The sequence below is a fragment of the Cygnus olor genome, chromosome 4 (assembly GCF_009769625.2).
Source record: "Cygnus olor isolate bCygOlo1 chromosome 4, bCygOlo1.pri.v2, whole genome shotgun sequence".
Classification (NCBI taxonomy): domain Eukaryota; kingdom Metazoa; phylum Chordata; class Aves; order Anseriformes; family Anatidae; genus Cygnus; species Cygnus olor.
In genome coordinates this window covers 57,987,704-58,131,882 of record NC_049172.1, presented here as the reverse complement: position 1 = coordinate 58,131,882, position 144,179 = coordinate 57,987,704, and the positions used below count along the sequence as shown (strand labels likewise).

The window sequence follows — 144,179 nt, the reverse complement described above, 5'->3', positions numbered from 1 at the left end:
AATATAAGCACACAGCAGCATGTATACATTTACGCAGAGAAAAACAATCCTACCAGATCCTACTTTGCATATATAATTTGGTTACAGGGAAGAGAATGAGAGAACAAGCTGCTTGTGGCAAATGTAAATAAATTAATTCATTACTACATAGCACTTCTTGCTGTGGCATGATAGGGTATTTTCAAATCTTGCAGTACAAAGTCTTATTGTCTTGGTTTGACCAGATGGACTAATGATCTTTTGGGTCCTATTATCTATGATCTGATGACTTTTTAAAATATTTGGAATCTGCATAAAGCAAATTTTAAACATAGCACTAAAAGGAAGAGATGTAGTTGCATATAAGAATGCTGTTTGTTATTTTCTCTGCAGTTTCTTTTGATTAGTTCTACTTGAATGTCAAAAGTGAATCTTGATAAATCTGTGTGAAGGCAACACTGATGTAGAGACTCAAGCAGAGAGACAAAGCCACTTGCCATGGACCACACATCAAGTCAGATGATTCTCTCTCTTCATTAATTCTGATGATAAAATGGATGTGAAATCATTTCTTACACTGATCTGGAACAGCTGTTGAAGATCTTTTAACAGAATCCAAGTAGGAATAGTGTCAAGCCAAAATAGCTTTCTAAATAATTAAGACACATTAATAAAACCACAAAATTCAGGGCTGTGGTATGAACGCAGATTTAATACCAAAGAGAGGGGAAATCTGAGAAGAATTAAAATATTATTGACATATATATGCGGTGTCTTCTGTCTACGAATTTATATTCTTCTCATCAGTGTAAATGCTAAATGTCTGAACAGCCAAGATTGAAGTGACTTGTGTGGAGGAGGGATGGGGGAAAGCAGTTAGAAACCATGCCACAGATGATGCTTTCCTAATTATGAGAAGATCTTATCACTGAAATTTGCGAGCTGGATACGTTTATTGATCCCCAATTGTTTTTGGGTTTATTTATGATAGTGATGACTAAAGGGCTCTTTTTTTAAAAAAAAAAAAAAAAAAATTGCAGCTGAAAACGTTGTAACAGTTTATTTGCATTTGACTTCTATATTGCAGTACAATTCCTCTCCAGGAAAGCCCTGCTGAAGAAATTACCTTATCACAACATATCACAAAAGATAGGTAGATCCCTGTGCATCAGAAGTAATATTCAAGCATCAGAGAAACAAGCTCTTTTGTACCACTGCAGTGTTAAGATTATCAGGGAGAGAAATGCAGAGCTCACCCTGAACATACATACCTGTTTTGTAAGTGAGGGATAAGTCTGTGCTTCAAGCGAAAGTCAGGCTACCAAAAGCTCAGGTAATTCCAGATTTTCATCTAATTCTTGACGGGCTTTTGGGTAAGTCACGTATTTCTTTATTTTTGTGATTAAAATAGAGATAATCCATCTTTTCTCCTCCTTTCACTGTCACAGAATACTGGTGATTTGTTCACCCTTGAGGAAAACACGAAGTGTTACAGTGATGCAAAATGCTATGCCTGCCTGTGGTTTTGTAGTTTTCAGCAAGATCTGTTTCTGTAGCTGCTTGCTCTAATGCAGCCAGCTCTAACCCTATGGACTGTTATCAGGCCCTGACACTTGCTCCAAAACCTCGTAAGAGGTAAATCTGTTGTTTAAGTTTTCTTTCCCTAAATCTAAAAAGAGTCACAGGGTCTCATCCTTTCTTGCTGAGCAGGGGAAAGAAAGACTGGAGTCTGGATGTCCTCTGTGGGAGTCTGGGCCTGCTGTGTCGGGCTGGTGGCCCTGCAAACATCCTCGCAGGTGGGAGCTGGTGCTGAGGGCTGATACCAGAGTGCTCCAGCAACAATAAGCCCTCCTCTGTGGCAGCTCTATCAGTTAGAAGGCTAGAAAGGACTGGTACGACTCCTCTTTTACACCAGTCTGTGACAGTACTGGGTTTGTGTTTACTAATTCACGTTCCCAGAGATACAGGATCCGCTTCAGTCACTAAAATTTCCTGAAATAAACTGGAAGGATATAATGAAATGTTTTCACATGAAATGAAATCTGCCAGAATATTCTCTGTGCTCAGCCCTGGCACCCTTACATTACATTGGGATATTTCCTTGAGCCTGCACCAGGGGGCACTTTAAGACTGATTAAGGGAAGTGGAAAACTTTGCAACACTAATTCCACATCATCATGAGCAGAGTAAACAGTCTGGTACAAAACAAAATATAAAAAAAACATAAGCAATTAAATATGTATTTAGCAGCAAGTGTGATTCGATTCCTGTTTTTCCCCCAGCAACTGCACTTGCTGAAACTGGACATGCAACTGAAAATTACTTTCTTGTTCTAAACAGATTGTATCATTGTCTTCTTGTTCGTCTAAATAAATGGACTTTGCTTTTCAGCATCTAGCTAAACACAGGATCAGATGCTATATTTTTTGGTTAATCAGCCCCTGTCTCTGCAGCTATCTCTGATGGTAGGTTTGCATTTTTTTTGTATGTGTTTGTTTGTTTCTTCACTGGAACTGGTGAAATTTCTGTTCTCCAGCATTCTTGTTTGTTTTGTTTCTCTCAACTGGTTTTATCTGACTTGGGTCCATTCAGAACTAGGGTTCTGTTCCAGGACAGCCCTCTAGAGTGTCTCCTGAGCATGAGAAAGTGCTTTTGCTGCCATGTTAATGTCCATTCCCCTGCCAGAAATATGTGTTTGCCAAAGTGTTTGAATTCTGAAATGATTTGTCTTGTTAAGCACATTAGAAGGACATAATAATCAGAACTCCTAATTCTAACAGAATTTTTTCTTCTGAATAGTTTAGGAAAGCTTAGAAGTAATCAGATTAATCAGATAAATGCTGACAGAAACGCAGCTTTGTTAAACATCTCTTTCCACAAAATGAAAAATTTGCTTTCATAATATCAATAAGTTATATAAACTGTGAGAAGGTAGATAAGAACGACCCATTCAGTTCTCTGCAACACGAAAATGTGCAGTACATAGCCAAGATGACTCGATGTCTTGCAACAACAATAGGTGTACACTGATTAGCATATAAAATAGACAATAAAGGCAAAGCTTTTTTTTTTTGAGTTTCATTTGTAAGGTAGATTGTAAGTATTTGCTTTTTTTTTTTTTTCTGCATCTTCTGTGCATCTGACTGCAGTTCACTGCCTCAGACACTGATGGGTTTGCTTATTTTAAGAAGATGGTAGCACTGCTCGACTTTATGGGATGTGCTATTTTTTGTCAGAAAGTACTATGTTGTTGAAGCTGAAGCATTTTGGGGAAACAAGGCTTTTGATAAAACTTTGTCAGGAAGGTGTCTCAGCGTTGGGAATACTGAGATGGTGCTAAAAATATGCTCACCTCAGAACAGCTAACACCCAGTCACAGAGGATGAGTGTTGCTTTTAGTTTGGTACTCTATACTGCCTCTATATATAGAGGTACGTAGCTATAACTAGCTCAAGTGCCACCTCAACGTGTTATGTAAAATTATTCTAAGGAAAGTCTGAAAAAGTTGGAAAATTAATCTGAACGGAGAGCTCTACAGGCATGACCCAGGGGCTGCTGTAGTATCTGCATAGTCAGATGTTCACTCTGAGCCAGCTTCTGCCTGAAGCTTTCATACCTGCTAGCGTGCAGCAGTGCCTGCAGTAAAAAGTGCTGCTGCGCGGGTGGACACGTGGGCACGGGGCTGCAGGGCGCTGAGCTGGGGTGGGCTGACAGCCCTGGGGCAAAAGTGGGGCCTGCACAGTGCTGCTTTCCCTGAGCAGAGAGGAGGCCTGTCTTAACAGCAAGCAAGAAGAGTGTGTGACTGCAAGTTGATAGGTTGAACTTAACAGATGAAAAATGAGGTCTAACTGGTGATTAAACAACATTGGTGTTTGAAGCAATTAGACAACGGTTCATTTAGCTCTCTCCTTTCTGGAGGGAAGCTAGATGGAAGAGCCTGAATTTCAGAGCTCTTGCTGCATCCTGGGATCCTTCAAATACTTCTGGGCTTTTGTTGCCCTGGCTTCGGGAAAGAGGCAGAGACTGATCAGAGAGAGATGGAGTCAGAACAGATTCCAAAAGGATGTTTCAGTTAACAAGCCTCAGTTGTCAAAAATGAATGTCTTGCTCTTTTAGACTCCCTGACCCCTCCTGTGACTGCTTGTTAGTCAGGTAAGACTGCATCTTCTGAATCATTGTGAACTGAACCTTCCAGCAAAGATGCAGATAAAAATTTCTTAGATAGTCGAAGGTAGAAATGACATAAGTTTACAAGGTTGCTGCCTCTTTGTCAGCTCTATAGTCTACTCCTTTTCTTTGTCTATATATGGATGGTTTACCTGTAGGAACATCTTTACAGCATTATTGCATAACTAAGCCACGTGCCAATTCATGAAGTTAGTTTTGAAGTTTTTATTTGGAATATAGCTATTAGTGTTGCTTTGGAAGTAGGTTGTGGTAGGGGTTACCAAGGGGTCTTGAGTAAGCTCCTGAAGTAGGATTTCTGGTCTACACTGTGTTCTGAGCTGTGATTACACTAACAGCAGCAACTATCTAATTAGCTTAAAGATAGCTTTGGTGTGTCTGTGCAATCTGCAGTGATACCACAAGTGTTTGTGCATGTGTATATATACATCATGTAGCTGTAACACATGGTGGTGTAAGATTCACAAACCGGAATTATGTGTTTTAACTTCTCCATTTATTTAGGTGCTTCTCATTTTGTCGTCGTCTTTTTTTGCTCTTAAAATTAACTTAATTCATCATCACAGAGTGCCTTGCTCTCCTAGAATGGACTGCTGTTAGCGTTATAATCATCCTGTGCAGTGTGCTCATTAAACAAAACAACAAAAAAAAAAACACTATCTAGAAATACCTCCCTTTAGATTTCAATTTTTTTTCCATATTTTCTGTCTTCATAGAATTCTAGAAGATGATTATGGTGATTATCTACTAAGAAGCTAAAGTGTGCCTACCTTAGAACTCAGATTTCTTAGTATTTGATATTATAAAGGGAGCTGAGTCATATTAACCCTATTGACTTTTTTTTTTTTCCCTGCTTAACATATTCCATTGAATTAGCCTAAATGGCATTGACTGGGACTCTAGAGACCATGCTTCAAGACCCTGCTTTGTCTGATTCAAAGCAAGAGAATGAACCTTCATCTTGGCTTTCCTTTGCAGATGTCAGAGTCAATGGGTTACTGTGAAGTGGGATTTTCTTTCTTTTCTTAGGGCTATTTTTTTTTAGTGGTCTCTGCTTCAAATCAGTGTGAAATAAAAACTCTGAAAACTAGAAATATTTTTGTAAAGTGGACAGCTGTTTTCATCCTCAGGTGTTGTGAATATGTTTTCATTCTTTCCAGTTCTTTTGTTAGCAAGTACAGTCTTGTATGTAATCGGAGTAGAGACAGAATGCAAAAATACTGCAGAAATTCCAACACAGAAAACCTTCCTGGGGAGCTTCTTCATCTCTGCTGTTATATTATGAAATCATTAGATTTTGAGATGTTTGAAACCCTCTGTGGCAAATTACAGTAAATCAGAGTAATTCTTCCTGTGCATTCCACTACCAGCAAATATAGCTTTGAATCCATAGCTAATTATAACATCTCTGTTATTGCTTAGGCTTTTTAAATAAAAGAATGTACTCTGTCAGCATTTCCCAATGTTTCTGGTAAAGTGCAGTGTACAAATGTTCCTACAGTACTCCAGGGCTTGTAGGTCATGATCTTCTGCTGCTGTGGAAGTGAATGCACAAGAGCGCATCCACTACTCCAGCTAAAATAGAGTAGTGTTCCCATTGAGTGACCACAAGTGTACACATGACATGAGGAAAAGTTCCTGCACTTTGGTCATGTGTTTGGAAAGACAACCGAGATGATCACAGAACCACAGACGTACTGAGGTGACTAGAGGACTCTGGAGATCATCTAACCTAAACCCCTACTTCAAGCAGGGTCAGCTACAGCAGATTGCTCACGGCTGTGTCATATCTGATTTTGAGTATCTCTAAGGAGATACTGGAGCAGGTTGCCCAGAGGTTGTATTTAATCGCTCTCCCAGTAAAAGTGTTGCTCAACCTGTTGCTGGTACCACTGAGCAGAATCTAGCTCCACCTTCTTTGCTGCCACCATCAGGTATTTATCCATATCGGTAAGTTCCTTTCAAGTCTTCTCTTCTCCAGGCTAAACAGCCCCAGCTGTCTCAGCCTTTCCTGTCTCAGCCTTTCCTCATACAACAGATGTTGCAGTCCCTTAATTGTCTTCATGTCTCTTCAATGGACCTGCTCCAGTATGTCCATGTTGCTCTTGTAGTGGGGAGCTGTGGTGTTCTCACACTGATACACAGTTAAGCTCCACCATGCCACTCTCTCATCTCTCTCCTCAAAAGAGCAGAGGGATAAAATATGATGAAAAAAAGCACATTGGTTGAGAGCAGATTATTTAAAGAAAAAAGAGGGGGAAAAAAAAAAGAACAGGCCATGTGAAAGCAGAAGGAGAAAACAATTATCCTCTGCTTCCCATCAGCAAGCTATGTTCACCCATGTCTTATGCCACCTCTTATGCTTCCTTTCAATAGTTATGTCAAAAATTCCCTGTTAACAGTGCATGTGTCCTGCCTTTGACTTTCTGCACATTGCGATCCTCAAACTTGGAGGAGGAGATCCTTGAAAATCAAACGGCTCTCCTGAATCCCTCTTTTCTTTAGGCCTGTGCTCCATGTGGATTTTCCAAGCATGTCACTGAATGGGCAAAAATCTACTTTCCTGAAGTCCGGGGTCTTGCAATTTGCAATGACCTCAGTGAGGTTGTAGCTCTGTAACTACACACGTCTAATTACTACTGAGATGTCTAATTACTACTATCTGTTCCCCATGCTGTGAACATTGGTGTACATCCGCTTCAGAGAGGCACCAGTTTACTGATTTCTGAGAAAAAAATGTGAAAACCTTTTTGTGTTTCGTCGTTTGTGTGCCTAGACTTGGGGTGGCCCCTTCAGCCCAGCTCCCACTCAGTTGGTGGATCCTGTCTCTATGAAGCAGTCCTCGGTCATCAAAGAGGATGCCAAGGGTCGTTGCTCCCATCAGTGGTGGGGATTGTGGCCTACGTCATGTCACTGCCACTGCACAGGCACACGTAAACAATTTTTGTCCCCCTTCTGCACAAACTGCTCCCTAGGCCTCTCCCAGGTACCTGCTGAAAGGGTGCTGGACTCTCCCTCATCTCCTGGTTCAGGTTAGAGCACCCCGTGATCAAGAACAGCTGGCAGAGCTTGCTAAAAACTGCTAGGGCTTACTGGAAATTGTGGCCTGCTGTAGGTGTTCTTCCCCGGCAGCAGCAGGAGGCTCGATGCTCCTCAGAGAGCTCTGGCAATCGCGGGGGGTCAGGAAGATTTAAAAGCAGAGCCCAGCAACTGCTGTGCAAACTGCTGTGTCTGAATTTAACACGGAGGAGGTCAGCTAGAAGCAGGTTGCAGTTGCCAGGTTGATGCATTCGCCTCCCCTCCTGCCTGATCCTGAGGTGTCCCTGACTAAAAAACAAGCGGAGCGATGAGGAAGATGAACTGTACTTATACAGTGCCTCTGAGCCAAGGCTGTGGGTTCACTGCCTCTTTTATGGTACATGCAAAGGGATAGGACATGGAATTGAAAGCCTTCTTTTGCATTTTGTCCTTAATTCGCTATTTTTTAAAAACTGTTTCCTGCATGTTCCGAGTTGCTCAGAAACAGCCTACTCTGGATGTAAGAAAACCAGCAATGTACCTAATGTTGTAGATGGCAGCCGATTCTGTCTGCTGCTGACACTTTGTTGTACTGTTTTATCATCATAAGTACAATGGAAGAGCACTCTTGTTGTTAAAACTTTTCTTTCCATCTGCTCATTCTGACTTTAAGCATAAGCCTGCTTAGCACAAAGGGAAGGCATCCTATCTAGCAAGGAGAGGTTCAGGAGGGTTCACTGTAAACAAACTGATGAGATGAATGTAAACAGGAGCAGCATGTTCTACTACAGATGGCTACCCCTCCCTCTTGCCTTATAATCCCCATGCTTATAATGAAATATTTTTGTTCCTTAGGATCCTATAATAAAATTTGAGGTAGCAAGAAATGGATTTTCTGAAAATCAGGTTTGAATTCTTCATCTGCTACCAATGATAATGGGTGGCGGAAGAATTAAACCCCCAACTTCACGGGTTACCCTGCTTTGAGCAGGAGGTTGCACTAGGTGACCTCCTTCCAACCAGAATTTTCCTATGATTTTATGGATTATAATCTTATGGATTATATCCCAGATGAGTGGCTATAGCAACGTTATTCAATATAGCAGTTCGGTATTTAACTGCACCAATAGAAGTCATAGCACTGCTATCAGGAGTATATCTTACCTTATTTCTAACTCTTCTGTTGTACCTCTTCCATAAATTGTTAATGGAGAAATTAAGGATTTTGTGATGAATCCTTTTTCAGTCTAGAAGCTAAAGCTCTACTTCTTTAAAGATGGTGAGGGGGCTGGAGCACTTGTCCTGTGAGAAGAAATTAAGGGAAGTGAGCTTGCTCAGCCTGGGGATGAGGTGGCTTTGGGGGCACCTACCAGCAGCTCCCAGTACCTACAAGGAGGTTGTTAAGAAGACAGAGCCAGCTGCATGGTGGGAGGGTGAGAGACAATGAGCAGAAATTCAAATGAGATGTTTGGACTGGATGTAGAGATAAAATGTCTTCCCTTGAGGACAGTCAGGCTCTGGGACAGGCTGCCCAGAGAAGCTGTGCAGTGTCCATCCCTGGAGTTCTCCAAGACCCATCTAGATTAAGTCCTGTCAGACCTCGTCTGACCTCAGCACTGGCCCTGCTTTGGGCAGGAATCTGGACTAGAGATCTCCTGTGGTCCCTCCAAGCTGAATTGTCCTGTCATCCTTGTGTAGCAAACTCCAGATCTGTTCAGAAGATCATATTTGCTGTTGTGAAATCCTCAAGCTTAGTTCCCCCTCTGATAAGGATGTACATGAGTGTATTTTTTTTTTAAGCAGTAAAATGAATTTAATTAGGCTTGAATCCTTGGGTCTTGTGCTTCTTGCCTTCCTGGTTGTAAGAGGAGTCTTGACCATCGTAATCTGTGCAGTGATGTCATCTGAAGTTTGTGGAGAGAATCCAATGGAAGGAAAACTTGCAACTGTTAAATCCAGGGGAGATGATGGTCGTTACTGCTTTTGTCCCTGAGGTTAGACTTCTGATTTTGTGGTGGTGTGGTTTCTTAGTTCCTAAATGGGTATTATTGTCCCTCCCTCTGTCTTTTTGATTTCACGTGTGAGATTGTGCTGAGGGGAGGAGGAGAATAACTCTCACTCTCAAATTGACATGTTGCCTGTACAAGGAGTGATTAATAGTGTAGTTTTTAATTTCTGCTCTTGTGTCCCTGATTTTCTTACATGATTTAATTTTTTTAAAGTTTGAGCATGATTCATACTTAAAGGATTTATCTGTAGCTATGAGTGTAGCTATGAGCTGTAGCTGCTTAATTTTCTTGATTTCTAGTTTATTTTTTCTTCCTTAAAGATGAAATTCCATAGAATTAGAAGAAAGTTGCAAAACAGGCAGGATCCATGCAAGATCATATGCAAGATCAAGGATTATGCATAACGTGAACTCTCTGCTTTGCTTACTCCCACTACTCACCTGTTCCCCTTCTTATATCTTAATAAAACGCTGAATGAAATTTCACGCTGCTGCTTCTGCAGACTCGCAGATATTCACAATCAATACTCAGTCTGCTGAAATGCTGGTAGCATCACTTTGAATCGAGATCATTGGGCAGCTGATCTTCAGCTTGCCTTCTTGCCTTTCTAGGCTGAGTAGTTCAGAGAGATACCAGAGCTGCTGCTTCTCAGAGGAGAAGGGTGAGCATAAAGGTACCAACTCCACTCCGTGTTGTGTGCTGTGATCCATACATTTATTTTGTTTAAATGGTGCCTGTAATACCTACCACTGTTCAGGGTCTAGGGCAAGGTGTTGTTTTGTGGCTAGGGGAAATATTTTGTGCTCCGGAGCATAGTTCCCTGCTCCATCCAAGCCCAGATGGTGAGAAGCCTGGCAGAGCTGCAGTTCTGCCTGTCCATATCACTGCAATCTAATCCTCTGCCATGCTGCTTTCATTCCTGGGTGAAGCATGGGCTATTGATTTTGCAGTGCTGGAATTGCCTGCATTTGTTTGGAGAGTTGGACACAGCTGAGGCTTTATTATTATCGTGGTGCCTTGTCTTTGTTAGGGATCCCTGTGGAGATGAAGAGAAAAAGAAGAGAGCCTGCTCTCTCCTGAGAGAGAGCGCCTTTGCTTCAAGGATAGGCCATCAGACTGGATATGAGCAACTATACATCCTTTTGATTTAAAGGAATATTTATAGGATTGCAATGAGCAGGTTTTGCAAATCACAAGTAGTGAAGAAAGCATTTTTACCTCCAGAAATCTATATTGGAGCACACAGCATTCCTTCTGGCTCAGTTCTAGGACCATCTGTAGGTGGTGGTTTTGTCTGAGAGGAGCCTCTTGGCTTTGAGAAATTGAGGGTATCTAAGCTGGTTACGTGGTTGTTGCTGTCTTCAGTGGCTTTCCTAGTTACTAAAAAGTCATACATTAAAGAAATATTCTAAATCACATTTATTCTTAAATCTAAAGTGAAGTGTTGCAAGCTAAAGATTTTTATTTATTTCTTCACATTTATAACTAAAAAGGCCTCTCTGGCCTCTCTTTTATAAGCTCTGGGAGCTTATAAAATTAAAACATACTTGATAAAAGGAAGAAAGGTTTCAAACGTATGAAATGCCTCAACCTACCACGTTTCTCTCACAATCATTCCAGAAAGTGGTCACCTATTGTACTCAAGAGCTTTGCAGATATTTTCTATAACTCTTATTTAAATCTGGTTTCATTTCGAAAGGGTACTAAGAAGTTGACTGAATTGAGAAAAAAAAGAAAGGATTTAATAAATGACCTATTGCAATAGAAGTCAGACATTTTATGCAACAAGTCTGACTTCCTTCTGTTCCTCAAATATATGTGTATATGTATACCTCACTCCCATTCCACTGGTTTGTCCAAAAATCCTAGCATCCCAACCTCCAACTTCTCCATCTTTGACTGCAATAAGCCATGTTTCTTCCCACCCCCTCCCTGCCTCCAACACCCTCAGAAACTTTTTGACACAGGCTCTAATAGGGCCAACTCTGTTTCTCCCTTGTCTTTGATTCCTATTGCTTCAAAATATCAGTAAACTTTTGATGTGAAGCAGAAAATTTCAGGAGGAAGAGAGGTGGGTAAGGCAGAAATAGGAGAGAAGATGCAAAGGTTGAATGACATTTTCCTGGGAAGTTTCCCAGCATAATCAGCCTGAGAGCTTCTCCCTAAAGGTCTAACTACAAAGTAAAATGTAGGTGTGATTGTAGCATACTAAGAATAAAATGAATATACTTATATCTCTCCTGCTACATATGCAACAACACAGTGTCTAATAACTAAAAATCAAACTCTCTGGGGGTTGAAAGTACACGGTTGCCAATCTGTCACTGCACCCTCATTGCTGTATTACTGTGCATACTGAAGCCAGCACAAATATACCCATGCACATTTCATTCTCCAATGTAAACTATCCCACCAAATTGAAGACATTGGCTTAACTTTACCTCGCTGCCAAATTAATAGTAAGGCATGCGATGCTCCAGTAGTTCAACTCTCTACTCGTTCTGTCCCATAAATGGGAATTTATGAGACTATAACCGTAGTGAATCTGAAAGCTAAACACAGAATGAGAAACTACATTCCTTGTTTGATGAATAACATAAAATCTTGGGCTAACTGTACCATGCATTTTTTGGCAAAACTCAACATCTGCTCGGTCACTTGTCCCCACTATGCTGCACACTTCTGGGAACTCTTAACAGGCCAGTTTGTTGTACACAGGCAAATTCTTTCTGTACAATGCATAAAATTGCATTCCTAAGCAGAGGATATACTTTTAGAAACCTTCTCATCTTGCAAATAACGGTTCAATAATAAGCAGTTTTGGAGACGTGGTGGTATTCCTTGCTTTTCTAGTGTGTGGGCTATTAACTACAGGAATTGATTGATAGTCATTCTGGACTCCTACTTTGATAGGAAAAAGGCTGTAACCATTTTAGAACCTCTTCTTTAGTATTTTAAGAATTTCTGAACAGTCTTTGAATTGGTTATTCTGGCTTCTAGAGATTTTTGAACTTTTGTGTATAGCAAAGACCAATTGTTGGCATAATAACTCACAAACGTCAATTGAAAGTAAATGCTACAATTAAACTTCTTAGGCAGAAATCAGATAAAAGATCAAAACCAATACTTAGCTTACCAATTTAAACTGTAGATACTGCACCTGGGAAGAAACATTTGATTGCCTTATTTTTTGAACAAGATACAGTTTCGACAAAATACTTTTCATTTCATTTACAATACTTATTTTCAATCCCTCCCCAAGAGATTGGCTTGGAGTTTATTATCTTATGTTTTCTTGGACACTCAAAATTTCAGATCTATTTAATTTATTCTTTGTATTCTTTTTTCCAGTTTTATTATTTTCCACAAAAATTTATTCAGCTTGGAAAACCTACTTTACTTTGATTTTTTTTTTCACTATTGCTTCAAATGTCTCTTCATATCCCTTTCACTTCTTCATTAGCTGTAATTTATTTTCACCTTTTAAAAACTATTTCCCTGAGAACTTTGGAGGAATTAAGCTTTTGTTTAATAAAAATTTCTAGCTTCAGGTTCAGGTTATATTGAGTTGTGTGTGTGTATAACAGGCTTGAGGCTATGGTGAGAGCCACTGACCTTTTTTGTCTTGCAAGGAAATCCAACTCAAGCCTGCATACCTACAAGGCTCTTGAATGTAACATGCTTATTTGGGATCACGTTTACTGCCAGTATTAATGGTTCTTTAAAATTGTGTGCAATTACTGAATCCGGTGCTTCAGTTTTTACTGATATTTATAGTCTTTGCACACTAAAAAAAAAAAAAAAAAAGCCCTCCTTCCCCCATCTCCCCTTTTATATATGTATATATGTATCGTTCAGATAAATCTGAAATACGTTGTAAATTTGTAAAACGTTTTCCATTTGAATTGTTTTCCATGGCACTGACAGATCATGGTACTCTTGTCTAGACAAAAAGGCAAGAACAGCAGAAACATCACTGAATTAACCTTGTGCAAAAAAACTGTGAATAAATGATAGAGCAAACACATCCTGACTGTGCTCTGAATTCATATTGTTTTTAAAAGCTACATATTTTAGTCACTCAGAGATAGAAGAAAGTAATCCAGATGGATTACCAGACATTTTTAAAAGATGCCTAAGGAACTAGAAACTATGCTTTGCTCTCAATAGCCTGGATATAAACTGGTTATGGTGGAGCACATGAGGGTCTTTCCAGGTGTGTTTTTGTTTTAATATGTTGGAAAGATGTGCCTTGCAAGAACAATTGCTCAGGAAAACATTATGGTTAGCATAATAATTTATTTACTTATTCACTTATTTATTTAAAGTCCTTATTGTGCAGCAAGTTCCTGCAGGTCATAACAGAGTTGTTTTTTTTTTTCTTCCCCAACTCCAACACCTGCTGCTAATTTTCTAAGTGTGTTTAAGCCAATCAAATGATAGGTTAATATCTAATTTTGGAGCTAAGAATTTTTTTTGAATTTATGTTCCTGTTAGCAACTATATATGGCTTTAATATATGATGTGCAATTTCTCTTATCTGTCAAGCATGGATGATGCATTGCTGACAAACCTCTTTGGACCCATACTGTGATTGTAAGTGCTAGTAGGTTGCAGGACACTTTTGTGGCTATACTCTGCAAAGCAGGACTGCTTTTTACAAATGCATTAAACATTGATAGAGACAAATGTGAAGTTTTATAGTGCAGAAGCTTTATTTGCTTGGACATGTATTTATTTTTTATTAATATTTCTTACCATACCTCACATTTCTCTTTAGAATTTGAACTCTGAAAATAATTCCTTGGACTTAGTAAATGTTGTTTCATATAAGACCAAGGGAACAAATGAAAATCACTCAGATTTACATTTTAGTGAAATTTCATAAGTAATACATGAACTGGGTTTCAGAACTGACTTGTACAGGGCCTTAAGTACCTTGTAACACTCATCACCTTCCATAAAGAAGAGAAATTCTTCCTCCTTTCTTTTCCAAACCACAGAAAATCTGGAGAAGGGTGATAGAGGCAATTAATGGTCAGGAAATGTACAAAACGCCTGTTTTTAATTATCAGGGAATGTCCTGGTTTAGTTAGCTCTTACCAATTAAGGCACAGCACAGCAAATACTGAAACTTATGTTCTTGATGCGTGATGTGCAAAAGTCATTGTGGGGAGCTTTCAGTATGAGTTTAATATGACTGGATAGGTCTGCTTCACAGAAACCTGCAGATGGAAACAACCATACCAGTTCGGAGCACTTATGAAAGCTTCTTTCTAAAGCTCCTCAGGTATTTTTCTTTGCTTTGCGAGGAATTGGGATTCTGACTCCAGTTTTAAAATGTTTGTTTCCTCTGATATGAAAATGTTTTTCCCATAAGCCTACAATAATCCACTGTCACTGTCTGTCTATTCCTATCTGAAACTCATTCCTAAACCATGACCTGTTTTTATAATACATAAACCCTTCACATCATCTACTACTACACATTCTTTTGCATGTTAACATAATAGTATCTATCACAGCTGACCTTTATTATGCTATGTAATCCTGCTGAATAGGATCTTAACTAACATCCATACTTTTCATTCAGATATGACTCCTCTCTTGTATAAAACACTTACTAGGTTACCAGCATAAGTTCTCAGGTGCATAAATCTACTGCAAGCGTACAAAAATCTAGAAGAAATGCCAAATCGTAATCACTGAACAATGTCTGCACATATATGCAATATGAAAAGGGGAGAAATTAGATTTCAATGACAACTCTAAGCGGCTACTGTTGACATTAGAAATTCAAGGATTAAAATGATATTTGCATTGAAATGCTAACAAGTATGATGATTTAGACTGTGTGCCCTGTTTCTAATTATTATGCATAGCTTGCATATAACATAAGTAGTTGTAACCTCTGTGTGAAAAGCAAAGTCAGGAAGTGTTAACCCACGGGGAAACCATCACTTTCCTCCAACGTCCACATAGAAACTGTAACTCAGATTTCTCTTGTTCTTCAGTATGGGGGAGAAAACATCTCTTTTTCTTTTGAATATCCCCCTTTACGCTGTGTGTGCATTAGTCAAATTGATTTCCATGAAGAGTTCTCCAGGCTGAGTTACATAACGCTAACATTAAGTGCATCTGCAGTGAGAGAAATGTGAAATGATACAAAAAAGACTCTCCGAAAGCTGGAAGTAGCAACTTTATCAAAGTTAAAAAGACTTGAGACCGGAGAGCCACTATGCAGCTTGTCTAGAATGTAAGAGTCTAGAGGGAAGGTAAGATTTTGAATCTTGAAGCTTTTTGTTTCCATCTCTCCTTTGGAAGAGCTCATCGCCTGGTGGAGGCTTGGGCTTGTGCTTGGGGACACCCAGTAGGCAGGAATGGACTGCTACAGAAAGGTATGGCATGTACATCACCAAAGGACTGCTTTTGGCAAATATATGTAGCACTTACATGCAGATTCTGCTCTCTCAGGATCCATTCTGGTTACCTTTTGTATGACTCTGGGGTAATCACTCCTTGACACTTCTGTAATATGAATTGTATGCAGTGGTTTCATCTGAATAAAACAAAATACTGTCAAGTTGCTGGAGTGCTAAAACTAGAAACTTTTAAGGATGGGTAGCATGTAACTGATCACAAAGTGGAAGAATATTCTTTCAGAGTGTAGATATCACAGAATCACAGAATTGAAGGGGTTGGAAGGGACCGAAAGATCATTGGGTCCAACCCCCCTGCCAAAGCAGGTTCCTTAGAGCAGGCTGCCCAGGTAGGCGTCCAGACGGGCCTTGAATATCTCCAGAGAAGGAGACTCCACAACCCCCCTGGGCAGCCTGTTCCAGTGCTCTGTCACCCTCACCGTGAAGAAGTTCTTTCTCATGTTGGTGCGGAACTTCCTGTGCTCCATCTTGTGGCCATTACCCCTTGTCCTATCCCCACAAACCACTGAAAAGAGGTTGGCCAAATCCCTCTGTCTCCCACACCTCAGGTATTTATAAACGTGGATGAGATCCTCTCTCAGTCTTCTTTTCTCCAGGCTGAACAGACCCAGGTCTCTCAGCCTTTCCCCATAGGGAAGATGCTTCAGGCCCCGTATCATCTTTGTGGCCCTCCGCTGGACTCTTTCTAGGAGAAAATCACTATCAGATACCACTATCTGATTGTTCGATTGTGATCCTTGAAGCCATTGTGCCTTTCTTGCTCCCAGCTTCGTGGCTACTTCACTCAAGATTATCTGTTTTTATAGTAAGGATTTATTTTAAAGTAAGTGACTTCTTGGCCTGATTTTCATATTTCTGCTCAAGAACTGTTTTTTTTTTTTTTTTTTTTAAATCAACACATCAACACATACCATTGCCATCACCGGTATTTCGCAGTTGAATAATTTCTTCTCACTCATCCTAAAGGCTCCAGTTACATTGCCTTGGCCTATCAGACTTCTCCAACAAAAAAATTAGGAATGTTAACAAAATGCTTGCACTAGGAAATTTTTGGTTTCTTTAATATCCTCCCGTGTTTTCTTTCTTTCATGTATTTCAGACATATGTTCAGTGAATGGTCTGTCTACACTTGTACAATGCAGAGTTCTTGTCTATGATAAACAGCTAGCAAATAGCGTCCTCAACTTTAAAGTCTGCAATTTCCCCAAAGAACAACATTTTGATTACTGAGCCATTTCCAGTATTTACTTTTTTTAAATTATTTTCAAATTCTGCTTCAAATTTAATTGTATACTCTATTATAAGTAGTATTTTCTCATAATCTAAAACTAAGATTTTTCCTTAACATTTTGGGCAAAAAATGACACTTCACAGTGTTCCCCCTCCAAAATTTCCTAGTTTTGGTCTGCACTACAGAACTTCCTTGTTTTTCTTTTAATCAAAAGCATATATAAAGGTCTGGGCTCAGACCATCCCCAGAGTCTTAGGGAAGAAAGAATAGTTTGTTTCCGTAGAATGACTCATGGCAATACCTTAAACTTTGGCAATAACTGTTATTTGTATTCAAAAAGGTAAAATATACATAGCAGCAATAATGGAGAAAAATCAATGGGAATAAAAGTGAGTCTGCACAATGTAGGTGCAGGCATATAAAGAGCTACGTCTATCTTAGTCGCATCAGATACGATCTGAACAAGCAAAAGGCCTCTTGAGAACTAACCCCCAAGTCTATAGGCACTAGAATAAGGAGGTAAAAGCTTTGATCCCTGTACAGCTACTTGGGATTTGAGCTGGACCTGGTGGCTGCCAGGGTGAGCTAATTCTGAGGGATGGAAATGCTGAGCTTGGGGGAGGAAGAAGTATGCTTGAGGAGGAGAAACTGTTTTATGGCTCAGCTTGCATTACTGTGTATCCTGTATTTTAAAAGCATATCAATAACTCAAGGACCGAATCTGAAGCTGTGCCAGCAAAATCAATGCAATGCCCTCAAACAGAACAGGATGAAAATTAGGTCTTTACAAGGCAGAAAAATAAACACACATTAAAGAAATTCAGGATCTTGGCAATTTTAATCAGGTTTTATTCCTAGCAGTTACTTTGGTTCTTCATAAACTGTTTTCTGAAATTATATTTTAATTGCTCATCATATTTTTTCCACCTGACTCCTTTAGATCAGACTGTGGTTATAGACTTTTTTTCCTAAAATCATTTCTATTAGTGCTTTTCATTAAATTGAAAACCCAAAGTATGTTTAACATTGCTATACACATTTTCACCCCCAAAATATGATGTCTGCCTCCTTTAAAAAAAAAAAAAAGAAAGTAATAAAAAATGCTCCTGAGGTGAGACTTGATACGTTAAATTTCAGCTTGTAGTAAATTTTTACAGTTGAGTTATAAACCTCTGGGAAACGGTGGGGTGGGTTATCACAGAAATGCTAATACAAACCTAACTCCAGCAGTGATGTTGTAATATAAACATCATTAAGTTTCCATTCTCACGGAACGCTTGGTGTACAGAATATTTACATTTATAGTACTATAGTGTATCTTACAGTATCCCTCCAGGTAACAGTGAAATGATAGTTTCATGAGGAAAATTATGTGACATTATTTTAATATACCCATGCTGATTTAAGCTCAGAGAAGCTCAGGAGTGGGATTGTTATAATGCTTCCCTATATTAGCTTAGAAAGCGTTCAGCCCCTTTTAACTATTAGTTTGGTGGTTGCTCAGAGAATAGCAAGAATTCAGATGACTTTTTATCCCTCTGGCTTCTACAGTAATTATATTGTACTAGGTAGGCTTTTTGTTAAAATAAATCTAATATTCCAACCTGCTTTGGGTGAGGTTTAAATATGAAACAGGTTTTTCAATGCATTTTTGATACCTGTTCATATATTTATTGATTTACCCATGCAGGTTTGATATTAGGTGTCATTTACCTTCAAATGCCAGTAGACAATTGCTTCGCATTCTAATCGTAGCAGGAAAAATAGAAGAAAATCATTACACTGGAAGACAGTGATTAGAACTACGCTCTTTTCTTGGACTTATTTTAAAAATGGAAATGAACAAAGAAAAAAAAAAGAAAAAAAAACTTTGAAAAATGAGGTTGTGATCTTGTGTCCCTGAGGATGGACATTAAGGCAAAAAGAGCCATTGAAGAGGGAGAAGAAAGACTCAAAGTCAGTAAGGGACAATGAAAGTTTGTATGAAGTCACTTGCAGCATTTGATCCTTGTGAACTATATGCTGGCTTTTTTGTTCACACGTATCAGCCCAGCCATGTTATTTCTGTGTTCTGCTATTCCCTAAGGACACACTTTTTTTTAGAAGTACACGGGGATTTGCCTGAACAGAGCAAGAAGTCAATTTTATATGTTATTGAATGTCTTTCAAATATTTCAAATGTAGAGATTAATCTTGGGTCTGCTTTTCAAGGGTTGGTGTCAGGACCGAACCCCGCAAGGCTGCACAAGAAGATGTATGAGTGCATGCTGTTTACATGATTGATAGTTAGGTGGGAATGTTCTGAAATCAAGTATTTTCTTATAGGTGTAACGGTCCAAGTGGGAGTCCCATCTCCAAAAGGTAGCATCTTTTGTCCTCAGAATGCATGTGGAAAGGCAGATTACCGTTACAGGTGATAAAAGGGCCGTGGTAAATCTTTTGCTCTAAAAATGTGTTCAGGGTAAGGGTTTTTTTTTTTTTTTTTTTTTTCCCCCCCCCAGAATACATCTGAAAAGCTATTTTGTAGCATTCCACTGCAATAGTAATTTACTGGAGTTATGATTGTATCCCTGCAGAGCTTTGTTTGATCTAAAACACACAGCAGCTACCAAGTACTCTTCTGTAGAGTGCACGAAGCTATAAGAGAATGACATTTGAGTTAATTAATCTGTGGAAATACTGTTAGAGAGGAAGATACTAATGTTGAGGACTTGACAGATTCTACTTGCTTTCTGAAAACACTTTCATGACAACAGATTCCAGCAACAGGCATCAGTACCAGCAAACCACCTTGCTAATCTGTTCTGTTATGTTTGTCTGCATTCAAAGAGCAATCAAATATTTTCTGTTGGAATGACTCTCATTTTAAATTAAGAACAACAAAGTAAGAACAAAAATAAAGCTCCATCAGAGAGTGAATTTGTTTTTTTCTTCACAGCCTTCAGTGAAACGAAATGAAAATGGCTGCCAGTCTTTGTAGACTACTGCAGCTTTTCGGAAGCACAACTCATGGGAACACCAACGAAATACATAGGTAGCTAATTGCAGTTATATATAGATGTTTTCCACTTCAGTAAGACTTGCTCTAAATATTGTCATCCATGACTTCATCCTCTCAAGGTACTGAGCCTTGAGGTTGTTTCCTTAACTCTGCCCTACCCCAGTGAGGGCACTACCTTCACGGAGAGGACATAGGACTGTCAGTGTGAGAATCAGGACCAGTATTTGACTTCAGAGGATGTAGGCTGTTACTGCTTTTGGAGGTGGATGTTAGCTGGGGCTGGAGGTTACACTCTGCAGAATAATCTTAGAGCTCAGATCTTGCTCTTAGATGTGGAGACTGTCAGCCAGCTGTCACAGTGACTGAAAAGTATCAAAACAAAAATAACTGAACTGAGAAATAATTCTAACCTTATTACTCAGTCACTTATTTTATCATGACTAAGCTTTGTAATTTAGAAATACAGAATAAAATAGTACTTTTCCCACTGATACGTATACTTAAGTTGCATGATCCTCTGGGACTAATAGCCTATGTCATGGATTTCATACTGTCCTTTTCTTGGCCAGACAAGCTCTGCTGGTAAATGCTTGCCATTTTAACATTTTTTGAAAAAAAGACTTGTTATCTGAAATCTCCATGATAGAAAAGTATAAGATTGCGTGTGGAGAGAAAAGAGTTAAAATTCAGAAACGCATGGGACTTCCAGAACTTCTCCTTGATTGTGATGGTGTGCTCCTCCTCCCAGCCTGGCCTTTCGCCTGAAGCCCTGCTGAGGCAATAACCACCAGTGGTGACTGTGAAAGATGCATCTGGTCATGATGGCTGCAGCTGGCTCGGTGTTCATTCAGAGACAGATAACACCCCGTAGCCAAGGGGCAAGTTGGGCAGTGTGCTCACCTGACTGCAGTGCTGGTCAGTGTCTGCTTCAAGTCAAATCTGGTAGAAACTAATCTCTGCAGTTGGTATGCAAATACGACTGTGACTCAATCATCTTACCCCATAAACAGCGAGCAGCCCGAGAGCCCTTTGAGCTCTTCTGTATGACAGCAGGCTGCACAGCAGGATCTCCCCTTGGGCAGGGACACCTCTCAAGGTTACACCTGCTGCAGAGATCCCTTACACCTCGATACCAAGAGATTCTTTGATGCTACAGTTCCTTGATAAGTGACTAATAGCTGGCTAAACTTCACAACCTTTGCAAAAACTGTATCTTAGATTGATTGTGCACATATAATCTTTTAGACATGAAATATTGACCAAGCCTGGGATTAGGACTGGATCCAACTGCACCTAGGCTCCTTATCTCCTTGGTTCAAGGAATTTACAAAGCAAGGGGGTCCGTTCCAAACCTTGTGACTCAATGGGAGGTCTCCTCAACCTTTAGATATAAATCATTGACCAAGTCATTGATAGAGGAACTCGCTGAACAAATTGAGAAGGTAGATGTAAGGATAACTGTAAGCATAGTCATTGCCCTGTTTTTTAACCCGTTTTTATGCTGTGTGCGCACTCTATAACTTGTCCTGGATATACACAGAGGCTCTTTTTTTTTTTTTTTTTCTTGTCCTGGTTCTGGACAGGGAAGGAACGTGGCATGCTCCAGTAGGCTGCCTGGTTTGGTCAGTGAGTGTTCTGGTTTGGGTAAAGATAAGAGTTGACTTTCTTCCTAGCAGCAGGTATAGTGCCATGTTTTGTACTTAGGATGAAAATAATGTTTATAACACACCGATGTTTTAGTTGTTGCAGAGCAGTGCTTACATTATGTCAAGGACTTTTCAACTTCTGGTGCTGCCCTGCCAGTGAGGAGGCTGGGGGTGCACCAGGAGCTGGGAGGAGACACAGCCAGGACAGCTGACCAAACTGGCCAAAGGGATGTTCCTCACCGTGTGGCATCATGATGAACAATAAAACTGGGGCGGTTGGCTACTGCTGCTTGCAGAAACAGCAAACCATAGTTCCCCAGAGCAACAGTCCAGATTCAGAAAGTGTTAGACAGTAGATAGTTAAGAAATGGTGGGAGAATCCAGCATCTGAGTGTTGAGGTAACGACTTCTATAAATGAGACCCGTGAAAATGTTAGTTGTCATATATTTGGAAGTAAGATTGTCAGCAGTAGCCGGTAATTCTGAATGGCAGTGTTACATACCCAGGATTGATGGGCCTCAGCTGGATCTTTTTATCTCTCTCTGTAATTAGAGATTCTGCACTTATCACGTAGCTTAGGTTTATGCTCTGCATCCTTGTGCTCACATAGGAGAGAGACTGTTTTCTGTGGCAGAGTAAAAGGAGGCGTTGAATCTGTGATGGGCTGTCAGATTGCTAGGGCATTGCCACTTGAAGTAGTTAATTATTTTAAAAGTTTTAAGTGTCCAAGAATGCATCCCTGGTGCTTTCTTGCGTGCGTGGTAAAACCCACGAAGAGCCTTTTTGTAAGGACACACTGATTTAACTGGGCCCTTTGGAAGTCAGTACCTTACAAGTTGTATCAGTTCACATCTAATAAGCTGTTTCTTCCTTTTTTTCCTCTCTTTTTTTTTTCTTTTTTCTGTTTCCTCATAACTGACAGGAAACCAATCAAACAGAAACTTTGTGTCTGAGACATAATTTCGTTTCACTCCTTACTGCTTTCTAGGTACTCGCTGACTTCTCCATCTCTTCAGGTAGTGCCTACAGCGGTACAGTCCACATTGTTCCTTGCTTGTCTTCCTGTCCACGAGCCCTCACCAAATACAACTGTGAAATAAGAGGTTTTGAGAAAAGATTTTAATTGCTAACATAGGGCCTCTTTTCGGGCTTCTCTGTTTTCATTTCTCTTGCTACATAAATTTCTCAAGGGAAGGAAGGGAGGCATGGGAGGTAGGAATGTTTGGTCTCAGGTTCAAGTGCTCAGCAGATGAAAGATGAGACCATTTTACTTCATTCTTCACATAAAGTCTGTTAGCTGCAGTGATCTTTGCAAAGTTTTTAAGCTGTTTTATGTTAAAGTCAGTTGGCAATTCAGTTTGTGGTAGTTTTTTTTTTTTAATGTTTATTTTTTATTTCCTCCCCTAAGGCATATTTTTTCTTTGCTATTTTTCCTTTTTTTCTTTTTCTTTCTCTGTCTCTCTCTCTTTTTTTTTTTTTTCTTCCCTAGGTTAAAAATACTTAACAGAGTTTGGAAAAATTACTTTGGGAACAGAAATAGTTTTTTCGGCTCAGCTTTATCTTGAACAATTCAGTGTTAGAATTTTCTTTTCCCACTGTCACTTAAGCTCTGAAGGAAGAAATAAATGTCTAGCTGCAGTGAACTGCACTTCAGTATTCTAATTTTATCTTGGTGCATTCGGCCAATTGCCAATCCTAAAAACAAAACAAAGTTCCCCAACAGGAGTCTGTAGGAAACAGATCCAACTTGGTCTGCTGTACTCTTTCTGTTTATACCTCAGTTTGTCTTTCACAACAGATGCAAAGTTGATACTTTTTACAAGTTTGGGCAGGCACTTACTATTCTGGAGACAATCTGAAATCTTTGGAATGACTTTTTAAGAAGCACAGTATTTGAGTATGAAAATTCAATGTGTACATTACTTCTTAAACAAATTCTTCTAAACAACTTATTATGTCTCAGTCAACAAAATGCTTATATGTGAGCTCAACTTTGTGGTCCAAAGTATAGCTGGTATTGCGTGGAGGCATGCTAAATAGAAAAGAGAGAACAGTGGTTTAAATTTTGATAAAAATATTGACAAAAGTTATATCAGGTTTGAAATGCAGAGAGGGAGCGGGGAGAAAGAGCTCTTTGTCACAGAATAGCTATCGGCCTAGCGAAGAGGTCGCTGAACTTTGGGATTGAGGATCCCGCTTCAAATTCTAGCCCGATGGCAGGCTTGCAAGCTAAATCTTGAAACTGAGTCATCTTTTTATTTTTCTAGCTAGCCATAGACTTTCTTGTATTTCTTAAAATGTGATTGGGAAATTGTACAAGGATGAACTGGTGAAGGTAGACTTTTCTTTGCACAGCGCCTCAATCAATTGGATGTGTTGCAGTAGGCAAAAGGCTTTGCCCTCAAGCGAGAGCATTGCAGCTGGTGTTGCACAACGTGCAAAAGCATTTTCTTTGTGTATGGCAGAGACGATCTTCCTGCCTGTTATCACTGGAGCACTGTAAACAGCACCTTTGTAGAATACCACATTTTTAGATCTTCCATTTTATCTGTGGATCTGTGAAGTTTTTTTTCCTCCCCTCCCTGGATGGTTTCGTAAGTTCATCAACACTACTATTCCTGTTTCTTCCATTTCCAAATGACACTTCATCACAAACGGCATTCAATATACTATGTTTTGAGCACTGTGAAGGCTAATATCATGGAAGACCATGGATTTTATACCCAGGAGCAGTGTTCTCAGTTATTATGATGGTAGAGGCATGTACAATACATTTCTAAGTACTTCAGAGACTAAAGCTGGCCCTTTCTGGGATAACTTGCAGAAAGGTCTCTCTAGTGTCAGTTTGTCAGTGTAGTTTTCTTTCTGAAACCTGTAATTGAGAATGGAAAAAAAAAAAGTGCATTTTGCAGGAACTCCTACAGAAATGCAAGTACTAAACTGAAGGTAGCAGTGAGCAAGGTTGCGATTGCTAGGGGAAGATGACTCCAGAATAAATTGATTTTTAAAACCAGCAGTTTTATAGCTCTCTTCCTCAAGATAATAAAGACTTGGTACAGGTTACAAAAATTCAATCATAGCAATAAAAGCTGTTTAAAAATATTCAGAAACATCTTATTTTTATAGAAATATAGCTGCGTAAAATCTAATGCCAAGTGAAACAGGTAATGCTAATTTAAATGTGACATCTAACTTGCATTGCTGTCAGTGCAATGCATATCCCCAAAATAGGTTTATATTTTGGATCTGTGCATATTTTTAATTAGATCTAACTCCAAATTTCATATCTAGGTAAGTCGGTACTGCCTGGGAGCCTGCAGGCATTTCTGGGAACTGGAGTATGGCTAGCTGCCATTAGTCCTGGATTAGAAGTGATTTCCTCGCTCCCGTGTGATCATTTGCCTTTGTTGATCAAATGTCTTCAGTGTGATTTTCATGAATAAAGTAATACATGTACAGTATCTCCTAGTACTCATGCTTACAATTTAGTGGGATTGTAGGAGACTCAAAATCAAGTGCCTACTCTGGCTTTCCAGCAAAAAAACTGAATCTCCATTCCCTACATCATAGGCAATGACTCTAACCCTAAATCTCCTGGCTTCTCTGCAGTGAAAGAGCACTTGTATCTCCATGGTTATGATCAGAAATATTATTCCAGATTTGAAAAATATATATTTTTTTCTTGCCCATCTTTGGAGGAACAAAGGAGGAGAATGTTCTCTGTGAAAAAAGAAAACTGACCCTGTGTCTTCAATCAAGGTTGTGTTGTGCTAAAATGTCAGTCAATATGCTAGCGATATTGAAATTCTGGTTTGTCCACTTGCTTGTTAACTTCAGCAGTAACTTTGTGGTAGCAAAGCGTCAGCTGTGTTCTGCATTTATCTCAACACTCAACAAACCTTAGCTAACTTTATCACTCTCTGTTATACAATATATTTTTACAATCATATTACATCCTCGCTGCCCAAAGGTAGGAGTCTAAAATTAGACTCCTAAATTGCTAGGGAGGTTGGGATTTTCAAAACCTTCAAGTGACTCATAATCAATTCTTATTAAATTAATTCAGACTTCTACATTTTTAATACAGGTGAGAGCACTCTCAAACACTTTGGGCAGTAAGCCAATAAGTAACACCACTGCTTATAGATGCTTTTGTGGTAGAAGAAACCAACTACTGAGAGCACAATGCATTATTCAACTATGAAAAGTAGAACAAATCTAGCAAGAGAAAGATAAGGCAAAGTGTTTTCTCCTACAGACCATTATGTTCAGTGGCAATAGGCTACATATCATATAAACAAATTGGTGTGAGGTATTCAAATACAATGAATTTCCATGGAAAAGTGAGTAGTCCATTTTCCTTTCACCTTTGAAACAATCTTCGATACTGTTGTAGTATATCATTCAAAGCCTCTTCTCTGGAGTAAACCAAAAATAAACTACATTGTCTGTAATTCAGTAGTCAGGTTTCTGACAGCCATAGATCAGGGATTTTTTTTTTGTCTTGAAGACTAATGAAGGAGTTATGGAAAAGTCATCTTTAATTCAGAAAATAATGTATTCCTCTGAATCCCACAATTTCATACTGAGGTTAGTTAGTTATAAGGCAGAAGCAGACAACTAAGTTGCTCTACTTTAGTGTTACTATTTTCGTTTTCATTACTCAAGGTGTTTTTCATGTCTCTGACAATAAATGGACCTTGCCCATTTATTTCTCAAGGGAATGGATGCTTTTTGTGCTTTGCTGACATTGTGGAAACATAGACGGGAGTTAGCCATTTAGTGAAATTTGCCCATCATAAATTTGGCACAGTGTTAGGTAAAATAGCAAATCTCTAAGCATTAGGGGTTGTATACTCTGAAATCACCCATCTGTTTATTTTTGTCCAGGCTCTTTCAAAAGGTCATCTTTTGTAGCTGATATATGTTTGTCAAGACAAAATAGAATAGTCACTTAAGCAAAAGACTAGAGACTGCCCCGTGAAAATTATTTAACTGTAATTAATTCAATATTACAGAAATCTTCCAGCTATAGTGACAATGCATTCTCTTAATTCTTCAGCCCTAACATTTTTTGAAGAGATGAATTTGCACCTCCAATTTTGCTTGAGAGCCTAGTAATGCTTTTGCTTGAGAGCCTAGCAACTGCAGCAATTTTATGTATTTTCTATTGTATTTAGCTTATGTTTTTAGAATGCACTGATGGTCATGCGTACAGTTCAGCAGGCAGATGCTTTCTGGAGGTGACTGGACATTTCTAAGCACAGATAATGAATTGAGAAAACTTTAATCCATGGGCTGTTGCTCGAATTCTGTATCAAGTAGAGAGCTGCTGAAGCTGTGTCTTTCATGCACTGTGAGCCACGTAGAAGAACCCTGTGAATAAGTTAACTTGTGTACAAGCGATTGCCTACAGTATAGCTACTCAGCAGAAGGCCAAGGCTTGTTTTCATTCTTAAGTGTACTGAGAAATTGTATGATTTCTTTCCAGCCAGTTCTGTCGCTCTTAGAAAAAGTTGTTTCTCTTTTAGTGGAAAATAGGGAAGATGGGAGAGATGCATATAAATTCCAGGCTGATTTTGCCTTCAGTTTGATGAAAAGTGGGCGGTTAGTGTAGGAGCTGACCCCTAAAAACTGAACAAACCTTGTATCAAAGCTTTTTGTATGTAAATATTATAGGAGAAATATCAGGCAGGGGCCAAGTTGACCTTGGAAGGCAATTAGACTCTGAAAAATATCTATTGCCAGGTAGCTGCTTGAACTCTGTCAACTGTTTTGCTCTCTGACCATTTCCAGTTGATGGGCATCAGTAGCACAAAAGGCATTGTCAGAATTGATTGTAATTGCCCCTTGTTAACAGTCTCAATAAAAAGACAGACACTGAATGTGCCTTAGGACTATGTCTCTCTTCTCTCCAAAGGTGACCATCTCAGCAGATGCTGAAGAGTAATAATTTGCTGATTATGTGTGTGCTATCTCATGTGATGAACAGAGCGCCTTAGGCTGTGGCTCCATAAAATGGTAAATCTGGCTTTGAGTGGAGAACATCAAATGAAAAATTGCTCAGATGCAAAGCAAAGTACAGAAACAATGCAAGCTCACTCTGCTGTCTCAGCAGTTCTTGTTCAGTCATTTAGCATCTGTCCTCCCACAGCAGGCATAGATTTGGCATAAGCATTGTATTGCTTGCTGTGTGGGTGGCTGGAGAAATATGTAAGTGTGTGCTTGCACTTGATCCAGATCACATTTATTCTGCCAGCGGGTCAGACAATACATATATTAAGTATCAATGAATGTTGAACCATGGCTTCAAGTGTCCAGGTCTCTTTCTCCGAAGTACTCAGTTTGAAGGTTAGCAGGTTTTGTTTCGTTTATATGAAATAGCAGGAGCTATTTTGGGCTCAGTAGCTGACTTTCCTTGCTATATATCTTTCCTGTAGAGAAAGCTGATATAGTTTCAATTAAAATGTTGGAGAAAAATTTGACTACTGAAATTAAAAAAAAATCTGAGGAAATCTCCCCCATGCCTCCCACTCCACTCAGAAGGGGCAGGGTACAGGTCAAAAATGAGTTTCTCCTGGAGTTTTGAATTTTCCTTTTTCTGAAGGAAAAAATAAGGGAGTTTTAGGAGAGGAATTAAAATAGAGAGACTGTTCTTTCCCTGTATACCTTGCCGCAAAATGAGTAAAAACATTGAGGAAACAGCCCTGCTTAGCACACTTTTGATCCAACACAGTTTTTCCATTTTTTCCGGAAATAAATACCCTTTAAGAAAGTTTATGTAAAACAATTTTATTTATAAGCTGAAATTCTTGTGTCTCCTGATATGTTTCATATAGGAATAATTCATTTGTCATACTCGTTTAGGACCAAAAAGTCCTCAGATCAAATCCACCATCCTGGATGTGATCTATTGCTGCCATTGGTGAAGGAGCAAAATGGAATACCCCAACACAGTTTGGGAGATAATCCAGCAGATATTGTGTGAAATGCTACATAAGACTGTTGTGGCACTCTTTAGGTATTTTTGAGAAATTCAGGCCTTATCTCAAAGAAAATGTTGTAATGTATGTTTACCGTTGCTTGCATAAGGACCACTGTTTTGCTCATGTAGCCAGGGAGCTATCAGTACTTGATTCTTTAGTCTGTAAGGGCCTTCAGGATACAGCTACTTGTGCTGTGTTTTTTCGCTTTAGTAGTTTCAAGATCAGTTCTTGGAGGATGATAAATGAAAAAAGAAATCCAACCAAAAAACAAACAAACAAACAAAAAAAAACAATCAACCCCTTCCCTTCCCCCCCCCCCCCCTTCCATATTTGCACTGTTGGATTGTTTTTAGTATTTCCTGGGATGGTAGAGGTTGAAACTTGACACTAGTGCTGGAGTTTTCATTCTTTACTCTTGCTCTGATCTTCTTCCTCCAGAATGACTTGATTTTCTCTAAAACATGGGTGAACATTTCCTGATATTGGGAGGGATATGATTAACAGTGCAAATACAGCAAAAGGCCACTAGGATACTACTGTGCATCCTACCTTATCGAGTATAATAATCACATCAAAAAGTTACTACTCCCCTGTTTGGATTTAAAAAGCAGGAAGTATCTAGTGATATTTAGGAAACGGTGATATACAGCATACAGTATGAAGGATAAATTTATTCAGATTTGATGGACAAAACCAGAGTTCCAGACTATGTTGGTATAACAGGCCAATTAATCTGACAAAATAGTGCATTGTTTGTAAGGTGAGATACTTAGGGTAAGACAATCGCGCCGATGGAAAAATAGCAGTTACAAGGAGCCACGTGCAAATGCTGTTTCAGCACATCACTAATTAGCATGCTACCCCAGGCTGTCCCAGATTATTCTCTTGTGCTGTGTGTATTGTATATAGCTAGTAATCATGATTGATTACTGAACAGAACTGTTGCAGAACCACGGAAACCATATGATAAACTTGCTGGAACAGGATGGAGAGTTTTGCTGTACTTGTTCTGATAGCAATGAAATATGGAAAAGTGTGGTTTGGAGCCAGGTCAGATTTTCGTGACTAATGGAGATTGATTAGAAGCTGTGGAATTTTCTTTAATTGTTTTTTTTTCCTTCATAATGTTAAAGCTTGACCTTTCAAATTTTTTCATGAAAAAGCAGGGAGAACCGCATGTGTACACTCGAATAGGAAATACTCGGGGCATTTACTGCGAATGATGTTACATGAATTTGTTTCAATTCATTCTAATTACAGACTTGAACTTCAGTCATCCGAGTGCCTTTACTGCCATGCACTGTTTCCAGGGAGACTTTTCCCTTGTTGGGGCTGTTCCATTTTGAATAACTAATCAAACCTCCATTGAACAAGTACTCTAACATCAATTTCTTGCATCTTAAAGTGCTCTAATCACTATGATACAAACTCAGGCTTCCTCTTGATGTGGTTAAATGAATTTTTAATTTTATAGAGTAGAACAAATCCAAGAAAGAGTTTGAGAGAGCAGGTAGCAAAGTAGGTAGCAGCCTGTTTGGCAAAGACACTAACCTCATGTGGGAAACCCTGGCTGAAATCCCTGGTTTGAACAGGATATAGAAAATATTTGCAGCCAGGTGAATTGCCAAGCCTTTTAGCCACTGATTGTTTTAGAGCTGGACTTTCTGAGAAGCAATTACTCTAGGAAAGAAGAAACATTGCATGATTAAAAATTTTGTTCAGTGTATTAGAGCCCACCATGAAGCCTAATAACTCAAAACCATTTTTTGTTCACTTTCCCTTCCAGACCCAAATGAAAATATTCTCACACAAATCTTTTCAATCCTAATAAGTACTTCTGATTTTTATTTATTTATTTATTTATTTATTTGGTGGGGGGAGCATAAGTCTAGCAATTTCACAAAATAATAATGTCAATAAAAAAAAATACACCAAAAATGCAGCCATGACCTCACTAAATATATTAGCATATGTTAATAACCACTCATTGGCGAAATTTTTGCTGTAAGCTCTGAGATACTCAGCAAAAATATGCCAAATATAGCTATTTCTTGTGCTTGCAATTCTTTCTCTGCAGTCTCACAAAGGGCAAACAGAACTTGCCCCTACTTGCTTGCGTATGTGTAATTGGAATAGATTTTATCTATGCTCTTCTGCTTCTCTGCTGTACCTCTGTGGTAATAAGGCCTGGGACAGATGCATAAGTCAGCTTGTAAAACATTAAGGCATCTCAGTGTGTGGGACAGTTGAAATTTACCATTTCTAGCCCCTCCCTCTGTTTTGCTGTGAAGTGCGAAAGGTCTAAATGCTCTTCTTGTATGTCTGGGATTGTTTTATGTATTTCATGGTATTATTCACTCCGGCTGGTTTCTTTACTGTCTTACTGAGGGGAGTGGATACACTGGGACTTGCCAGTATAATGAGCAAGTCATGTTTTATGAAATTTGGTACAACTGTGTCTTGATTCCAGTATCACCCACCCACTTCCCCCTGCCTTTGTAAGACAGAATATTTTCTTCTCGGGTGAAACAAGATCTGTTGTTTTGGCTTGCCCATCCTGAAGACTAATGAACTGGGATATATTCGGTAATTAAGCTCCAATGAGAAAGATTCAACTTCAGACAGAATCCACTCACTATGCATATTATTTGCTTGGGGTGTAAAACGTTGTTGATCATTAGCATGTTGATCAGTGTTGATCATTAGCTATGATCAACAGTGAGGACTGATCAACAAGGAAAGCCAAAAAAAAAAAAAAAAAAAGGAAAAAAACAGAAAAGAACAAATTCAAAATACTATTTGAACTGTTTTCTTGGAGATTCCTGTATGAACAGTATATTCCGTATTTGCCTCTGATTTCTGTTCTGGCCATGGAGCATGACTTTGATGGAGGCTGTAAGGGACAGAATATGTACCATTCCTCCATTAGAATTGAGGAGTATTCTTGTTCCTATGCTAATTTCCTTCTCTAAGATCACTTCAGAGGCCCCTTTTGCTGAAAGACAACTACTACTTCAGACATTTCCTTTTTTAGTCCAACATCATTTGGATAAATCGCCATAAGAACTAGCTTACAAATTACCACCGGTATTACTTTAAGAAGTGGATTGATTATCCACAGATTTTTAGCTCGGTAGATACAAAACTTCTGAATGAACTTCTGGTCATCTTGGGTCTGCATGATGATGTACTTTGCTTCACTGTACCCATGTTTCTGCACTTTTCTATGTAACTTGTCTACATTGCAGCTTTGGTGATACCTGCCATGAATATGAACGTCTCTTTTATAGCCCTTGGAAATTCATTATTCTAGAAGATACTCCTAAAATGCCATTCCTTTCAATACCCGGACTACTGCAAAAAGTAGAGCTAATGCAGTATATCCATGATTTGCTTAAGTCTTAAGAAAGGGCAGAAGAACTGTGTGTCGAAACTTAAGCTCAAATAAGTGTCAGGTAGACATGGTGATTTGAAGGAAAGGCAAAAGCTTGCAGGGTGCATTGTAAGCCACTTCCCAGGAAAGCTTCAATCTGTCTAGTGCTAAGAAAGCTAGGACAAAAACCTTGTGCCAGGCATGCTTAACTGCAATAAGAAGTCAATGTGGCCATGTGATGTGGGTTGTTAGGAGGAAACTTTCCCATCTAAAGCAGAGCAGAAGGATGCTTAGCCAGCTAACATAAATTTTGTTTCCTTCATTATATAATTTTTTTTTTAAATTTTATTTTCATTTTTAAAGCCAATTCACTCCTCATTCACCACTTCTGCAACTGTTTCTTGCCTGAATATTGACTTGTAATGTAGAAACCGCATTATGCATGCAGGGGAATACAGCTGAGATTAAACTTTCAAGAAGGAGAACTCTGTTCCACTTTAATACTCTACACCATATTGTGTGTAAAGTGGAGCAGCAACTTCAGCTCCGTAGGAAAAATTGTGTAGTGGTCACTCCTAGATAAACAGTCCTATCATACGCCCATAATTAGATCTGCTCTTTTGTATTTGTTATTTAGTTAAACAAATATATGGAAATTTTTAACTCTTCATTTTGGAACATGCAAACTAATCTTACCCTATTTTCTACAATAGGGTTGTAGGCTTCCTTCTCTAAAAAGGTGGATTTTTTTTCTTGAAAACTAGGTGACATTTTAAGCAATTTCTGTTCTTTCAGGAAGCTGTATTAAGAGCTTTTATTTTGTGAGCATAAAAATCACTCAAAATGAAGGGAAAATAAAGACCTTGTGAGGCAATAGATAATGATTGTCCATGAATATCTATGGACACTCGAGGAAGAGAATGATGGATAGGGGAGGCCAAGGTCCGGGTAGCAGCCTTAGCTATGAAGCTAGTTAGTAATGAAATTGTGAAGGGGAGGTGGACTTAGGAAATCACCAGGTCCAGCAGTGCTCCAATGATTTGCTGACTTCTAAGGGAGATGTTCGTAGATCTTAGTGGCAGGAAGATTTAATCCTAGGATCAGTAATCCGTACTTTATCGGTCAGTCCTGATTTACTTGCTTCATTAGAACAAATCTGGGAAAACATTTTACTTCAAAAATAGAACAAATAACATGCCCCACACTCCACCCTCCTCAGCCAAAGAAAACCGCTGGACTGTACGATAACTGGAATGGATCTTAGGGAGGTAGTTCAGACAAGGGGTTAGCCAAGGAAAAATCATAGCTCAACTTGATGTGACAAGCAAATGACAGAATAATAGCCAGGGAAGGGTCTGGCAGCAGCAGAAAGCAATGCAGAGGTAGCTATAATTCTGATGGCTTCTCTACCTTCCGCTCATTTAAGAACATTCAATGGCCATATGAGTAGCAGTATGTGTTGTAAACTATTTTTTAATCATTGCTGTATTTTTTAAGCCACTCAGGTTTGGGGGAAATGCACATGCCTGATAATTATGTACAGCAGATGTAAAATGAGTGTGTATTTTATCCAAAGTGAAAAAAAGCTGATATTTCACTATCTGAGTATTTCTAGTTAACAGATAATGTCAATAGAATAGGATGTTATCACAGGATAATGGTCTCCTGCTGCTACATAAGTGCTGAATCGAAACCACAATGTTTATTTTCAAGGCAGGGGACACTGATCCTGTGACAACTTTCTATTTCAATGACATCCTTGCCATTACAGTAGATTGATGCACTTATGACCATTTTGTTTAATAGATATTAGTTTAGTAAAGTGACAGCTGCTTATTGTGTGTCTATTCAATGCAGTAGCTGCAGTCTGATTGGCTTCGAGAACTTGTGTGATAAACAGAGGCGGTATGGATTTTTATTTTAAAAAAGGGACTCTGCTCTTATGAATGAGGTGCTTAATTTTTATTTTTTTCTTAATCTCTTTTACAAAAAGATTGTTTACTTTGCAAGATTGCCTTTTGATATAATTCTAGGCAATTTCTTCTTAAAAAACAACAACAAAAAAGGTTAAACTAAGAATGAACATTGCTTTGCAAAAACTGATCCACTGAAAATTTGAGCTTTTCAGCTGAGAGCTTTTCCCAGGTGAAAACTGGTAATTTGTTCTTTGGAGAAAAAACAAATAACTAAAATGCTTTCAGTACTGGAATTACCATTTTACTACTCTGGAGTAGACTATGTAACACATTAAAAACAGACAGCAGATTAATTCCCAAGAGCAAAACAACCTTTTACTGTAAAACATTTTCACTGCAAGCCATGGAGTAAAGTTCTAGCTCTCTCTCCTTTTTACATTCCTGAATATTTTAGTGTCATTACCAAAGCAGAACTTTTAATATTTTGTACTTTGTTTTACCTTGTAACTGAAGGCAAAAGGCAATTTTTTCACTACATGGGTTTTAGGCCTTGAAAAAGGTTCTGTACTAAGCAGGATGTTTTGTGGGGCTAAAAGACAGTCTGGTGAACAAACATCATTTAGCCTTCAGGAAAAAAATCTTATATGAGTAGCAGCTAATGAAAGCCCTATTTAATTTTTCAAAATTGTCATTGCTTTCATGCAAGTAGCAGTGAAAATGAGAGAGAAGAAGAGAATAAAATAATCTGATCCAGATTCTCAGTGGGGAGAATTTTCCTTTTTTTTTTTTTTTTTTTTTTTTTAATTTTGCAAATGTAATATCAGCAGTAGTCCCATTGATTTTAACGGGTCAAAGTGTCTAATAATACTTTATTACACTGAAGGTGGAGTGTAGGAATGTGACCTGAATGATCTAGTGGTAAAGCAGAGGATTTAATTATTTCAATTTTCTTGTCAGTGTGGTAATTCTACCCTGTACATTTATGAAAACGTGGGAGGAAGGGTGCATGCATTTCTACATGTGTGGGAGAAAACGAAGGAAAAATAATTTAGTGGAACCTCCCCCCACACTGTCAGGAAGCACAACATCATGTTACATTTTATTAAATTACTTCCCTTAGAAAGCCATTGTGAAAAATTTAAGATAGCTTACTTTGGAAGGGCACTGCAATAATAAGTAAATATCAAACTACAGACATAGTTTGCATGTATGCCAACTATAATGCCTGATGGTAGTCAAAACTTCTGATTCAAAACATGTAAAGATGTGCTTGCTGATTTTTCTTTCAATCCAGATCAGATACTAGGAAAAGACTTTTTTATTCCTGCATTTTTGCTTACTTTTCTCCTTGAAATCTATAAAAGAAAAAGAAAACACTTTGAATCTGCAGAAAGACAGAGTTTGGTATAAGATAGGGATGAAGGTTGGCTTAGGCAATATTCATACATAAATCATAAGCCAAATTTTCTACTGATACAAGTTATTTTTTATTTATAGCAACTGAGAATCTGTCTGTGTAGTTTTTTCTCTTACATGATCTCTTTTTTCAAGCGTCAGTTATCTTACATAGCTGTAGAAAGCCCACCATTTCCTTTCAACGAGAAGTCTTCTTTTCAAGAACTGGACAGTGATTAATCAGTGCTATTCTAAAATTCTGGTTGCCCTTGGTCTGGTTTTAGTTGATGGAGATAATTAATAAAATAAGTACATTTTAATCAATGTACTAAGATTTTTTAGTGTGAAAAGCTAGTTTTATAAAAAATTGACTTTCAAAATTCCTGAAAATGACATGGTCTGCATCCACGTACTGTTAGGTAGTCAAGTGATTATTTGGATTTTCTACTATTGGCATTTATTCATTAAGAATCATGTTAAAAACATCTCAGGTTATGGTTATCTAAGCCCAATGAGACTACAGCTATGGGACAACAGTGCTGGAAACTGGATTTTTAACTGGTAAGAGATGTTTTGTAGTGAAATGTGAAATTATTCTTATGCTGTTGAAGATACCAATGTGCCAATGGACATGAAACTCCTATGGAAAGGGTTAAAGATAGACTATGGCAACAACTGATAACAAATACTTGTTTTTGTTGGAAAAAAAAGTCTGTTTTGCTCGTTAAATCCCTTCCATTTCTTCAGACTGTTAGATCTCTCCAGTCTTCCTTTGTGCCACAGGGTTGCGTGAATGGAGACACATCTTCTCCAGATCGTATTGTCCAAGTGTATCTTCTCCTAGGAGCAAATGTAGGGCTAAGTGAGACAGAACTGTTTCACTGCCTGGATCTGTTTTGAAGTTACAGTGGGAGCTCTGGAGTGATCCAGAGAGACAGCAGGCCTTTTCCAGTTTCTGTAAGAAAGGATTTCTGAGTATTTCTCATGAAGGAAACAGGCATTGTCTGTGTTCTGTAGAACTAAGAAACCAAATGATAGTAAGAAAATCTCTAACTGCCCGGCACTGATTCCTGCTGTGATGGGTTGGTGGCCACAAGGCCCAGGAACTACTTTATTTGTGAAGTGGGGAACAAAGTTTACCTACAGGTAAAAACAAACAGACAAAAAAAAAAAAAGGCAAAAAAACCCAAGCAAAACCACCCCAAAACAAGTGTCACCTGATGGTACTGATTAGAAACTGGACTTGTTTTCATTGATTTCACGTACCTGAGATAAAACATCAGTTGGAAGCAAGGCTAAGCCATTACCGCCTTGGCCCATCGTGTCTCCAGCTGAGTTGTACTATTCTTAGAACATTTTGTGAAGGATGGTGCATTATACATGAGCTCGGAGTTGTGCAATATCAGCCATAAACTGTATGAAAACAGAAATGAGAAACCAGAGCAAAATGATTTGGGCCTGACTCTCACCCTGGACAACCAAAAGGAATGGGGTAAGGAAGAATTTTGGTAACTATCGGTATGTGTGTGTGAGGTGGTTGATCCTGAACAGAACTGTGAAGTCTTGGACAATGAACTACTGCATAAAGAACCATCTGTCTTAGGAATAGCCTGCTTATCCGAGGGATCAATTCATTTGCTATGATAAAAATGACACATCAGTCTAACAAGATACCTGTCAAAACTTCTCTCTCGATTCATTTCCTTATCTGGAATATGTGCCACAACCCTATAGGCAAAAAGAAAGACATAAGAGAATGGTTGGAAATTACCCTGATTTGTACCCACATGCCTTCATTTGTGTCCGCTGCTATAAAGTGATTGGCAGCATAACATAAATCAAGATTTTTTTAAACTTATTAATATAATATGAACTGCAAAAAGATTAAAGTCTCATTTACATAACCTGAGATGAAAGGAGGTGAAATATTGTAATTATCTTTTCAAGCTAAATTTGCACTGCCATTTAAAATTAACCTATGCAAATGACAGGTTAAACCCCAGGAAAGCTCCAGCTCTGTTTGAAAAAAATACAATCAATTTCCAGTCATGAGTGTGTTTTTATGCTAGCCACTCAATTCGTCACTTGGATCCATACATGTATACAAATATCATGAAAATTATTTTTCTTGCCTTTGTTTGTTCTTGGCTTTTAGCTCCCAAAAGATACTCAGGTTTCAAATTCTACATCCTTATTTGCATTGAGTAGCACTCTAAATACTATAAGGATTTTTGATACAGTAGTGTAATGCGTTGCCTTAGTAAGCGAGGATAGTTAAATGTAATTGTGTTCACAAGCAAGCTGAGAATCTATACTCTACAATTTGTAGGTGTATGTTGCGACTTGGGTAGGATTTGCATGAGAAAGAAGACAGTTTTTAAAGGGTTCTTCTGTTGTGATTCAGAGAAGAATGGAAGGTTTTCTCTCTCTCTCTCTCTCCCTCCTTTTTTTCCAGCAGTACTGCAGTTTCAGAATATACCAATCGCACCTTCATTACACCCTGGATTATACGTGGTCTGAAAGTATTTTTCAAAAAAGAGGGCCTGTACTCCTGTGTAATTCCTCCGTAGGTTGGGCAGTTTGAATACCGAGGCAGACACAGATCACTGTCTTTAATAAACTGACATGTCTGATGGGGTGGATCCAAGAAAACTGATTACTTTGCATGAGCTGTGGACTTGGCCCTTAGTCATGTGCCCACAAGACAGATATTTCAAGCTTGGCAGTTGGTGGCCTCCTTAATCACAGCCAGACTCATTTTTTTATTAAGAGGTGGATAAATAAAGAGATGGAAATTTTACTGAATGCAGGCCAATCCCTTAATCAGTGCAATAGGGTTTCATGGGAAGGAGGACTGGGGTGATCTGGGAGCTCATTTGAATGTATGAGGGAACACAGTGCCTGAGACTTCCGGAATGGCAAATGATTTTTGTGGCTTCTGCAAACAAAATAACCCTGCAGGGCTTCTTGTCTATCTTAGTAGTGTCTGCAGAGATTAAGTCAGAGCCTGAGATGACATTCTGAAATGGAAACCCCCAAATTTCCCAGCTGGTTATTGCTCATTTTTCAAATTTAGAGTTGGATAGAATTTGAAAGTGGGGTTGTATAAACTGCTGGCTCTGTTTTGGCAGCCAGTCTGAACCAAGTAGTTGCCCAGGAAAAGGAACAAGGGGTGCCTGGCTTGTTACGGGTTTGTGCCTTATGACTCCTATGGCACCCTCTCATCCCACAGCAAGAACTTCAAATGCACCACTGAGGTATTTCTGGATCTCTCTTGTGGTTCTGAGGACCGTTCTCATCCTGCTGTCAGCCCCCCTTAATCTCAACCTGCCTTCTGGTGACTGGCCTGGAGCACTGCATTGGGTTTAGGATAAACCACCACAAGCACAAGACATGCATGCTGGCCAGACAATAGCACACCCCTAGCTGTCAAATACTAACTCTTCTCTGCCCTTTCGTCAGTGGGAGTATTAATATGGTCTCTACTATCTCATGAGACCCCGATTTTCACAAAACTCACGTAATAGCTTTGAACTCTTGACTGTCAAATTTGATCGAAATCAGGCAACAAGAGAAAGGAATGTCTGACACCCAGTGCGGTCGTGTCAGATGTTTCCTTGCCAAATCAGACTATAAAATTAAGGGGAGGGGAAGGGGAAAGGAAAGGGAGAGAATTATTCAAATAGTAATGAATGGAATATTTCTTGCTGAAATGAAAGACTGAAACATTTCATTTAGTTTGACACAAAAGGTTCCATTCACCGTGAAATAAAATATTTTGTTCTGAGGCGCTTGTGAGAAAGCAAAGAAAATGAAAGACTAGAGTCAAAACCTGACAGAGGAAAAACCTTTCCTTTGCAAAATAAGTGCTAAGAGCTATCTCTACATGGCGTTAGAGATCTGAATTGGACTACTTTTGTATTTGGAAAGGGGCTTAACTCCTGCTTTTCATTTTGGGGATACTTGAGCAGTGCCAACCCCCAAACTTTCAGAGTGTCTGAAATTCCTCTTCTTTTAGTTCTGCTTTTATAAAAGACTTTAATAGTCACAATGGTTGCACATTGGTATGCATGCAGAGAAAGAGGAAAAGTTTTATAAACAAACTAAAACATTTGTCTGCAGGTATAGATAAGGAATTAGAATATGTCTATCCACCAGAAATATTGTATTTGACAGCTGGGCTCTCCAGGATGAATATATACATATAACTGTAGGTAGATAACTTTATTTGTCTTGGTGTAGAGGCTGAGGTATTGCTAGCCATCTGAGAATTTGTATGGGATGTTGAGCGTTTATGGACAAGCATTTAACATTTTAGGCTACAAAGAGCACTGTTCTTACTCTGATCATTTTTGACACTTGGTTATCAAAAGTTTCTTTGCACTTCTGATCTTAAAACTTAGAAACAGTCACCTGAGGTGTTATAGTACTGAGGTGTCATACTGATTTGTTGGTGCTTTTATATAAAGTATCTCAGGGCAGAGGTTACTGAGTTGCTGGTAGCTGGGTTTGAAGAGGTGGGAGGAATGCTCTTTGAATTCCTGCTTCAGCAGCCCTGGACTGCTGAAATGCTCCACCCTAACTCCAGGTCTTGGGAGGGTCAAGTGGATGTAGCTTTCCTGAGGAAGCTAAAAGCCAGAGATGAAAAGATTTAGTGGCTTGTGTAGTTCATTTGCCCATGGGAAGGGGCAAAGAAAGGGCAACTGCAGGTGTCAGGCTGAAACTCCCAGCTGGCCACAATAGAGAATAAAGGAATAATTGCTTCTCCATGCCACTGCCCAACAAGAAATGAGGGAGGTCTCCATGGAAATTTTTACTAAGGGTCTTTGGCATAGCGCATTAAAGAATATCCTGCTGAAAGTGGAGTTTGTGTATCATGTTATCAAGAAGAGTTTTACTGTCAATTATTTAAGACCATCTGTGATGTATGACCGCCTTTACGGTTTTCCTTCTCTATCAGGCCAATGAGTTCCACCTCAAAATGTGTGTCTGATTATTTCTTTTCCTAGCAAATATTCTGTTCTGAACGTGATTTGTTTTTCCCTGATTTTATAATAAGATAAATGAAGTCACTGCCTGAATATAAGTGAACTGTGATGCTTTCAAAAATTCTGAGATCTGTATCTTCTTGTCACTGATCTATGATTGGTTTGATGAACTGATCTGACAGATGCTTTTGTGTCAAGTCTTTTATCTATTTTTTTTCCTCATTTAATGGTTGTTATTTTGAAGATCTTTGGTGAAATTAGACTTTATAAGATGGCAAATCTACCCCAGATAACCTGGAACTCAAAAGTTTAGATTTTGAATGTTTAACACTCAAGAAAGCTACGTTTTTGAGTCAGTGATGTCACTCTGTGTGCCCATGACCACAATAGAGAGGCATATGAGGTGCCCAAATGAACCCTAAGTGATTAGGTCATATACTCTAAGAATTACAGATGGGATAATGGTGTGCTAATAAAGCTACTATCCTCTGCTGATAATTAGGGGTATCTGTGCTTTCCATTGATTTTTAGAGAGATTATGAAAAGGCAAGGAGCACCTTGTGTGTAAAAAGTATGTATGTGCTCTGAGCATTTCAGTAGTACGGCTATGGCTTCCAGATTGCAAGTGCCTTGCATTTAGCCAAACCATTTAGGAAGAACAAGTGAAACAAATACGGTCATATTCAAATTTAGTATGTGCATGGCCATCAACCTGATTATATAGTTAATTCCCCGTTTTTGGAAATTGAACTGTTCTTCAGAAAATGATATCAATCAAGAATCAGGTCCTCTAGTATCTGGTAGAGGCATACCAAGAAGAGAAGCTACTGAGCTGGATTGTATGTTCATGCTTTGCCTTCATCTTTCTTTTTACATCTTTTCTAACAAGTAAAATGGCCTACTCTCCAGCAACATGCACAGTGCAGCCGATGCCCAGCCATCACCATTTCAGACTCCCTGCAGGCTTTAAGATATCCGCATTGTTTACACAAGTCTGAGTTCTGTGCAGGAAGCAAGTTTCAAGTTATACAGGAAAAGACATTTTTCTTCGAAGAAATTAGAAAGACTGGAGAAAACTGGAACACTTGGTATCTGTCCTCATTGTCTCTTACTAGCCCTTTGGGGGATGCTTTCCTGAGAGAGTAATGTCAGCAGAACTTCTTCCGTAACACAGTGTGCTGTAAAGGATTGAACTTTGTGCAAATAATTAGAGTAATGGAAAATGATACTCACCAGCAGATGCTGCAGGTAAATGCAGCAATAGCAACTGCAAAGAATTTCCCCAAAGAGGGAGAGTTTGGTTGTCAGCATTCTGTGATCTCTCCATCTTACCAAATTTTATTTAGTTTGGGATCAGTTGCAAAGGGTAATAATGAAACCACAGAAGAACTGAGTGACTGGCATGGTGGTTTATCCACAGTTTTATTTCATAATAGGTTAGAAGACAGTGCTTAATTTTATTAAAAAATATCCTTGTTAATACTTAAGCACCAAAATTATTTGCAAATCAAGTAGAATTTTCCTTTCCATACTGACTTATTTTGCTTAGGGTTAATTTCGAAAGGTCTGCATTTTATTCTGTCTGTAGCCTGAAAAATGTAATTCCGGCTGTATCTACAAGAATGATCACAGACCATCAGCAACAAAGGATGAATACATTCTCTGGGTTATCACTTCAGCACTATGTACACAATATGTCAGGGTCTGAAACTTTCAGATTAATTACTAGTCCTGACGATGCTGTATGTGTTTTGTTGCCCTTCAAGTTTGCAATTAATATTCAGACAGTTGTGAAGGGAGGATAATTTGGTGATTTTCAGTTTATTCTTCCAGGGAATAAACAAGAGAAGAGAATACATATTTCTCTTGTATTGCAGCTTAGAATCAGCTGATAAAGTTTTGTCTGCAACTGTACACGATCAATGTCAGTTAGCATACAACTTTATTAAAGTTCTTTGGAATTTACATAACTTTCAGCACCATTACATGTATAATTTATCATGATGATGCAGTATCGTTGTAGGGTATTTATAAGCTTTGTGCAGTGGGGCAGAATTTCAAACTTGGCCCTTCATTAAATTTTGATTCAACGACTTAGCAAAGCTAGGTGAGCACCGATAGCAAGAAGACCAAGAGCTCTACCAGTCCTTTAAATGAAAATGCTTTGCGTTCAGTGCATTTTACAGCCCTGTGGGATGAAGTTTAATGCACTCACAAAAATGTGTTTACCTTCAGTGTATTCACAAACTTTTTTTTTCCAAATTCTAGCCTATGGTATGATGTCACAGCTGACTGGGTGCAGATGTGAAGTATTTCATTATAAAAATAATTTAAAAAATCATGATGAGAAAAAGCTAAGTTTCCTCGGCATTTCCCATTTTTCAGTTCATATCACTTTACTAGCCATAGCTCAAATAAGAACTGATTAAGGGAAAACAAATCCTATTACTTCTAATCAAATAATAACCAATAAAGTTAATTCAGGATTTAAGCATGGTTGAGGAAATAATTTAAATTCCTGAGAATAAAGCCTGGTGGAGTGGGGCAATAGCTGAAAATCTAAGTCAGTAATTTTCATCAAGTAAAAATAAAAAAATTAAGATCCTGATCTTTAAATCCTTTGAGTACTTTTTGGCTGTCAAACCACAATAATGACATGAAAGGGCTTCTTCCAGGTCTTCAGATGCCCATTTCATTTGATGGATTTCTGCTCAAGTATTTTCCTCCATTGGTAATATCAGTCGCCATTCCTGATGGGGGTGATGCTCCATCCTAGTTTGTGGATTCCTGTCTGACAAAAAGCATTTTGCATATATATCTCTTGTCCTTATTTTGTTGCCCAGCTGCTGGTCCTCTCTTAGAGCAACAAAGTGCCAGGTGTTGACTTTCAATATCAGTCATTCCATTGGTACTGCAAGTGATACCAAAGGAGGCCTGGGTGATTCAGCCCTTACTTTCTTTGAGCTGGACAACCAAAATATGTTGCTCTTTGCATATTTGTTTCTAATTCTTTCCATAAATATTTGGACTCCTTAAAACGTACTTTCTCTATTGTTTTACAGCTAGAGATGCTTTAAGGGTTTGTGTTTTGTTTTGTGTGTAGAAAAGAAGAGCTGTTTCTGATAATGCCCCAATACCAATGAAGATAAAAGGTTCATTATTGACATACACATCACTGGAAACTACTCAGAATAAGAGGTAACTGATCCTATACCCAATGAAATAAACTAAAAATTCAATTTCTTTCATTTTTAGTGAGTCCTAGACCAAGCTTCAAGTTAATGAAAGCATATTCCACTCTGTTTTACTCGGTATTCATCACTGGAAATACTCTTCCTGAATTCAGCAGACATCTTAATCTCCCAGAAACGTGGATATTCTTCAGGTCCATGACACTCTTGTTTACAAATATGTGTAAATTCTCACATAAGATGTTCTAAGATGATAGACAATGTTAAATACATGTAATGCTATTCTGAGAGCAAAGGAAAATGAAAATGCTTAAACCTCTCCCTCCTCCACCCCCAAACCTCCCTTTTCTCTGCCAGAAATAGATACTGTGATGAGAAGCGACATTGTGGCTTTGAGACTTTCTTTGGGCTGCAGACAAAAAAGAACAAAGTTAACTTTGTTATATTTTTCCTTCCATAGCCTGAAGAAGGCCTCATGGCTGAGAATTCTCTTCTTATTTCTATTTCCATTTTTTTTGTTACACTCTTCATAAAAGAACGGATTTTATAGCTATGTGTTGATCCAGCAGCCGGTTTGTTTTTTAAAGGAAAATGTTATCTGTTTGTTATTCAGATACAATTTTAGGCAGTTTTGCTCAGTGTATTCAAATCCAAAATCCTATTAAAGATGCAATATTCCTCTTCTGCTTTGTCCTCCACTGCACTGACATTGAGTTTCTCTGTTTTAAATAGAAATATAATGTATATCTGCTCAGGGTGATGTCATTTCCAGCACTGAATTACCAGTCTTTGGACAGACTATTTACCTTACTATCATGGAAATTTTGTATCCATAGACATTTCCCTCCACGTTTACAAAATGCATTATTGGCCTGGCTATCTTGAAATTGCTCTACAGCAGCATTTTCATTTTAAATCTAGAAAACTTATTCCTTTGCCTCCTACCATCTGATGGAAGTCATGAGAATTGCTGAGTTAAGATAAACACCCCTGTTGTGTGGTGGAGAGGGGAGGGGAATGAGAAGCAAAATGTTAATTTGTTTTAAAGTTAAAAGTACTGACCCATGCACTGAAGATAAGCATATCTAATTTTAAATCTTCCATATCTATTGTAATGTCTAATTGCATAGTTAAATGAGCTGTAAAAGCAGAAATGCCGCTGTAACCTCTAAACAATTTTACACAGTTCTAGAACATTTGAGATAACAAAAGAAAGCTTAAAGAAGCTTTTCTCCTCTAGTAATACTAGTACTTCGGAGGACAAAGTTTATTGAACAAGAGAGGCTTTCTGCTTGGACAGCACTTTCCTGTTACTCTGGACGCACTTTAGATTTAAGGAGGCAATTGAACGCATCGTGTGGGCTATGAACACTCTGAAAAGGTCCAAAAACATTACTGGATGTGTCATTCAGTGCTCACTTCACATCTTGGATTGATGTAACGCTGGAATAACTTGATTGGCTTCAGTAACTTTATTCTAAATTAACATAATTGCTATTATAATTATTTAGCCTACAGAAACATCTGGAGCCCCTAACTAGGTCAGGGCACAATTTTACCAGGCTCTCTGCATTGCATACGCACACACAGAGATTAATGTCAGAGAACTTTATATATAGACTGTTTCTATCTGAATACCTTTCTTGGGGCAAAATGAAACAACGGAGAGAGGTGAATCCACCGATCTGAGTGCTACCTGTCACCGACTTCCTAGAAAGTCCCATAGACCTTCTGTGCCTGTTTTCTATCCAGAAAATGCTGACAGTAGCGCTTCTCTTGTTTTATGAGAATAAGTGCGTTTAAGATTGCGAAGTGCTCAGGCACCATGGTAATGGGGATGTGTAAGCTTTGTGGACAGACAAGGTAATCTGCATCTGATTGTTCATGCTTTGCAGCCCTTAATGACAGATACTTCGGGGGAGTTGCTTGTATCCTGAAGATGAACTGTACAAGAATATAAGGTTTTTGACTACTGAAGGGTAAAAGGGAAAGGACCAAGTAACCGTAAAATAACACCTCTTCTACAGACTGTAAAAAAGCATAAGCTTAATGGCAGCATTGGCAGTTTCTAAGGTTAAATGAAATCACAACGCTGTCCTTATAGAGTGGGAATCACATATACATTGTATAGCACATCTTGTATTTCCTGTAAATGTAAGGTGTGACTTTTTGTTTCTACTCAAAAGTCTGAGTCTAGTGGTGCTTTAGGCAATAAAATCATTACTCTAAAAGCACATTATGTATTGTTTTTTAAATCTGCCCTATTGGAATTGTCATTAAACTATTTGCTTGTGCCTAGCAAAGGGAAAGTACTAGGACAGGAGCAGAGTGGCTGTTGTATCAAATTAATTTGGGATTTTGAACTATCTTAATGTTCTTAGGGTGACTGGCTTCAGTGAAGCCAGGATATAATTTCAAAGCATTTGAAGATGACCTGATTAAACCTTCTTTTTATTTCTTGAACTGGCGACAAGGATAGGCATTGTCCTTAGGCAGAACTTGTGAGATTCTATGCTTTCAGGACCTGACAATTTTTGCTCAAGAGGGAAATGAGTTATGTACTGAGACAAGAATTTATTTACCCCATTTTTTTCTCCCCATTAAGATTAGAAGGGTTTCAACCAGCTCTTATGATAACACATCTTAGTACAATGTAAGCTAGTGACACTTATCTGACCATCACCAGAGTGACCAAACACATTGTGATCGTTCTTCTGGTATCCAGGTGAAGTAAGTCTTTTTATCTCCTTCTTAGTTATAGGGAATCCAGAACAAATTCCTTGGCAATGTTCCTTAGCAGTACTGGCCCACAAGGGATCTGGCCCCAAATGAATTTATTCCCCAAGCAAATGGAAAGCTTTTGGTAAATAAGAGGATGGAATTTGCATTCTTCCATATCTTTTACTAGTGCCTTCATCACTGAGTAATTTTTCAGCTACAGGCTCTTTAGACAACTGGATAGCCCAGTGCTGTTATCAAATATTAAAATTAATATCAGATTAAGACTCAAACTTCATTAGTTTGTTCATTTCTTCATTACTCTGTGGTGTATGGAGTGAATTTGCCACTCTGTAAGAATATGGTAATGCAGCAAAAGGGCTGCCTGATGTCTTCTGTATCTAGATATAGTTTGAAAGAACAGTCTTAATATTACCGATGAAGACACACCTTTTCTGAAATTCTGGCTGCCCTGTATTTAATAGCAAAACTTAAAGAGAATTTTGATGGGTTCAAGAAAGCAAATTGTTTTAGATGCTTGGATTTGTTTCCTTTTAAGTTCTTATAGAAGACCTGTCTTACATCTTCACCACTAACTGATCAGTCTGCATTTTAAATGCTTCACTACTTTCTCAGTATCATCTTCAAAAATATTTGAGAGAGCTCTTAGGACTTTCATGGCTTCTGCATTCTTGATACAGTGGTGTTGGCTTTTACCAAAGTCTTCTGTCATGACCTAGATGTCTGCAGCTGGAAATTTAGGGGAATTTTGTTCTCTGTGTCTCAGTATTATATAATCAAACGGAAAGCCTTCTTGAAATACTAATGTCTTTGAGGATACTCCCTTCTGAGTAAACAAAAGATTTCAGCTGTGAATTTCCAAATATCATGACTTTCATAGGAAAGAGTGTGAGTAATCCATCTTTAGTGAGCCATGTGGTGAAAGATTAACGGATTATTTGCATGGAGAGCAGCAGTAAGAAATGTAGAATTCTGCTTTTAAATATGTCAGAAAAATAAATATATAGTTGAATTCAAGTGTGGAAAAATCTTAATTGCAATTGTTCCTTGGCAGTTGATTTCAAATGAGAGAGACTTATGCGACTGAGCTAGAGAAGACCAAGGCATTGGCCCACTGTGCGACATAAATGAAGCATAAATGTTTTTGCAGTGTGTCAAGATGTTTGTATCACTGGTTTTACTCATGTCACCATTGATAACATACAGTTGTTGTAGTTAACCAGGGTTGGAAGGGGAAAAATTAATCCTATTAATACAGCTACAAGCTTTGTGGATCTGTGAGCAACAGAGCAACATAACGAAGGGTCACTATCTGGATTAATGATGCTTCATGTCTTGGATTGATCATATCTAAATGTTAATCAATTCCAACCAAATGCCTGATGTTGCCTTTTTTTTTTTTGTTATTTGTAAGTAGTTTGAAATCAAACAAAGATATTAAGCTCCAATGTCAATTAAACTGCTGTTGCTACCATAATTAGCAGCTGCTTCTTCTGATGACAAGTTTAATCAGAAATATTTATACTAGTTTTTATGTAAATTTGGCAATTTTTTCTTGATCAGTTAAAGTAAGTCTGCTTTTATCTTTACTAACAGATAGCATCCCAAGACTTCAGTTGTCTCCTTATCTAACTGGAAGGAAATTGGGCTGAGTGATTTACCCATTCATACAGCTGACTTTTGAGAATGAACCAGAGGATGACAATGTCAACTAAAGGTCTGATCCAATGCCATTCAGGTCACTAGGAAGATAAACCTTAAATAAATTCCCACTGAAAATGCATTCTCTGCATTTATTAGAACACCTTTTCTTGTTGAATGAGAATGGTTACAGACCAAGTACTCCTTTGTGTGTGTGATGCTTATTGGACAAGGAAGATTGATTTTCCTTTCTCAGTGTCTTTGCATTAAAATGATTTTTTTTTCTCTAATTTATTTTCTGGCACAAAATCTGCTTTGGTCTTGAGCGAAGTATTTGACACCTTGACACCTTGACCACAGCTTTCCAATCATTCTTGGAGACAGAAAATTTGTATGTGAAAATTGAAAGTTTACAAGGTGACCATATGTCCCATATGCTCTATATAAGTGACTTTTATACTCCTGATTATATTCTAAATGGAGTCAATGATGCACAGTGTGCTCATAAACTTTACCTGTAAGGATTACACTAAAGAATTTAGTAACATTGTTGAAACAAAGATTTCCAGGAAAGCACTGCCTTCCTCTTTTCTCTAAGTGACTACAACAGCAGATCTTCCCATTTTCTGCTTTTCACTGAATACCTGTCTGTTCCTGTTCGTAATGGCGGGATCAGGAATGAACAACACTGAGGAAAGATTTCATGTCTGAATAATGGAAGTCAGAGGTGGAGAAGACCTGTTTCATGCTGTAGTCCTTCTTCTGTTCTGGACCATTTCTATGCAAATAAATTGTTCTTTCATTGCTTTCAGAGCCCTGACACCAAAATAGTATATGAACACATGAACGGGAGTGTGGTAGAGAGTTAATATTTTATCAGAGAGAGCTGTGGGTGCCTGTGACAGCAGTGTGAGAAGCTCATTAAACAAGTGTGTGTGCATTTTTCCAGTGGGAGGATTGTACTGATGACACTTGCTTCTTGCATAAAGTAAGATTTTTTTCTAGCTGTTTGGATGAGACTGGTTGCTTTTATTACCTGTTTATTATTGAGATTCAGCTCTCCTGAGAAGGACAGTTTCTTTCATATAGGAGAAACTGCTGAAAGCAGAGACAGTCTATCACAACATTACCTTTCTGCACTTCTCTTTAGCTTCTGTGGTTCTAATGAGCTGCTAGAATGAAGTCTTAGTGACAGTAGCCTTACAATAGGTTGATTTTATTTCCGTTATGGAAACTCTGGTTTCAGTTACACAACATTGCTAGTGAGGGTAATGTGCTTGTGATCAAAAGTAGATTTTGCCAGTAGAATCAGTAACAAAAATGACAAGATGGATTAGTAGTTATTAAAAAAACCTTCCTCTCATCCTCTAATTTCATTGTATTGTACTACAATTCCCACTAACCTAATTGCAAGAAAAATCATACAGAAATTGTACAGAGATGGTTGTAGACAAGAGAGAACTATATGAGCTTTGTTTCTGGAATGCACAAACTAACTCTACTATTTTTTATTGTTTGTTTGTTTTGTTGTGTGTAGGGTTTTGTTTGTTTGCCTATTTTTATGTTTCCTTCTTTTTTTTTTTTTTTTAAAAATTTTCATGGTTATTTTCATCTCCACTGATTCTTTCTTTCGACTTCAGCTTCTGCATTAAGAAAAAAGTTTTACACTGCCATTTGAATAACATTCTGGTCTTCCCCCCTGTAACAAGATCTTTGGACTTGAAGAGGTTATGCTATTCCCCCTCCACCACCCCCCCCAACTGTTTTTAGAAACTTTATTAAAATACTTTGCAAAAGGCAAATGATAGAATCCTTCTGACTCTAAGAATAACATTAAGAGGGTATTTTTACTATTTTTGCACTTAGTATTTTAGCATTTTAACTTCTAAGGCATACTTCTCATTATCATACTAGGGCATGGTACAGAGTTCAGTGACCAGAAGTTCCAAGAAATAATTGAAAAAAAATCTCAAATGATATCTAATTAAAAACTGTTTCAGGCAGAATGAATTAAATGTAGCCTTAAAGATGCTTATTGCATCCATCTTCTTGATGTCAGAAAGAGCTGAGTTGCAAAGGTGAATAATAAAAGTAAAAAACCCTTGCAGTAGCTAACTTCAGAAATAGAGTAATCAACAATCAGGTGCAATTTCAGGAGTAGTGAATTACATCATCAGTCCTTCAGGCTTGGCAAGAAACATGAAAAAACAAGTTTAATTGGCTACCAGATCCAGAACCATAGATGTTTTTGTGGCAGATGATAATGTTGTGTGACGTTAATCAGATGCTTGAGTAGAAGCCAGTGCAAGGTATTAAGAGAAGTGCTAATACGCTGGGATACTTTTTGCAGGTCAGCAATTTTGCTGTGGCATTTGGAGTTACCTGGTCTCTGTTCAACAGGAAGGCAGGAAGAACAGCTAGCAGAGAATTATAATAATCAATCCATTATGCAATCAAGAGCAAAAAAATGAGCTTTGTATGGACAGAGTCGATTCAGTTCAGCAGCATTTCTTGGCACAGTAATGAAGATGCTCAACAGAGAATAATCTCTAAAGGCTGCTATATTTAAGCGTGATTGATTTTTTTTTTTTTAATGAGAAGAACCTGAATAAAGTGATCTATATATACTTTATGCCCATAGATCAGCAGTTGTGACTTATTCATACCTACCATAGTTTTTTCCTTTTCCACATCAGTGGAAAAAATCAAGAAGAACAAAGTACTAGAAGTACAGAGTAATTTTGTAGCAAAACAGTGAATTGCAAAGTCATATTTCTGGAGTGGCAATGGTTCAGTGTTCCAATATCCTGTGTTCAGGCATTTTACATCAAATCAGAATCATAGCTTTTACAGATCACCGGCTTGTTCTTGATCTTGATCTCTTTTTGGTTCAAGACCTTTAAGGTTCTAGAGATCTCAGTATTTCCACTACACACAGAGAATTCTTCTGTAGCGGAAAATTTCAAATTTTCTTACGATCTTTCATACTGCTTGCCTGCCTTAGTGTCTTTCCAGAAAAAATCAGACAGAGATTAGCTGAAGATGGAAAGAATATGAAAAAGGAACTGGGGGACATAGTAATCCAGCTCTGGACTCTGAAACCATCCTGGCAACACTGATCTCTTCTTTGCTGTACTATTTTAGTGTAATAGTCTGATCAAGGTGATTTTTTTTTTGTTTTGTTAGTATGATATCCCAATATGCCTTCTAGCCCTTCTGCTTGAAAAGAAAGTGATTTCTTTACCTTCCTTACCTTCATCCGATGCCAGTGCCTGGCTCCTTCCAGCTGTTTCCACACTCTTAATGTAACTCTGGAGCAAGGTGTCCATTAAATAGGTGTGCCTTATGAAGAGCTGTCAATCCAAATGCTCATCTATTCCTGTAGTAACATCTTGCGTGTCTGTGATACTATCGAAAGGTATGGAACCCCAGTTCAGGTTCACAAAGCTTAAATCTCCAAAGCAGAATTTAGCGACAATGAAAAAAATGATTCAAAGCCATACTTTGGCCAAATTAATGCCCATTGAAGTAATTATTTAAAGAAATAGTGGCTTTGTTGTCTGGAGTCTTTGGTAAGCAACAGCTCATAATAATAATAGCATTTATATCTGCATACATTTTATGTGCAAATAAGAGTATCTGTTAGTACTATTTTCCATTCTTCATAAAAGAATTCTTAATTATTTAAAAATATATATCAGTAGTTCACTGTTCTGAGATGTATGGATGATTTACATATCACAGTTACTGAACAAAGAATATGGTTCAACTCTTTTTCTGAACACCACTGATTAAAAAATTATTACATGAATATAATGGTTAAAAATGATTGAACTCTGGATAGTTAGAAAATAAAAATAAAAAAGGATATAATATTCACTGTCAGACTCAATACCTAGAAAATTCTACCGTTGCATCCAAGAATGGCTATCCACAACTTCATGTACTGTTGAATGCGAATTGTATTATCATTTTAAAATTTTATTTTCTGTCATTCTTTAGAGAATACTTTTTGGATGCTGCTGTTTAATTAATTGCTGTAGCAAATGCCCTGTTACTTAAACGCTATGGCCAAGAACAGTATGCAGACTTCACGAGCCTGGGGACAAAAAAAGAGCCTAGCAGCAAAGCCCACTACACTGAAGACATAAAAATTAAGAAGATTAAAACTGACTGCTTTGGGCAGTGCAGAGTAATGATTTTTAGGCCAACACAAAATTCCAGATGCTTCAGGAGAATCCCATGATGAACAATGTCAACTGATGTCAAATGCTACTGAAAGATCTAAGCTAATAAATGTAGCAATGCCAGTTGGTGTTGAAAGCAGGTGGTTAGCCATGTTCCACTGAACAATCTCTATGCTGTGAAAAATCTTAAAATCAGAAAGAAATATATTTTTAGGAAACCCAAAACTACCTCTAAAATACTGTTTTTTCTTCCAGTGCCTCTGAGGCTGAAAAAAAATCATTTTTTTTTCTAGCACTGAACAAAAAAATGCCCCTGTAACTTAAAATAAATATGTATATTAAACTGATTACTGTATGAAATACATATTAAAATATATAACAGTAGTTTATATGAAGCAAGTTTTTATGATATAAAAGGTTGTCTTCCCAATATTAATCATTATATGCACTAGTGACGGCATCAGATTTGGTGGTTTTTCAAAGGGCAGCTTAGCACCTGACTGGGGAGAAGTGGTTGTAAAACAGCTGCTAACAGAAGCAGTGAAGAAGACTGAAGTTTTAATGAGAATTTTAACTTCTGTTGTATCCATTATATGAAGTGACAGAAACACGTCTGGAGGAACTTGAGTAGATCCAACGCAGGTTTCCTGTCTATTTCAATATGTGAATTAAGAAAGAAAGGAAGTACAGACTGGATGCCAGCCCTCGTTATTAACCATTGCATAGGGGAAACTGTGCAGATAAAAAGGATTCCAAAAGATTATGCTTATCATGTATTATCAAACTTCAAAGAAAAATAATCAGGTAATAATTAGCCAGAATATAAACTGTGATATAGTGTAAAACATACTGAGACAGCGCAATGGACAGGGAAAAGCATGCAGACTCCAAAAGTTTTGCATTATTTCTAAGGGGCTGGTCAATCAGATTTGGTTGTCTCTTGAGAACATATGTGGATCCCATTACAGTCTGTTTTTGTTAAAATTGGTAGGAGTTCTGGTACTGTAGGTTTGAGGGTATGTGGTATGGTGTATCAACATGTCGAAGATCAGAAAATAAGACTTTTTTTTCTTATTTATTCTTATTATTAACTTTCTGGATGTAACCCAGGTGAACTGTGGGCATGTGAGGGTTTGGGGCGGGGCAAAGTAAAGCTTGCTAAGATACAACCAGACCTTGAAGGCTTCTGGTGGAGTTAAGCATCTAGACCATTGCATTTTGCCATTTTTCAGTGATTCAGGCATTTTAGTCTTAACACATTGTTTAATGGGAAACTAACTTGTAGTAAAATCCGTGGAACTTTCTTATGACTCGTAGTCATTGGCCTTGGGTCATATATAATGAGCAGGAAAATCAGTTTCTCCTATGTCTTATATTTCCTACATTAAAAAAAAAATCCTGTCATATATAGATAGACCAGTTAATCTGAATACAACATTTTCAACCAGAATATTTTCAGTGGGTGTAAAAAACAAGTCTTGTCTAAGTCAGAACCTGAATCAAGCTGTGAGTCAGTTCGCTTACCCTACACCAGACCTAGCTCTTTAAAAAGGTCCTATAAACTAATCTGCTACATTTTTAGATTGGTCCTTTCTGTGTTGTTTTGATTATCTCTCAAATACCACTTTATTAGACAGTTTTTCCTAATTGCTTTTCTGTAATCGGGAACTGCTGGCTAAGAAAAAAAGAACTGTCATATCTTGAGATATGGTATCCAGGGAGGTCCGTATCATTCTTATAGGATTATATTAAGAGTGGATTAATTGAATGAGTCTCTATTCTTATTACAATCTCTCCTTATTAGAATGGATTAATTTATCACATTTTCTCTCCTCTTCACAGTCTTTGACATAAGAATGAGTTATCATACTTTTTCATTGTTTTTTTTCTTTTTTTTTTTTTTCCATTTGTATTTCTTCAACTGACTGATGCTTCATTTGCTTTTCAGTCTGCTCAGAAAACACAGAGAGTGTTAGTAATTTGTTGTAATGGACTTGAATGTATTGCAAGGTGGAGGGATATGGAAGCTTTTGTTTTATAAGTGAGTGAAGCCAGAACTCCATTCTCCAGAAGATGCTGAGGACCTGGCAGGGTTCATGTTAGTGGGATTCAAGGAAAGATGTACAGGAGCCAAACTCAGAGTGCAATTGAATACAGCCTCCCCAAAGTTCCATTTTTATATGGTGAACTTCTTTACATTCATAACCTTAATTTTAGCTCAAGAGAAATAGCTGAGACAAAAGCACCTGACTGTTAGCTGCTGAGTATCTTCTTTCAATATCTTCAGACATACGGTAGCATATTTCATAGTTTTCGTGTCCATGCACACTATGACAAGTGTGCAGTGCTGAGGTGGCTACTCTTGTAGTTGTTTATTTAATGGTAAGATCTAATTTTCCTTGCTGAAATGAAGATACCATTGTAGAAAAGAAATTTGCATAAAGCATATATCTATATTCTAACGTGTAGGCTGAGTACAACCTTGCTCGAGCCAGGTCTGAAGTATATTTAAGGAAAAACATTGAGATTTGTGGTAGCTCAGAATAGTAGCTATAGGTCTTCCTATCCATGCAGGATGACTAGGAGAAGCAAAGGTGCAGACACATCTGAATAATTTCATCAGTGCAAATGTTGGTGTGCATTGTGATTGACACTGGACAGCCAAGTCAAGCAGACTCCTTCTTAGAAAGGCTAAACATAACACATTCAAGCCTGTAAATGGAGCTACAGAAGACACTGTGTAACTGCAGAAATGCAGACTGTGGGTTATAGAGTGCAACCAACGTGCTTTTAGGTCAGCATTTTGAAAAACAGTGTGGCTATAACCATTATGGTACACTGCACAAGCCAGAGAGCATCAAGAAAATGTTAATACCCCTATCTTTTAGGGTAATACCACTATGTTTTAGGGTAAAATTAATAAGTAAATAACATTAAATCTTATGTGGTCTTTTTTCCATGCAGACCTAGTATGGAAATCATGCTTTTCTTGACTGTCTGTTATTACATCTCCAGCAGAATGAATGCAGTCTGGATACTGCCCAGGCACTGAAGACTCCCTAACTTGCCGATACAGATTCTGTATTTCCGTTTAGAAATGTAGGGATTTCTCCTCCAGAACTGTTTGCATGGGTAATTTTCTCTTACAGTAGTCTGTCTATTTTATGTGCTTCAGGGGTGGTAAGGCACATCTCATGTGCAGTCATGAACCATCCTATATATTATTTTTAGTTTGTATACAAAGGGGCAGAGGAAGAATAATTTATTCCTTATTTCAGCTAGTTATTAGCTTGTGCTATAAACATGAGGCATGGTGACCTTTGTAATTTATTTAATCTTACCAAGCTATTTTCTTTAGTAATATCTTAAAGGGCTGAGGCAGTTATGGTAATTATATGGTGCATAAAATCTATTCTCCTTTATACATAAAAAAATGACTTTCTTTTAATTTCATCCACTGTCTCTCCATGCTTATATTATGAGGCAATATAAGTAGAAATGGTCTTCTGTATCCCACTATAGGCATATTACAGACATTGTCAAAGTCTAGTGCCTTCCACACAAACAAAAAAAGATATTCCTTTTAATTTCTGTGTAAAGGAAACCCTGACATCTTTTCCCCTTCCCCTTCCCCTTCCCCTTCCCCTTCCCCTTCCCCTTCCCCTTCCCCTTCCCCTTCCCCTTCCCCTTCCCCTTCCCCTTCCCCTTCCCCTTCCCCTTTCCCTTTCCTTTTCCTCTTCCTTTTCCTTCTTCTTTTTCCTCCTCCTTTTTCTTTTTTTTTCCTGTTTTGCCTTGTTGGCCTTTAAAAACTACCATAATTTTGCTGTAGTTTCCAACTGAATTCTCTCAATTCTTTTCAACGAGATGACAGGCATTCCATAATGTTGACCTCCTCATGACACACTCCTGGATGCTTGATTGCAGATCTCCTTGGTATCCTGATGTCTAGGAGCTTGCTAGGCCCTATGATGCTTAAATCCCTTTGATGATTTCTTTAACTCCTATTTGTAATGTTTAGAGTGGGAGAGGGGAGCTTAAAAACCAGCCATTACACCAAAGTATATTGACTGCTTAATTATGTTCACACATTACATGGTTGATATGAATTATGGCTCTGGTGCCATAAAAATGCTCATTATTTCCTGCTAAGGGCTTTCAAGTGGTATAATTTCCGGATCTTGGCCCAGAAGTTTGGAGCTGTAGATGCAACGGCTGTGCCTCCAATGACACTTCACTAATTGGTTTGGCATGTAATGTTAATTACATTCTGTTCAGGAATTCTCTTCTCCTGAATTGAAGTACATTTTGTGTGCATGTGTGTGATATGAGTATGTTGTAATGTGCCCTGTCTGGTAAAACAATAGGGGCTCTTTACTGTGTGCCCTTTTTAGCTTGAATAGTTTCTCCGAGGTGAAGGGAGGTATAGTTTTGTATTAATTGAGGACCTGCAGAAGCATACTGGCTTGTATTTTGTACTATTTAATTTTTCTTTAGGAGAGACTGTAGTGGGAGAGAGACACAATTAAGTGGAAACAAGAATCGTTCATTTCCATTTTTCCCTTTTTATGGGTATTTAGAAATACAGATATTGAAGTCAAAGACTTTCTGAACTAAGCCCTTTTGAACTGGTGTTCTGGTTGTCTCAACGCCTCTAATCAAATCAGACAATCAAGCATAAGACCCAATTTTGACTTTGTTATTGGTGTAAAATGTAGCACGCTCATTAAAGTCAATGGATTACTGTTAAACCTGACATTAGAAACAATCCTTAAAACCTACATATTTTAATTTCTTCATTAAATCTTCAAGTTAATACTCAGAGAATTTCTTTCGCCCAGTTTCCTTCTTTGATTGCATAGGAATATATATATATATATTTTTCTATAAGTATCTCTTACCAATTTTATTTACAAACTTTGGAATGAAATTTGTGGTTATACTTTCATGGGAATTACTGCTGGTATGAGGGGCAAAAGTGAAAAAGTAACTTGTAAGCCACTTGAAAAATACTTAGTTGAAATACTGACAGATTCCAGAAAAAAATCCTATATTTGTTTCCCAGAATTAGAAACTGTTCCATCAGTTTTGACAATACCATTTGGAAGCTTATCCTTCAGCAAGATCCCAGGATCTGTCAATAGTATCTGTACATAAATGGCAAATCATTTCAATTTGCCAGCTGTTCAGAAATTATCTGACCAAGCGAACAAAATCAATCCAACTCCTGCTACAGATGAATGTTTAGCTGCAGTTATAGACCCTTAGGAAGATGAGGAACCAGGCTCTCCTCTGATTTGAACTCTGTCCTTTTTATCATTATTCTATGTTTTTGATCTTTTTAGTTGTAACAAATAATACTGTGCAGTTTGGGTCTGTTGACCTTAATCTAGAAATCAAGCTACTATTAGCATCCATCTGCATGATGGTATACCAATTAAAATTAGGAGAGTAAAGACTAATGTTCCAGTTTGCATACAAATAGCAATTTGCACAGCTCTTCAAAGAGAGAAACTCAGATGTTTTGGGAACTCAGTGCCATTAATCCTTAAGGCAACTGGGACAGGATCACAAAGGGTTGAAAGGCAATGGTAGCTTTAATTTTATTTCTCCGTAGTAAATGTTGAGTGATGTTGCAGCTTTAGATATTTATCAGATACCTGTGATTTCCCTGAATTTAGCCAACTTGTGACATGATTATTTTGCTTTCAGCTATGTGTTTACAGAACAGAGATGCATTTGGTGATCACTGCAATTTGGAAGCACATAGAGAAGTAACAATAAATGTTTGCAGTTGCTGGATGAAAGGATGATTAAAATAATAGTTTACCACAGTTAAGAACAACCACCAAAATATCCCTGTTAATATTTAATTCTCATGGAGAAGGCAAGGGAAAGAAACAAATGAAAATGTGAAGTCAAAAACAGTCCTAAAAGAATCTAGGATAGGGGGACCTTGTATCACTACGTACCCATCTGGCAGAGCATTGAGGCCATTCTTAGAGAGGGTGAGAAACCTTTTCGGCACTCTGGCAGCCATTAGATAGATCTACAGGTGATACTTTTGGTAACCACGCCAACCTACAAGTGTTTCTACATCTCCACAAGGCTATAGGCACTCCTGGACTGGCTTTTCTGGCAAGACGTGTACATATTTCTCTGTGCAGTGTCTCCCATCGTTGAGTCAGGCTGTAAGCGGTTGATCCTTAAGTGGTTGACATCTGTTTTTCAGTTACCAATTCTCCATCTTTGTAGACTTTAAACTCTTGGGCACTGCTATCTGTTAGCATGTATTGAGAGTCTAATTCAATGAACTCCAGCACAGAGACACCTAGGCACTACTGCAGTGTAGAGGATTATGAGGATGAAATTCAATACTTTTAATAACGACTGAATCTTTACCAGTAAAAATTTCGAATAGGTCTCACAGAAACCTACATTGTGTGTTACTTATCTGTTAATATCCAGTGCAATGGGCATACTTTCCTTATAGTACACTTCACGATGACAAAGATCTACAAAAAATTTTGAGTCTACAGAAAAAATGAGCATAAGTGTGGTCTTGTTTGAGGGCTGTAAGTCAGGAACTTTGAATCTTTTTCCCTAGAGGAAAGAGACCCTGGAGCTATTTGTCTTTCTTTGTTTCTCTTTACCTCAATTCTCTCATCTGTGAAATAGTAATAATACTTGCTGTGTGATTGGAAGGTCTACTTCATTAGCGTCAATGATTGCCAAACATTAGGCTGGAAAAAAGTGGTGTATGAATGTTGCAGTTTATTATATTAGAGATTACATGTAACTATCTAAACAAAACAACTTCATATTCAGAAATCATTTTCTCTAAATAACCATAAGAACATAATTTTCAACAGGAGATGCTTATGTTTTGGACAGTTAGAAATATTAGCGTCTGGAACAAATGAATGAATCATCTAAAGACAAGCCTTTTTATTAGTCGTAATGAATAAATATATTTAAAAGACATTTCATGCATAATTGCTCCACAGACTCATTTCCTGGGCTTCACTTTTAACACAGTACCTGGCAAGACACCAGTTCAATGTATTGTGCTTGAGCGCAGCGAATATGTTTTTTCTACACAACAAAAAGTAAAAAAAGAAAAAAAAAGGCAAAAACAAAAGCAGAGACAGATCTAATCTTGAAAGTGCCATGTGCATCGCCATGTATCTTTAAATGTACCGTTCAGCCTCAACAATTCACTGCGAATAATGTGATTCTGCAGCTACTATAGGAAGTTGCACAATTCATTGCAACATTAGTAAGCGCAGCAAGGTACACAGATGTTTTTTGGTACTGGAGAACTTTTCCTTTCCCATCACCAGGCACTACGTTAGACCTCTGACGCCACTTCCAGCACAGGAAGTACTGCTTTTACATGCAAGTCCTACCACAGTCATACTCTGCCACTTGACGAGTGCTACTGCTCTGTACACATGTATGCACACACATGCTAAGCTGAATGAACTCATAAAAAAAATGTTTCTTTGGGTATCTTGAAAATTCAGCTTTGTTACACAAAAGCAGAAAACCAAATAGAAGTAAATTGACCGTGACTGGACACAGGAGACACAAGAAAAGGGCAAAATCTGATTATAGTAAAATAGATATATAGTATATGAAGGGGACAGACAGACTTGGATGGTTTTCTCATGTCTATGGTACTACTTATGACAGAGGGGGGAAGCTGAAGTAATATAGTACTGGGCAAAGTGAAAATCAAATGTAACCTCAATGCCAACCCAACTTGCACAACTTCATACGCACTCTATTAACTGCAGCAAGGCTGCATGGGTGCAGCCAGACATCGCTGCTCTTTATACAGGGCATCACCAAGAAGGAGTGCAGCAGAGGGAGAGCAAGAAGGAATAGATCATTTTGACAATTTCACTTTTCAATAGCTTGTTTGTTCATTCTCCTCACCATTGTAATCACCGTTCATTAGTGACTGTATGATGTCTCTTGTGTAACATTTTGGGCGTTAGATATATGCTAATGTATTTTTGTAGCCAGGTTAATCAGTTATATTTACTGGAATATGAAATTATGACTTTGTACTCAGTAAAAAGCAACGGTGGTTGTTTTTCTTTTGATTTGCTATAACTAAATTTGACATGTAATGCAAATGGTGCAGGTTAAAATTTAGCACATAGTTTTAGCCACAGTAAACTGATTTTGATGTATACAATATTTTTCATTATCAGATATTCCCTTAAAGACATTTAATGAGAATACTTTTATAAACAGCTTGACCTGGGTGTGTCTGAATGATCCAGGGAAAGCAATGAAGCTGTTAAAAATGTTGCTGAAATGTGGAACAACAATGAAGAACAGGATGCATTTAATTATAATTGCAAAATCAGAGGGACTTTAATTTAGACATGATGGATGCTTTGACAGAGGCATAAATCATGCTTCAGTATTCAGTTTTGTTATTTTGACCTATTAAAATCTTTACTAGCTTGTTCAGGAAACTTGAGTATATTCAGAATAAGAATTTTTCAGTTATTTATGGCTTTTTCTTTCAATGTGCAATGGCTCTTTATCTCTCTCTCTTATTCACATAATTTTGGCTGATTGTAATCAGAAAATGTTTTTTCTCTTTTTTTTTCCCCCCAGAATAACTTATTCAAATCTATTGTTTTCTTCTTTATGTTTTTTATTTTATTTAGTGCAAGTTCAAATATTTCCAATAGTTTCAAAATACAAAAATATACATAGATTTGAGTTGTTTTGACATTCAGTTTTTACCTAAAAATTAGTGTCACCCAAAGTAATTACCATGAAAGATGAATTTACTGGTGTAAAGTCCCTTAGTTTTGTGACTGACCCTCCTAAGTTGTGTGGAGGTGTGCAGTCAGTGTCCTGAAGGTCAGATAAGGAATCCATTCTACTTTTTGTCACTTTAAAGCTGTGGCATAAAAACTAAAAATTTTGTTTGGGGTTTAAGATTGTGAAAATAACTTTTGTTGATTAGTGATCTAAGGGCTGGACCTCACTGGTCATCTCAGTAGAATGTCAGGAGAGACCATCTACAGATAAATATTCTATTGAAGGATGTTTGAATGTATATATTTTATGTTTTATAAAATCAAGTATGATAAGCGTTTAATATTTTATAATTAATATATTGATAATTTTTCTTGGATCTATGTAATTCTCACTGTGCATTGAATGTAAACCAAAATCTTTGTTTTACGTTATTTCATTTGCTATGGAGAAAAGGGGAAAAAAAAGACTTTTTGTAAAGCTTAGTGGACAGAAAGTCATGTGGGATCTGGGAAGCCAGAGTTCATGAACAATAAATTCTTGGTACAGAGTGGAGTCGTGCCAACAAGAGAAAGTGAATCACCTCAGACAGAATGGGGCAGGAAACAGCTCTCACGTCTCCGGTCTGGATCAGGGGAGAGCTCCTTACCCAGGCAGGGCACGCCAGGCTAATGGCTTCTCTGTGGAGAAGCTCTGTCACATCAGAAAATGTAGTTGGACCCAATAACTTCCAACGCTCAAAACTGTCCTGAAAGTGCTATGCTGTTTTTTTTTCCATTATTTTATTTTATTTTATTTTTCAATCTTTAGTGAAAACTATTTTTTTTTAGAAAATCCTTATTTAATCAGATTGCTTCTGTTATCTCGAGTCCTAGATGCTCTGAAGTGAAGCTCTCTACAGCAGCTCCATTCAAAACTGAGATTCAATGACATCCTAGCCCATGTTTTTTTTTAGAATATACGTTTTAAAAACATTCTGGAGCTGAGGATTTTTAAAATTCTTTTATATTGTTACTTGCTTCCAGACCAAAGGAACCAATTCCTATATCAGATAGTCTTTCATTCTAGGGTTGGGATTGATAGTGAAACAAATGAATGGAAAGAATTTACAAAACACACGTTATTCTAAAAATACAGAGTTGTCTACAGCATATGAACATTTGCCCTACATTATCTGCTGTTGTTTTAAGCTACAATATGCTGAGAAAATCTTCCAGAAGTTTTACAGTTTTTCCTGGCTCAGCAAAACGGTAAAATCTTCTAATGATTGTAAATGATGGAGTATTTCCATTCATGGCAGAAATTATTGCTGATACTTTGTGGTACAACCAGGAACACACTGTCCTACAAAGATTAACTATTGATGATTCCTTCATTTATTCAGTGGCAGTAGTCCCAGGTTTAAATACATATCACACTGTTGATCCTAGCAATTATCGTTCAAACTAAATCTACACACAAAATCTCATTTATTCAGAGCTACATTAATGAGTCAATAAAGCTCTGATGAATCTGGCTCTGTGTTCCTATATATATTATCTTGAAATTTGAGCTGCAACCAATAGACCAAAGAAGGTTGTTTTTGGCTCCTGGATGGCTTTTTGGTTAGTTTGACTGCAGCCTTTTGTAAGTTTCAAACTTTCCCTGTGGAATGATATTAAGATTCCTTAGACTGGAGATTTTAATAAAATACAGAGTTTTAACAGAGTTTTATCACATTCAGCGAACTTCAGTTGGCACATATATTGCTACGCTTATGTTCCTGCAGCAAGTGTTGCTGTCAAGGGTAAGCAGATTATGTCCAGTTCTAATTTGTCCAGTATAAGACTTTTTTTTTTTTTTCTAATTTGTATGTGCACATGGCAGAAATATTCACCCGTACTGGGTATATTACTATGGCAATGGTGGAACTATAAAAACTGTGTGTTCTGTGCCTGCCCTTGCTTTGTGAAATATCATTCTTTATATGGCTTCCATTTTTTAGGTTTTAAATAAAGCATAGCTTCATTTCTGATCCTGTGAAAGAAGAAAAATCTTTGCTTCTATATAAGTGATACCATGTATTTAGTAATCACACTCATGGCCTAGAAATCTGAAGATTTTATTTTAACGTAATACATGCTCAATTCTGTTTATTTGTCTTGTAATTTCTGAGCTGCTAAAGGGTGATTTTCTGTGATGGTTATTCATGAACCATGTTTTTTCAAGGAAAAATGAGGTATTGATTGATTCAAACAGCTTTCAGGATTTAAGAAAGGGTACAAATATGCAATAAAATTTTAGAAAAGGCTGACAAAGATTTGTAAAAAATGTTATAGCGGTTAGCAGGACTGAACCTCATAGGCCTACATTTTTATGAACTATAAAGTTCTGTCGTTGCGTTCTTTTTCTTTTAATGAGTTTTTGTAAAGGAAGACATACATAGTCATGCAACATAACATAAAGCTGGGAGTGCTGAATGAGTTATAGCTCTACAAGATGCAGTTTAGTTGGAGCAGCACAGTTTCATTTATGTAGTTCTGTGCTTGAGCTAATAAACTCATCATGATTTTTTAAAGTTTACGAGGAAGAGGAAAACATTTCCAATGACAACATTTTTTTTTCAACTTGTTAATTCAAACATAGCCCAATGTTTTCAGACCATAACTGGCTCCTACAGAGCCAATTAGGGTGCATCTTCACTGCCTGTGAAGCTGGGCCTTCTGGCACCACAGTGTGGATCTAGCTGAGAAGCTCTGAATTGTGCAAAGCTGAGATCTGCCACTGCAAGGAACATATTCAGTAGCTTTAAGAATTTGATATTATTAGCTAGAAAGACTGCATTCCCCATGTATTCTTGGCAGTCCTGTGTTCTTTAAGCTCGTGCTCTTCCTGTTGTAACATCATCCATTATCTCCCTAACAATGCCTCAGCTTTCAATGTCTACTTTGTATAAGATAATGAGCTTTTGAGTTCAAAGACTGTGTGAAAACTTTGTGATTTGTAAGCTGAGACATATATGTGGAGCAGTCTGAGCACCATCAGTGCTGCTGTAGAGTGTTTTATTGTGGAGCGGTGGCTGGTGAGGAATCTGAATTGCTAAATTTTTTTTCTCTGACTTTGACATACAGCTAAGCAAAAAAGGATTTTTTTTCATGTTTGTTGAGTTTTTGTAAAGAATGCAATAAATCATTCTCATCTATAATAAAAATTAAACTTAGGATGGTAGTTGGGAATGTATCAATTGGAAGAAAACATGTAAAAGGAAATCAAAATAGCTTTTTTAATTCTAATTTTTAAAATAAACCCAAGACATTCCAAAATAGTAATTTCTTATAAGGGGAAAAATACAGTTTCATTTTGAGAAGGATACAAAGGATCTCTTTTTAACTTTCAGGGCATGTTTTCAGAGCTTTTAAATTAAAATCAACCCCTTCTTTTTGTAAACCCCTGTCATGTCTTCAGAGTGGCTAGTGGAACTGAATCCATATTCAAACTGAAAAAGAAGGCTTAGGAAAAATACTAAAAATTAAAATATGTACTTTTTTTTTTTTTTTTTTCTCTACAATGGTAAGCATTTGCAGGTATCCTGGGGAGGGAGAAGCAGGTGCTGGGGGACCTCAGCCACCATCACACAGGCATCCCCCACCCTGAGCCTCCGTTAGATGTATCCAGGATGCTTTGAACAGCCGCCTGATGACTGTGAAAGCCTTCCTCCTTCAGACTCTAGCTGTGCTCACCCCTGCTGAGCTAGAAGTGACAAAGGAGTAAATGTCTTGGTATCGATCACTTGTTATTACACTGCCAATGCAGAGCTTCTGACTTCCTGCAACAAGCCTGTGGAACGTTTAAAGAACCTGGTCCAATTTAGACAGCCTAAGCTGGCTTCTTCCCAAAAGCATATTTAGAGCTTTCTAATGTTGTTTTCTTGTTCAACTTTAAAAAATACCAGATCATACCGGCAAATTACCAACCTGCAGAGTTGAACTGCCCATTAATCTGCAATTAGGAGAAAAGTGTTAAAAGGGTTACTGGTTTTTATTTTTGTTTGTACAATGCCCATGATGTAAAGTCTGCACTGGGTAGTCAATTTCTGTTTGTTCTTATAATGAATACAACTTTTTTTTTTTTTCCCAACCTCTTCAATTTGTGATGCTTGCATTTTGCCTTAATTTTCATGTTAATTTTTTTTTTTCCTGAACAAATTGTCCTTTGCTGTTTGTATGCATCTATTTGTTTACCTAGTGGATGATATAGTAATGAGTCTATTTGGGACTTTTGGATTGTTCTTTGTTACCATTAGTAAAAATTAACAGAATGGCTATTATGCTGGTGCATTGTGTTGTCACCTTGACTTCATGTGAGCTGTTCTTGTTATGTTCCAGCATTATGAAGCTGAGATATAAAAGAATAAAGTGTAAACTGATTCCATAAGAAAAGGAAAATGAGAAGCAGATGCTACCTAATGCATGAAACCTCAGCTGCATAACTCAAAAGTAGAGCAATACCTTCATAAAATTAATTAAAAGAAGGACAGAAAAAAAAGCTTGGTATTATAATATTAAATCAAAGAAGTGCTTTAGTTTAGGGATTGTCTGTTACATGCAGCCTCCTTGGACTGATTCTTAGGTAGGACGCAAAGGTACTCCTTCAGAAGATGTGTTCCCTACAAAATTATGAGATTTGGTAACACCTCTGTGGTGGGTTGACCTTAACTGACTGCCAGCCACCCACCCAACCACCCTCACTCTCCGTCCTCGACAGGACACAGGCAGAAAACAGGAAGAAAAATGGTTGAGGTACGGACAGGGAAATCACTTACTGATTACCATCATGGGCAAACCAGACTTGACCTGGAGGAAATTAATATAATTTATTGCTAGTTAAAGTAGAGTCTGAGGGTGGGAAACAAAGACAAAAGCTAAAACACAACCTTCCAAGCCCCCATCCCTTTTTCCCAGACTCATCTCACTCCTTTGCTCCCAGCTCCTCTTCCTCCTGTCCCCTGAGCAGCTCAGCTGGATGCAGAATGGGTGGCTATGCTCACCCTGTAACAGCTCCTTCCTCCTCACAATTCTCCTCTACTTGAGTATGGGTCCTCCATGGGCTGCTTGTGAGGATATCTGCTCCAGTGTGGTCCTCTCCTCAGGCCACAGGGGAATCTCTGCTTTGCTGCGGGATGCACCTCCTCCCCCTCCTTCTTTTTCTTTTTGCAGGGTTGTTTCTTGTGTCTTATTCCTCGCTCCTTTCTCTTGGGTAGCATTTTGACCTTTCTTAACAATGTTTTCACAGAGGCGCCGCCATCTTAGCTGGCGGGCTGAGCCTTGCAGGTTGGTGGGGCTGTTGGGGACAGTTGGAAATGGCTGGAACCGACTGCATCGGTCATGGGGCGGCCTGGTCTCTCCTCTTCTGCAGTCCCCACTGCCAGCACAAGGGCACCCACACCCAAAACAACCAGTTATGGGAAGTTTCCCATCTTTTTTTCTGGGTCGTACTGTTCCAAATCTTCCTTAAGAATGGTACAAACAGGTACAGCCTGTGCTCCTTGATTCACACTGAGTATATTATTTTAATGTGAGTTTCAACCAGAAGAACACACTGAAATTAACATTTGATGTCTTATTCTTTGATATCTGGCATTTTTCACAGGCAGACTATAATAAAGAAGTCAGTTATTGCTATTAAACATACTTTAGAAGAATTCTTTTTTGATGCGTATCTCCACTTGGATTATTAAATTTAAATCACTGCTGCTATCAGTTTGAATACTAATGATACATTCTGCCAGATGGAAGCCTTTAATAATTTTTCACTTTTCTCTTAACAGTCAGCTGTAAATCTTAAATAAGAGATTTTTTTTGGGGTGATGCCAGTTTTAATGCCTTATGTCCGTGCTGATTTCAATGTCATCAGTACCTGGGAGGCAGGGAACTCTTAATTGAATGCTATTCTGTCCCCTTTGTTGAGGTGCAGGGCAGCGCAAACTTTCTTATTTTTCTTCTTTTTCCAATCAAAAAGCATGCCTTGGAAATTTTTTTGGTGTACTGTGAATGGTTCTCGAACTGCTGGCTGCTTTCCTGCTACATGCACTTCGTGGGCCTGAGACTGTCCTTCACTGCCTTTCAGCTGCTGTGTATTCAGCTACGTTCACACTTTCAAGCTCTTTGCTGCTGCCTTGCTTGAAGCTCCAAATACTGGGGCTTATGAAAGACAGATGACAAGGAGCTGCCTACTGGTGGGCGTATTTCCTCAAGTGGCACAAGGCTTCCTTGGCTTTAGGTGACTAGCACACTTTGGAGGGCACCAGCACCCTTTCACAACACCTCAGGTGAAGGATGGAGGAAACTTAACATGCCAGTTTGTTTTCTTTATCAGCACACTTGCTAGCCTCTTGTCATCAACTAGCAATATTTTTCTCCAGAGTTATCTGCTACGATCACTTTTAGACTTCTGAATTTTTGCACAGGGGCTCTACAGTAGCTAAATTCTGTGCTGTTGTGGGGATTTCAACTTTATATATCTTAACCATTTCCATGCTGCTTTCTACCAAGGTAAGAATGGTTCCTAAACGGGGAAAAAAAAGATGCCTGTCACTATACACAAAGTATAAGAAATGGTAAGCTGGAAATCCTGGCTGTGGCAGGGAGGGGAGAATAAACACTAAGTAACAGCAGAGAAAATGAAATCACAGCATTCAAACTTTCTGTACCTTGGGGGAAAGAGAGAACTAAAATACTTACGTGAGTCAATAACTATTCCCAGTAGAATCCTTGAAAAAGCCTACAGGTAGAGCAAATTTTGCAGTTATTGAGTTATTTTCTCACCAGTCTGTTTCACTTATTGATTTGCTTTGCCATTAAACCTAAACGCCGTACAGTTAAATCTGCTTCACCCATGCAACAGATTCTCCAAATAATTCCATTATCTAAATAATTATCTGAAGTGCCAATTACAAGAAAGTAATTAATAATATCATAACGCAGAGCACAGGTTTTGTTGAGCTTTGTGGTGGTGCTTTGTTTTCCTGTTTTGTTCTCTCTCAGCTTCAAAGTCAGTAAAAAGGGCCCATTGAAACATCTCCGTCTTGGAACAAAAGATGTCGATTACAGAAAAGTGCGGGCACCAACAAAACATTTTAAATCATTTTAAGAAATTTTCTGACATAGTAATGGCAATTAGTATATTTCAGTTTCAACAACTGTAATTAAACCTGACCTTTGAGTTAATTATGTCTTGACATTTATGATTTTAAACTAGCTTTCCCTGTGGTGATGATGTGTTATATACAGATGCTAATAAGTAGTTTCTGTAGTGTGAGCAAGCAAATTTCAGATGTGCCTACACTGCAGTTCAGAGAACAGCATCACACACATACCAGAATCTTCAAGTACAGTTTCAGTTAATGCTGTGATTTTGTAATAGCATCCCGACATTGCTACATATGCAACAAAAATCACTGGCAGAATTTTGAAGGGAGTTTAATGATTGTTCACACATGCTGCTATTGTTAACATTCCTTATTATTTACATAAAACCATCAAGTTAGCATTGAAATTAAGAGAAAAATAAGTCAACCTTTTATAAAGTCTGCAGCATAGCATAGATCACACAAAATAGTCAACCATGGGAGTTGGAACCTGAGGACATACGAGAAAATAAATGTTGAGAGCTATTATTGCTCACGTGCAGCACTAAGTCTACCGAGGTTCAAGATTAAACACAAAGGTAAGATTAGATAATGCTAGAAGAAAAATCAGTGATGGGAGGTATTGAGGTGTAGGTAGAGGCATTTCTGAACAAAAGAGAAATTTGCCAAAAGATATGGCCAAGGTGTTTTCAATAAAGATAATAACAATCAATAAAGATAAAAGAGATATTAGAGAGCTGTGTTTATGACAATCAAGCCCACTGTGGTATATCACAAGGAGATCTATCTTGAGTAAAACAGGTCGGTATTCTTCAGGAAAGATGTTGGCCCTTTTGAAACTCTAAGGGGGGCTTGGAAGGGGTGGGAACTTCATCTCCAAATAAATTTGTCTTATGCATAGTGAACATTGTATTTCACAATGTAGTGCTAATAATGTGCCTTCAACGCTGGTCTCTTAATTCGACAGAAGAAAATTTAGCTGCCCCCTTGTAGTTTACAAGCACTGCAATTTATGCAGCATCCTACATAAATGTGTTTAATTCTTTTCTGATCCCTACATTCATCTGGCTTATATATGTAATATGTCGAGAATTCTCTACTGTCTGCTTTCAGGCCACACAACTTAAAATCCATATAGAATTATCTGTACATTATACATATATATGTATATTCAAGTAGGATCAAGCCAAAAATCAAACTGGTTTGTTTTTGTATGGAAAACTAAGTGGGATAAATAATACAGCCATGCCATTTACTAGTTTTGGTAGTTCTAAGCCTTCAAAGTATATCTGATTGTTATCTCTGATTAGAACAGACTGCCCCAAAACATCCCCCGAAAGCCAACAACCAGTACAGTGCACATATTGATGGGGAAATCAGGAAGCCCCTTATAACCTGTTTCTTTTCTTTCCTGTGCTAACAGTTCTTCAACAAGTTTTCTTAAACTGTTTGCTTATTTGGATAAGTCATAGTTTATTTTCTGTTTTGTTTCTGCACAAGATTTTGACATGTTTTTATGGTGGGTCACATATGATGAGGAAAAGGTCAACAGAAAGTTTTACAAACCGAAAGGCCTAGTCTTGCTCAGACTATCTGGACCCCAGCTGCCTGACCTATTCATTGACTGTGTTTTCTAATTGGGCCGTCATTGCTACCCAACCAGCTGTGTAATGTTGTTAACTGCTAGTTTAGCCAGAACACGAAAATCAATCTGCCAGTAAAGGGCATAGCAAGCGCCATGCCTATAGAGTATTGTATGTTTGGCCTTGGCATTCAAAAGATGCTCTTTCGTTTGTGCTACTCTGATGGAATACTGTAGATTTATTTCTAAAGTGACTCGCAGTTACTGATGCTATCTTTTAAATGTCTTGTTGCATTGCATTAGGAAGCGTTTTCTGATGTAAGGCAAATGGCAGAACACATATGTTTAAGAGGTATGTGACAAAATACTGCCATACTCCTTGAGTTGTGGTGAAAAGAGCTGTGCTGTGTATCCTTACATGTTTTGCCATAATTACTGCAGTTTTTCCCTTTCTGAAATACAGCTTTAGAGAGCGTGGGATCTACGAGAACTAACAGAACACATGAAAAAAGCAAGTGACATTGTGCAATAAGTATAGAAGCAACAGCTCATTCTTTTCCTGCATAAGTTTCCTCCTAGCTATGCTGTTTTTGGCATTTTAGAAAAATAAAACAATTGATCTGATCTGAAAACTGCATGAAAAGCAAGAACGCTTTCATCAAAGTGAAAATGAAAAAATAAGCCCTTGACTTTCCTATACTTAAGTTTGTCAGATCCAAAGGAAATGAGGCAAACATGTACTTGGATTGGAACTTGATTATAGAAATGACTTGGAACTTAGCCTGGAAATGGTGTTAAGCCACCCTGGCCCCATCATTTATTTTACTGTAGTGCTTTCTTTCCCTTTACATCTTATGCCCTGATGATAAGGGGAAAGGTGTTTGGTCTTTCTTTTTCCTTTCTGTTCTTCAGGTAGTAAATTTCAAATGCTTATTTTAATCAGGAAAAAATAGTTTTATCGCAATGTTCATACCATTCTTTTCAAATATGAGACCTGCATTGTCTCTAACTTAATGATATCAATTCCAGATGTAAAAGTACATAAATATATCCATATTTTTACCAGAAATAAGATGTTGAATACAAAGTACCTCAAGAGATAGTGATTGAGTTTGGGCCCAGAGGGTAATTAATCAAATGCTTAATGTGCTCTGTGAATACCTCTTTTGAAAATGATCCAGAGGCCACAGAGTCAGTGAAGCTCCAATGTCTTTTAAAGCAGTTCTAATTCTTTGCCATAACTGTTGAAAAAGAAGTTACTGAGAGACCAGGGTCAATAGTATTGCAGGTTCTAGGGTGTGGATAAACGGGAAGAGCTGCTTATTTATTTATTTATTTATTTATTTATTTATTTATTTTTATTTTCCTAATAAGCTCTGGGGAGTATAATGTAAGACTAACAGGTGGCAGTACAAGACAAGCAGAAAGAGACATTTTTATGCAGTGTGTAGGTAAGCTATGGGACTCCTTTGCCATGGGAAGCTGTGGATGCCAGATGTTTACAGAAGTGCCAAAAGCAATTAAAGAAACCCTTGTAATGAGTCCAGGGCTGTTCAGCACACAGACATAATGCCAGACTTAGAATATCCCTGATCCATACATTGCTGGAGGCAGTATTCTGGGGAAATACTGCTCTGTATTTGCCCTTTTCACTGGCTGCCCATCATTGGTCACAGCCTGTGATAGGTTACCAGATAAAGTGGACCTTTGGTATGACCCACCAGAGCCACTTGTAAGTTCTTAAGTAGCTGTATGAGCATCACAAATATTGAAGCTGTTTTCCTATATATGTGACACATACTTGATTTTGGCAAATGAAAAATGTGAGCTCTGATTGATGTTCTGCCCACATATTTGAGCTATAAGTAGTGTCCCTATCTGTTGTTTTACAATATCTCGAAAGTACTGAGCGTGTACTGCAGATTTTTTTCTTTTTTTTTTTTTTTTTTTTTTTTCCCCTCAGGAAAGTAATATCTTCAACATGTCTGTCCATTTTCATGAAACATGATAGGCATTTATTATCTCTGAGCTTACTCCCATTGTGTGGGAATGTAAATGTAGCTAGAATTGGGTAGAAGGGGCTGAAATTTTTAGAGTACAAACATGCATGGAGATACAGCTAGCCTTGATCATGTAAACCATGTTTAGTTTAGAAAGCAGGCTGAAAACAAGCTGTCCAACTGTTTCTCTATTCCAATCATAATAAAGCACAGGATAAGATTTAGTTTTATTAGCAGTATATGTTCTATACGCTTTCACAGTGTTATAAAACAAACAATTAGACAAGGTCCACACCCTACAAATCTCACCACCTAATTAGGCTGGTTTCAGAACAAACAATTAGAAGCCTGACAGCGGGAGCACGAAGGGTCAGAAGAGTTCTATGTGAAAAAAAATAACTTGTATGTAGCTGAAAAGACAAATGATGCAAAATTTCCTTCTGGCAGCATATTGTAAGGAAAATTATCTGCTGGTAAGAACTAGGCAGCTGGGATTTTCCTTATTCTTATGACTTCTTTTTTATGAGGAGATACGCTCCTGAATCCTGTGTCCTATATTCTCAGGTTCATCAGCCTTTCATTGGAAGTTTCTTGTGAAATCTTGGGTTCAGTCAGTTGTGCAAAGTAGGCCATCTTTTCCTTCATGTGTATCAAACCCACCAAGCTTTGACATGCAATGGTGAGGTGGCACATCATCATCCAGTCAGAAAGGAAATGTACAGCTGCCACTAAGAGTGCAGGTCCACAGCAAGGAGTAGGGGGCACTTTTCTCAAGCACATTAATGCAAAGCTAACATGTAAGAGGAGAGCTATAGAGCCCACATTACCTTTCAGAAATAGTAGAGTAGATTTCAAAGATGCATTACAATGTGTGCTCTGTAGCTTGACATCTTAAGGATGGTTTGACATCACTAGAATTTTTACTAGTGGCCAAAAGCAATGAAGAATTGCCCCACAAATACTTAGACATTTATCTGAACTCAAGTTTTAATAGCAAGTTTCCTTCTAAGAAGGAAAAAAAAATGATATTAATACTTCAGCTAAGTCTGTATTAGACTAATACCAATTTGTCATTTTACCTTTATTTGATGATTTATTTATGAGGATGATTTAATTTCAAGACCTATACTATTTTCTGAGCTGTTACCATTTTAAATACTTCCATACCTCATGCTGTTAAGTCTTTGAACATACACACAATATACTTCTCTTACATCTAGCTTTCTCACATTATAGCAGAAAGCAAACATTTTTAATTTATCAAAGAATGTCTCTCATTTCTTGCCTGCATTTTGTTTCCTTTATAAATAATTTTTATGTACAGTTTTAAAAATATAAACAAATCCTCTGTGACATTCTTTCTGATCATTTACGTTCCCAGTCTCTCAGATCAAAAGTTTGCTGAGTTTCTTTGTGAGCATGAAAACTCCTAATCCACATACTCAAGAAACTTGCATTAGAATTCTTTTCTTTCCATTGTTTCTGATCTGTCTCAATAAATCCAAAAGGTAAGTGATAAATAATATAGTTCTGTTTAGACATCCCTTGAATTTAATGGACACTGTGGAGTTTAAAAGTAGTTGAACCAGGCTGAAAAACACGGATGATTTTTTTTTTTCACCCAAGTAGTGAAGCTTTCAAAGCTTCTATGAAAATAATATTTGTAGAAATATACATTTTTTTTTTCTGCCAGGCAATTTCAGACTTATTTCACTTATTTTTGCATTAAAAAATGAACCTTCTTTAAAATTCAAATGTTTATCATGATATCATGAATATTGCTCATGCCACATGAAATTAATTTTGGAGCTAAATACTATATAGTAATTGTAGTGATAATTGATAAAAAAATAAATGGGGAATTGACAAACTGACTTAATATTCTGCTTGCGGGTCAGTCACATTTCCAAGCTTAGAAGCAGAGCAAAACTTCATGCAATGAGAGGGAATGCCTGCAAAAGGTGTCTCCATTAATTGTAAGCTAGTGAATAAATAAGATTTTATGGAAGGTGTGGGAAGAATGAGAATGCATGTTCGTTCTCTCCCTCCTACATTTTGTGCCTTCAGAATGAATTGTTGGGTACTTCACGGTATAGGGAGCATTGTGAAAAAATGGTATTTGTTATTGCTGTCATGTCCTCATTATCTCTGCCATTTTCTCAAAGCCAATTCACCAATTCCCTTCATTTCCTTCTGCTTGTAACCTTGCTGCCCCTGGCCTGACATACCTCAACATTACTGTTCCTGCATCCATCACTATTTTAGAATATCCCCTGGAAGTTTTTTCACCCAGTGAGCTCTAAAATTTGCCACTTCCTCAAGTGAATAGTTCTCATTTTTATCTTCATTTCACAAATTTAGGGTCAAATTTATGGGACTCAAATTTCATGCTCTGCTATCACAGACTGCACTCACCAACTTGCTGAGTGTGTAGTCCTGGAGGGGAAGAGAGTGGAGAGTGCTTTACTGCCTCTGTGTTAAAAGAAGTCTCTAAGTAAACATGCGTGTTGTAGTATGGTTGCATCTTTGTGCCTTTATGGGATCTGATGCATTCACCCAGTGATTCAACACGTGGATATATAGCAGTACATTGGGGATTCATGCACGACAATGTGGAAAAAAAAAAAAAAGAAAAAAAAAGAAAAAAGAAAAAAAAAGGGGCTTGGAACTTATTTGTAGATTGAATCTTTTTCCTTTAATATAACAGCCATCACGATTGTACAGGTTAAAACATGAACCTAATTGCTGTTTGGGGCAGAGCAGAAGCTACAACAAAAGACTTTCTGAAATGAGCAGTACAGAGAATTCTGCATTATGTTTCTAGACTGCAGATATGAATTATGTGTCTCATCATTTAAACTCCTTCTAAGTATCTTCCAGAGGCCAATTTATACAAAGTGTGAGAAAGGTATTTCCAGAGAGTGCTTTATCCTTTATGTGAGGTTTTATGATTTTTCTGTCTTCCTCTGTTGATGGTAGAGGGATCTTTGCTTGGAGAGCTGTACTGTTGGATTGTATGAATTCTGTTTGAAAAGTACAGCTGTATATTACAGATGAGGCTGAGTCCCTTTAGCCTTTCAAGTGCAGTGATTCTTATTAATGGATACACAGAGGGATATGTTTTCAAAGATATTTAGATGCTTAGTGGTATCTAATAGGATTTTCAAGATCACAAAAGCAGACCGGACATCTAACTTCAGTTGATTTAGCTCAGGTAGGTGACTATTTCTGTTTGCCTGTATGTGTTGTTTCATAATCATCCTCAACATTTTTCATAATCTTGCCTGCTAAATTTGATTTCATATCCAAGGACTGTGTTCCATTTGAATCTATTGCGTTAAACAACAACCAGGTAAAGTATGTTAAATCTCAGTCTTTAGAATCGTAGAATCATTAAGGTTGGAAGAGACCTCCAAGATCATCTGGTCCAACCATCCCCCTACCACCAATATCACCCACTAGACCATGTCCCTAAGCACCAGGTCCAACCTTTTCTTGAACACCCTCAGGGACGGTGACTCCACCACCTCCCTGGGCAACCCATTCCAATGCCTGACTGCTCTTTCTGAGAAGAAATTTCTCCTAATTTCTAACCTAAACCTCCCCTGGCGCAACTTGAGGCCATTCCCTCTAGTCCTACCACTAGTTACCTGTGAGAAGAGGCCGACCTCCAGCTCTCCACAGCTTCCTGTCAGGTAGTTGTAGAGAGCAATAACGTCTCCCCTGAGCCTCCTCCAGACTAAACAACCCCAGTTCCCTCAGCTGCTCCTCATAGGACTTGTGTTCTTAGATTATAGGCAAAAGAGTTTTCATTTAACTCTTGTACAGGGTCAGTAGTTTTGCAGTGGGGACGTCATGTGGAGCCGTCAGTTCACAAGAGAACTGTTGGTACTTCTGTACTTCAGCTAACATAGTGTTTTATTTTTTATTTTTTCCAATGTTATGACAGAAAATAGATACACAATAAAATGTTTTGCTCTTTCAGTCATGAGAATGATTTTCCATATAATGAAGTATAGTGCTTTAAATATGTTGGACAGCAAAATACTACATTTTGATGTCCCAGTGGTATGAAGCAATGTCATTAATTCTTTGTTGCTATTCCCATGACAATAAGACTCCATTCAGGAAAGCTTTCTGAATGAAATTTCTACTGGTGCTAATGGGATGACCACATAGATAGGAGATATTCAGTCTCACTCCTAATTTACCTTCAATAGTTTCTTTAACCAGATCAGCATTTTATTTAAAATAATGACTACCTGATTTATTCCTCTGTCCCAGTTTTCACTTTGCTCTCATTCTGCCAGCCTCGAATGACAAGAATTTTTCTTTTCCTAACTTTCTTTGGACAATAGATTTTATTTTTTAAAATGTTATTTTTAAATGGGTAAGTTTTTTAAAAGAGCTGTCTGTGAAGAAAGCACATATACTTAATATGATTTGAAAAAAATTCTGTCAAATCCTAGACAGGCATACGAACATGCTGAGAGTTACTACACATTTTAAACCTCAGTTCCTACATGCCTACAGTGTCCTTTTGTCTACATTATTGTTTTCCACTTGCAAGAAGTAAGTGGAACAACATCAATTAATTAGTGGCAATGCACATGAAAAATGAGAGGGAATTGCTTTATGCAGAAATTCAGTGTGACTGCAGCATGCTATTCCTTAGCATAGCCCTGGGCTGCTATCTCCCTTTATTCTGCTGCTGTAACTGGAGGTCAGCTGGTTTCGTGTGCTTACACTGTGGGCTTCTCATATCACCAATTCTCACTAAGAACTGCAGTCAGTGGAACTGCCTGGCAATATTGATGATGTTCACAAGGTCGAGATGCAGGGTATAATGGCTAAACCCAGACAGCTAACAGCCTAGGACTACTAAAGGAGCAGACAGATACTATAAAAAACAAAAAACAAAAAACAACTATGTCTAGATGAAGAAAAATCTATGCGGACATGATGATATTGTAATTGCACACGCAGTGTGCTGCTAGGAAATTATCTGCTCTGGTAGGATCACCCAGGAATTGTATACATTGAGCACACACTATTAAAGCCTGTCTCTGATTCTATTAGCACATGACAGAAAGACCCAAATCAGTTCTAAAGGCATTTGCAAGCAGCTGCTGCCACAACAAAGATAATATTGGTACAGCTTTTCAATTGTGTAAAGAATAGGCGGCATTATTTTAAAGTTCCATCCTTCATTTGTGCCATATAGACAAAATGCTGACTTGAGTCATTTTTAAAGCTAATTATATAACAGGGATTTCACAAAATAGCTCTGAACTACTTAAAATGGATATTAAAAAATTCAAAATCCTGATATGACAGCTGCAGTAATGATACCAATTGTTAAATTTTGTTAGACTTTCTTCTGTCATATATGCTCAAAAATGTCTGTTTTATTTTTCAAATATCTTCTTCCTTTTGTGACTTAGGAACAATATTTATTTATTACATGCTCTTAACATTCAGTAGCTATGCAATAAAACCACATGCCCTTGAGTACATATTTTGTATGCATAGTTTAATAGAATGATTTCCTAGTGTGTGAGTTAAGCAGCATTTATTTTCCTTTATCTTACCTGAACTATGATGGACCACAGGCTTTCTGAATGCAACTGTGTCAAATTAAACCTGACCTTTTCTAATGGGGATTCCAATCAGTTGGAAACTGTAGAAAATAAGCTGTACTGATGCTTTTTCTGTTGACTTGAAGTTTCATGCCCTTCAGCAGATCTCTAAGGATATTTTCCATCACTGTGTACTAGTGTGGCTGAAGAGGACTTGGGGACATTTCAAGTTCTCAGACGGTTGCACTTTTTGTGAATGTCAGACACTGGTGTGAAGCCTTTCTTCAATTGAATTTGCTTCTCCATACATTAAGATCTACCTGTAATCTTTCACTAAAGTGTGTAGGATTACTCAAGTATCCATTAACATTCACACTGTGTTAAAAATAATTAGCTTTCCTTACAAGGGTTATTGTTGAGAACAGCATTCACCAAAGTTCCCATATACGGTTTGTTTAATTACATATGAACAAACAAATAGTTACTGTCTCTAATTGGAAAGTCAGTCTGTATGCAGAGATAACACAGTTCATGTCTATAGTGAAACACTTGAATTCAAGATCATTTGTGAACATTAACTTCGTTATTCTGCTGTTATAGAAAACTACTTCTTTCAAATGTAATGATGAGATTCCGATATCATGTACGTTGACAATGCTAAGAAAAAGGCTATATCTACATATTGAAAGCTGCTGAAATAAGAAGGCTGTACAACATTTAGGTTGTAAATTCAGAGAAATTTCATCTCAGAAAGAGTAGTTAGGCATTGGAACGGGTTACCCAGGGAGGTGGTGGAGTCACTGTCCCTGGAGGTATTTAAGGAAAGGTTGGATGTGGTGCTTAGGGACATGGTTTAGTGGGTAGTATTAGTAGTAAGGGGGTTGGTTGGACCAGATGATCTTGGAGGTCTATTCCAAACTTAATGATTCTATGATTCTATGATTTAGTGTGCTATATCCTTTCCCAATCAAAAACCTCTACAAAAGGTATTGGTCTTCAGAAATAGTAAGTAAAGGTTGTGACTGTTGTATAGCTGAACTGTACTCTATGTACTCACTAAAATGTACTTGATGTAAATAGATTGATACCTGAAAATTGTTAACTAGATGCTTGAATGACAGGTTGATTTTCTGCAAATTAAGTATTTGGCTGAGTATCAGTACAGGAGCATAATATCTTGGTTATACAACCCAACCTAATCACTTTAGAGATGCATCCAAATAAGATGATATTGTCTTAGTCTGAAGATCACGATCAGTTAGCAATTGTTCTTGAATACAATGATTCTGACTTGTTTTAATTGATAAAATGAATTGTCAATCACTAAGGTAGCTTTGGTAGGTGCAATTTGAATCAGGCTGAAAATGAATTTGACATTTTCCTACTTGTGTGTTTGCATGTAGCTCTTAATAACTATCCACCATTAATTTTGTAGCTTGAATTTGACAACAGCTTTGTTCTGTTCCCACTGGACCCCTTGAGAGACTTGGCTCAGTGCAAGCAGGAGCAGGCTCATACTCTTTTGATCCACAAATAATAGTGCTGTAGCTACTGCAGGCAGATTAAGATGAGAAAAGCAAAGTAGAAAATCCAGTTAATTGATCTTTTGCAAACACCTTCAGTGAAATCATGCTCTCTGTTGAAGGCAAGAGTTCAGAGAAGGCAACTTCAGAGAAGGAAACTTCAGAGAAGTAAACAGTCTATCCATTGTCCACAATGTCAGTTCATGTGGAAGGTAAAGAGAACAAGATTGTTGTAGGTTGCTTCTGAGAATAAAAATACTTTTTTTTTTTTCCTTATAGTGGTGTCTAGAAAGATTAAACAAGAATTTGGCCTACAAATTTTCGTACATTTAGAAAGTAAGGAGCAAAGGAACTTTGAAGGAACTGAATGAACAAATTTTGTGTTCTAAGTAAGATCTATAACAGGACGTATTACACGAGTTATAGAAAGCTTAAATCACTCAAAAGATGTCCATTGAAGCAAGCAACGAACATAGATCTACTGGTTTTCAGTAAAGAGTTTTAACTGCAAGACACGTTTTTCCCGCTTTTGTATATGTTCCTTTGATTTCCAGCTGTAATGAAGTATTTGTAACATATTTTAATAACACCAGAACAGTTGATTCAGTCAGAATTTGTGCTATAAACATGGGTATATAAAACTGCAAATAGTAGTTCAAAAAGAATACACAGGGACACAAAGGCATTCTTTCTATCATCTCGGTACAGAGCTCAGCTCAAAGAAATCATGTTTCCCTATCAGTTCAAATTACACTAGTTGCATGGAAGAAGAGTAGGATATGACCTCAGTTTGAAATAAGATTTGAAGATCATGTAGTAAAAATTTACCTAGCCTCCCACATTAGACTGAGGCAATGAAGGTAGTATGGAATTTTCCTTTTGTGTCAGATTATTCTTGTTACTCATATTTATGATATTGCCACTTTCACTTTGTTGTGCACATTGATGTTGCATCAGTAAACTAGAAAATACGGTAAATAATTTACTCCCTTGCCACACATTATCTGACTTACTTCTGTGGAGAGCTGTGCTTAAAAATGATGGCACAAATTTTAAAATACAGAAAAGACTGAATTTAAACTGATTGAAGAAGATTGCTCTTTTCAATGGAAGTGTACATTTTGTCCAAGAGAGGGCAAATGCAGCTCCTGCAAGTGAAACTCTTATAGTTTCTCCAGAAATTGTAAAATCACTGTGTATTTCTGTGGTATGTTCTGAGAAACTTTAGGGCTTATGCATTCTAATGGATTATTTACTTTTATTTATTATGTTTCAGAGTAATGCTCAGTGATTATTTTCATAGAAACCAATTCAGAAATGCCATTTTTGAAGAGACAGTGACATTTCTATCCTCATAAATTTACGGAATGGAGATAAACACTCAGTTTCCAGGAAAATATTATCTTTATTATTTTATAATGTACTGTAATTAAAAAACTGAAATACTTACAACTCCATATTCCTCAATGAATGACTGAACTGTGATTTTTTTTTCTTTTTTAACTGACAAAACCTTATCGACAAGTCTGGGTTGTAATTCTGCAAACTTTTCTCTGCTTGAGTAATCCTATGAAGCTTAATTGGGCTACACAAATGCATAAAGTTAATCACATAATTGAAAACATAGTTTTAAGTATAATTGAGCATTTAGTGCACAAAGAATACACACTGTCAGATAAAATTAGAAAGTTAAAACCTTTGTTTCAAATCTGCAATGGATTTTTCAGAAAGGCACACTTAGAATATTTCTACTGTTATCATTATTCTTTTCACAAGATGTACACATCATTGTCCCCAAGACAGAAAATATACCCAAATCCACAAAGATACATAAGGATGTAGAGCTGCTTTTTCCTAGTCATGCTTTAATCAACATAAGGATTCTTTAAGATTTGGGAAATGGAGTCCATTCTGCCGAACAGAATATGGCATTGCCAAAGCAGATAACTGACTATACTTTCTGACAATGTCCTTTTCATCTATTTCAGGTAGGAATATTATCATAACTGTAGTGATCTGGGGCTATAAATGATGCAAGATACATGGACAGGTATAGTTTCTTTTTAAAAAAGTCATTGGAAAATTGGAAAAATAAAAGGCTTTAGTACAAGAGCCTTTCATCAGTTTTTGTTTTAAATCTGAAGAAGAGTTAATATGTTTGCAAAGCTGTTTGGAAATGTTGGAAGACCAACCTTTTCACTCAGACTGTTTTAACTTGGATCTGTGGAGATCATCTTCAAGATTCAGAATCAGGTTCATCTCTTATCTCTTCAGACCTTGATTTCTGTGTTTGCATCCATCACTAGCATGGATGCTAACAACATGGCAGTTTTTCTGCATATTAGAAAGAGAACTGAAAGACACTGCCAATTGATTTTACATTGTAAGTGATTAGTTTGGGTAAACATCTTTCAGTCAGGACTGCCTTGAGCTATCTGGCAAATGTGTAAGTGAAAAGCTCTGTATCCCAATAGGATTCCTTTGGTTCTAATGCCCTTGCTTTTAATCTGTTTCTGAAATGGTTTTTGCTAGTTCTGATGTAATCCCGTTTCTTTTATTTGAAAAAAAAAAACAACAACTACTAAATACTTAATAAACAAATGTGACTCATTTTCTTGGGAAGAAAGTGTTGAGTGAGCCTTAGATTTTATTGTCCTTTCCATGAAATTTTAATAAATAAATGAGCAAATGAGACTAGTGGGATGGAGTCATAACTTGCAAATCTCTGTCAGACTCATGCTTGAATAATAATTAATGATTGTTATTTGATTCATTCACAAAGAAAACTTCTAATTTACAGCAAGGAGAGAACAATGTGTACATACCAGTGACCTAATGGAGGCAGGTAAATGCTAATTGTTTGACTGTGTTGTCCCCAGAAATTAATGCTTTAAAACATTATTCTGTTAATCCAACTAAATAAAAAGACAAATGGAGTTTGGCAAAACTAACACATTCAGTGATAAACTGGTGAGCAAGGTCTATCCAGGTTCTCTTGGGGTCATAGTAAATTCCAGAGTTAACTTCCCTGTGTTTTAACTGTAGTTCAAAAGGAAAAGAATTTATTAAAATACAGAAGACCAAAACTGTCATTAAAATGGAAATATTTCATAGAGAAAAAAGTCTGTTTGAACAATCAGTTCTGTTCGTAGTTCTGTTGTCCATGTACTCTAATCCTTTATGCTCATATATTTTTATTGGCATTGATTAAACCTGTGGTATAGGTCATTCTGTGTGCCAAATATATGTTACAGAAAAAATAATTAAGTGGCAGAAGGGTATTCAAAGTCAGGTACATCATTCTGAATCAGTAGCTATTCTAAATATTCTCATTTCAATTTTAAAGAATGATGCTTAAAGTGACAGACAACAGGTTAAGGACATACATTCTTTTCAGTTTTGCTGGCAAGTTCTTCATAGGTGAAAAATAATTGGGAAGAACATTGTTTTTTTTTAATGTGAAGGGTAATGACATCAATACCCACCAAGACATTCAATACCTTACAAATTATTGACTCTAGATCATAAGCTGCATTACACTTGCAGCTATATTAAGTTCTCTAATGAAACCACCACTTTAATATCAGAAAATGTACAGTCAAGTAAGATGACTGAAATGTCTGCTAGCTTTTTTCTTTAAACTGTGATTTCAGTTTTAATTTTTTAAGACTTATTATATGGAAGATTAAAGCACATTTTTCAGTGTATCATTTAAATCAGTCATGAATAAGCTGATACCAGTGGGCAATGTGTTTGAATATTTCATCACAAAGTGATGGAGCGTCTTATCTTAGCTTGTTAGAGTGCTTTTACTCACAGGTCCAGTCTGCTCTTTTCTTTGACATGACCTGAATAAAGAATGACCAAAAAGTTCAGCAAGGACAGAATCCATAAAGTGTATCAATAAGAGAAAATATATTTCAAATTCTGATGATATTATTGCCTTAATTAAATCAGCACTATGAAAATCATTTCCAAGTTATTCAAACTTTCATAATAATGTTTGGCTTGTGCAAATATAATGTAGTAAAAAGAAGGAAATATTTCATCTGGTAAACAGAAACTAAAGGTTATTAAAATGGATTTTATTGTTGTTGTTTTGGTAAATTGTGGATCTGGTTATTTTTCTCAAAATAAATTTGTTTTGGACTCCAATTTACATTTCTCTCTGTGACAAAAGAAGCCCACCTAACCTCTTGTCAAATTAGTGAAAGAGAACTCAGTGTTAACATAGCTAAGTATTTGGTAATAGGTGATGAGAAAATATACCACAGAATCTTATGTTGCTGATATTTCTAGAATGACTTTCCTTTCTTCATGATCCTCTTGAGATCAGAAAGTTTGGGAAGCCTTAGAAAGATTCAGAACTGTAAACTTTTTTTCTCCAGGTACTGTAAATCAGGTATAACCATTTTATCTAGAAGGCATTTGGATCAGTACAACAGTGTTACTGCCTGAATTATTACTATGCTGAATTGTTTAGATAGTGTTCTTTCAGAAAGCTTTGACAAGCCGTAATTATCAGTCTCCACCTGACATGCTTTTCCCACTGGCATGCTATTCTTTCCAAGGGACACTGTTTCCCACACCTTGATATTCTTTCTGTGAGGCTCCAAAGTCCAAGTCAGCTTAATGTGACAATGGATTTTTGCAGATCAGTGAAAATGATGTGGGGTTGAGATTTTTCTTTCAACTTTCAGATTTGCAGAACGGCAAAAAAATGTTCAAAATGTTCTGTGGTTTGCCAAGAATGAGGAGCTTTTCTCTTTGGGTGTAGAAAGAGCAACTGGGAATCCAAGAGAGGATCCCCAAGCTGTAGCTGGGAGTGCCTGCATTGTCTGCAGACGTTACTATTAAATCCAAATGTCTTTTTTTTTTTTTTTCTTTGTCCTAAATATCTCAACAGTAGCTGTTACTTGTAAGTTTTGTAAGAAGATTAACAGATGCTAAATCTAACAGAAACTCAGTGCAATTGTTCTGCTGGGACTTTGTGACCTGTTTTTCAGCTTTCAGTAGAAATGGCATCCAGAGGAACTTCTCTGTTGTTCTGCAGAGATGTCACTCTGCTGACTCAGGTTTAAGAGGTCATTAGTCTCGAGGTGAGCAAGGGGGAGATGCAGCCTAACACATCACCCTCAGCAACCATACAGAAACAGAGCAGATGCTGAAATGTTTGACTGCCTTATGTTGTCACAGTCTGTGATCAGCAGATTTTGTTCTCTTGACTGGTGATGTTGTATTCATATATTGCCTAGAGGCCACAAAGCAAGCAAGAAGAAGTGAATATGTTTCTTGTCAGCCTGCAATTTGTCTGTATTGGCACTTCACCATAGATATTTCATCAGATATATTCATTTTGGGAAAATCTATTTTGTTTTGTGATCCCTCACATAATAATACGCCACAATTTCAGGTTCATACTTCTGCTTGCACTATTATGAATAGCATAATATATTCATTCAGCATAATAATCAACATAAGACAGCATTTGGTATATATTTGTGTGACACAAGTAATTCAATGTGCAGTGGAAATGAGGAGACCTGGCTTTTAGGGAGTTACGTCTTAAGAGTGAGCAGCTCAGTGGAGCCTCTGTGTCTGAGGGAAGATGAGTTCATGCTACAACAGTGTCAACAAATAGGTACGAGGGGCTATATTTGTTAGGTAATCGTAAGTGTTCATGAATGTCTTTTCATGAACGCTTCAATGTACAGTCTTTTCATAAGAGGGGAAATTAATGCAAACTCTGTCCTCTACCCTGCTACATATTTTTGTAGAAGTGGAAGTGAAGACTCTGACAGCTCACCTCCTTGGTCATGCTTGTTCTAGCTGGCCAGTAATTAACGTTAAGTTAGAGGGGAAACAAAACAGGCTGAAAAACATGCACTGAACAGCATTGCGTAGGTATTATTAGGCATTTATGGAAAGTGTGATGGAAAGGGTTATGAGATAAACTAGATACAAGTCAGATATTGCAGTGGTGTAGATTAAGGATTGTTTAAATAATTCAGAAAATAGTTAAAATGAATCTTTTTCTGCAAACAGAACACTTCAGAATTCACCTGACTCTTCAAGAGGGCTTTAAAGTGATAATTAAGTGTTTGAGAGGAGCTATAATACTTGGGGGATTATCTTGCACACAGAGAGGGTCCTATTGACTCTATAGCAGTCAAACAGGCATAATTTTGAAGATCACTGAAGTTCCCTGAGAAAGGTGATGGTTGCCAAAGTTCCTCAATATAACAGTAAAAAAAAATTGAGATCATTTGTAAGATTATTTAATTCTAGTGGAAAGTAGACTGATTTAGAGGAGTGAGTGGCATCTTCTGACACGGGTGAAGTTTGCTCTTGCAAGGTAATGAATATAACTGTCCAAAATTAGTGGTGCTATTAACTGTTGGAGTTTCCATCTAGACCATGTTTACATGGCACAAATATGCACAGGGATACTACAAGTAGCCTTGAATGTACTATCAAGGATCCTGAAAGTAATGTAGCTGTGTTAGTGCAGCCTTCTGTCAAAGCTAATGAATGAGTGCTTCTCTGCAGGCAATGTAAGACTAAGGTGTGTGTGTTAATAAGCACAGAAATGTTGCATTTTGTGTCTCTGCTGGCTGAGAAACTTTGCAAGGCCCTGCACTGAGTTCTAAAGGTCTGCATCTTAGAAGATGCATGCAGCGTCCTCAGCAGTGAATGGCTCTCAGCACATGGTTATATACACTGGCCATAAGAGGTCTAATGTGACTATTTGTTGGCAACATATAAACATAAGGAAATCAGTGCATTTATAGTATTTACAACTAATACTGCATGTTAATACCAAGAAATGAGTTTTAAGTTCAATAGTTTTGTGGGAAATCCAATATATCTTGTATTCTGTCCTTCTGTTCCATTTTAAGTACAACAATATGAAATGCCCCAGAATCCCACTCTGCTAAATTTTTTATCCTTGATTTCTGGGTATTTTGGTTGATCTGTTTGTATGTCTGTTTGTGTGCATGTGTGCAGTTGTATAGAAAAAACAGGAATGCCCCAAATTTACACAAGATGCAAATATGGATGAATGTCTGATTTTCATGATGTAAACTGGTGAAATATGTGAGGAGAAAGGAGAGGTTGGTAAATGAAATTGAACCTGACTTTTTGATTGAAAAATGCTGTATTTCCCTCATTTCCCTGCTGTTCCTTTCTCAGGCAGCAGCTCAGATTTGACAGCCACAATTATGAAATTGGCATACCAAAGGCAATCTTTTTGTTTCAAAGAGGTAAATTCCATTTAGTCTTAGAGCTACATGATTCCACTTCTGTCCACAAAGAAAAGTTGCATTTCCCCAGGGAAACTCATTGGAAAAGAAACAATGAAAAAGTCTGAAATATTTTTCAATCATAGTAATTTATCATGGCTTTCATATCTTTTAACAGTGTTTCTAAAAAGTGCATGCAGATTATTTTTGGCTATACTGGGTTGTAGCATAGTACGAAGGCTTTAAGACTAAATGCATAGCCAATGAGACTTTGTACATTGCATCTGGATTTATTTTTCTCAAAGTGAATGGACACAGAGAGTTTCCAAAACACTAAGCTCCATCAAATAATGTAAAACATAAAAAAATGTAGATCAGAATTTATGTGAGCTACGGTTTTGTTGTAGAATGGGTCTGACACGGTCTGTGGATAACAACACATAGTTGGATTCTGCATACATGGTAATAGAAATAAAAATGTTTAGTCATCTTCCTGGGCCTAATTAGAGGATGAATACGTGAGAAAGAAGAAAAAAGTAGTCTGGAATGCAATTATATGGAAAATTTAATCTTATGTCTGACTACAAAGCTTTGTATGTTTGTATGCAATTGGTGGGATTAAAGTTGAAAGAGAAATATTCCTGTATTCTTCATCCCTGATTCATCCTTGTTAATCTTTTTGTTTTTTCTCAGCAGTTTTCTGATAAAATGGTTCTCCAAAATGGGCTTGGATTTAACTCTCCATATCTACCTCTTGCCTCCTGTATTTTGGAAGGTTTGAAAACCACTGCCAGGTATGAATTTCTCTTTGATGTGTTTGATGTCTCACTCTTCTCTGTTCATATTGCCAATTCATTTGCAGGAATTTTGTCTGGTACTTTTCATTAGTGTGAACGTGAATTCTTATGAGCAAATGTAAGTATTTATCAGCACAAACTAGCAAGGTGAAATGGTAAAAATTTCTGAGTCTTTCACAAATAGAAGGGACTTTAGCTTTAGATTGGTTTATCATTAGTTAATATAAAACAGATGCTGCTAGTCGTAGGCTATGCCAGGTAGCCTTCTTTCATTGTACAGAGCAAGACTGATAGTCACAGCCCTGGCAGTCAGGTAATACTATGTGATGTCTTCCAGTGCCATGGAGTATTTTATTAATTAAGTCTGTCTGTGTACTGTTATTGGGCGATGATGTAGTAGCTGTCATTGCTTTTCCTTGGCCTACTGCGTGGTACCTTGTTGTTGCATAATGTCATCTAAATATGTGTTGTGCATAATATCCCCTAATATCACCTGATTTCATTAGACCATTGCCCTCAGAAGTCAAAGAAGTAGCTCTGATGCAAGCAGAATTTGTTTAAGTGAGAGTGGTCATGTCTTGCCAGAAGGATGGGGGGGCTTGGTGGTTTTCTCATGCCTCCAGAACTGGAAGGTTTCACGGCAGAATTTAGGAGACCAGCAGCCAATTCTTTTTCTTTTCCTGTCTTGTTGCTTTCTTTTTTTTTTTCAATCTGTAAAACATTTTTAGCTATTAGCACAATAGGTGGTGTAGGAAAGTCAGAAGCCTGCCGAATAAAAAATGAAATGAGAACTTGGAATGAAAAATCAGAAGACATATGGCAATGAAAAGGAGAAAAACCTGAACCAGAGAGTTTTAACAAGCTACCACAACAATAGGGTTTAAGTCAGTGTAGTCTCTAAACATCAATCTGAAAGTAAATCTTACATCAGTTTAATTGTCTATAGTTATGCAGATGCTGTTTATCATTCGGTGGCAGTACTGGAAAAAAAAGTCATTAAAAATAAATACTTTCACTTTTATGTTAAGGTTGGATTCTGATACTATCTAAGCAAGGGCATGCTGGGACTAAATCTATTGAAATAAATGTCATGAGGTATATCGAAACAGATGCAATTACATCAGAATAAGACTTGCCATTCTTAATGCTCTTCTCTGTGCCTGCAAGATGGCTTAAACATTGCTGTTGGATTAATGGTGTAAAGATCATATAAATTATATTAGAATATTGAACAATCACCAAGTGGCAAATAGATTATTCCAGAGGGTATTATGTGTGGTGGCAATTGGAACCACTGTAATCCTCAAGCAAAGAAAAATGATTAGGTTGTGCCTGTTCTAAGGCATGGGGGTCCCCCATAAGTCAGTATGATCGCAGAGGAGATGACTTCAGCTGTGAGGCAGTTAATAATTTTGCATTTGGATTAAGTAAAAATATCTTCCTTGCTATGTAGAACGTTCGCAAAAGCATCATCATAAACAAACAAACAAAAAATGTTTTCTGCTAATTTAAGCTAAAAAGAGTAGACAAAAGAAGTCAGGGGGATTCAGTGTTGCACTCCCAGCCTGGTGGTAAGTTTATGGCCTTCCTATAACATGCATGGCTGAGTAGAGTGGGTTTTGTGTTGAGTTGCTACCGTATTGTATTCATTCTGATGAGAGAGAAAATTTAATAGCACTTAAACTTTGACTTGCACTGGACCCTGGAACAGATCCATCTTTATTATGTATACATTGCCTGTGCTTGCAAACCGAGAGAAATACAGCAGACTAAAAGCACAACAACAAAGAGCTTGATGAAAATGTATTCTCACTGCAAAATAATATCCGTGCCATTATTATGTACTGTATTACCAGTCCTACCCTTCTTTTCCTTTTATTCTTAATCTTTCTTCTCCTTTCTGCTAAAATGTGAAATTTTCCATTTCCAAAGTTCTTGGTTTCCGAGTTGGAGCTCTACATCACTATTACAGTTGCTTTAAAATGTTTAGAAATTGACTTGTTTTGTATTTCTATAAATTGGAAAGAAGACAGAACCAAAAATCTTTCTCCTAAAGCCTCATGAATCTGATCCATGTGCCTGACTCACTTTTGAAATGGGATAAAAGCCTAAATCTTGTAAGCTCGCATCATACAAGCCCCTTGATTTCATGTGGGAGCCTAAATACTTTAACGCATGTAGGCTCTGAACACTTCAGAAAATATTAGCAGAATGTGGCAAAAAGATTAACATTCAAGGAATCTGATTCTTTAATCCATCTTACAGATTAATGGGAACAACAGACTACTTGCTTTAGTAAGAATATTTATTTGACTAAAACTGGGCAGGCTGGGGAAAGCTGTGTTATAGATGGAGGTGCAATTTACATGTGGAATCCATTATGGTGACATAATACTTATTTACTGGTGGAGGTCATCACATGCTTCTGAAAAACAAAGCAGTATAAATAAAATCTTTTGAGCTTAATGGATAATGTAATGTCTAATGTACTGACTCTCGTCACATGGCAATACTATAAATCATTACACTTCAATTTAATTTAGTAAGGACACAGAAGAAATCCATTTACTAGCAATTAAGCTGTGTTAGGATGTTGGTTGTACTTTCTTGATTATTTCCTTCGGATTTACCACAATGACCTGAATTACAGAAACACTATTTTAAGTTAAGAGGAAAAAATGACCTGGGTTCAAGCTGAGAACAAATGTTCTGACAACTCAAGTTTAACTCATCTGTCAGTATCTCAGAGTTGTTTGCATGAAACAAGGATTTTTTTTTTTTCTGTTATGTTGGCTCTTAATCTTGAATATATACATGTATACTGGGAGTAGAAGGACGAAGCAAGAAGAGAAAAAAAAAACTAAATGAGGGAAAGCAAAGTAGTAGTAAAATGTAATCTGAAGTTTAACTTTGGGTAATAGAAACAGGCAGCTTGCTGAATGAAAATTTTATACCAGGAAACAGTGCTGTCTACGTGGAAATCAAAATGCTGTTGACAATAGTGGCTTCATATTTTAAGTCTGACAGGAGAGGTACAGTAAACAATTACTGCTATTTGGATTAGATAAGAAATAGCAAATTTGCTTGAAGGAAATTGTCACAAGGTCTGGTGCAGTTATAAGCTGTTATGTAGTAAATCAAATAGAAAAAGATGACAGGTGGTTTGCTTTGGTTGAGAAACATAAGAAATATCTGACCTTTGCACTGCACATATGAGTAGATTACAAAATGCAATTTAATTCAGAATGGTAACTAGGGGAGGGCACACAACCAGCCTTCCTTGCAGGAAAAGACATCTGTCTTATCCATCACTCATTGGGAACTAACAGTGTTTTGTCACATTGCACAAGGTCAGTACATCCTCATTTTCCAAAAGTAGGGAAACTTCCTGAGGCTTTATGTTGGCTCCAGACTTAATCATGTATCCTACCAGCATTACTTGCTGCCTCTGAGATGCTGCATAAACATTAACTAATTAGTCCTTGCCATAAATCTGTGAAATAGATCATTATTTTCAACATTGCCAACACCGTCATTTTTGCAGAGGGTAAAACTGAAAAATAGAGACTTTTGAAGGCATTTAAGCATTGTTTCACTCAGCATTGTGACATGGAAGACTTTGAAAGTATGTACATTTAGAGCTTCTGCAGATACTAGTATCAGCTTTAAATTACATAGTAGGGATACCGAAGCACCCAGGTGTGTGGCACCAAGACCAGTGGGCTCTGCAGGATGCCTGCCAATTCAGCTCCTTCTGGCTGCATGTCAGGATGAGGCATGGAAAACATTTTCCCCTGTGCACATCTTTATTTGGAGCACCCAGCATAGCAGTCCATGGTGAAGCTGCTGTCGCCAGATTAGCATGTTTTCATGACCAGCCCAGCTGGATTGTGCAATGGGATATGCAAACATGAGGTAAAAGATGATATTTTTGCTCTTTCTGCTTACCAGTACATCTTGAATTATTTCCTGTGCACTGGTTTGGTTTAAACAGGAGAGGTAAATCATCCATTTCTCTCCTAGAAGAGTTCTGCCAGTGATGAGGATAATCTGAGACTGAGGAGAACATCAAGACTATTTCCTACTCCCTGATGGCTACTGGCATCGTCAGGCAGGCTTTTATATAAAAGAAGCCATCACTTGTGTCAGAGACAGTGCTTTGTAACAGGCAGTCACAGCCAACATAAAAAGTACATTAATATCTTGGAAGGAATGACCAGCTTTCAGAAATGAAGCCCATGAAGCTCCGTGGGACACCAAAGATTTGTCCAAGCCTCCCTAAAGCTACATCAACAGATCCCACTGAGTCTTGTCTGAGCACAATACACAGATTTTAAGCCTCAGCTTCTTGTTCCCTGCTACTAGAAAACTAGTGAGCAAGGCTAGTACTGTCTGACAAACTAAAAATGAAAAGACCCTTTGCAAAATTAAAATGTTAAATTTGTAATTGGTAATATAGGGACCAAAAATTATAGTTGAAATTCTGTATTAACTCAGATATAAGATATAAACAGATGACTCTGTGTCCAATCAAAATGATTACACACCATCTGAATTTTAAATTGATTCCTATTAACTTGAGAGGATTTTATGGGAATTTTTAATATAAAAGTATTCTCAGCAGAATTTGAATAATGATAATCAATAGTCACGAGTTTTGACAATTCTTACGCAGGAAAGTGCGTCAATATATTAAATGGTCTATTCTATAAAACTTATTTGCTTAGCTTGATTGTGAAGAAGAGTAAATATTTTGGTTGTGCTGAGAGCTGTCGAACAGAAATGAAAGATGGAAAAGACATATTAGGTCACCTTGAGGCCAAATTCACAGCTTCTGAAAGCTGGTATAATTCCATTGACATCAATTCCTGTTCTTTTCACTTGGATGTGTGGATACGCAGCACCCCTGAAGTCCCTGACACCATATATTCAATTTGTTCCATTTATTTCACCACAATTTTGAGTGCAGAGTCTTTTTGGCTGACTAATATGCTGATGTATTGGCTAATGTGAAAATATATGTTTTCTCATTCCTGTACGACTGTACCTTTGCACCTCTAGCAAATTTAGTGGGTTTAGTCTTTTGCAACTAAATGCAAGTAGAATGATACCTGCACCTTTTATAGGTGTGAGTTAATCAGAGAGGCAGCATCGAAACAGCAGAGCCTGCTAATGCATTTCCAGAGGTGTAAATTACCAACATGGCTTGAGTCTGGACAATTTTGATTAAGAGTGAGTTCAGTGAAAATGTGGCACAAAATGAAGACGCTTCGCAGTGACTATCAATAAGTAATGATTTGTTAACAGTTTCGTCTCCTTTGGGATCCTTTACCACCAAACTATACTTCAAAGGAAATCCTAAAAAGTAAATTTAAGGATAAAGTATTGACAAATGTTTATATAAGTGTAAATTATAAATTAAATTTAATTTATAAATTATAAGTGGATATGTTCACTACTTTTTTGGCAATTGTTCAACTTCGTTCCTTTCTCCAAATTGTCACGTACTGGATTTACGAAAATGAGCAAAATCAGAACACCACGGGATAGAATTAAACATTCAAAAAGAGGTATATTGGAAAATTGTAAATATATTAAAAAAAACTACCAACTCTAAGTTACTGCTGCAGCATGATAGCACAACAGTAGCTTAGACAATGAGATGGAGAAATCGTTTACACATGTATCTGCTTCGAGTTCCAAGGAAAAATGTGGTTACTATGGCAACTGCCACATTACACTCATGCAGTCTCCGGAATAGATTAAATTGCTAAAAAACTGCAAGTTTTCATTTGACTCTTTGTTCAGAACTGCAGCTAAGTGTGCTGAAGTTACTTAATCAAAGGCATGTCAGGTTGCATATTCTAATGTATTGCTGACTGAAATCTCAGCTTGCTTGCAACTTTGGCTTAGTTTTTCCGTAACATCTATTAATTCAAAATAGCTTTGTCATATTGATTTACTGTTTGTGTGGAATCTGTTTGGCCATATGCACATGTTAAAGTAGACACTGACAAGTACGAAATGTACTATAGGAAATTTCCAGCCTTATATTCATATAAACCATAGATACAGCCAAGGGGGGTAAGAAAATCAAGACTTCTTTTCCTTTCCATAGAAAACTTGTTCAGAGACCATCCTAAAATTTCACAAAAGGCTATTAATCATTATATTACTATGAAAGCAGAAAGATCATGTGTTTTCTTTCCTATAGAAATTCCAGTGTAAGGACTTGACACAGCTGATCAGCAGGCAGTCATCTAACATTCATCCTTTATTTGAACACAAACAATTTCATCCTTTATGTTGTAAGTACTAAAATGCAGTGATTCTGAGGGGGGATGATTTCTTCATTCCTGATGTGTTTAAATACTTCAAAAATTAAGCTACCTAACATGCAGGCAAATTTTGCTGCAGATATTTTTTGATTGGCAGTCATGCAGAACAAAATACAAGATAAACATGGGATGCAGCTGTAGAAAACAAAACTTCTCTTTGAACAGCTGAGGTGCCAGATGATTTCATGCTGTGATAAGAAAACTATAGATAATTTTAAATTGCAGGTCTTTTGGAAATCCCCAAATTGTGGCTTCAGACAGACAAAACAGATATTGTAGTAGACATACCTAGAAGAATGTAAACCTGAAATCCTGGGATTATGTGCATTTGTATGTTGCATTAGGTGGTTTTGTTGCTGTAATTCTAGACCTTTCCCTCTATTCTAGGGAGCTGATTTTTATGTATGTGCTTGCTGTTGATTCGTCTCACTGCTTAATGAACAATTTTTGTTATCTCCTCTTTTCTGGGCTTGCCCTGCTGGGACAGGGTAGGACAGTGTGCAAAGCCCATCTGTGCAAAGCACTCTGCACAGTCAGGGTTCCTGGTTGCTTTGATGATGCTTTTTTTTTTTTTTTTCCTAATGGGACATGAAAAACACTGCCTACTTTTGACATTTTCTTATTTCTCCCTCTGGGTTACATTTCCCAAAGTGTTGAGTGGGCAGTCCCTCCAGAAAGCATCTGGGTGGAGTCCTTGTAAAGGTCTGATTGCTTTGCTTCACCTCCAAAGTGCTATGAGCTTATCAGAACTGGGCTCCTGCTCCCCTTGCCTTTCTGAATTTAACACTTTCTTTAGAGTTCTGTTTCCATCCTTGTGTTTTCCGTGGTAAATCCTTACCATTCGGAAGTTCTGTTTTTATTGGATCTTCTTTAGCCATGCTTATTTCTGATTTGTTTCCATTTATCTATCTGATGATTATTTGATGACATGATTGTGTCTCCTTTCTGTTTATTACTTAAAGTTTTAAACTAAATTAGTGCTTTCTTCCACCCCTTCAAGGTATTTTTTTTTTATTTCTTTCCTGAGAGGACACAGTCTGGTGCTGAAACATTAGTCAGCCTTTTGTTGTGGATGACATTTATTTCATTTGCTTTCTATCCCTAATATAATAATTCTTACAGCCTATTTGAATATGCCATTTGGTATTTTACATAGAAATGCTGCATCATTTTCTTTGTAACTTCCTTGTTTGTAGATTTAACAGCACCAGGTTATTTAGGATTGCAGTTATTGGCTCTATGTGTTTATGAAATACATTATCATAAATATTCATGATTTGTGTGTGTATTTGATATTAGTTTGCAATGTTAATCCTGCCTCAGGACCAGCTTCCATCATGATAAGTACAAGAAATGTGTTCTTCTTGCCTACTTTGCAAGCTTCATAAATTAAAACTTTTGAATTATACACAGCGTAATTTGCCTTTCCGTGTCCCCTATGGTATTTCTCTCAATACCTTGTCTTTGAGATTCCATAGGAGCTACTTATTTTCCCTGTAAGGTAACACTGGTTCTGTCTCCTTTGTCTTAAACTGTCACTTTGTTCTTTTGTTACCCACTTCATTGTGTCATCTCAGAAAAGAGGCTCCTGTGCTGCCACTTCCCTGGCAAAAGACATCCTTGTGCTGTGCTGGAGACTTAGGCTCTGATTGCTTGCAGGTGGGACACTGCTTTTGTTCATGGTGCTAGGGAAAATGAAGGAAGAGGAATACAGCCTCTAGACAGAAGGTAGCTGTCTTCAACTCTTTTCACTATAGATCCATCCAAAAGCAAAGCATGTGTAAAAATGCAGTTCACTGCTGGGAAGCAAACAAACAAACACACAAAAGATACCAAAACCATTTCACTATCCCATGTATGTTTCATTCTTTTTTTTTTTTTTTCATTTCCTTTTAGTTTAAGCTGTTCACTCTTAGTCAATATTCAAATCTGTTTCTGTCTGTGGTGATCATTTTATATACTCTGTTAAAAATGTATAAATGAATAAAATGTGTACAGCCTGGTTTTCTGAAACTGGCTTTCTGAGTAGCTACAGGGATACAGTAGAGTCGTACAATTGTACAATTACTTGACAATTTCTGCTTAATTTTCTTGATTATAGGCATCAAACATGCTTTTAACTATATTTCCAGTAAATTCCCTTTTTCTCAGTTCTTATGCCCAGATAACTTAGAAATTAAGGACAATTTGTAATGCATAAACCACTTGCAGAAAATGCCTACTTACTACTTTTATATTGATGATAAAGTCTCAGTTCCAAAGGAGAACCTTTTACCAGGAAGCCTTTCCTACAATTCGATATAGCCCAGGTTTCATTCACTATTAGCAAGATTCACACTTGTCAGGACCTGTCAAATATTTAACAATTTCCTTTCCTAGTGTCTTAGTTACAGTAAAAATTGAGCTTGTCGTTTATCCTGCAGCTCTCTCATTTTCTCTTACTACTAAAATTATCTCCAAGTTTTGGTTGCTACTGTTTTTTCACTAAGTAATTCCATAGAAAAAAACATTGAGGACTGGCATAGAGAAGTGCTGTGGACTGACCACAGCCCCTGTTCCCTATACCTCCTGCACTGTGTGGGATGGGAGCAGGTGGAAGAATTGGGAATGGAGGGCTGAATTTGAGGCTGGGAAGAAGGAGGGGAGTGGGGAGAAGGTGTTTTTAGTTTTACATTTGTTTCTCACTATCCCACTCTATTTTAAATTATCAATATATTGAATTAATCTTCTCCAAGTCAAGTCTGTTTGGCCCCTGATGGTAATTGGTAAACAATCTCTGTCTTTAACCCATGAGCTTGTCCATGTTATTTCTTCCCCTGTCCTGTTGAGAAGTGAGAGAGCAGCTGGGTGAGCATCTCACACCCAGCCAAGGTCAACCCACCACACATATTTTGCTTTCAGCATCATAACAAGTAGAAACTGTCTCCGGTAGATGGATTCCTCTTGTGTCGAAACACACCTGTGCTTTCTGTTTTACTGTCTATTGCTGTACCATTTACAATGACACCAGGCTTCACAAACAGAGCTTCCCAAATTCAGTTTTGGTAAAACAGAGAACTTTATCCAAATGAAATTGATGTAACTGTGAAGAGGATGCACCCTGATGTGTTCAAAATTAATTTGAAGGACACACAAAGGGAGTAACTTTATTCCACATTCTGGAGAGAAATTTTTAGCACTGAACATGTAAAAGAAATGAAAGACTATAATTGCTTTTATAACAATGTCCCTTTAATTATGTCCTTCTAGCTAACGATCTATTCTTCTTCCTTTACTGATCTGTTTATCAACAAATTACTTTCTTTTCTTCCACTGATCTTTTAGATATTTAAAGGTAACAATGTAAAATCACAGTAGGGCAAGCAAAATGAGCACAAGGTATGTGAGGTTTAAGAAAAAGGAGGAATTAAAGAAAAATGAAAATGCAGTGGGGTTAGGTAAGGAGAAGAAAACACAAAAGATAATAAGTACTTTAAAATGAAAAGGACAGAGAGCAAAAAGAAAGGGAAGAAAAATATCCTGGAACGGTAAACGTTTTAAGGTAGTTATTAGCTTAATGAAACATTTGCAGGATGTACCTCAGGGTGTGTATATAGGCATGTGCCCATGGGGACTCCCAAAGTACCTCAGCTATTTATTCAGATAAAATTATAGCATTATACTTCAGCCTTCAACAGAGGTCCTTCCAAAATGCCACAAATGGATATTGCCCTTGCAATCTGTAGTTTCTGGTTACCTCTTGTACACCACCAGATCTCTCACATAAAATTAGGTGTTTTTAAAGGAGCAATTGCAGGGTCATTCAAATAGCAGGGAGAGGGAGGGATTAGGGAAAGGCAAACATTTGTAGTGAACATGACTGAAGAAAACCTTCATGCGGCTCTGAATGCTAGAAGCAATGATAGAAGGTCTCGGTGAAATTTAAAAAGCCAGAGTGAAAGCCTAGGGATATATTAGCAAGCAATAACAAAGTGCACACGCTACTTTGGAACAAACTGCTTTAAAACATGTGTGGGGACCATGTATATTACGCAGTTTAGCATTACTTTTTGGAATTACATTTTTGGTATAGGACATAACCCATGCCCTACAAACTCCTACTGTTTTTTCCTAATTCAAGCAGTGATCCATTGCAACCCCATTGTATCTTCCCATTGGCTTTCTTTTGTAAGCACAAAGACGAACACCTGTTCTGCCAGTATGAGCTGCTCATGTCCTGTGAGCTCATACTGAGTTTTAATCAGCTCTCACTTGGAAAATCATTCAGGCTGCAGTTTTTCTTCACATTTACGCTTATTGAAAAGACTAAATGCTTCATCTCAGATGGGAAGGAACTTGAAATGCTGGACTGTCTTGCTGACAGCACTGCAATCCTATAATCATTTAATGTCTTTGTAAGTATCAAAGTGAATATACAGGAATAACTTCAACTGACCATGTTTTTGAGTAAGAAAAAATAGCAGGTTTTCATGTACAGAGGTGCCAACCTGCTCAAGAGTCAGCAGTGATTTTCTTTCCATCTTTCACCGAGAATACTTAGTAATGAAAACTGTGAATTAAAGACTGATTGATCTGTCAGGCCTCTTTTCTCAGAGCTTCTGCTTGATCCCTCCATCTGGATGCAAAATGACTTTTAAAGAATCTCTTTTCATTTGTGTGCAGGTTTTCAATGTGTACAGATCAGGTGAGTATTAGGATGTCCTAATTAACTACAGCAGGAGAAGGTGGAGACAGTATTTATTTATATCATCCAGACTCTGAATGCTGAAAGACCCCTCCTCCCCACGTTTTCATAACGTTTGTAAATTTAATTTTGCCATCCTAGTCCCCTTCTTGTTCCCTTCAAACACTCAGGACAAAATTTTGTCCTACTCAAAGTCACTGGACACTTTTGAAAGTAACTGATTTCCAATATTGAAATTACTAAACTGATACGATAATTCATTGGACCTGAATCATCTCTGGTATAACTCTATTGCTATTCATCAGGTCATGGATGCAAGATGTTGTGATGTGTGTGTATGTCTGTCATGGGGTGTGAGCCACAGGTCTGTTCATATTGCAATGCTTAATACATTTATCATGGATTATTTGTACTTTGTTCTTGTATTTTTATTTTTAATAATGAAAGGTATTTTAATAAAGCCTTTCATAGGGAAAATAGCATAATGTATTTGCAGCTAGAAAAAGTCTGTATTGTCTGTATTTGTATGAATACCATGTTCTCTGGTATTCTACAGGTATTTACTGGCACAAGAATTGTATATGAAATATGTTATATAGAAGATTTAGAAAGAGTATAAAAAGTGAGTGCAATCAAATAAATTTCACCAGAGACTTTTTTTAAATTTTTTTTTTTTTTGTGAGATTTTTAGGTCACTGATACAACTTGTTTTGTGTTAGAGCTTTTTAAGTAGGTGCTGCAAGAATTATTTTATAATTGGAATAAATGTATTTTTCTCTCTTTTCCATAAGAATGCCTGAACTGATTTTGTTCAAGTTATTTTTGTTTCTGCATTTTAGCATTGTGCAGAAATCATGGATGCAGTTCTGGTCTGATTGAAGGTCATGGTTAATCATTGATTAGTTTTAGTGGGGGAAGGATTATGTGGCAAGGTTTCTTACTATACTGAAACTTCTGAGAATGATGTGTAACCAAAAATAGACTTTTGAATTGAGTACTTCCAACTGCTTAAAGCTATTTTCACATGCATTCATTAAAAACAAGTCATAAGATTAGAGGAAGGAATGATGGAAACAAAAAGAAGGAAAGTTATGTTTGAGGGTAAATGCAATTAGTTTGAGCACTACAGTTCCAGAAGAAACTAAACGATGCCGTAATTAGACCAAGCCAAAACATTTCAGGAGAATGTTTTTTAAAACCACAAAGCACATTGATTTATTATCTTAATGTATTTGATAAATAGCTTCAGAAAATAAAAGCAAACAACATGATTCAACAAAACAAACAACTTTCATGCCCCTCCCAAAATAAGAAAAATGAGATGTTTAGCTTTACCCTAAAATGACATTTTGAAATTAATCTTCCCCAATTAAAATAAATAAATAAATACATCCATATATAAAGCATTCTTTTTTAATTGATAAAAATGCTTAGGCTAAGCAAAGGTCATCACAGGGAGGCAGGCTGAAAAGGGATGTGAGATCTGTATAATGAACTGAAGACATATCCAGAGGTGTGACATGGTAATTTGTGACATTCATACTGTTGCTCCTTCCTAGTCAGTAATACCTCTGGGTTTACACTGGAAATAAAGCAAGAAGGAAGAATCCATTAATATGGGCAAGTATGTGAAAAAAAATAAAAATCTCTTTGATCAGAATGTGCAGGGCAAATGAGAAAATTTGGTTGTTAGTGTGGTCATCTAGCTTTTTGTATTCACAGTGTTTCAGGGCATAGTCAGACCTATTTAGAATGGAGTTCTTATGTTAAGATTAATATTAAACTACATGCTCTCCAAAATACATTTTTCCATAAACTTCTTTTTATACAAATTTAAGGTGTTATGATAAATTTAAGTTAGTTGTCTGTACTAAAGCTTGTAGTTTATGCAAATGGAAAGTCATGATTACGCATTACTAGGATATGAAGTACTGACAATTTAGTCAGAAATGTTTTCTCTATCTAAAGCAACTGATTACATTTAGAAGATGAATCATGCTTACATGTATCCTAGAATTATAAGAATTCAAATAAGAAAAGAATTGGATGGCTAACAGCAATACTTTTCTTTAGGAAAAGAAGAAAAAGAAAAGAATAAGAAAATAATTAGGTGCTGGACACAAATTTATTACTGTTCTGATTCACCTTTAAAAAGACCTATCCACAATACAAGGTAACATAGCAATGCATTAATAATATGCTGTGCTACCATCATGTTACCAAGTTTTGAATGCTAGTAGAGCATCTCTTGTTTGCTCAATACATGGCATATATCCTTAGTAGCATGTATAGTGTTTCTGTTTGCATATATTCAAATGCCAATGGTTTACAACTAGAAAAGGATTTATGTATTTAACTGAATTTCTTGGCAAGTACTATTTTATTTTATTTTATTTTATTTTATTTTATTTTATTTTATTTTATTATTTATATTTTAACTGAGAACTGAGAAGTTATTATCTAAGCCCATCCCTTGACCAGTTTGACTGTTCTATCATCTAGTCATAATACGCTGGCCTGTCAAGTATATCTAGTTGGCCCAATAGTCACTTTAATCTCTCCCAAATGAAAGAAATTTTGTGCACCAGAAAAGAGACCTGTTACTTGACCAATTTCAGAGACTTAAAAATGCTGTGTAAATAACTAAAAAATAATGAAATTCACTGTTAATAAATACAAAGTAGTGCATGCTACAGTTAAAAACTAAAGCTACTTGTACACTCTACAGCATTCTAAGCTAAGATTACTGCTTGAAGAAAAGGAGTGAAATAATTATAGGCAGTTCAGTGCACAGCTACAGTCACGAAAGTTAGCAAGATATTGGGATACATATGAAATAGGATGAAGAATAATAACAGAGATTATTATAATGCTTCTGTGAGTCAGTAATAGGGGTTCTTGTATAATACTGTGTGCAGGGTTGATCACCCCATTTCAGAGGGATATTAAAGAACTATAGCATTTATAGAGAATCTGGAATAACTCTTGTAAGAAAATTGAGAGGCTGTGGGTTTTCTTTGGAAAGATGAGTAAGTGGGGACATAATAGAAATATGCAAAATTCGGAGTACTGTTGAAAGATTAAGAGCTTTTCTTTTTTTTCCCCCTTCTGTTTCATAATCCAAAACCAAAAAGACCGTTAATGAAAGCATTCATTTTATTTACTTAGATTTAGAATAGAGATGTCTATCCAAGACACTAGGCTTCCTAACATAATTACACAATAAATATCTTTACATAAAACTTCAGCAGCACTAGGATAACCAGTTCCACAAGGACTCGGACAGTCATCTACATGCTATACAGAAAGCAGTGCAGGAGCATGTGTAATAAAAGATAGTAAATTGAAAACTGATTTTTTTTTTTTTTTGCACACATAACATAATTAAACGGTAGAACTGTAGTGTGACAGAAAGTGATGAGACCACAAATTTACCAATGGGGTTGCATGTTTGTAATGATAATCAGGATATCCAGGGTCATTACAGTTAATTTTAAGAACTTTGTAGATCATGTTTTGTCTCACATTTTGGAGCTTAAACTTAGCTCTAATTATGTGAGACCAGGATGAAACTCAGTGCAGACTGTAGATAATTTCCAGTCTGTAACATTTTTATACTCTGCTCTGAAACAATTTTGTTGGATGCTCTTAGAGATCATTAAGACCTGATGGACCTTGATGTGATCGAGTATTTTGATTCTTATGCTTCTATATTAGTAAATATGTTGGCATCTGCATCTGGGAAAGCAGAATTGTTATGAGGCAAGATGTTAAGAAGCACTGAATATTACACTTGCACCATTAGAGAGCCAAATTGCTTTTAAATACTCATATAGGCATTCCTGATGGTAAGGAATTTTAGCCAGATGCACTGTTACCTCCTGTATGGGGAAATGAGTTGGTTTGATTGGAAAGATTGTATTTAAAGAGCTCAAAGTGTTAGTTCACATATTTCAAGTGTAGTCAGACTGGCTATCAGAAACGTTTTAGGCAGAAGCTATTTTTAGTGGTGTCTCTTTCAGTAAAAGTAAACTAAATTTTGGTTTTGCTCCCTATTTTGGTTACTAGTTTCAGAGTACCTTGAGAAGCATATGCAAGAATATATAGTGCTAGACCACCCTGGTATCCATTATAAACAATTCTCCTGTCAACAAAGGGGAATAAATTTATGTGAGACTTTCTGAAGCCCCACTAATACTCTAGCATGCAATACTCTGGATGGGAATCTTTTAGCATCTCAGTTCTTGATGGTATGTGGTCAATTGAAAAGCAGTTTGTAATACGCTGAATAAAGCTGCACCATGGCTGCTGTAAAACTTGGTAGAGCCATGTGGAAAAGAGCATGGAAAGGTGTTAAGAAACATGCCATAGAATTTGTTTCACTTTTGTTGTGTATAAAAATAAAACGTTAGACATGCTGAAAGAATGGATGTGGACAAATTAGTGCTGGGTAAACTAAGGAGTGAACTAAGTATGTGTTCTTGTACAGTAGAGTGTCCACTTATCTACCCCACACTATTTGCAGAGGGATGCTTTGCTTTTATGAAGAATTGTCACAGAATAAGAAGATGTACTCAGCCAGATAATTCCACTGGAATAATTGACATGCTACAAGTTCAAATCCTAGACTTTTTTCAATAACATTTTGGAAATCTATAGATTTTATGTGGGGGCATTGGGAAAGAGAGAATTAATCTCTCTTGAAAAAAGAAAAAACAAACAAAAAAATAAATAAAAGCTCATCTATTTTAGCTTTATCAGCATATAGAGAAACTACTTTGGGCACAGTAAGACTATTTACAGCATCAAGAATATTCCAATTGCTGTGATACACAAACTAAAATGAACCAAAAAGAGAGATGCTGTTTTAAGGAAAACAGGATGCAGTTTCATCAATATTTCTGAGAACACTGAAACATGCAAAGCTGTGGATAAGAAACTCTTAGCTTCCCAGTTGGCAATTTATTGATTATATGAGCTGTTCACTAATGAGATAACTAGAAGAAGCCAAAGTCAAAAAGCTTGCAAAACTAAATATGCTGACACTGTTTAACAATGAGCCTGTTTGCACAGAAACACCTGAACTTTGCTGGTGGAAGGAAAATGGCTTTGCTTTCTCTTGATTTATTTTTTTTAGCCCATTGTAATACATTATTTAGCTCTATAACAAGGATATTATTTAGGCAGAGTCTTTCATCAGACCCAATTATACTGTCTCAACAGAGCTCTGAGGAGTAGCTGCATTTCAGAGAATTTGTATGCTACATCTGCAGGTAGTTGACTCTGTTTTTGCTAGTTAGGAGGAGTGTGGGACTCTGTTTGTACAATTTATAAGCAGTTAATTTCCATAGCAATACCTTGTGAGTACCAAGGCCTCTCATATATTTGGTTTTGCTCTATCTTGTCTTTGATTAGCTAGGAGACTCTGTCTCACCTTCACCGATGTTTTTTCTGTATTGCCATGCCTTTGCTTAGTCTCACACGTGCTATGACACCTTGAACAGAAAGCTTTGGAAAGCCAGTGACCTTAGACTGCTCTTTAAATCTACCTGTTTTCTTAAGTAACTCTTATGTTCCAGCATAGACTTCCCATTGAATGTTGGAAAAATGATAGTTTGGGCTTGCATGTAGACAGGTCTATTCGAGGGTCTGTCTTGGAGCTCCCTTCTCTTCATTGTCCAAATTAGGGTCAGGCTGGAGTATACTGGAGGTTTCTTCTGGCAAATATAGATAGGATTTCTTCTGATGAGAAGCAGGGAGCAAGCAGTTGGGGCTTGTGTGTGCTGGATGTGACCAGAGCATGTACCAGGCCCAGAAGCTAGGAAATGCTGCTGGGTGCTGCAGTTTAAGCGTGGCCCTCCCCCAGTCACCTGAACTCCAGGCCGCAGATGCTCGATGAAGGATGTTAGGTAACTTCACCCTGACACAATATAACTCCATGGCAGAATTCAGCTTATCTGTTCAAAAACCTGAGCCTGTAACTCTGGCATGAATTCCTTGTAAGCATGGATCACCAAAAGATCCATCATCTCTCAGCTGGGATGCAGCTGGACAGCAATGATAGAGCTGTGCAGGCTCTCTGCAGTCAAATGACACAGAGTGCATGCTATACTGATTAATTCATGTTTGCTCTAAGTGGACCATATATTTCTGTGACCTTTCCTCCCTGAAATACATAGATAGCAATATGTTTATATTTATGCATTAGAAGTACTTTAAGAATCCTATTAAATGAGTTGCTCGTGTAGCTTGTCTTTTGTTACAAGAGAACACAAGTTAATCAGGTCACTTAATGCAGTGTGGTGAAGAGCATGATAGAAAATCTAAGGAGATTTTCCCTGTGACTTACATAGACTAGGGTAATGGGCATAGCATTTATGTCCGAGGATTTTAGGTAGAAAAGATGAAATGCTTGAAGAACTCTTCATTTTCTGTGGAAGGAATACAGCATTTCCTCTTCCTTCACACACATCACTCATCACCGTGTTGCCTTCTATGATAAATGCTACAATGGGGGGATAAATATTCTAAGGGGTTAGTTTTAAAGAGGGATTTTTGGGGTGGAGTGGGGAGGATTTTTCATAGTGATTTATGGGAGATATGATTTGTGCAACTAAAAGCTGGAAAACCTTTTGTTGTTGATTTCAGTGTGCTGATGAGCTGGGATTAGTGTTCTTTGGTATTTTTTTGTGCTTGCTGATGTAGTCAAACATGCAGAAGTTCTAAATTTATATAGCATGTACTGGAACCAAGCTTGCCTTTTCATTCAAATGCTGTTATGAACAGGTGGCATTTCTTACATCTAATGACTCTTAAAATGACACACACTGATGGGTGAGTCTAGAGCAATAACAAAATAAATAAAGAAGATACCTAGCTATAGTCTATCTGTAGCAACAGTAAACATCAATTCTGTTCTTTGAGACCAAGCAGAGTTAACTTCTGTGAATGAGATATAGGGATTTTTTTATTATTATTTTTTATTTATGGCTATATATGTGTGGATGCAGACATATATACATTTGTATATGTGACACTGTGACCAGGCATTTTTTACTATTTCTTTTGCTGAGGGAGTTTACAGATTCTGCATTCAGAAGATTAAAAGGAACTGTTTACAGGAAGATACACAAATACTGTCTGTAACTGATATGCCACAAAGCTGTGGTGATAATGCTGTTTTAAAACGTGTACTAGTGGGGACACAGAGGTAATTTCCATAACTACTGCAGCATCTTATGCCTCTAAGAAGAACTGGTAGCGCAAAGTTACTGTTGTGGAATACAAAGTGGAAGGTGATTATTAAGTGTTCCAGTAACATGAAGGAAATATTTGATATAAGGTATGAAAAGGAAGCCTCCAGAAAGGTGCTTTTAAGCTACAGTATTTCCTTCTCATTTTAATAATTTGGGTGATGAAAAAATCAATAACAAGCTGAGAACTCAACTTATAAACCTTGCTTTATACAAAATTTCTCAGATCCTAGTTGTTGTTTTTTTTTTGGTCATCAGGCAGAGGAAATTTGTTGGAACTATTCTAGAAGCAATATTCACAATGGCTGTTTCACTTTAATAAAATTAAGACAGAAATATTTCTGTGCTATGTTCTTTGTCCTGAGAATATAAAAACTAATTTGCCTAGGTTTAATCTTGAAGACTAGTTCTTGTATTGAAATGCTTACTGTCTAGGCAGCCACCCTTATTATTTTTGCTATACAAGAAAGAGGGGCTGTGAAAGTGTTCTAGCATCACAACCAGCCACACAAGGATCTACCAAATGCAGAAAAGAAAATGCATCTCCTTGGTCACATCCCAAGTGACTGCCTTCACATGCCCATCTAGTTCCCTTTAAAGCAGCTTCCAGTATGGCAAGGCGTTTCCTTCCTACTTTGACAGTCCAGCACTGGATCCTCTGGATCTGTTACATACACTCCAGACACAGTTCTGGGTTCCGGTAGGTGTCACAATGTGTTTACCCTGTACATGTCAACTAAAGGAAATCCTGCTGCCAGTTCTCGGGTGACAGACAAGTTGGTTTAAAGATGTCATAGATAACTTCACATTGGCCTAGAGTGCACTAGTAGAAGTTACGATTTCAAAAATAAATTGGAGGACTTAAACGGGAAGTAAATATAAAAAATGAGATGTATTTTCATTAAATTTTAAGTGGCTAAATTGTTGTAAGCTGCATCCAACTATTAACTGCAAGATTTTGTCTTGCAGAAGCATGAAGGAATAAAATAATGGCTGTAATATTATTTATTCATAACACAAGAAGCTGTGAAATCCATTGCAGTTCAGCTATGTTTGTATTAGGATGCAATACATCCCAAAAGAAGTGAGATTTTAGTGTGATCTGATCAGTGCTGAGAGCCTGCTGTCTTCACAGCATGAATTTCAGAGGGGTTTCTTCATCTTAGCACCAGTCTGGCTTGGTGGACTGAACGCCTGTTGGTGTTTGGGGTATGTGAGATGAGCTTCATCCAAAAGACATCCAGATTGTGTGCTCCAAGACTCTGTGATTTAAGTTGAAGTGCAGGAAGCAATCTTTCAATTAATGCTTTTGAATTAAAGCAATAATGTAGATGCATCATTTAAGTCCCCATTGTCCCTAGTCAATACAGTAGCTCTATTCAGCCCAATATTCAAAACAAAACAACAAAACAAAACAAAAAAATGTTATATGTGATCAAAACCTGTGTATGCACATCTCAGCCAGGTTCAGCTGCCCAGATTTAGGCCAAAGCACATGCACACCAGGACCCTTTGCACTTGGGGAATGTGGCTCTGCTGAAGTTAGTACCCCTGTGTCTTCACAGCTGTTGGTATCCAGAGAAGTGTAAGAGTACCTATCTGAAGTCTATACAGAGGTAAAAGGGCTTCGTAGGTATAAGAAGCAGAAGTTTTTGATCTGACCCCATAAAAAGATAAGAGTTATACATGTGTTATTTATGTAACTTTATGAATTAGTGGCTAAAAGCAGAGCTGGAGAGGGCTTCTCTGAGAGACTGCATTACGGGAATCAGCCGTAGAAGAGACCTTATACCTGGCACCACACAAAATGAAAACTCTGTGAGATGAGCTCTCTAGGGAGCAAATAATCACCTCATTGACAGTACTGAGCTGCATTAATATGCACCGAAAGTGATGCTAGCAGTTTCTGGAGAGCAAATTATGGTATTTCTATCTCTCACATCCTGCAGGTGTCTCTTCACTGGCAAATAAAATGGACCTTATTAAGCTGAGACATACCTCTTTGAACTAGACTTACTGTAGCATCCAGTCTGGACATATTTCAATTTCCTCATGGGGAATATAGAAAAATAGTGATTTTTTTTCTGCTCTTTTTCTGTATTGAGTGAAATGAAAATGAGGTACTCTGGACAAATCTGAAAATCAATATTTCTTCTAGCCTTTCTGCATCCTAAGGGGACAGACTATAGGAAGAGGCTGCTTGGCTTTAACCAGTCAGTAAGTGTTAAATGAAATGGATTATCATAAAGCCTTTATCATATATATATATATATATACACACACTATATATATATATACATATATATACACACACTATAAACAATATATATATTAAATTTCTCATTGTTCGCAGTTTTGTTTTGGAATGTTTTTAATCATTTTTGCTTTTTTTTTTTAATTTTTTATAGAAAGAATCATTTTTCATCACAGGGACACAGTGAATTTTTCTGCGTTCAACTGTCTTTCCTGTGTTCAACTCAATAAAGTGGCTGCTAATATTTTTAGGGCATATAAGGAAACTTCAAGGCAAAGTAGGAGGATCAAGCAGTGTAATGGTGTACATGATTGGCTGTTCACAGATGACTGAGGTCAAAATCTGAAGGAAAGCTGGAAAGATGAGCAGCAGAGTCGGGCTCTGGACTTCAGAAAAGCAGATTTCTGTTTGTTTAGGCAATTTCTTTGACCAAATTTCAGTTTCTGAGGCAGAATTCCCTCTGGAAGCTGCCACGAGGAGAAAAAGTGTATAAGCAAGATGGTTGATCTTTAAAGAAAACTCACAGAGAATTCAGAAACAAACTTTCTTCCATTTGTACAGGAAGATGAGAATTTTTGGCAGACGGGTTGCTTGGCTAGGCAGGGAGCCCCTGGATGAACTGAAACACAAGAACACACAAGAAGTGGAAACCAGGCAACGAAGAAGCAACACATACAGAACTTCTTGAGCATTTGGAGGAAAATCAGAAAGACCAAGGCCCAGCTGTAGATAAAAGTAGCGAGGAACATAAGGGGTAATGAGAGAATATGCTAGAATCAGTGGGATGTTAAAGGAAAATGTGGGTCCACTGATGAGTGTAGGAGAAACAGATGGTACAGAAAAGGCTGAATCATTCCATGCTGGTTTTGCCCTTGTCTTTACAAGCAAAATTTTCTGCATGTACTAGCACAGCTCAGGGAGGAGAGGGACTACAAGGAGTAGGGGAACAACAGGTTAGGGACTGCTTAGAGAAACTGAATGCTTTCAAAACCTCGGACCAGATTAGATTCACCTGAGGGTACTGAAGGGGTTGACAGGGGTGATGCAATTAGATAAGGTTGCAGAATTTAGCTCTGGTAAAGATTTTCTGGCTGTAGTGGTGTTTTTAGGGCTGCTTAAATTGACATTTTCAGCAAGGAACAAGGCTGAGGTAGTCCACACCAGAACAAATAGCCAGAGAAATATTAGACAAGTTGTGTAACTTAGGCAAGGGGTTTCCAGAGATAAAACATAAATACATCTTTTAGTCTGAGAAACCATGTATACTGACAGAAAAAAAGGAAAAAATACTTTTTTTGGGGTGTGTGTGTGTGTCTGTGTGTGCGTGTGCATGCATGCTTAGCCTGTTAAATTTAAAGGATGTGCTTTGTGCTGAATATTCTCATCAGGCCTGCAACTGGATGCTGTCTCATTAATGTCTGTCTATGAACAGTGACAGAAGTTTCTGTCTTGGACTTTCTGCAGACCAATGAAAATACTTGCTGCCCTAAGTGACTAGTAAAATATCATTCTTTCTTTATCAGAGAAGTAGGATTGTGCTTTAAAACAGGAGATAGAAGCGGGATTGTTCTTTATAACAGGAGATAGAAGCATTTTTATTCCACAAGTCACCACTGAATCCTGATCGATTAACCTGTCCAGTTAAGACTTGCTCCTAAAGTATTTTTGATTCCTGTCTCCATATTGGTGTCTTTGAGTTATGTTTGGAAATCTAGACTAATACACCCATCAACTTCAATAGTGCAAGGTACATATCATGTTTGTTTGCTGGATTATCTGATCCTGTCTGACATACATCTTGTCAGGAGTGCTGAAATACCTCCATCAGTGTGTTCATGAATTCTAAGTGAATGAACTGCAATCAGCTGTTTGGTTTGACCATGTCCCTATCACTCTTTCATAGCTGTTGATATAAGTATACACTAATGGATTTTGATTGCATAATCACCTGGGAATTTCTTATATTTGTGCTACAACAAGAGCATTTATGCATGAAGAAAAATACCTGCTATTCACTGAATCACTCAGGAAACATAAGAAATAAAACAATGTAAGTAGTTGACCAGTCATGCACTGTAGATGGGGTGAGATTGGATTTCCTTGATTGCAGAAGAAATTGTGTAATTAAAATGGTTAGAAACACATCAGTGTTTGCGAAAATGGCCACGTTTGCTGGCTTTGTCCGTTAGGCTCTATATTCTGGATTTTCATCGGTGGAGGAAAATTAATACATTGTCCTATAAACAGTAGTTTAATGGTCAAACATGGTGTTATTACATTCTTTCTCAGTAATGAAGAATATATAAATTTGCCCTTAGGAGTACAGAACACATTTCATGTCAGATAATTTTACTGTAGGTGAAACATGAATCTCAAACTCCTTGAGCAAGTTTCTGAATTGAACCTTTTGTTTTTTTTTTCTAATTTTTCTAAAGATTATTTTTTTTCTGAAGTTGAGTCTCTGCTGATCTTGAACATGGTAGTTCTTGTAGTGTTTTCCCTGTTTTGAATTGAAGGGGGAGAGAGGAACACGTGTATTAGAGAGTAGGCAGTAGAAGCAGAACAACAAAGCAGAGAAAGGCCTCTGAAGCAAAGTGTCAGTGACTAAAAATTCAAAGCATAATTAGGATGACAGGTGCCATTTTCTTCTTTGTCCTTCTCTTTCTCTCTCTCCCTCTCTTTTCCTTCATGTTTCAGTTTACCTCTCATATTCTCTTCTGTTCTTGCTGCCTCTTCATTGCTTCCTGCTGTGTACCTTCACTTGCTGCATGGAGTGCGCTGTAAAAGAACAGTCTGCATTCTAGTTTATGATATCTACTTTAAGAAGATATTTTTTCTTTGTTTTAAGTTAAAGGAAAATCCTCTTGTCATGGGAAAAAAAAGAATCATATCCAAAATGAGATGTGGGAGAGATGTCTGTGTTTAAAGCCTTGGGAAATCTGTAGTCTAACCTCTTAGGTATCAATGCTGTCTGCAGAACTCAGGTTCCAGCAGCGGAGGATTCCTGGAGGAATAGTCCTTTGCCAAGCTGCCAGTCTTGGCAGTCATCTCTCTCCTAACCCCCCACGGGGCTCACTGATTAGATGGATGTCCCTGATTCAAATTCCACAGAATTGTGTCCATTAAGCATGCCTAAGGTAAGCCTAACATGTGACAGTCATAACAGACTGAAGAAAAGGTATATCTGTTTCAAAAACACAGTTGGAGGAGTTTACCTCTGGTTGGCAACCTAATAGCTAGCATTTCCCTTCTAAAAGTTGGGATGTAAATGCATATTGCCTCTCTTCTAAGATAGACCTTGACAGTCAGGGAATCCTCACACAGCTCCCATGATTGTGTTGGTACTTCTGCTTAGGCAGCTGCTCAGCTAACAAGGAGCCCCAAACACATGTATTTAAAGATGTTTCTTTGTTCAAACATAGCTGTACAGATCCATGGTGCAGTAAAGAAAACAAAGGAACATGGGAAAGGGAACCCAATGGCAGGGGAGGGGGAACTTCAAGATTAATTGTAACATCCAGCTATGACTCCAGCCCTTTTGTGTCTGGTCTTTATCTGTCTGCTAGAATTTTAGCTGTATTATGAAGCTATGTCTGTCAGGAGCACTCTGAATTTAATAACAGTATCAACTAAATATTTCTAATTACTCTGTACCTAAAAAAGAACCATTGTAATATTCTTAGAACCCATCCAAATGAACAATCCTAACCAGATTAATTGTGCAGCATCTTGACGATTTCTTGGCACCCGCGCAGATATTTTGTGCAGCATACAGGACCTTTCAACTATTTTATGAAATATGTTTAGGTCTTCCAGTATGCCACTTGTGAGGCTAGTCACTGTTTCATTTTGTGAATTGCTCAGCATCTTGATAGTACTAATGCTTTTATTTAAATTTTCTTTTCAAAATTCTGACAAGTGCAATTAATGACTTGCTGCCTTTTGGTGGAGAATCTACATTATGCTTTTAGAAGTTTTTTTTTTTTTTTTTTCTTCTTTGCCTTCCTAAAGGACTGGGACCAGTGTCATAGCTTCTTAGTGATGCGAAGTAATCATTCCTGAGATTTACCCATCATAAATAGACCATTAGGTAAGTAATCTGTACTAGTGTCAGGGAATAGGCATATTTAGCTTTCATATAGCTGACTGAGAAAAATGACCATAGAAATATGATCACTTAACATTTATTTTTGGGCATTTATGGTACGTTTTATCTTCAAGTATCAAGGACAGCATCAGCATGTCAGGTATATTTTTGTACCATTCTTGATTGCTCATTTATTTATAGTAATCTTGCTTCTTTGGACAAAATATGAAATGAAATTACAGCATCTCATTTGCCTGGGATGGAAATTAAACAGTAGGATCCAGCTGATCACATATGCGTCTACATAGCTATGGTTTTATACTGACATGCATCCATTTATGTACTAAGTTTTCACAGCACAACATATAAGACAGATTTTAATGTGTGGCTAACAACAGGTAGAGAGCTCAGTGAAGGCAAAAAGGAACACAATATTGAGAAGGGATGTTGAAGAATCAAATGAATAACTAAAATGAGGAAGGATTGAATGAACATGTGGGGAAAAATAGGCAAAAAGTGAGAAAGAAGAAACAAAGGAAGCAACTGACAATGAAAGGAGAATAAGTTCAGGAAAACAGCTACTGCTTCTCAGTTCCAAACTGAACAGAAAAAAATAATGTAATAGTAGAAAATGGATGGAAGTGAAAAGAGCATGAAAAGAGAACAAAGACTTTGTTTTCTCAGCTGGCTTGTGTTCCCTAGAATATGTTGTTATCCTCTGTATTGGCTTGAATGATGTGGCCCATTTTTTTCATTGTTTCTACTTCCTTATGTAATGACTCCCGAGTGGAGGGTGAAGAGCATGGAGTTGAAGAGCAACTGAGAGACAACTGCCACAGTTCCTGCATGTACTGTGCCCAGAGACTGCCAGGTGCAGGGAGGCTAAACACCTCTGAAATTACCAGTCAGTTGGCATTGGCATGTAGTTGTATATCAAAGCTCTTAGCCATGTCAGCATCCAGGACAAACGGCCTCCAGCTGACCTGAGCAATAGGATCACTCTCCTCTTGCTTCTCATTCGATTGAGACCACACATAGCAACTATGGTATGTACGGTCCCATGTCCAAGGGCTGTCACCTTCAGTATCATTCTGCTTAGATGATGCCAGTTCTGGGGATTATGAGGATGCAGCATGAAGCAGAGAAGCTGGGGCTGTTTTGAGGAATATCATGCAGATGGGGTGCTGCGGAGAACTGGCATACAGGCTGGTATAAAGAGTTAAATATGTGTAGGACTGCCAGGCAATGAGATTAAAACAGTACACTTCCTGTGAAAGAAAAGTAATGTAAGAAATGTTTAATTTAAGTGTCACTGAACTAAGCAAATAGCTGTTCTACATATCACTTACTGCGTGCTTCCAGATCTTCCATTCATTGATGGTTTCTGTACTCTCCCGACCTGTTATAATAATGGCTGCTTCACCTATCCAAGTGGCTGATTGCACAATGGAGAAAAAAGCCAAGGAGCAGGAGTCCCAAGCTAGCTGCTCAATACAGGGCTCTAAGTATTCAGTGTGTTTCAGCTGCAGCAGCAGATTTACCACGGTGTTTCTAATTGTCTCATTATGGTGTAGATGTGCAATGTGTCAAAAGATGAAAATATTAATAGAGAATAATGTATCATGCTCTATAAGTAGTTTCTTGTTGCAAAGGACGAAGTTACGAGCTGATAAAGTGAAGGTTAGGATTAAATCAGCCATTGCTAAGGAGATAACTTGAGAGAAGTACAACTTGTTCCTTAATTCTCTTTTGCTGATCCTACTCTAAGTTGTAATGAAAGGATTAGATGACAAGTGTCACCAGTATTATTTCTGATGCTAAAAGATTGCTAATAGCATAATAGAAGTCTGGGCGGTGAACATCACAAGAAGGTTATCTATAGCATAGGATGGAGAGGGAACCTGCTTTTTTATACCCTGCCAACCTAATTAAAAATGCTCCTTATACGCATCAGCTCTTTGATTCAGCTGCTAGTTTATTAGGTAGTGTGCTACACAAATCTGTCTTTGTCCTTCCTGACCTAAAAATGTCTGAGAGTGGATGATCTAAAGTCATGTAAAATTGGTGTGTTTTCTCCCGAAGGAATGTTGCCAGGCTTTGGGCCAAGCTAAAAAAAAAAATAAAAAATTAGGGATTTGGTTTTCATACATGAGCTGGCAAAAGACATGTTGAAATAAAAGCAGGAAATTTCTTTTTCAGGCTCTACCGTGAGAAAGAATATAATTCTTGCTGCCTTAGTTTACCCAGTTCTGTTTGTCAAGTGCTTCACAGAGGAGTTGCAAGGCCAATGCAGTTCAGTGTTTGGGAAGATCATCAGAGATCCCTGATGAAAGGTGCTGTACAACTTACAACAATTATTGTATTTTTCCTCACAGATTTATCAAAATTATTTTAAAAGCTTCATTCCTTCTGTTTGGTAGAAATAAATCATTCACAACTGGCAACAGCTTTACATGATATCTTGCTACCTTACCATTTTGTGTGAAAATGGTTTTTGTTTCTGTGCATGGCCCCACCCCCCATCATATTCACTTAATATGTTCCATTCTAAACTTTGCATTTGGGCTTCCTGCATGATTAATTTAATAATATTAAAAAGGTGATGAAACGTAAACTTTATAATTTTGAGGGGTAATTATGTTTCTTATGTTAGTCAGTGAAGTGAACAATGAATAAAACCACAGTGGCCTGATCAAAACTATTACATAATTTAAAATGAGGCCTTCGGTATCAGGTTGGAAGAATTATATTGAAAATAGTTGTTATCTTGATTTATAAGCTTTCTGATGCATCTTATCTCTTGCAAGGCTTTTCTCTTGAAGAATGTTAAGTACACATTTGTAGTTAATTTGCTGATACTGTGCGTACGGGTTATTACTTTTACTTAACTTAAAGTTGTGCAGTTCATTCTTTTCAATCCTAAAAGGATAAATGCTGGGATTTTCCAAAGGAGCTTAGAGAATTTAGGGCTAAATTTTAAAAGGTTCCTGAAGATTCAGATAGATGCCAAAGGGGATTTTCAGAAGCATGCAGCTTCACATTAGAAGAAATACAGGTGGATATTGAAATTCTTGAAAATCATACTGGGTTTGTATCAGTAGCCTCTAAGTTCCTACAGGTATTAAAACTGTCTCCTTTGGATATGTCTATTTTAGTAAGTAGTGCAACACAGTAGGAACAGATTTGTAAAGAGAAATGATGCTGAGGAGCTGACATTCATATTATAGAGTTTCTGGCTGTTTTTCTTCAGATGGGCTGTGGTCCTGCCCGATAGACGAAATTCAAATTAGCAGCTAAGGCGCATTAAATGTGTCGCAAGATCCCCAAAGTATTGCTTGAAGTCCTCTAGTCCAGTCTCCAGCTCAGTGGAGCACTACTGTCAGCAGGTTCAGTGATAGCTTTTTTAGACAAGTCTGCAAAGCGGCTAGGAATGGAGGCTCCACGACTTCTCTAGGGAAAGAATACTGCACTACCTTCCCAGCGAAATGTGCTTTACTAGTTCAGTTTGAGCCTCCCAAGCTGCAGCTTTTGGCTGTTGCATCTTGTGTCACTCACTGTTCTCCACTACCAAGAAAACTTAGGCTCTGTGTCTTGTTTCTTGCCCGAGCTGTGAGCATTGGTATGGAAGCGCGTGCAGCAGGAATGTGCCATTGCAGCTTTCTCTCCTGCAGGCTTTCTCCATATGCACCACTTTTCAACTTGTCTCTTGATGTAGACCCCCAAGTTTAAAGCTGTCTTCATCAGGTCACTGTGTCCGTCTCCTAGAGTAGTGTGATAAATGAAACAAAAGCCTCTACCTTATACTGCTGTGAGATAGAAGTTACCCCTGCTATGGATTAGTTGACTTTTTGCAAGTTCCTCTCTGAGTTTGGCCCACAGAATCTTGTCTGAGTGCTCATTGCCTCAAAGAAATATATCAGAGTAGGAAAAAGTGCCTCCCCCTAGTAGAAGCTTTGCTGCTTTTTTCCTCCATCAAGCTTTACTTTTGTTTTTGTCCTTAATTAGGCTCTTAATTACTTTCTCTGAAACCACAGCAAGTCTCATTGCTTTGTAATTCCCCTGATCTCCTGTGACTTCTTATTTTAAATATAGATGGTGTTTTATGTGAACAGATTGTTATCCTCAAAAATAATTGCTGTTGTAAAGCCTGTATTTTGCATCCTTGTCTATATCAACACTGCTTCAAACTTTATTTCATTCAAAGTTTTCAAGCGAATCCAGGTTCTGTACCCTGGAGAGCCTCAAACATATTGACTGCTTTTCTGTTCTTGTGCTGTAGTCTTCATAGTCCTTCTGTACTTACTGGAAAAAAAAAATGAAGAAGATACCTTCCTTTGTTCATTAGCACTACTTCATCTACGGTCAGCACTGGTATGAAGGAAACAATGGGCTAGGAAAGCAATTCCACAAAATAAATGAAGAGAAGGGAAAAAATCCACAGTGTTGTCAGCTGGTAGGTGGGTCAACAACATCAGCCAGCGAGGGGCAGGCAGAGCCTAAGATATGTCTCTTCACAAGGTGGCAGAATCAGACTTTCAGATACTGCGTCATTCCTTATAAATCCATTTTAGATAGGTCTGGGCTAAGTATTGATAATAGAATGACTTCCCAGAGGAATATGCATTTGGAGCCTTCTGCCTCTCCTTTCATTAAGCTATGGCATACCTGTTGGTCTGCGTTGGACAGGAGCCTCCAAACTACAGTGATTATTGATCAGAACAGGGAGGAACAGCCTGTCTCCACTACTTCCTCCTTTATGCACCCTCAAGTGCCCAAGGCAGTGCTGCAATTTGTCCTTCCAAGCAAGAGTAACAGTGCAGGGGCCTTGGAAGATGCAGAGTGTAGCACTGAGTTGGTGCAGTGTGGTAAAAAATGTGGAGAAGATACAGGAACATGGGCTAGGGAGGCGAGAATGCAGGAATATGTTGTTATTGTTTTGTGTGTGTGATGCAAAGTGGGTGACTAGAGGACGTAAAGCATAATGCATCTAGATGACAGGGTCTATAGTGACAGGATGGTGAGCTGGGGGCAATCAGTTGAATATGGAAACTACTCTCAGGATGAAAGGCTGACAACTTTCTAAAATAGCTTCAAATAAAAGGCACATCTAAAACATTGCGTATGTGTTCTTAGGACACTTTTAACATGCTTTTAGAATCTTACCCTAATGAACAAATAATGCTCAGGACATCAAAGTAAGTATTTAATGCACACTGTTTCCACATGGAATATCAAAAATATGAGGTTTGGTGATTTAAATGCAAAGTAGTGATCCTGTCTCTCATCCTGATGGTTGGAAACTGATGTGCTATCACTGGGACTATGAAAAAATAAAAGACCATGTGAGTGCATAGCCAGGTTCTTCACCTGTGTAACTTATCCACTGATATCAGTGATGTTTTGGCAACTGATGCCTGTTGATGGCCCAGAGATAGCTCTTCATGCGTCTCCTGTGAGGAGAGGCTGAGAAAGCTGGGGCTGTTCAGCCTGGAGGAGGAAAGGCTCGGGGTGTGTGTGTGTCTTATCAATGTGTATGAGTATTCTTTGCACCCGAAGGGAGGGTGCAAAGAGGGCTGGACCAGGCCTTTTTCAGGGGTGCCCAAAGCCAGGACAAGAGGCGGGGAGTTGGACAGGGTGACCTCCTGGTGTCCCTTCCAACCTCCATCATTTTGTGATTCTGTAATTTTGCTATCAGTCCAGCTATCAGTATGCTATTACAATTAATAATCTCTGACAATTTTCTCAGTGATGCACTGGAAATTACTATGTAATGACATCTACTATGTAAGGATCAGGAAACTTCACATAAAAAAATCTGAATGAGGTTGAGTGTTGAAGAAAGTGCCCATAGCTCTCCTGTTTTATTTCAGTTTCCTATAATTTTTATACAAGAATGTGTCTAATCTTTATATAAATATCTTTAGCACACACAAATCCCATATATTTCCTGGTATCTGAACTGAGATTGGACATTTTTTCTATATCCTGTTTCAGAGCATGACACTGATTTTACTGGGGATTTTTTTTTTAAGATTGCTTTTGTGAATTATTGGGCTATAAAGCAGAAGTATAGCATGATACATCTTCTCCTATTTATGGATTCTACAGATATGACACTATGTGTGTGACCTTGCTCTAATATTCCTATTGTAACACAAAATGTAATCCCAAACACTAGATATACATAAGAAATGGCCCTGGCAGTCATAGCTGATTTCTTAGTGTCTATTGTTTCTTTATCAGCTGAGCACTTTATTCCAGGTTTTAAATCCCCTAGATGGCACTACAGAATACAGTATTTAAATGTTTTTTACAATGCTGCTGAATAGACAATGTTAAATAATTTTTGTCTTGAAAAATAAACATTAATGAGGTGTTTAACAAAATGAAATAGAAGTCAAAGAATTTGTTTAATAAATGCAGGATAATCTACATGCTTGGTATTTTGGCATGTCCTTAAGTACAAAAAGTGGAACGGCACGCTAGACATGTGCCAGATCACATACAACCCTTTCTGCTAGTGTGGTCCAGATGGTAGCTGTCAGATTCAAATCCAGACTTGGGCCTCCAGGTCTGAATTGGAAAATAAGTGTATTCAATCCAAAGGGATTAAAAATCAGGAAAGAAAACAAGTGCTGTTGTTTTGGATTAGAAACACACTCGGCAATTGTAAGTGCTAAAAATGTATACTACAATGAGTTGTTTTTTGAGACCAGGTAAGAGATTTTAACATTTTAATTGGCATTTATATTTCATGCTTTAGTGGCAGGTATCTCACATGCTGGACCTCGTGGGAATCCTGATAGTTTGTATTACCCCTGAGCATTTCTTTCGCAGTTGGTGTGTCATTGTCTGCAGATCACTGCAGTAAATACTGTACTGTACTGCTGAAAAGAGAGAAAAACATTGCCATCTGCAACTACAGCTTGCAAATTACAGCTTGCAATCGTCTGCTATTAAATAAAGACACTTTAACAATATTTTGGGTTTTAAATTAGCAATTTACATCACAAGACACTGAAAATACTAGTCTTTTAATACTGCAATTTTCTTTCCTTTTAACCAGGCATCAACATGTATTGAATAAAAAAAAAAAGAAAGTAATACAAACCAATGTTTACTTAAACAATAGCCACTGACAGCAAGAGACACACAGATGGAAATCCAATAGTTTCTATCTCAGTGGGAGGTTTCATTTGAGGACCTTGATGGGGATGTGATTGGACTGCAGCACTCTAATTTACGTCATAGAGAATCTATCATGATGCCTTTTTTACTGCACTGCTGTGCCAAACTAGGTCTCCTATGAGAAACTGGTCTCAGACAGGGAACAGGAAGGAAAGCCTTTAGTTTGAAGAAGAGGGAAAAGAAATGGAGTTTCAGGTACTGAAAATATAGGCTAACTTGAAATAGACTGATACTCTATGGACACGAGTAAGGGCAATGCCATGCTTTCGTTAGTTTTGAAGAGACTGGAAAAGGGAACCACAAAGAAGCTATAGAGCATATTTGTTGGGCAGTGCATGTTGTCCTATAGGTTAAGGGAGGAACATAACTGCTTAATATCTTGCCAGTAAATGGCTCAAAATGTGCTTTTTTAGTGTCACTACTAGGCTTCCAGGGATAGAAGGAGAGAGTGGAGAGGAGTTGTCCGTTATAATGAGTGCAGAGCTCATCCTTTCACCCAGGGAATCCTAGTGTCAGCAAAATGTATGGAGAAATCCTTGACAGAAAAAGCCCTGGATGTAATGGAAAGTGCCAGCAAAGAATTGTATGAGGCAAGCATAATTTTCTGTTAAATTCCATCAGATGGTCCACAAAGGCCTATAAAAGTGCTCTCCCGTTATAAATCTTGAAGATTTTTTTCCTCCAAGGGCTAATTTTGTAATCACTAATCAGCTAAAGCTCCATGTGCTTGCCTTTACCTTTGAGTACACATAAAGTTGTTTTACTTCTGGTCTGCCTGGCCTTTTGGGGAAAACAAATTCTTTATTATTGATCAGAAGATAAATCTATTAAGGGAGATAGCATAACATTCTTTATTATCTGCATCCAGAGGCCACTTGGGCAGCTGGTAACACATTGATTGTGCTTGGAAGTCCTTTACTTCCACACACTTCTGTGATACTCTTAATCTAAACTGCATAATCATTTTCTTCCTGGTCAGCTTTCCCAATATAAAAATGAGAAGTCTTTTGGCTAGGAGCTAGTTATACTTGGTTCTCTTCCAGGATGATCCCTAACTTTTTTTCCTGACATCACTTAAGCTACTTGTGATCTGATCTGTGGGTGGGTGCCATAGCACTTGGCAGGGTCCTGGTCTCTTAATTCCCGTGTTTCATGGGCAGTGTGCAGTGGTGGGAGTGCACAAGGTTCCCTGGCCAGGGCACCCAAATAGGTGAGAGAGCAAGCGGAGGGCTGGTGATGCGTATGCATGTCTCCCAGTTGGGCAGTGGCTTGAGCCTCTCCCATTTCCTTTTTTTTTTTTTTTTTTTTTCCCATTTTTTCCCCTTTGTTTCTCATAATTATCTGATCATAGATATCCTAAGACCCTGGAATCAATTTTAAGACTCTATTTTAGCCAGTACTATACTCTATACCACCTATAATACTCTCCATATAATGTCAACAACAGTAGTGAAATCTATAGTGGAGGACTGGTAGCCACCACTGACAGACATACTGTAGTCCTTGGTAGCCCTCATTCACTCTGTAAACTCTTAGGTTCAGGACCCTAGGAGTGGAACCTCACCATTTGCTGATATAAGGTTTAGCATTATCTCAGATGGGCTGTGTAGAGACAGCTGTGATGCAAATGCTTTCCAAATTACATCTTTTGTTAGTGGAAATGTAAATTATTATCATTTAGCTATTTTTTTCTTAATCATTTTTATTTAAAAGTAAGGTATACAAAATATATACAAAGGTATGCTGTCACAACAGTAAGTTATACAAAATTCCACAGTAGAATAAAAATAGGATGAAAAGGGCTTTTAATAAAAATCTAATCATACAGAAATGTAGCCAGTTACATTCTATTCACATACCAGTCTCAGAATATTGTTTGTCAAAAGTTTTATGAAGTGCACTTCCTTCACTTTATATCATTCTTTTGGTCCATGCTGAGTAACTAACACATTTCAGTCATGAGTCTAATCAAAATCACTACTACAGTAAGACCTGCTTAGATTCTTTCAATGATTTACTAGCAAAAGGTGCTAATGCAATTACTGACTTACTTTTCTAGACTTATTAGTCATGTCTGATATAATTTATCACTCTATCTTATTACTTCTCTTAAGATCTGATGCCAGAAATTCTATTTAAGTATCAAATTGGTTGAATTCAATCTTGTGATTCTTGTTCAGATAGTTTCTGTACCTAACTAACTCAATGGCTTTCGCTGCTTCAGAAATGGCATGCAAGAGGGCACTGTTCTTGGCCTTCTATTAGATGCTATTTATAGTGCCTTTTGGTGATAAGAATCAGTGGATAATGGATGGATTTTCATTTCTATGCTGATTAAGGACACATTTCTTTCATTCTAATTTTTTTTTTTTTAAACTGACCATATCCTGTCACTAAAGTATATCACTGAACTCAATTTAATTTCCCATAAGAAAATGCACACAAATTCCTGTAATGTATGTGTGGCTTTAAATGGTTGAGAAATGCCATTAAGGTACTTTTAATGCTTGGAACAAAAATACAACCACTTATACCTTTGTTAATGAATACTGAGTCTCTTCTGAACCACTATTTCTATACGAAAACTAGGTATGTATTGCTTGAACTGTGGAATAGCTATAATTTTGGTATATGCTTTTTAGGAGACTGTGCTTAATACTTAAGACTTCATATAGTTCTCAGCTTGAGTTAAACATATCCTTTCCTTTTTCAAGTCCTGGCTATTGTTTCCTTTTCTGTCAGTAATATGAAAATTATCTGTGCACTGCTGAGAAAGGGGAAATAAAATGTGAATGTTTACATTTGCACTCATATAATGCTTACTACACAGCTTTTGATATGAGTCTCTTGGGCTGGCTAGAGGCCAGTTTATTTCCTAACCTATCATAGAACAGCTGGAGACCATGTGTAACTGCAAACTTGCCAAATCCGACATCTTTGGCACATGGGAATTTGGATCAGAGAGAATGTGGCAGTCCAAGACAACTTCATAGAGAAGCATAATTTAGACATGGTTCCTGTAATCCTGTCAAAGACAGTCTGCATTATCACAGGCTGAAGGTTATAGTTCTCATCGATCTGAAGAAAATCTTGGTTAAAGGTATTATCTTAGAGATGAATTTAGTTTGATAGAATTTTTCCCAGACTATTCTCCAGTTCTGATTCAGAGGATGAGGAAATAAAAAGACTTTTAAAAAGATTATAAGGTTCAATAAAAGGATAGGCATAAAATGTGTTCTAGTGTATTCTGGAAAAGGACAGATTTTCATTTTTAGATCTGTGATGGTGCAAAGATTTTGCTGATGCTAAACTTAAAGCTAGTGGGTAGAAGACTGGGTGTTCTCAACCCTGGTGACTCAGAAGCAGAGCAGGACACGATTCTTCTTTAGAAATTCTCATGTTTTTAATTAGTTTGAATATCTTTGTACAGGCAGTGATAAGATGAAGTAATGCCTTTCTCATCTTGATGTCTGCTGTGTGGAGTCTATTCTATGCACACGTTCAGAATGTGACCTTTTTAAGTGTATGATCCACTTTAGAACATAGTATATAAGGTAGTTTTTTAATAGTTTTTGAAAGGTGTTGCTTTGGGAGCTCAGATTCTTGGCATACTCCGGTGTGTAGATACCAGTGTTATAGACACTTCAGAAATGATAATAATACATCTAGATTACACAGATATTGGCCCAAAGGGCTGAGTGTTATTGCCAAATTCTAAAGTGAGAACAGGGCTGTACAGATTCCCCATGCAGCTTGTGTTTAATTTTACAGGAGACATTGTTTTAATTTTTCTAATGATCCCCAATATAGAAATTATATTCTAATCAGTGCAGGAGTCCAAGAATTTTTTGTGTACAAGCCAGCAAAAGGATCTTCTAAATATGAAATAGTTTTACTCAGTAGTATAAATAACTACTGGAGCTTGATTAGAAGACAATGTTGAAAGGTGTATGCTATTTTTTACTAGAGTTTTACTACTGATAATCTCTAAGAAACAGGCAGTAATTCCAAGAACAGTTCTTTGCTTGAGCGTAATCTTCTCATGTAAACTTCTGTTGATGCTTGTGCTCTTCCCCAGAGTTGGGCAGTTGGCTCCCTGCATGGTATTCATAGGCCTGCACCAGAAATCCAGGCCATTACTTTTTCCATGATTCCCCATAGTGTGGTCTAAAATTATTCCAATTGCAGGAACATTTGTGAACTTGGATTACAGTCCAGGGCCCACCTAGCCACAGCTGCAAGGGTGGCAGGACCTGTGCAGCTCTAGGGGCTATAAACTAATCTTGACACAGGTGAGTCGCCCAGAGTGACCAAAGATAATTTTTTCCCCTTTGAAACAGTGCTGCTCTTTTCTTCAGATACCAGCTGATGTGGTGGGGTACATGAGCACTTGGGGAGTAGGTCCAGATCCATGGATTGCTTCACTTTGATCAGAAAACCCTGTATTTCCCAACTTTCATTGCAGACTACCTGGTGTTAAGTAACTCTTCCTGATGAACCCGTGCTACTGGGGTTGGGGAAAAATGATGTATCTATGCAAGAAACAAATGGGAGAAAACATGAATCTATCTGGTTTATAGAAAAAAAAAAAAAAAAAAACAGACTGCGAAAATCTATCTGGTATGGAGCAGACTTGAGGTATTGTCCCTGACTGCAGTTATGTGTTTTACACAAAATGGCTGCCGAATGAAAAACAGGAGTCGTGTTACTGTCCCTGTCATCACCATTTGAATATTTTCCTTCCTCTCTCTTTGATGTACTTGCAAAACACCCTCAGAAGGGGGAGAACAGTCCTGAGCTGTTAGCCTTGCTGTGTGGAGGAATGATAGTGGTTTCCCCTTCTCTGTGAGGCTGCCTGGGATTTCCCCCCACAACCCTAGGGCTTGGCAGCCCGTTGTGGCTGGAGCACCACACCTCTGGGCCTCTGCTCCCTGGGGTCATCGGTCACCTCTTGCAGTGACTGCCACAGGGCTTCCTAAAAGTGACTGCTTCACAGATCCCCTTTTCTAGATATTTAGTGCTCCTCCAGTTTGAATACTTTTTGGGAAAGTGCTTCTTCAAAGTATCACGTAGTGGCACATAGATCCACTTTTAATGGCAAGCTATAAAAAATATTCCACTCCTGCACACTTCACATTTGGCGATTACCTTTTTTTTGCTATTACCTGAACTGCTGCTAAGGCAGATGGCACTGTCTAGTTCCTGTCATCAGCTGATGAACTTCAGCTGTCTCCAAAAGATGCTATTTAAAGAAAGCTTGTGCAGGAAAAGAAAATGTGACCCTGTTGTGCCAGTGATAAAAATCAAGTGTATTGGCTAATTGTCACAGAAGTTAGCAATCATACAATGACGATGGGCACCTGTGCATTACTGGAAGTTAGCTAATGAATATAACCATTTCTTTTCTCTACCTAGAGGGAGGAAAATAAATATGCTGCTCTGTGTTTTTGTTCAGAGCTCAAATGGCCTTGTCTGTTATCAGACCTTTATTTAATGGGATTTTTTTTTCTTGTTCAGATTTAGTCCTGTGCTGATTTTGTGAATATATATTTCTTTTCTTTCAGAAACTATTTTATTTCATGTTACTTTCAAATCATAGGAAAAAAAATAATACATATATATACATCCAGTCACGCCTTTCGGACTGACAAGGTCCCAAGGCCTGCAAAAAGCAGAACATAAGGTCATGAATTGCCTCTTCCTCTGGTTCTAGTGCTGGAATTGGTAGCCCTAATAGAGTGGAAAGAGGCTTCTTGAAGTTAACAGTTTGGTCTTTCTGCCAGGAGTAGAGTCAGAGGAGATTTACAATCTGCAGCACGTGCATGGGGCCCTTGAGACTACCAGTCTCTAAATGAGTGCTTGATTTGTTTGGATGATTGAACAATCGTAATCCTAGATGCTGCTTTTTAATTTATAAAATGTTCTTACTACTTGTGGAGAATCTTAGGCTTTCAGAAGCTGTTGTAGTGTATATACAATGTTACGCTAAAGGAGAGGGAAATACTGCAAGGTTGTTGCTGTCAATGCTCAATAAGAGATGAATGTAAGGTCCCTCAGAACATTTTGCATCATTCAAATAAATGAATTTTAAGACTATGTAATGAAAGTCTGGATACTTGTGTACTGTAGAGTGCATTATTTAGAGTCAGAACATGTTTGCAGACTTGAAATACATCTCATCTTCATTATTATTATTTGTAGTTACAGCCAGAGGTCTCAGTCCTATTGTACTAGGCATTGCAGACAATGTAACATTGGTAACAAAGACGTTTTTCTAAAGGACTTTTATACTTGAGCTAGAAAATACTTTCTAAGAGGTAAAAAAAAGAAAACAAAAAACTTGAATGCATTCATTGTAAGTATTTTCATGTAACAGAAGGCTTTTTTCCTCTTGTAGCTTAAAGACTGCAAGAATGGAGGTCAAAGTCCTCCTGTATATACTTAGAGAATCTCGACAACACTATTTTATGTGCAAATATATTACCTTAGATTTATTTTATAAAATGCCAGAGGGCTCTACCTTTGGCTAACATATTTAGCTGCTATACATTTAGTTAACATCACCTAATAAAGCTCTGTCATTTATTGTTGTATCCAGTACTCTTTCTCTTGAACAGCTCAGCAATCATTATAATGTTTGTGTGAAGGAAACAGGTATATGGTGTGGAACTGGATAAACTTCTTTCCATTTATTAAAAAAAATGTTTTATCATCTCTCCATAGTGGCTTAGGCTCTATGTGGAATGAGACCCACTGAACACGTCTGTGCTTCTCACAAAGAGTCACCCCTGAAGAGGTTTTGCAAGCAGTGTGCTCTGTGTCCTGCTGTCATCCACATACCAGGAACGCAGACTGAGTGCAAGCTGCGTGCCTACGGGTATACAAACCTGTCTGGCACACTTCCATGATTTGGACGGCACAAGCAGGCTGTGATTACAGGTGTGCTCTCCATTTGGGCTGACTGTCTGGTTTTGAGGACATTTCTTATGTAATTCCTGTCCCAATGAGCAAATTAGATCAGAGACAGCAGATGACTGTAGGTATTCAGGAGAATAAGGGTTTAAATGTTTTCAAACTCAAATTGTAAAACTGAACGAGAAAGGAAAATTCCATTCTTATTTCAGCTGAAGCCTTTGAAAAAGGTAGTTTAACAAGAGGCAAATCTTCTTTTCTAAAAGAATAGATGTGACCTTGTATGCGGAATGCGAGCTCAGGGGGTGGCAGGTAAATTCTCCTGAGGCCATTATGGGATATTGTTGCTTGGCAAACTGGTAGACTCATTCTGGCTGGGAGATAGAGATATTTGGGAAGAGGTCTCTACAGCTAAGTCCACAATATTTCAAAATTCTTGTGATGAAATTCACCCAAATCAGTACTATCTATTTAGATTCTAATTTGCTTTTCAAAAATTCTCTAAGATCAAAGTTGCAAGAAGAAAAATTGAACACATTGCAGGTTTTTCCATGTGCTTCAGACTACAACCCCAAACTTCCAGACTGTCTCAGATCTCTCCTTTTCCATCATCAGACACAGAAGAACCTTATCTCTGGGACTGCAGATGGTTTTAATGTCAGAAAAAAAGGAAATTAAATAAATGTGTCTCTAGAGATATCCATGACAATACCTTAAACTGGAACTGGTTGTGGAAAATAGTAAGCTGTCTAACAGGCTCTCAGCTTTCTTCTCATACTGTGTCAAAATACTTTGGATTATTGACTTTATCTTGACTAGAACCTAGGGAATATGCATGGATATCTTGCCTTTGATTTTCAGTGGGATTCTTGATAAATCATTTATTTTCTGTTGCCTCAGTTCTTCAATTGGAAAAATAATAATTCCTTACAAAAATATTGTGACAATAAATGTTATTAATCTTACGAGGCAGTGATGAGGAGGACTACGCAGTTATTTGGAAAACAAGTTATGAATTTGGTTATAAATGCTATTTATGACAGTCCCTTCCTTCAATGTAATAGAAAAAAAATGTTGAAGTTTTTTGCCGATTCTGTAAAAGAAACCACAAAGTGCAATACTCAAACAAAATGGAAAGGTGTTCAGCTAAGAGAAGTGTTTGCTATAAGCAGCTTTTCAAGTTAATGAGAAATATCCACGTAAGGGGGATTTTAATAAGCATTCTCTTGCTGAGTTCTACATTTTTGATTAATTTAAAATAAGTCATCCAGGTTTAACGTAGCAAAAGACAGCTTCATTCCAACACTGCTGTTGGATTTTTACATGGAATAACATTTTTATTTTAAAAAAATGTGCATTTGAATCTCAAGGACATAATAGTTCTATTATAAGTGTGTGTTTACATTTTCTGTACAATTTTTTTTTCTACTTCACAAAGCTTTCTGGTTTGATTGCATCAAATCCGGTAACTGTAAGGGACTAGAGAAATGACTATCATTCATTAAGTAAAAGCCCTAATTAAGAGTTATGTTAACAAGCTTAAAATAGGATCAATATTTCTATCAGTAGTGATATATGAAAACGGTTAAGTCTTTCTTATGTCGGACTTTTATATACTGTAAAATCAAGATTTTTTTCCAAGCAACTGATAAGGTATAATCTACTCCTCTTTATAAGAAGCAAAATTGTGCAGTCATAAGTATGTGAGAGTCAGTGAAGCATGGCTAAATTAGCAGACTTTGGAGCTTTAGAGTATATTCTGTACTATTTGATGATAATTGGAGAAGCTGCTTTAACTTTACTTTTATCAGTATGTTGTGTTGTTGAGAATGTAAAGCATCTGTAGGACTTCTAACCTTTCAAAATCATCTGCTTCACAAGCAAAATAATCCCCTGGATAAAACCACCATTTAAGCTCATGTTGTGTTGCTATTTCACTCCCTTGGAGAAGATAACATGGTAGGTTGAATTATCTAGTAGAAAATTGTCAAGAATTATGTTCTGAATGACAGTTGCTGTGTTAGCACTCCATGATAGATGAAAGGCTGAAGGACATTTTAGAGTGAGCAAGAACATTTTTTCAAAGTAAAAATTATAAAATTGTGCATTTAAAAACAAAAAACAGAACACTGTCAGCAGTATGAAGAAACTATTGCTTAATTTTATATTCCTTGAGCCAAACTCTTGCTCTGGAATCGTCCTATTTCCTCGGTAACAACTAATCACACTGGAGGAACTAAATTGCATGTGTCCCTTTACTTAACTTTGTAGAACACATAGGCAATTATGGGAACTAAGAAAGGTTATATTGGCCATCAGTCATTCTAGTTTTATACTTTATTCACCCCATGGCGCCTTGTAATTGTTTCTTAAATGACCTTATTATGTTTGTGCAACATGGAAAATAGCTTACTTCACTTGCTTAAAAATTATCCTGATTCCATGTGTTTCTATTCATTAATTTTTACATGCAGATTGCTTAAATTACTTATTATAAACTGTACTTCTGTGGGGTGTCTACACTAATTGGTAAGCCAAATTACCTACAACAATTGTTTCTTGTGGCAGTGACGATATTTATGTGCACAGACTTTGCTTCTGGTGGGCTGGCACAGACATAACACTTCAGGCATTTTGATGTGTCCTGGTGCCTTAGGAAAAGGAAAGAAGTGCAGATCTTGTGCATCTGACTTAAGTCTCTGCCTGTGTACTCTTTATCACACCTTCGGTTTTGCTCTTGCTTGCTTAAGATAAATGCCTAATACATGTTCATTTCTGTCAGGGCAAGCTGAATTTTGCCTAATAAAAATCCCACTGGACTAAATTACAGGGATCACAGGGCTTTTTTGACCATAAAATATATTGCCTGTATTTCACCATTAGTTAGCAGAGTACTTGATATGCAAGAACATTACTATCATGTGCTTTGAATGTTTTTATTGGGTTAATCCACTAGTAGTGAGAAAGTCTGATCCTGTGAACTGGAGTGGATTCAAAAACGGAGAGATCCAAAACAGGTGACTTCTGTCTCTCTTCAGTGTCCTCCCCAAGCTTTCCCACACCACCAGCTAGCCCATAAACCCGGTCTTTTGAGGCAAAAAAGTAAGCTGAAAAACACTGGTGACATTATGCTGTGTAGCTGAAAGTAATTAATGGTGGCGCATCTAAGCACAAGATCTTCAGGTCACATCTGCCTCTTAAAATCACCAGGAGTAGGAAACGTTCATCACCTTCCTGAGTTAAATGATAGACTTAGGATAGGCTTGCCTTTTTTTTTTTTTTTGTGTGTGTGTGTGTAAGGGTTTATTTTGTGGAGGATAATTCTGTATCTCTTTTGTGACTGAGAGCTTGGGGCTTCCTGCTGTCAGATTTCAAGTTAATCTTAACCTCTAGTAACAGTGAATACATTGCTTCTGGGATGCCTGATTAGGACAGCAACCTTTGCCTTCCCTCTCTCCCCAGGAATGGAAGGTTTTAACTGCAAGAGCAGAATAACTTTTCTTATTGCACCAGTTTTACCACTCATAACATTAGCACTAACTCGGCTTGGTGTGTATTGTAGCTATTTTAACCAGTAGTCTGTCACTGAACCTACGGATTTTTAACCTGAAAAATGCTTGTAGGTTCCAGCATGGACTCCTTGCTTGAGCAAGGGTGCCTGAACTAGATGACCTCCAGAGCTCTCTTCCAACCTTAACCATTTCATGACTTTGTGGCCAAGCACTACCAATCCGTGAGGCAGAAAATATGCATTTGGCTTTTTTCTTTCTTTTTTTTTTTTTTTTAAATACTTAATCAGTGTTTTTACTGTGCAGAATACATAAGCAGTTCTGAAAAGAGGAACCAGAACCCAGGAACAGTTTGCAACATATTCTTCTCATGGTTTACATTAAAAAAAGAGAGAGAGAGAAGGAAAGAAAGAGGGAAAGAGAGAGAAAAGGAAGAGGAGAGATGGGGGAGAGAGAGAGGGAGAGAGAGAAAGGAAGGAAGGAAGAAAGGAGGGAAGGGGAAAGATAAAGAGAGAAAAAAAGAAAGAGAGCGAGGAAAAGAAGTGAGAAAGTGAAATAGAGGTTGAAAAAGACAAAGAAAGAAAAAGAAAGAGACCTAGCGAGATAGAGAGAAGCAGTGAAGAAAAAGAAGAAGAAAAGAGAGCAGGAGAGAGCAAATGAAAGAGAGAAAGCAAAGAAGAGAGCAGACAAAAAAGAGAGAATAAAAGAGAGAGCAAAAGAGAATAGAAAGCAAGAGAAAGAGAGAAGGAAAAGAATGAGAGAGCAAGAAAGAATAAGAAAGCGAGAGAAAAAAAGAACAAGAGTAAAAGAAAAAGTGCGAGGAAAAAATGAGAATGAAAGAAAGCAAGAGAGAAAGAACAGGATAGATATGAAAAAGAGAGAGAACAAAAGAAAAAAATGAAAAAGCGAAAGAGGGAGGAAAGCAAAAGAGAGAGAAAGAAAGGGAGAAAGAAACAAACAATCAAGAGTGAAGTAAATTCCCTTAGCTGCTGCTTAGGCATCTTAAAGAACAGCGTAATGGAAAACATTGATAACATTACTAATTCTTCATAGCCAGAGGTTAAGTTTTGTTTAAGAATTCACAGTGCTCGCACAGAAAACATTTTGGAATTGAACTCTAGTCTCAGGTAGAGGTACCACACATGTGTAACTGTGGACACAGGTGTTCATGACCATAGCAGAAGTAGGATTTTGCACATAACTTTTTTTTTTCTCACTCCAGTGTTTATAATCTTTTAACACTTGTTGGGTGCCATTCCCAAGCACTTCAGTTTCTAAGACACTGTGATGTCGAGGCTGGGAGTTGAAATTTTACCTGCAGTTCTGAGCATCTGAAAATCAAACCTGGGGATGCACAGTCTTTCCAGGACAATGTTCTTTTCTTAATACGGATTATTATTTTTTCAAATGAATTGCTGCTGCAGTGTGGGACAAACCTACTTCATTCCTGTGAAACTTTGGGATGTTTAATTTCTTAATTACCTGTTATATCTGATCATATCTACTTCTGAGAGGTGAGAACACATTAATGTATGCAGGTGCATGCTCCAGTATTATGATGGTAGGGTAAGGGAACCCCATGAACGTAAGAATGCAAATTTTCTGGAGTTATGTGAAGAAATGAAAATGTGTAGGATGAGATTATTGTCCTTTTCATCCACTCAGCTGTAGATGCTAATGGTTGGATTTGTGCATTTACTTATCTATGACATGACATATCTTCTTCATTGTGCAGTTGTTCCCATGGAAGATATCTTGCAAATGTCTTCTGATTTACATTTATGAATTGCTGACAGAGGGATTTACAAAGCTTAAAACATGAATTGTTCAAGTCATGGTTTCATCTTCACTTAAAGACCCATGTCCTTTTTGATATACAATAGATCTGCTGTGTTGTATTAAGTATCCTGTTTTCTTTTTTGGATTTGAGTTTCGCCTAATACTTGTATAATAAGATATAATAATAGTGTAATACATTATATAATTATAGGTATACAGATATGTTAATTTACAATTATATTTAGTGAGATATGCTTCTGTAATAAGTTATTAAATAAGATATCACAGATTTATCCCTATCACCAGAAACATAATATATGTCTTACTGTTGAAGCCAGAGGCCAGTAAACTAATGCATAATATTTTAACATGCTACAATGTTTTTAATGCAGATTTTTAAAAATTTCAGATTACAAAAAGTACTTTGAGTTAAGCAAGAACCCAGAAAGCAGAGACTTCTTCCAAAAGAAAGAAAACTTCAAAAATGAGATGACAAAACAGAAACTTACCTTCAAAAGGGCATAATATATTTTCTGAACAATATACAGTACCTTATCTTAATTGAATAGTTTTATCCTGCAACCATTTATGGAATAGCAGAGTACAAAATGAGGTAAAAACCTCGCACATATTCAGTTTTCTTGGTCTAATTTGCAAAGCTTTGCAAATGAGGTTCTGCAAGAAACAGTCAACCTTTGCCCTTTGCAGACTATTTATTATTTTCATTTTGAGATGAAACTACAATAGCTTCATACTCTTTTCTTCATAGTCAGTGATTTGGTTAGCACACATCAAGAATAATACTGAAAAATAAGGAGAAATGGAAAAGAAAACAGCTATGTATTTTGTTTTCTCAGAAACTAAAAATTAGAGTGAAGCTGTACTAGTAACATCAACTCAGAGGAGAATACAGGGCTGTTCAATCTGGTGAGAATTTGGCAGACGACGAGTGAATACCAAGAGACAACAAAGCACATAGTCGCACAGTCTGTTCTGTCAAAAAAAAAAGCCATGATTTGGCTGGTGTCATATAAGGAGACATCGGGGCTTCATCTGCAACCCTGCCCATCAGGCACTGCAACGACAGTGCTTGGATTCTAAGAATTCTTTTGTTCCTAAGTCTGAAAAGTGGTGATAGAGATTTAACCTTTGTCCACTGTGACGACAGTCTCTTCCCCACAGCTCACCTCGGGGCAGTGCTGCTCCCCCTACTCATATCATTGTTCATCCTTCTCCATTGAAGCATCACGAATAATAATTATATGGCATGCTATTAACATCCCACCTCCCTTTCCCTTCCCATACCTTTCCATCCCCAATCAAAACCGAAACCTTTGCAATCAAAACTAAACAATCAAAAAATTCAAATAACTTGTAATCAACATTTTTGAATATTTTTCCCCCTAGGATTCTGTTAAAAAAATTACAAGTTCAATAACTTGTGAGAAGCTGCCCACACATTCACAAAATATGCTGCACAGGCTAAAACAGTTTAAAAAAGCCTGAAAAAATATCCAACTCCCCCCAGAAAACTTATTGTCTTTTTATTCCTTGTATTATTTATTTTCCCCTTTGTCCACTTGCCAATGCATTTTCCAAATGACAGATTTTCTAATATTTCTCTTAGAGGAGTAACAAGGTGAATAATTCCTCTTTCACGATGATTTCCCCCCGATATTTAGCAAAATAATCAAAACAAACGTCCTCCTTAATTTTATCTCATTATTCTTCCTGGAGTTATAACCCTTTTTGTCACTTGGAATAGTGCCTCTCCTTCTCTAATGCTTTCCCGTGAAAAATTTGTAGGTTATTATTGCTCTCCTTAGTCGTTGCTTAGCTAAGTGATATATATTTGACAGACTGTAATTGCATGAGCCCCTGGGAAGTGCAACTGCCAAGCTGCACACAGCTCTATTTGGGATACATATTACAAGGTGTGTCAAATGCAGCCGGATGTAGTACATAAACAAGAGAAAAAAAACCTCCAACTGTGTAAAGAAAGGAGAAGGAAGGGTGCTTTTCATTTATTGATTGACTTATTTTAAGCCAGTTATAACAATCTCAGCTGTCTTCTAAAGTTTTCTAAAGGTCGCTAGCGAGAGCTTGCATGCAGGTTCACGAGCACTTGCACGTCCCCAAGATACCAGCCCAGATTCTCTCCCTGCCTGGACTCACTGCCTCCTACTTGCTGGTGGGTCCAGCTTGAGGTGTGCCAAGGGAATTCACACACCCACTAGGTCTGGGGGGACACAGACACTTGCACCCCAAGTGGCAGCAGCACCAGGCATGGGGCTGGGTTGGACAAGCATACCGATCAGCTGTGGTTTACATGCACTGGACCCTTTTATGCCTGTTTCTATTTCCCTTTTTGTTCCTCCCTTATTTCCTTCTCCTAAACATTCCTTGCTGAATTTTGCAAAGTCCCACAGAAATATCCTGAGTCCTCATATTCCTCTTGATTCCCGCTTCCCGTCAGTTAAGAAGTACAGGCTGACCATCTCCACTGCTGAGCCTGGAGTTTCTCGATGGCCCGTCACTTAGTAGCTGGCGACTCCTGGTCTTTGCCATTGTCTCTGTATTATCCTTTCTCTACCATGTTTGTGTCACTGTGAGTTATCGCTTCCCCTTTACTTATTATCACCTTTTGCATTGAAAAGGTCCTTGATCAGATAACCTTATAACATCAGATAACCTGCCTTCCACACGCCTTTGCAGAAGACAGTACAGTGAATTCCAGAAAATGCAAAAAGCCCAAAGAAGTCAGTGAAGAAAGATTTAGAGAGAAGGGTATTCATAAAACAGTATTTAATATCAGTCCCAGGTATTCAAAAATAATAAAACAACAACAATAATAAAACAAAAAAGTGTCTGGTCATCAAATAGATCAAAGAGACTGAAATTCTTTTAGTTAGTGTATGTTTTTAAATAAAATATTTGGGGCTATTCTTCTTTGCATATTAATGTTAAAGTAATTAGAAGGTCATCCATATTACACACTACATTCTAATTTTTTTTTTTCCTGAAAATCCTAGAGGTACAAAGAATTAATCTGACCAAATGTAATCATCTACATCTCAGCTCTTCACCTGTTTTTTTTTTTTCCTGTATCGGTGGAGTGAAACAGGCACTTCTCGGGTGCAGCATATCTCATTCTAAAATAGACTTCTAAAATAGATCAGAAGAGTCATGCTTTAAAATTGCCTAATTCTCTTCATTGACTATAAAGGCAGCCTAGGGGGTTAGCTGAGATGTAGATGTCTACATTCTACACATATTAAATTAGGTGAGATGAATCCCACCCTTCATTTATTTTTCAAGGCGTGTAACTTGAGATTGTCACATAATGATGAGAGATCAGGCTTCAAGAAAAGCATTAAATATTACAAGAATGGTGATAAAATTGTGAGATCTGGTAATAATAGTTATGTACAGTAGTGACCTGATGTTGCTAGGGTCATTCATGTATCATTGTGTAGTATTGGAAATGAGCAAAGTACATGTGGAAGGCATACATGCTATGTTTAAAAAAATAATTAAAAATAATAATACTGGAACAGAATGTAATGCCAGAGCTAAAGAAACAGACAAATGGTTTCTTCTCTCTACTGATTCCTTCTCCATTTCTGCTTCAAAGTCCAAACTTTTTTCCTCAGCACCGAAAGCTTGTATAGCTCCCCTCCTCTTCCTCATCTTTTCTTCAAACATAGGAACAAAAGCTAAGAGCGATAAACTGGAGAGCTGAAAAAATCTGTACTGTAAAGAAGCAATTCAAGGAACAAGAAAGAAAAAAGAAATGTGAGAGGAGGAGGATAGAATGAAGAGAGGACAAAGGAAGCAGAACAAGGGAAACAAGTGTCCTATCATTCTCAAGACAGTATTGCCTGTCTACACGTAAACCAGGTTTCTGGTGACTAATACAATAGACTGTTCCCAGTATGCTGAAGTTGTCACTTGACCACTTCATTGTCTTTTGTGTTTCACTTTCTCCTGTCCCATATTTTTCTTTCTTTCTGTCTATAATTCTTGTATGCTCTCTAACACCATAATATTTAAAAGCTTCTGTCAGTCCGCCTACCCTTTGCTTCCAATTGCTATCGTTTTTGCCTCAATACAGCTAAATGCATTGAGTTGCTTTGGAAGGAGCTCATACCTCTGGAGGCAACACAACAAAGCAGAGAAAGCTGTGAAGAGAGATGGCAGCCAGCAGTGAGAAATGCCTGGGCCAATGGAAATGTACTAAAACCTATATCATTTCAATAAGAAAGGCACAAGGCAGAGAAGAAGCAAAGCAATTCTTTTGTGATTGGTACTAAAAACTTGAGTAGTGTGCCAATTATAACAATAAAATGGAAAAAAAAAGTATTGACTGGAGGTTAGCTCTGTTAATTATCAGAATTGAAAATGAGATGAACAGCCAGAAGTGTGGAAAAAAGGAAGCTGCCGCATCTCAGATACCTGCTTTTCTTAATCCACCATCATTTGGAAACAAAAGTGCTTTTCTCAGTCCAAAACATATCGACAAGTAGGAGCAGGTGACTGATTTGATGACTGAAACTAAATTTTGAGGCAGTCATTCTCATGCAGGTTGTGATGAGGGTTGCTCGTTCCTTCAGATGCTGATTTTTTATGTCATGTTGGTGCCCCATGTCCCCAATGAAGTTTGGCTCCCCATTATACTCTTGCATAAACAGAGAAGAAAACTCAATCCCTGTGCCAAAGAGCTTGCACTAAGCAAATCTACTGTGGGAGATAATTTTTCTGTAATGAGTAGGTATGCCTTTTTACTGCTTGTGCTCATGTTAGGGTACTAAATCATTCTTCCAGTCTCTCACTTTCCTGCTAGATAGCACCAGGGATTTTGGAGTCTGCAGCTTCACCCTTCAAAATTCTACTGTGTCTGAGGTGTAACTAGATGTGAGGAGTTTTAGGGATGAAGGTTCCTGTACAGAAGCAGTAATGAGTACCAATTGAGAGGCCAGAGAGTGATGGTGCCATCTTGCATCATGGCACCAAACTGAAACAATATGGGGCTGAGATGCAGATGGGCAGAACTGAAGAGCTGCAAGAGACAAATCAGGGCAGAACCTGTTCAGAAGACAGAATATGGTGAAGGAAAAGAATGAACAATTTTGTTGGCAAGTGGAATCAATTTTGAACAGGTTTATTGAGAAGAGATTGACTGGGAACTTGACTTCCCCCCTCCCCATTCAGGTCCATTTTTGTTACTCAAGAGGCATTGAATTGCAGTCTGCTACTTGTCTTTTTTTTGGTGTGTGTTAGAATTTTTTGATATTCTAGTTTGTTTTTATCTCATTTCTCAAATCAACACTAATTACTTGGGGAAACTAAAAAATATCTTAGCAAAGATTTACTTTTCTGGAATTTTGAGACTACAACAAGTTATTATCATGTATTCCCAGGTAGTCAGAGATTTCTGAAGGCTACTGGAGCAAATTACTGACCATTTTTTTTTCTTAAAAAATAGTTCTGAAAAAGCTTTTTTCTACCACTGTCAAGAGGACAATAATGCACTCTGAAGAGGCCTTATACTATTGGGAATCGCAACAGTAGCTATTTTACATAAACACATGAAAATAATTATAAAACAGTAAAATACCTAAAACTTTTTTTTTCTAAGTATAAGATGATATATCTGTTATGAATGGTTTACTCAATAATTCCCATGATTACTTTGAAACTTCTCCATGAGTCTGAGATTCACCAAATGCTTGATTTAAATTTCAGTGTATTCAAATACACATAATAAAAGCAGCAGCATTTAGTTTCAGAAAAAAAAAGCCAATTTTTTCAAAAGCAATTAATCCTGTTAAGTATACTACTCTATATGTAAGTTTTCAGGCAGTTGTTTTGAATTAAAACCAATGAGAAAATCAATTTACTTATATTATCAATTTATCAATTTGATATTAGGAATGTTTCTTTTAGAAGGGAAAAAGAAAGAAAAAGAGTGAGTTCACTTTCTGTTAGTACAGGCTCAACTTGATTCTTTTTGTGATGTTGTACTCAATCATATGTTGTTGTAAATCTGTAACAGTAGCTGTAAAACAAATACTGTTGAAGTAAGCCTGTATATTTCTTTCAAAAAAAGCATTCAAAGCAAGAAATACACTGATTTAATACAAAGGAAAAAAAAATCAGTTTGTGGCTCTACTCTGCCACAAAGCCGTGGAAAGGACCCCTATATCATTCTCAACCTATTGTTTGGTTTATTCCATGTTCCATGAATAGAAGTGAATTGAAGTTAGTTCTTTATTCATGGATGATAAGGCATCATGCCTGCCTCCTCTATTCTCTGCCTTCCTCCTCCTTGCCCCATTTGCTCTCTCATATATAGAATTCTAATTCTAACACAGAAATTAGATTTCCTTTTGACTAGTATGCCCAGAATTCTTGCTTGTACATCACAGCTGAAACTGAGTACCTTATGCAAAACAAAGCATTTTTGTATCGAGTCTTTTACAGTATCCTCACTCATTCTGTACAGAAGCAGATACAAGATCCCTAGCTGTCAGTCAGCATCTCTTCTGTTCTGCAGGGGTCTTTGAGCTTGTTAAACATCTGCATCCGAAAGGTGCTAATCTGTAGACTGCTGCTTTATGTAAAACATTGATACAGCAGTCTTCTGCTGACCCAGATTTCCCTTTTTCAGTTTGTACTTGCATGCACTGTCCATGGAAGTCCCTGTCTCTAGCCCATTAGAGGGCTATGGGCTCTTTTGAGAAGCCACTGCAGCTCTGCACTTTATGATAATCCATAACACTAGGCAGTGAGGTGGGCATTGATAAGACATTGCTCTGTGAACTCTGCATTGGCAAAGGGGGGATGCTTTTTATAACCCCCTAGCTAAGGCAGTGTGTGCAACGGTTTTGTTGTATCTATCATAAAAGAGAGTGATTTGAAGGTTACCTCTGTCATATCTATCAAATCACTCACAATCTACTTCAATTATCGCAGCAAAGCACATCTGAGAGTTACTTTATCTTGCAGTGAAGAAAATGGGAACAGAAGACCAGTAGAAAGGAATAAGCAAGACTCTCACAAATGCAAAACATACAGCAGAAAACGATAATTTCAGATTCATTTTATATTTAAACAGAAGAGATGAGTTCCTAAGCATTACAGATATTTTTCAACAATTTAAACAAAAACCCTAAATTATAACAGATTAAAGGAAGTCCCCTAGCCACTTTTCTGGATTTGCATATAAAATTGCCTTTTATTTCCTTGGGTCCTGAGAAATGCTGAAGGAAGACATTCTCTCTCTATCCTTGCACTCCTCATCATTGCCTCCTCAGGATTCAGGATCTGGATAACTCTAAGATATAATGCAGAGTGGGAACAAAAGGACATCTTAATTGTAAAATGCAATTTCTCTTGCTGTAAAAATAAACTCATGAAGCTGTAGAATGTTTTGCCATAGTACTCTGTAGCTGCTAAACATCTACTTGAGACTAAGTGAGACCGAAGGAATTCATGGAAAAGAGATTTGTGGCAGGGGGTTCTAAATACATAGAAAACACCTAACACAAGATGAGCCACAAAAGGCTGAAGGTTTGAAATAGCAATTTTGGGAATTATAATATATGCTAGCTCTGTTCTTGTATTTTCCACTACCCATGTGCATTTGCTTACCGTAAAAGACAGGAGACTGGTCTAGATGGATCCTTGGATGTATGTGGTGTGTGTGCTTTTATATAAGAATCTCCACAAGAAGCAGCAGAAAGGCAAAGAAAGAAAATTCTGAAGTTATTTTTGCTTCTTTTCTTATCCAAGATGTACAAGTCCGTTAGACCCACAGAGATGATTCTCAGGAGTTTGCAGCTGTGAGTGGGAAAACCGTACCTGCAATGCTCCCCCAGGTCAGTGGGGGCTGACTGCATCTGATTAATGAAGGACGAAGTCTATTAACATAGTTCCCAGCACCTGAGATGTTACTGTGGAAGGAGTTTTAGTAGCAATGAGGCTTTGGTTTATATTGGTTTAGACTTCCATATATCAAACTATATGATGTAACGTAGCTGTCTGGGTTCAAACCCAGACAATTGCTTCCATCTCTGGTTCCAACTGTGCCATCTCTAAGGAATTACTTATGAGCCACCTGACCCCTGAAAAGATTAAGACTGGGAAACAAACAAAAAACAGTTAAGAATGCATATTTCCCTCTGTTGTTTATAAAGGAAGCTGATTGCTGTGTCAAATTTGGAACCTACAATGCATGAGCCTCGCAGAAAAGAAGGCTAATGATATCGGGGGCTGCGTTTGACAAAGTCCTGGGCCGTCTGCTGTGGGTGGCCCTGCTTGAGTAGGGGTTTGGACCAGCCGAACTCCACAGGTCCCTTCCAACCTCAGCCATTCCATGATTCCGTGATCACATATAGATGAGAGGGGTCCCTGGCAGCTGTTTTTTCACAGCAGTAGATACATGAAGACAAAGCCATTGAACAAGAGCTCGCTGTACTTCAAGGAAACTATTTCACTTACCTTGTGCAAAGCATGCCAGACTTGTCAGATTTAACCTTTCATTGACATTCACCCTAGGATTCCTTCTTTTCATTGTACCACTCTATGTGCAACTAACTAGATTACTTGAGTCCTCCAGGCAAAAATAGATCATTCTGCTTCTGTATGTGCGTGATTCACATAATTTAGCAGAGGAACAAAGGATCTATGATTGCTAAGATGCAGAGGTACCTGTACTTATGTTACATCCTGAGTTCTGGCAAACTGATAAAAATATATATCCTTCACCATTCAGTACATTATTGCTATGGGGAGAAACTGTTGGAATTCCTGTAACAGGAACGAGAGCAGACAGTTCTTTGGGAAATACTGAACATCCTAAAACGGTAAATGGTCCTCCTGGCATTTGTGTTTTAGGATAGCCCTGGCTAAAATATGTATATTAACAGCAGCTGTCACCAACCCCAGAGAACAGAGGTACATTTATATGGCAGAACAGGTGCATACCTTGCCTTTGTTTTCTATTTTTTTCAGACATAGCTATCATAGATTCAGGTTTCTGTCAGGATTAGAGGATTTGAGTCACTTTCTGGTAAACTTTTATTATAATAGTTGTATTTTTAAACATTTAGAAACAAAATTGATACAGCAGTAATTATTAGGAGAGGCTGCCTATTTCTTTCATCAGATCCACTACATATGATGTAATGCTGTACTACAGAAAAGATCAAAATATTTGCTCTTTCTTTTGTCCAAAGTTACAGTCATACACAAATACATCTAAGCAGAATGTGAAATGCAGGTGGTCTTTGGACATCGCCTACATTTTTATATTGATCTGCCTGATTATTTTCATTATTTGAGACTACAGCAAATATCAAACTTTAAATCTTTTTTGTCTCCAAAGCTTTTAAAGGGGGAAAAAAAAAAAGGAAAAAATACTGAAAGGAGCAGAATTTCTGGATATGGAAAGCTTTTAAAACTGATTATATTTCTTTTGTTGTGAAAAGATTTAAAATGAAAAGGTCAGCAGAGCGTATTTTTTTTCTAAGCTCTTGAACTCTTAACGGGTGTCAGTCTGATTTTACCAATTTTTGTTAATACAGCAGTAAAGCAAAGGGAAGAACCAAGGTTAATTCCAAATAGCACTATGTTGAATTCTATTAATAAAAAGTAAGATTAGGTTGTATTAGATGAACCATGTCTTTTTAGAATATAGCTTTCTGTTAATTGCAAATGTATTCAAATTGTTCTCTAAAACAGAGATGGATGTAGAGCCTAAAATCACATTATGACCTGAAGCTACCTTAGAAGTAAGGAAATTATCCCATCTTTTTCAGCTATATAGAATTTCTATATTCAGTGCACCTGTGCTGTCTTTTCTCTCCTTTAGACTTTTGAATCATGAAAGAACAAGAAGTAATGATACTTAGCATGGAAAGAACTAGAACTGTCACTTCCCACTAATTCCAAATTACAATTTATTACTCTTTTCAGTCCATTTTCTTATGATTCTGTTTGGTGTCTGGAAGCTTTCATGACCAGGAAAGCTGATTAAATCATGAAATAATTTTCATTACTTTTTCTGGAATCAGAGTAATTCCTACAGCATATTTTTAGAGAATACTGTGTGAACATTTGCATTTTGACAACATGCTGACTTTATTGTTTGATTCACTCTGCAGTCATAAAACAATAAAGAGAGATTCTATGCCAGGGAACTTCAAAACAAATATATTACATACACACATACATATATAGATGTAATTGTCTTATATTTTTTTTGTGTGTGTCTGTATGTATATATATATATATAACAGCTGTTAGCCAAAAGATCTTTCTGGCAGGAATAGGATTCTTAATGTGTGTGTCCTGACCTCCATCCCAGTTTACTATGTGGTACTGTGTGCCACAGCTTCTTTGTGCCCTCAGGTTGTGTTTCAGTAATAGAAGAACTGTTCCTTGTGTGTACAGTATTGATATTTGTAAAATGTTTTGAGTTTCCCTGAGATTGAAGCTGATATGCCAGTTCAATGTCCTGATTACTAATGTACAGTTAAACTTCAGACATGGATTTACCAGAAGACACTAAGACTGAATCCTCCTTGATAAAGTCTCCATTAATCTTGCACTAACAGAGATACATATGCCCTCCAGTGTCTTGATTCATTAACATGATTTCCATAATGACATACCTGGAATGAAAAAGTTCACCTTTCTACTCAGTAAATGAGTTGGAACAAATGTAGAGAACATTGACCTTACAGAGAGGCTTCTGGGTGATTAAATTGTTGAAACCGTGTCAGTAAGTGCATTAGCCACTATAGAAACTTCCCTGTGGTGCTAATGAAGGAGAGAGGATAAAGATCTCTGTAAACCAATTGTCCATGTGTTTCCATCTGGCTAAGAGAGTATGGAAAAATTAAAAGGAGTTTATCTAATCACAAGTTCTTACTTTTTTCCTCCACTCTGCTGCTGTGGAATGAAACTTAGAAGCAGCGCCAAGATTGTGAACTGAAAGGCCTTTTGGTCTTGCACAAACACTCAGATGTACTTAATTCATCTCTTGCATTGATTTTTCAGACCTGATCAGTGGAAATTCCAAGGTGTTATGGTGAAGGGAACCATATGAAAGCTTGGCAGATAGATAGGACCAGTAGTTTTCAAGTCTTTGAAAAAACTTTACCTTTCAGTGCATTTGTACCACATATCTTCCTGTAGATCTAGAAAGAGTCAGAGGACTTTTAGGGGGAGTTAAAGAACATAGAAAGCAGAGCAGCTTTTCACTGGCACTTCTAATATATTATCCTTTCTAAGCTTAGCTTCCTGTTTGCAGATCTACAGTTCTCTGCATAATTCAGTGCCCAGCAAGAAGTTCTGCACGCCTGTGCACAGAATATTAAATTACAATCTAATACAAAAGGAAATCTGGCCCGGTGCACATGAAGACTGGGGTGTTTTCTGTGCTGTGCTGCTCTTTTTCAGATTATAAGCTTACGAAAATCATACAAAGACATGGCAATAGCAAATTCACAGGTTCAGTCTTTTAAAAGCTCACAATGGATATAACAAAAATGTTCATGAAAGAGTGCTAACAGAGGTTTTCCAAAATCGATTTTTTTCTTATTCTCTCTGACCACATCTCAGTCAGAACAATACCCTTGTGACCTACAAAATGTCTGAGAGAATAAAAATGCAGCAGCAGCTGAGCAAAGTGCAGAACTTTCCAAGTCAGGAAAAAAAGGCAAAAAAGCAGGAGAAACAGGACAAAATGTCCAACTTAATCATATTCTACAATGTAACTTTGCTATGGCTGAAAAGTTTCAGTCTTCACAATGTTAACATTTCTCCTCTGCCACGTGAATCGCACCTTGCCCAATAATTAATATCTAGAAAATAGATTATTGTATGAAACATACTTGCATGAAGTAATTCATATGGTCCAAGATTATTGGCTGCTCCACAAACAGCTGAACTAATGAAGTGTTTTCTCTTATAATTTGTGTCATCTGTCTCTAACCTTTTCCAGCTGAGTTCTCTTTCATGTCATCTATGATATCCCTTACAAGCAAGAGACAGCAATGCTGTGCCTAGTCTGGAACTATCTGTGCACTGATCAGCTAGCCAGGCTGCACTTGCTGACTTGCTGGAAAGCTGCAGCCAAATGGAGTGTATACTGGCAGAAATCTGTTTGCCTTTCTCTCAGCAGGACAGCAGTTTAAACCCTACCCTTTCCTCTAACTGCTGATTTTCACAGTACTTGAAGGAACATAATTATCATTGATACTTCTCTTTCATACGTAGCTGAATACAGGCAGAAGGGTTCAAATATTGTGAAGGATAGGGGAAGAACAGGCAGATAACTAGACAGAGTTAAACGTGATACATCACATTTCTTGTATTTGCAATATCCAATTGCTTTCCTTTAGGGAAACAGAAAAAGCAAAACAAAAGCACAAAGACACAACCTATATTTATTGGTAGGGAGTAAGTCTACAGACCAACATAAGAAATGCAAATGATTAAATCTCTACTCTGATGAAAGTGTTTTTATCAGAAAGAAAAGATTTGTATTTATCAATTTACTGAAGCCATACCTATTTGCAGACCTGGTTCCTGGCTGTCAGCAGAATGATTTCCTTTAACTTCTGAAGGCTGCTCTACAGAGGAGACAATCAAGGTGTAGAGCCTTGATACAGGTGTTTTAAGAGCAGTCTTAAAGAGTCTTTGGTTCCTACCCCTGCATTGCTCCAAAATCACCCACCTGGCTGCATTAGGGCTAGTCTTCTGGTTGGAACAGCAGAAAGGTGGGTTATTTCATGCCAGGTCAGATACTGATCCAGTTTATCGTACATCCCAGAATAGTTATTCTAGCATGAGTGAAAATGGGAAACATGTCAGGAGTACCTGGTGCACCATGGGGCAAGGGAGGAAAAGAGTGGTTGTGATTAAGAAAAGGGACAAAAAGTCCTTAAATTGGCTTTCCTACTAAGCTGCTTGTACCCAGAACTACCTCTGCAAGAGATGCTAAGGTGGTGTTAATTTGAGCATAATAATTTTAGCATTCCACACAGGTAAAATGAAAGGAAATTAGTATTTGTGTTTTGATTTGCTCTGCTTTAATGGACTTTACATTACAGAGTAAATGCTATGAGTCTTTGCTCATACTAAAAGGCAATTAATTTTGCTTGGTTGTCTAATGGTTCTCGCTGACATTCACTGGTCGTGAGATCATCAACACTGCTTTGTGGAGAAAGCCCCATGGTGGTAAATAAACCTGGTGAATATAACTCATGTGGCCTGAAGAAAAGCTAAATAAAAAAAAAATCAATATCTTCTGCATTTGGCCCTATAACCACAATGTCGTGTCAAGCGAGGAATTAATCATTATGGCCAAACTAATACAAAACAGTTCATTTAATGTTTTTGTCACTTACCATTGACAAACTAATACTTAGGAGTGTGCATCTTAGTATGACCATTCCTAGCTATAGGCTAAGAATTATCCTTTGCATAAAAACTCCACATAATTTCTGGTTCGGAGGGTGCTATAGATAAAGCCCATAAAAATGCTGTTTCAAGCATAAGTGTCTGGTTTAGCAGTGAGCATCAGTGCAAATGAAAACTGCAAAT

At 37.5% G+C, this 144,179-nt stretch overlaps 1 long non-coding RNA gene across 1 annotated transcript; it reads left to right on the top strand.

Moving 5' to 3' along the window:
• The first annotated feature begins 47,708 nt into the window (after positions 1 to 47,708).
• On the top strand, positions 47,709 to 113,736 carry LOC121070076. The gene is made up of 3 exons (XR_005819877.1): positions 47,709 to 47,836; positions 86,461 to 86,558; positions 113,377 to 113,736. It is a non-coding gene; the product is annotated as an uncharacterized LOC121070076 (long non-coding RNA).
• The last annotated feature ends 30,443 nt before the right edge of the window (positions 113,737 to 144,179 follow it).